This window comes from Rhinolophus sinicus, chromosome 15, assembly GCF_057876585.1.
Source record: "Rhinolophus sinicus isolate RSI-liver-muscle chromosome 15, RSI-T2T, whole genome shotgun sequence".
Taxonomy (NCBI): domain Eukaryota; kingdom Metazoa; phylum Chordata; class Mammalia; order Chiroptera; family Rhinolophidae; genus Rhinolophus; species Rhinolophus sinicus.
The window spans coordinates 118,200,452-118,344,630 of NC_142515.1; the positions used below are offsets into that span (position 1 = coordinate 118,200,452).

Here is a 144,179-nt window from a genome sequence, read left to right on the forward strand (position 1 = left end):
GAAATTCTACAGCATGAACCAAGGCAGGCCATTTATATGGGAAAGCCACAGGAAGTGGCTTGGATGTGTCCAAAAGTTGGGTGGGATGTGGTCTTAGGGAATCATTAGGGCAGGGTAGACAAAAGGTGGTAGCCAGTTGGATGGAGATTCAGATATGGTGTCTGCACACAGGGAAGGGGAGGGCTTAACAGTGAAATAATGGATTCTGCCAGCTCCTCCGTCTGGGAGAAAGCTGCCCACCAGCCCTCACTTGAAGCCAGACAACTCAGTTCCTCCCTGTATGTCCCTGTCACCTTTTGAGCTGCTGCCCCAGCACTGGACCTCAGAGCGAGTAAATCGTCAGTAAGTCTGTGCGTGGGACTTTTAAGAGGGTAGTCTGGGGACTGAAGCCACCCTCTGTCTCACTCAGCCACAATCTCTGCTGGTTTTCAGAGCCAGGAATTATAGGGACTTTTGTCCCTGGCACTGAAACCCTGGGCTGGGGAGCCTGGTGTGGGGTTGGGACCCCTTGTTCCTCCGTGGGGGACCTCCACAACCAATATATCCCTCCCGATTTTTAATGGCCTCACGAAGGTATGGGACCACCTCGTTTTGTGCCTTTGCCCCTCCTACCAGTCTCGAGGTGGCTCCTTTAGTATGTCTGTCGTTGCAGGGCTTCGGTTAGCTAGACTTCAGGTGATTCTCAATAATGGTTGTTCTGTGGTTTAGTTGTAATTGATGTAGTCCTGAGAGAAGGTGAGCACCACATTTACCTACTCCACCATTTTGACCGGAAATTTGTTTGTGTTTTTAATGAGAGAGGAAAATGGACAAATGAGTCACTGGCAAAAGAACAACATGACGGTGGGAAAAAAGTTCATCCCTAAGAGGAATGAGGAGACTATGTTATAATCGTCAAAGCCCACAACTATACACCACATCAAAGAGCTCTTGCCTTTTGCCTGAGTGGCTTATGTAAAAAAGGGGAGACGTCAGACATTTCCCAACTAGTAAAGTATTTGAAGTCCAAGTAATGGGTCAACTCTCAGAATGACTAATTTTATAATAAAAATGAACTTTTACTTAAAATTTTTGAAGTATCGGTTGCACAACAGATGCATACGTACACAGCTGCCATGTCTTGATGAGCTGACCAAATGGCAGCCAGTCATAGGCTGGGCAATAGCACAACTTGATCCTTGGACAAAAAAATAAAGTGAGCCCATCAGTTTCCCTCTTCTGAATAACAGCTAAGAAATACCTAGGTAAAGTATTATTTAATGGTAGGAGCTACAGCTTGAAAGCAATGCTAGAAAGATGGAACCAGAAAGGCTCACGTGAGTCATGTGTATGCTTAAGTGATGAGGAATAGAAACTATGCATAAGGAAACAAGGTGAGTCAATGGAGAAAAGACACTAGAACAAATTTATAGAGAGAAGCAGAGATTCAGAGAGAGAGAGAGAGACAGACAGACAGACAGACAGACAGGAACAGACTCGTCCCAGAGCTTCCTGAAGGTTTCTGTCCTAGTTTGGTCTATGTGAGCCTTACAACAACCTCTTTTTTTAAAAAAAGGTAACTTAAGTGACCTCTCACCCTAATTATCAAAAGAATCAAACCACCAGCTTTGTTAGCACTAAACAAAACTAAGTATATTATTTAATATAAAATTGCAATCAAGAGGATATAGTCATTAAAAACAAATTGTCAAAAGTAGGTTGTCTAGTAGACTCTTGTGCAGGCTTGCCCACAATCTTGTTACCTTATTCTGATAGCAGTTCCCTGATTTTCCTTTGGGAACTACCCCATGCCCATTACCCTGCCCTCTGTCACCACCTCTCTAAGGCGGAGATGGGACTAGGGTCTAGCCAATCAGTGGATCCTAACACTCAGACCATGGTGATAAATAATGGCCATGGAAGCATTACATACATATGGACTCTTAGTTCTCGAGCATAATATGGCATACAATGTGTGGAGAAAGAAAGAAAAGTTGCAACGAAGACTTGGGGCCATAATAGTCTCCTAAATAATAAGACCAACTGCCAATTCTGCTATTAATTACCCAAGTGACTGGGTCGAGTCCCTTCCCTTTTCTGAGCTTTAGTTTCCTCGTGTATAAAATGAGGAGCTCAGTTAACTATAATCAGGGTCTATTAAGGCCCTTTCCTTCCTAAATCTCTAAGCCTTTCTAAAGTATAGAAGACATTCTAAACAGTCACGTAAGCAGCTCCTTGTTGGGCATGTACAGACGCCGGGTATGAAGCTTGGAGTTTTAATGGGAACTTCTCTAGGTCTTGGCCTTCAGGGAACTTGCAGTGGAGATTTTGAAATAGGCAAAGTGTCTCCCCCTACTCTTCCCTATGGTCTAAGCTCTTTATCACTCTTTCCTAGCCATTGAAATTTGCCTTCTTTTATGACAAACAGTTAATCAGGAAACAAATCTCTGCTAATACCTTGCTTCATTTTCTTCCCTCTGCAGAGGTTACTGTCTTCTTTCCTTCATTCCAGGAACACAGATGCATTTGACACAGGTCATCTGGCCACAGTTTCTCCAACACAAATAGAAATAATGTTTTGTTCATTTTGATTTCCAGAGCATTTCAGAATTCAAAAGGTAGAGTGATTCACCAAACAGATGCAAGGTAATACTACTGTAGATCAGAACTACTTGAGGGATCTTTTCTCTCAAATCACACGGTATATAAGGATGATCCTGGCTGCAGAGCTGTTCAGCCACTTAAACTGAAAGTAGCAAACTGTGGCATCTGTATCATCAGTTCTATTACTTGCAGAGTAGACATTGTGGTGACTGGTTGATCTAGTTTTTCCTGCAGGATTAGCAACTCAGATCCACTGTGAAGGTCTCTGTATCAGATATCAAAGCTACTGCAAAGTCTCGGATCTTTAAAACAATGTTACTCTTGCCTGTCCCAATTGCCACTCTTCTTCTACAGCACTGGACACTAGACATTCTGAATATTCTACTGGACAGTGAAGGTCTGGACATTTTCTCTTTCTTTCCTGTCTTCCTTTCTCTCTCTCTCTCTCTCTCTCTCTCTCTCTCTCTCTCTCTCTCTCTCTCTCTCTCTTTCATCTATTTAGACATTTAATTTCTCTTTCCTCTTGGTATCCAATCTTGATCCCCAAACAAGTTTTTGTAGATTTGTTTTAGTTTTTATTATCTATTCTACATTTGAATCTTCCTGAAGGCAGTGATTTTGAATGCTTTGTGCACTTGTTAGTCCCAGGCTCTTAAGTGTAGCAGGCATTCAAAAATTACAGGTTGAATGAATGCATGCATGAATTATATAAATAAGCAGCATTTTAGCACTAATGGATTTCATAATGCTAATCTAATCTCACATTTTAGGGATAGAGGAGAAACATCAAGCCCAGCATAGAGCAGTATGATAAGGACATTCCAAAAGATAGTAAGGAAGGCCCTTTAGTAGAGTTTGTAAAAAATGCTAATTATATAAAAGGAAAGAATATTCATGGAAGCACTTCAAAAATATTAAGATATATAAATATATTAATACAAATTTTACATATGTATGATTTTCAATCTTATTGTTTATTGATTTTTATTTGCAATAGATTTCGTTATTGAAGGTTCTGTGCCAAATCACATTTTTGAGTCTGTGTTAAATATATGAAGTTTGCATAAATGCCTGGAGGTCTTAAATGTTTTCTAAAGAGGCAGAAGATCAGTCAGTGTGATAAAGGAAAGGGAAACTTTCATTCCTGGTGAACCCACCGAGTAGGACACCAACAGGTGCAGGGGTAGCCTCATAAAAATGGCTGGGACATGCTCACCCGGCCATTGAAGGCATCCAAGTGAGAACTACGCAAGTAGAAAATTAGAAGTTCACCCAAGAAAGTCTCATTTCTTGACTGCTTTGCTCTTTGGGGAAAGGAAAAGTCCATAGGGTTGTCCAACTTCCAGGACAAAGCAGAGCTTGGTAAATTCCCATCTGGAAAGAGGAGCCCCTTTTTTGCTGAGTTATCTGCATGCAGATCTCTTGGAGGCAAAAAGAGGTGAAAAATGTCATCAGATAGGTAGGTAGAAGGCTTGTGATCCCCACAAGAGACTTGAAGTATTAGGGGGAGAAAGCAAAACTATCTAGGGATAAAGCTCCTTTGGTTTGTGTGTCTCTAATTTCAATGCTGTTTTAAAAAAATTTAATCCAGCTATTAACTATGGATAAACCCCAGAATTCTGCCGTGCCTGGTCCTCCAAGCACCAAATGCCTGATATAGGAACAGCTGTGGTGTGAGTTAGTTGGTCTAAGCTTTTGGGCAGCTTCCAACTTTGCTATTGCTCATGCCCCACAGGTTAAGGAAAGAAGTGACGTAATGCACTTAGCTGGGCCACTTTAATTACAATGGAAAGGAGAGGGGGGAGGGGTTACAGGCAGTGACAAATTTAGCACATGACTTGTCCTAGGGATGCAGGAAACAAAAACATCCACAGCAATTGGCTGCGTCCACTTCCGACTACAGTATCTTGCTCCAAGTCTGGAACCTTGAAACACACATTTCCTGGGAAGAGGGGTGGCGCTAGCTCACAGAGCGTCAACCATAAACACTCACTGCACACACACACCTCCCCCTACGGAGGCTGGCAGCGTCCTCCCAGCTGGGATGGGCGTGGGGCCGAGTGCTTGCCACAAGGTCTTCAGAAGGTCCCCCGAAGCCAGCCGCAGCGGCAGATCGCGGCAGGCAGAGCCCACGGAGGACCCGCGCCCGTGAAAACTGTTGTCACCCGGGCTCGCTCCGAGTGAGCCGCGCTGTCGTCATTCATTCGCAGTGTCCGGAGCGTCCTTCCAGCGAGGAGCTGGGCTTTGCTGCAAGTACCAGTGGCCCCGACGCGGAGTGTTAACGCGCGGTGACCTCGAGGGCTCTGAGCGGCTAGAGACGGAGGTGGCCCGGAGCTTCGGTCGGCGCCGCGGGAGTAGCCGCGCCCCAGCCCCGCTCAGCGTCACCGCGGGGCCGAGGCTGCTCGCGTAGCCCGCAGCCCCGCTCGCCCCCGAGCCGGATCCCCAGCCTGAGCCACAGCACTTCCTCCTCCTCGCGGTCCCCTCCTCCCGCCGCCGCGGGCTGTGGCTGCGCTGTCGAGCCACGGGCCTGGGCGTCTGCGGCCGCGGGCTCGCGGGAGGCGGCAGCGCGGTGGAGACGATGCTGCTCGCGGTGCCCGCGTCCTCGCCGTCGTCCCGGGCCACCCGCGGGGGCTTTGTTGCGGTCCCGGCGCCGCAGGCCGTCCGCTGGTGAGGTCGCTTTCCGCCGCCGCACCCAGCGGGCGGGCGGGCGCGCGTGTGCCCGGGGGTGCGCGCGCGTGTGCGCTGGTGTGTGCAGGAGCCGACCCGCCGCCCCTTTGTGCGTCCGCCCGCGGTGCCGGGGAACATGTGGGTGAACCCAGAAGAGGTGCTGCTGGCCAACGCACTGTGGGTCACCGAAAGGGCCAACCCCTACTTCATCCTGCAGCGGAGGAAGGGGCACGCGGGCGACGGAGGCGGTGGCGGCGGACTGGCGGGTAAGGACCCGCGGCCGGTCCCCGCGGGAGGGGTGGGGGGCCGGAGCTCTGCGGCGCCTCCCGCGGCCCTGGGCTGCGGCCACCCGAGACGCCGCCCGCTCTCCGGGCTGAGCCACCTTCCCCACATTGGTGCTGGGAACGCATCCGGAGTCGTGATTTTCAGACTGTGAAAGAGATGCTTCTTTTCTGACCTGTCAGGCTGTGGGGCCCTTAGTGGACTGGGCACCCCGTAAGTGTGTGATGGCGAAAGGACTGGAGATGAGCGAGTGCAGGGAGCAGGGAGTATCAGCCCTTGTGAATTGAATGCGGTACTTCCTCCCCCCTCTTTAAAAACAATATCGCTTTACATATGGGCAAGAGAGGTGGGGGATGGTTCATTTTTACTTCATTCTCTTTATTGGTAATGGCAGGATCAGGTATAAAATGCTCTTTTGTTTTCAGGGAAGCAATCAGTAAGGAGCTGGTGTGGTCATTTCCTATAGTAGTTACGACCCAAGAGAATGAATAAGGAAAAAGGAATTTTTCTGTTGCACTGAATTAGACATAGCAAAGCAAGTTATCTGGTTGTAAAAGAATTAGCGGCATAACTGAATTTTAACTATTTTAACTCAATCACATCCTCCCAGAACCCCCGCACAAGGTATGATTAATATTGTAACTATTACTAGAGCCATGCCATATCATTCAGGATTATAAAATCACACCCATACCCCAAGTCTTGCCATATTAAAAAGGTCTTCATTTATTAACTAATTAGTTTGCCTGGTGAGAGGTTACAAATAATCTTGAACGCCTACCATATTAGAGATATTGGACCTTCCCCTCTCCCTGTTGGTTAGAATGAACAGGGATACTTTTTACAGTGAAAAAGTTAGCAGAAGAAACAGGAGAGGTTCAACCAGGAAAGAGACTGCAAAGAAAAGATGACCCTTGACCTCTCCAGAGTTCAGAATATATCACCCTCCAGAGCTTGCATGCTAGGTAAATTGTTGCTTTCAAAAAGCCCTGCTATGGACAAAACATTCTTGATGTAGTATGTATTTAGTTGTGATTATAATTTATAAACTAGTTTTCCCTAGATTAAAATCCAAGTGTCACATTGTATGACATATACTTGTTTGAAAGATCTTGGTAGTACATCAGATCGCCTGTAAGTAATCTGATTTTTCTGCACTTTTTCTACCATAAAAGAGAAGGGAATCTGCAGAGCTGCAGACCTGGTTCTAGAAATTCTGATTAGTGGCCTGGAGTCAGAATTTTCCAGTTCCTTTTGTAGAAGTTGCCTAACTATATGCCTCGATATGTAACTTGTATGTCTGATATTGGGACCAGCCTAGATTGTCTTTTAAATCCAAAACAACAATGTGGAGTAGATAGTTTATTGTATTAACAAGGAACATTTCCTGCCTGCAGTTAACCCTCCTGCACCATGTAACTACTATTTATTTTCTAGAGTGAGTTACAACGGGTTATGAAAAATTTAGAGATGCAGAGTCTTCTTTTTCTAGTTAACATTTTTATTATATTCCTACTGACTCTTAAAGCTATGACTACAGTCCACTCGGAATCTCATCATTGATGACATTTCAGATAGATAAAGTTATATCTTTTTAATTGAGAAATCACAGCTATGATACTTATTGCCAGACTAATTGAAATTTTTGTCATGAGTAAAAGTGTTCCAACAAAGGCTATTTTCAACCAACAGAGAAAAAAAATGTTTGCTTTGACAGATTGGTGCCACATCAAATGTAGCAGGAATATTTTAGGAATCCTCGTTACTATGTATAGTATATTCTGATTCTAATATGAGTTCATTCATGCGTTCATTAATTCACTAAATCATTTAACAAATACTTGTTGGCAACTTTTGAAGTGCTAGTGTCATGAAGCTTACAGCCTAGTGGGAGAAGACAGACGTTGATAAAATAATCATATAAATAAATTAATATAAAATTGCCACTCGTCAGGGTCTCAGCAGAAAATATTAGGTTGTTGCAAAAGTAACTGTGGTTTTTGCAATTATTTTTAACCTTTTCAACTGCAATTACTTTTGCACCAACCTAGTAGAATCCAACCTAGTTCAAATGAAGGGAGTTTAATGAAAGGACAACTGAGAAAGATGGAAGCAGTGTTACCAGAGCCAGTGAAAGGCACCGCAGTGGGGAACTGTCACTACCCTAGGCCGCAGGAATGATGGCACTGGAGGCCATGTGAGCTAGACCTCTGGAGAAGCAGCTACCCCTAGAAACAGACCACAGCAAAAAGGGAAAGGGGAGGACGTGCTTCTCTTCTCTCACCTTCTCAGCTTCTGCCACTGCCTCTCATCAGTGGAACCCAACAGAAGCCAGGTGGACAGGGTGTCCTGGGACTCTAGTCCCTAGGATCGGCCTCCAAAGAGAAATCTAGGAGGTGGGTCAAAATGAAAACGACCAGCACTAACATACAAAGGAGAGGACCGTAATGTTGGTTACACCACTCAGGATGGGGGTGCGGCTGAGGACAAGGGAAGATTCCCTGAAGAAGTGACACTTGAACCAAGAATGAAAGAAAAGATCAGCTTGTGAGGAGTGGAGGGAAGCTCACGTGTTGGGTATTGTTGGAGATTTTCAGGACGATCTCAGGAGCTTTATATATATATAATAATGTACATCAACTGGACTAATGCACCATGGTCCACTCATCAGTGGATGCTAGATGAGTGGGAATGAGGCCAGGAGTGCTTAGTGGTCCATGGTGCTTGGGAACATGGTAGTGCAAAAGCTGTAAAAAATAATGGGCCACAATATGGACTCTTGCCTTTTTAAAAAGAATTAAAGTTACTCCCTTCCTGATTCCAGGCAATAGACAGGTATGACAAAATAATGTATTTATTATAGATGCCTTTGATTTATTATTTTACCCCCTTTCACTAAAATTTCATACACATACAGAAAAGTGCACAAAATAACGATGCAGAGTGCAATGATTTATCACAGTGACACCTTGCAGTCAACACCAGGATAAAATATAGAGCAATGCCAATGCCAAAAGGTCACCCCCTGTGACCTTTTCCTAAAGGTGAAAACAAATTAACGAACCAATGAAAAACTATCCTGATGTTTTATGCCTTTATAGATTTTCAGACAAAACAAATCTCTAAACACACTATTTTGGCTTTGCCTGTTTTTTTTGAGCAAGGATGAATGGAATCACAGAATATGCATTCATATGTTGGGATTCTTTGCTCAGTGTTGTTTGTGACATTTTTGAATGTTGTTGCATGTGACTATAGCTTATTCATTTCCCTGTGCTGTACAGTCGACTATTATCGGCGTATACCCCAGTCATGTATCCGTGTTGATCCACTGCATTGCTGGTGGACATTTGGATGATCCACTAAGGGGCGTTATGGATAAGGTAGCTATGATCGATCATTCTTCTTTCTTGTTGCTTTGCCTGTGGGCATGCATTTCTATTTTGGTGTATACCCAGGAGAGCAATTGCTAGCTCACAGGTTATGTGTCTCATCAACTTCAGTAGATAATACCAAACTGTCTTCCAAAGTACAGGTACCAGTGTACTCCCTCCAGCAGCATATGGGAATTTCCCTTGCTTCATATCCTTTGCCAGCATTGTCAGTCTTTGTAATTTTAACCATTCTGGGGTTTTTTTACTAATAGCACATTGTGGAGTTAATTTCCTTATTCCTGACTGAGGAGGTTGAGCACCTTTTCATGTGTATTGGCCATTTGAAGTATTTTGTGACATGGTTGTTCAAGTCTCTTGCCCACTTTTCAATTGAGCTGTTTGTCTTTTTAGTATCTTTATAATATTGAGTATTCTGGTAGTATTCTGGTGTAGGCATTGCTAATATATTCTGGATATGAGTTCATTGCTGAGTATATGTGTGGCAAAATATTCATTCTGTTTCTTGCGTGTGCACTCTCTTAAGGATGAACAGAGCTTCTTAATTTTAATGTCTAAGTCCTTTGTAGATTCTATTTCCATTGCGGTTAGTGTTCTGTTGTATCCGGTTCAAGAAGTCTTTTCCTACTCTGAAGTTGTAAAGGTATTCCTCTATATTATTTTCTGTTATAGAATCTTTTCAGTTTTATCCCCCCAGGTTTATATTTACAATTAACTGGGAATTAATTTTTGCATATTATGTGAGATAGGGGTCAAGTTTTATTAAAAAAAAAAAAATGTATGGACAGCCAGTTGCTCCAGCATGATTTATTAGTAAATCCATTCTGTTCTGCAGGGCTACCTTGGTCATAAATCAAGTGCCCAAATGTTTGTTGATCTGCTGGAATCCCTAGTCTATTCTTTTTGTTCATTAGAATATTTTTGCATCACTACCACACTGTGTAGCTTTGTAATAAGAGTTTATATTCATTAGATCAAGCCTCTTGTTCTTTGTTCTTTAAGAGTTTCTTGGCATTCTTCGTCTTTTACATTTACACAACATTTTAGACTTCACTTATTAAGTCCCACCAAAATAAAACAACAGCAGCAACAAAAACGTGTAAACTGTTGGAACATTGATTGAGATTAAAGTCTATAAATAAAATTGGGCAAAATTAGTATCTTTATAATATTCAGTATTCTGGTCCATGAACATGGTATGTTCCTCTGTTTACATCTTTTAAAATTTCTCTCAATGATGTTTCACAACTTTTTGTGTAGAGGTCTTACACGTTTTTTATTAGATTTGTTCCTAGATATTTCATATTTTTTCATTCTACTATATAGTGTGTCTTTTTAAATTTTCATTTTCTAATTCTATTTTTTTGCTGACCTGTAGAAATATAGTTGTTGTTTTCTCAGTTGTGTGTGTGTTTTTTTAATATTGATCTTGTATCCTTAACATAGCTAACTTGTGAAATGAATTCTAATAATTTATCTGTAGATTCTTTGGTATTTTGTACATACACAATAGTAATCTGAGAATATTGACAGTTTCATTTCTTCTCTTCTGATCTTTATGCTTAAAAAAATTTTTTTTGCTTATTTGCACAAGCAAATTGTATAATGTTGAATAAATGTGCTGATTGTACATATCGTTGTCCCTTTCTAGATATCAAAAGAAAGACTTTCAACCTTTGTTCATCACTTGTAGTGATTTGCAGATAATGATTTTTATTTTTTTATTTGAAGGAGTTCTTATTCCTAGTGTGCCAAAAGTTTTTAATTATATATGGATGCTGAATTTTTTCAAATGCCTTTCTTTATGTCTATCCATGTAATTGTATGATTTTTCTCTTCTATGTTGTTGGTGTGGTGACCTATATTAACTGATTTTTCAAGTGTTTAACCAAACTTACATATATAAAATAATCCAACTTGGTTATGATACATTATTGTTTTTATATGTTTATTAGCATCACTTGCTAATATTTAGAATTTTTGCATCCTTATAAATGAGTAGGATTGGCATAAATGAGTAGTTTTTCTTTCTCACAGTTACCCATTCCATTTTGTCTTGAGACTTCACCTTACTCTACAAAGAAGCTGTAAAAATGAAGACGCAGAATTTGTGGAGGATTTAAGATAGCTTTTAACATCTTCTAGGTGTTCATAAACTGGTCTCTCAAAAAAGTAGGGAAGAGAAAATTTACTCCAAGTCCCCTTTTAGAAGTCGGAGGGATTGAGGCTGACTTCCTGTTCTAGGGACATTGCCTACACTTTCTGTTTTGCTGTCATCGTGTACAGAGAGGACCCATTTTCTGAAGAGATCAGATTCTAAACTGTGTTCTCAGGCCTGCACACAAAATCCTATCTCATAGTGCACAAATCAGTAATTTGGGACTAGTATTTTGGGACTAGACAGTTTGTAATGCTAATAGCTGAGGTCAGTACCACCTTGAGGTCAGGGGCCCATGTGTGCTTCATGGCTCAGTGGCAGACAGTGCCACAAACAAATTGGAAAGTCACTAGGGCTGCTGTTTGCACAACTTTGTGTTCTCTACCCCTCACGGGGCTCTGGTCTTTGTCAGTCCATCCCTTAGTAAGTAGACAACTGGATTTACCCCAGCCTATCTGTTACCAAGAGATGTAATTTGGGAAATTTCTCTTCCTTTCTGAGATATATCTATCTATCTGTATCTATCTATCTATATCTATATGTATTTATATATGATGCTTTAGTAACCTCTTCGTAACCATTGTGAGGATTCTGTGAGACAACTTATGTAAAATACAGGAAACATAAAGAGCCATTCATAGATGCCATCCCACCGTTTTTCTCCTGTTGCTGATGATGTCATGTAGGTGTTAGGAGGGGACTGGCTCTGACTAATTCACACCAATGTGTGAGCAACTCAGAGCTCTGCGGTTTACAGAGACATTGCATCTTTTAAACGGTGCTGTTAAAGCACATGGGTATTTGATATTTAACCAGGTTTAAAAAGTTAAGTCAAATACTCAAACTATTTGGAGCGGGTAATTTTTGGTCAGCACTTTTAGATTGTTTCTCCATACCAACTGTTTTTCCTCCCTCCCTTCGTCCCTCCCTCTTTCCCTTCCTGGATATGAACATTTGGAAAGCTCTGCCCATAAGCAGTACAGATGCTCCTCTTCTTCAATGGGCTTACCTCCAATAAAGCCATCGTAGATTGAAAATACCAAAAGTCAAAAATGCATTGAATACACTTAACCTACTGAACATCATAGCTAAGCCTAGTCTACCTTAAACGTGCTCAGAGCACTTACATTAGCCTACAGTGGGGCAAAATCATCTAACACAAAGCCAATTTTATGTATGTATGTACTGGTATGTATGTCTGTACTCGTATATACGTATGTATGTATGTATGCATGTTGGGGGGGCAGGGGCTGTCCACCCAGATGTTAGGCTGGCTGTGCTGGGGAATTAACGTCCCCCAGGGCCAGCCATGACCCATAATTGACCCTACTAGCACCCGTTAGTGTGGGATAACTGTGGACGTGTGTTCTACACAGGACTCTAAAGTTCCCTAGCAGGGCTAAGCGTGCTAACCATATCTCAAAGTCTATTTTATAACTAAGTGTGGAATGTCTCATGTAATGTATTATGTGTATTACTTTTGTGCCATTATAATGTCGAAATATCATAGGTCGAAATATCACCAGTCAGGAGCCGTCTGTACTCTCTCCCTTCTCGCTCTCTCTTCTCTCCCTTCTCTCATCTCTTCTCTCCTTCTCTCTCTTCTCTCTCCTCCTCTTCTCTCTCTCCTTGCACAAGTGACTCTCTGTGTCAGTGGCAAATAGGACTACCAGGGAGAGGACCTGGGTAGAAGGCAGGAGAGGGGCCACCTTTTCCCTTAATTTTTAGATACAGATAGATTTAGATATAGATATGTAGATATAAATAGATAGTTAATTAGTCAATCAAGAATTTGTAGCTTAGAAACAGTGGTTCTGGCACAGTAGTCCTCCCTACGCACGGTTTTGTTTTCCATGGTTTTAGTTAACTAGGGTCAAACATGGTCCAAAAATATTAAATGGAAAATTCCAGAAATAAACATTTCCTAAGTTTTAAACTGCATGCCATTCTGAGTCGCATGATGAAGTCTAACGCTATCCTACTCTGTCCCACTTGCGATGAGGCATCCCTTTGTCCAGCGTCTCCACGTGTCTAAGCTGTCTCCATGCTATATGTGCTGCCCACCCGACAGTCACTTAACGTCCATCTCAGTTCTCAGATTGACTGCTGCATATCACAGTGCTTGCGTTCAGGTAACCTTTATTTTACTTACTAATGGCCCCAAAGCCATCCACATACCTTTTATTACTGTGTATTGTTGTAATTGTTCTGTTTTATTATTAGTTACTGTTGTTAATCTCTTACTATGCCAGATTTATAAATTAAACTTTATCATAGGTATGTATGTATAGGAAGAAACCGAATATATAGGGTTCGGTACTATTCATGATTTTAGGCATCTACTGGGGGTCTTCGAGGTATCCCCTATGGATGAGGAGGGATGGCTGTAGTTAAACCAGAGAACTCTGAAAAGGTCATTAACCCACTTCCCCATTTCTTTCTTTCCCTTTCCTATCAGGTGTTTGTTCTAGAGAGCTCAGAGGATAGGCTATTCATGTTTTAAGGTGTTCTGAAATTGCCGCTGGCGTCTGGTTGGCTTCAAATGGTATTTCACAGTTTTGCTGTTAGGTCATTTCCACATCCTTTCAGGGAACTAAGTTTCCTAGCTGTGGGATCCAGTCCAGAGATCCGAGTCAGGTTTCCTTCTAACTTTCCGTGGGAGATCAGGATTAGCAATTTTCATTTGAATGAATCAACTCTTCTCCTTTCTGTTTGGGGCCAGGCTGCACAAAGCTGGGTGAATAGCTGTCTAGCCCTTGAGGTGAGGCCTGTGAAATGCACTCCTACCCTTTCAGCTCCAGTGTTCTGTTCCGAGGCTTGCTGGGCAAGTATTTGCTACAGGGAAGGTCAAGTAGAACAACACTGAGGGCTTGAGCTCTGTTTACACTCTAAACAAAAAAAGTGAACTCTGTTTATCCGATACAGTTTTTTTCTAGATTGCGTTTAATACTCCTTAATAAGGAAAACGATTTACATTTCAGAAGTCCAGATAAATTTCTAAAATCTTTGTGTTAGCCTGGGAAACAAGGTAGACTCTAATAAAATTAGGCAGGACTTAATAAATTGACAATGTGAACTCTTTATTAAAGTATAAAAAGAAGAAGTCACTAATTCATTTACTCTCTTTCACGCCACTGGTTTTTTGTAACATTCACACATCTATTACTATAATGAAGAATGTAAAATGCATTATTTCTAAAAGCATCTTTGTAATAAATTTTCAAATCTATGGCGTCTAAAGCTAAATTTCAAAAAGGTCTTTGCTATTGTGGTCCTCTTAGTTTATTAATGCTTGATTATATGTTTTTTATTGATTTACAATTAGCACAGAGAGACCAGACAGACCCAGGCGCTAACCTTTGCTGAACTCCCTCTGTGGTTCAGGCATTCTGCTGAGAACTTTTCATACAGCACTGATTTGATTTTCATTCCAACTCTGTAAGTTAGACGCTCTTCCCTCTGTTGTAGATGAGGAAGCTGAGTGCTTGCAGAAGTTGTGTCTACCTTAAGGAGACCCTGCTAGTAACAAGCAGAGCTTGGATTTGTACTTAAGGTGGACTGAATTTGGAAAGAGAAGGGTAAAAGGCAAGATAAAAAGATGGAAGGTGAAATTGGAATGCATCCTTTGGGAATCTAAAGGAAATTGAGGGAAAGTGAATCTTGGTCTTAGAAATGCAGTCTTGAGAGTGGAGTGAAGGGTGTAGGCAGAGCAGCTCTGTACCCTCTCCCATGTTGTGATGTCATTCTTGTGAAATGATTGGCTAGTGTTGTCATGAGTTACAGGCCCATGACTCTGTATGCCAGGGAGGAGATCTGAAAATGAATTTGGATTTTCCTAAAAAAAGATTTCCAGACTTTCCCCGTTTTCAGCCTTCTAGTTAAACTGTCTTTGAGGCCACAATATGGAACCATTCCAGGTTACAATGACAAAGACTTAACCTTTGTGTGGAGGGTAAAGCCTGTTTGTATGGGTTTCCACCCCCTACTCCCTTCCCCCCCACACACACACAATTAATAACAACAAATAAATAAAAATCCACGTTTATTGTGGAGGAAGTCAATCTTTAAAAGTTTCTGGCTATGAAAGGAGGAAAAAAATGTAAATTTGACGTGCAATATTGATTGTTATTCATGTAAATTGTGTGAAATGTCATAAAGACTTTATTTAGTACCTGATTGTTTTCTCTTTGTGGGTATAAAAAGATTGATCTTTTTATTGGAACATTACAATAGTTTGGCTCTCCAAACTATTTTTTCTTTTAGAGATACTTAAATGAGGGAGAATTTCAGGAGGTCCTTGACTGACATGAAATCACACATAAGATTTCTGGAATTAATTAGGAGTGTGTATTTTTCTGGCACTGAGGCCCTGCCACTTTCATCAGCTCCTTAATGTGGATTGTGACTCAAACACGTGAAGAGCCAGTACCCTAAAGTCTTACCTTCCTCAGTCCTGAATTTTCTACCAAATTTCAGGAATTCATTGTTGTTACATGCAGCAGGGTCACTATAAATCGTGCGAAGTCTTATACCATTTCTGTTAGCCTTCCGACCAGTTAAATATATAGTTCACTATATAGTGTTTAAACAGTGGGAATATATCACTGTCTTTAAACACAATGGTAAAAATATTAGTGCTTCTTTCTTGCTTTTATCCTGATACCCAGATGCGGGACCCCTCAACTACAGTTCTCAGTTTCTCATTGAGGGGCAGATAATAGGGGTGCGTGTGTGTGTGTGTGTGTGTGTGTGTGGTGGGGAGGAGGGAGGGTGTGGTGAGAGAAGGAGCAGAGGACGTGAAGTAAGCTGGTGGAGGGTCTGAGGGCTGATGTTGTTCTGGCTGCTCCCTTCCCTGCAGATGGTCCTCTCAGGGAGCCCCCCAACCCTCCCAGGCCCCCCACAATATAGATCATGCAGCTCTGACAGGTAACTCCCCTGGTTCTCCCTTGTTAATGCTCCTTGTCTACAGGCAAATGGAGAGCAAGTCGGGGTCTGAATACAGAACAGTGAGTTGGCATCTGCCTTCCCCACTCTAGAATTCAGCTCTCAGCCTCATCACGGAGCATTTCTGATCAGAGGGCACAACTGAGCATGACAGACCGCAGTCACCTGCTTCAGTTACCTCTCAGGATAGGAATGGCAAACCCCTCTCTCTTCCTATTGTGTTTTACACCTGGACCACCTCTAGCCTTTCAAATATGACTCTGCAGGAGTGTTAGGAAGAGGGTGCCATATGCCCCTCACCTGCTCATCTGAGCCTACTGTCCCCTTCCCCCTCACTCTCTCCCCATAAAAGCTAGTTTTCCCCGTTTTCATGGCAAATTCCATGGAGTCGTCATAAAGGCATCATGTAGTTTTGTCTTTGAAAAGCTTCATCAATTTATGGGCTGCTTTTTCAGAGCCCTGCTAATCTTGGCCGTCTGATGCCAATTTTAGGACATGTTTGACTAAGGAAGCACCCATGACTTTTTCACGACTTAAATAATTTAGGTTGTACTCTTGATAGAAATATCTATAATGAGTTGTGTGTGACTGCTCCCCTTTTCTTAGTGCCAATAAAAACTTTGGCTAGTAGAGGTAACCTCTCCCTCTTTTGTTTTTTGGGGACATCTCAGTTTTTCACAGACTGTGTACAATTGGATGTTATAGCTACACTAAATGTTAGCACGTGTGCTTTTGAAGGCCACTTACAGATTTCTATTGTGTTCTATTTCTGTTGTGCTTATAACCCACTTTTTTTTTAAGGTTTAGGTGAGCACAGGGATATTATAAAGTCCTGAGAGGAATGCTTTTTTTTCCTTGCTATGACTCGCCAGCTCGATCTTTGTCTTAGAGAATCTGTAATGCTCATACAGAATGGGAGAGAATATTTTCAGAAAGCTTAGTAAATGGAGATAATCATCTTTGAAGAGGTCTTGGAAATGTCCTTCCAATAAAATGTAAATGTCAAAGAGAATATCTGTTTTTATTTGAAACTGTTTATGGCAGACAGAAAGAGTTTGATAGAAAGAAATTCTCTATCTTTCATTCTAAATTATATTTGTGGTGAAGGAGTTTAAACATTTTTGGTGGTTGCTATCTTGAAGGACTTTCTGGAATGGAAAGAGACACAACAATGTTGTCTCCTAAATGTGTGACCGTGGTACTTAACTTCTTTGAGACTGTTTTTCATCTGAAAATGGGGATGGTTCCCCCGACCCACCTCACATTTGTTGTGAGGGTCAAATGAGATACTGCAAGTCCTTTGAAAGCCAAAGCATCAGCCAGGTTTAATATGGAATTAAGATGCTGTTTCCAAAGTCCACTCTTAAGAAAGTGTCTTTCATCTACTCAACAAAGTCGGGATTGACTGCAGTGGCAGTATCGAAAATCTGCTGAGCCGCCATCACGGCAGCATGAACCAAGTAAAAATAATGTGAAGATAAAACAACCTCACCCACAAGGAGCAGATACTCATTAGAAAGAAGGAAGGGAAGGAAGGAGGCAGGGAAAGAAGAAGGAAAAAAGAAGAAAAAGACACAGAAGCGAAAAGGAAGGAAAAGAAAAATGTTTGGTTTTAGTAACTGGGATAGTAAATTGTCAGGCCATCATTTGTTTTTTTAAATTTAGGTGAAACTGCCTGACTAGTCCATATTTCTTTGGAAGTAGAATAATGCATTATTTTTATATCACACACAGAATTAAACAGTTCCACGTACCTTGATATTTCACGTACCTTTACATTCTGTGTGCTGTGTTACGATTTCATTCTGGGACAATCCAAAGTAGGAAGTGGAGAGAAAGCCTGCTTAACTGTTCTGTTCTTGGGGGGCCTTTTGTCCAGGTTGCCTAGGTATATATTCAGGAAGAATCTAGGTTTATGGAAATGAGTGTGTGAATGCACATACTAAGAATTTAATGTTGTTGAATTTAAAGTTATAAGGTTGTTTGTTGTAATTAACAGGGAAAATGAAGATGCAAGCATTAAGAAGTATCGGACTTACAGTCCTAAAAATACCCTGAAGGGTCTAAAAATATCTCTCAGAAAGAGAAATTTCTCTGGAAAAAAATTTCTTGTTTTCCCAGGCAAGTCTGGTCCTGACACTAGCTGAATAAAGGAGGGATTAGTACCTGGGTATTTAATAACTCCTGGCATTTTAAACTCAAATGATTATTTTTGAATGGGAGAGGGGAAGGAGGGAATGGAGGGAAAAGGGATATTGCCTATATTACAAAGGTCAAGTTTTTAAAATGTTAAACACTTAGGAATATTCTTTCTTGCATGAAGAAAAATCTTTCCTCAGCTATTTTTAAACATGTCCTCTCAGTCTGTCTTTTGCTTTTCCAGCTTTGATAGAGATGTAGTTTATGGTTATAGAGATACATTCCGTTACTATGAACAACAGTTGTAGTTTTCTAAGAGTACAAGGTGATAAATGGAAACTGGCCCTCAGCCCCAGTGTCAGGGAGACAATGAGGAGTGAGGGGACCAGGGCAAATTGGGGAGTCCACGCACTATAGAAATAGCTATTATTTACACTGGCAATTGTATTGTAGTGTGTCACCGTGATGCATAGGGTTATAATTTACAAATATATGCTGTTGGCTGGATTGTAGCAATAGAAATGATTGTTCCCTGACATCCATTCAATGTCTTTGAAATTAGCCCCAAAGTGTTACTGATTCAAGTAATCACACTTTCCACAGAAAACCTGGTTTCCTCAGAACAGGAAGAGAATTCTGGGTGGAGTGTTGTGGCCCATGGTGTAAATGGCTCTGGAAAGACTTGAGTTCCATATTCAAACTGGTTATACCTGGTGATGGTGTCACTGATGGTCCCTCACCAAGACCAGATTTCATTTTAATTAGTTAAATAAGCACTTAATGAGAGGAGAGGAAAACTGAGTAGTGTTTTATTTAGAGCTTGAAAACATGGGCAAGTAAACAATAACAATGTCCTAATCGGGGAAAGGAGTGCTGATTTCCCAAAAGTCATTCTCGTACTTGTACTTGAGAGATCTTAACATTAGTATCTAGCTACTAAGGCAGAATGCACTTGCGTGTTTGAATATATTTGCAACTGTACAAAGATATCTGTTAGTGTATGGTTTTCTTTCTAAACAAGATTCATGACAGATGTCTGACAAAGACAAGCCACTGTCATGTCCATGGAGATTTGCTGTCCTGGAAGTCAGCTGGAGAAGGTTCTGGTATAATCTACCCCATACTGCTAAGTCCCATTCCCCTTTCATAACTTAGAACCCATTACATATTATACATTATTCATATATTCATCAATAGTCTTTTGAGTTTATATTTTCAACTGGTACTACCTCTAGGGACGGCAGTCTAGTGTTTAAGAGTGTAGACTGGTGGTTAAGAGCATGGCTTTGGAGCCGCCACCTGAGCAGGTCCTATCCAGGGCACAGTGCACTTAGAAAACAGTGTCCCTTCTGAGCTGTGCCTTGGGGAAGGCACAGCCCCCCAGGCAGATCTGGGACTGGATTTCAGCATCACCCATCCTGTTTGTCCAGGTACCTTTCTGCAATGCACACACTGCTCAGAGATCTAGAATAGCTCTCCACTTAAGTTTGAAATCCACTTCTCACTTCCAAGCCGGTGTGATTCAGGGCAAATTGCATTTCCCTGCCTGAGTCTCTTCATCTTTAAAATGAGGGTAAAACTCGTGCCTGGATACTAGAGTGGTTTACGTTTATAAATGGAAAGTGTTGAGAGCAGCAGTCCGAGCCTAGCAAGAGCTCGAGAAGTCATGGTCATTATCATGAGGAGTTACAGCATAAGGAGTGAGAGTAGGAAGGTTCAATCGATGGCCCTCGGCTCCATTCATATTAAAGGATAGTTTCCATTATCTGATCGAAATAGACAGGCTTCTTACTGGCTTCAGCTTTGAGGTCCAAAGCACCAGTTAAGAAACATTGTCATTTCATGGAAAGAGAAGAGGATTTGGAATAAGAAGCCCTGGCTTTGAGTCCCAACTCTACCAATTTCAGTTTTTTCATATAGGAATAAGATGAGAAAAATAACCGCCCCTCAAGGATTTTTGCTAAGAGCAACTGAATAATGAATCTGGGTGCACTGAAATACTACTAGCAGATGTTTAGTTTAGCTTTACTTTGAGGTTGCCTAGGGTTTTAGACCAGGTATGCATTCCACAGGACAGATACCAGCTTGCAATCCATTTACACTTTTGTGAGTCCGTCATTTTGGTGGTTTCAAAAGTTTTTCTTTTTTTTTTTTCATGGCTTAGAAGAAAATGTCTGGATTTTGAAAGTGAGACTCTTCACAATAATTAGTGATCCTAATAAGACATAATTCCTGCCACTCACCAACACTGAGCTTTTGTCCCCATAGAGGCCACAACAAAACGTCTGGGCAAGTTGGTGGCAATCTCCCTCAAAAATAAGAGTGCTTGCTCAGATTTGAATGAAATAATTACTCAAAGGGGGATTTTTACAAAGGAACATGTAAGGGAAAAAACACTGTTGCATCATAATTTTTTATTCTATTTTGAAAACCAGGAGGAAGGAGAGTACAGCCTGTTCTATGGAATTGAAGTCATCGTCTCTCTAAGTGCCTGCAGTGGGCAATTTGCTGTTGTGATGGACAAGTTGAACTTGGGGAATGTAGTTGAATGCAATCGCATTTTCACATCATCAGAATCTTCTAGCATTAGTTACGTCTCATTAAAACTGTGGGGATTTGTTCAAATCATGTATATCTTGAACATCGTAAAAGAAACAAAATAGCTACGGTACACCTTGACCGTCATTACTTCATGAGAGCTTCACGTTCTGAAACCCAGTTAGGTGGTTTCACTGTGTTGATACATGAAACCTAAAATGGAGAGAGAGAGAGAGAGGGGGAGAGAGAGAGAGAGAGAGAGAGAGAGAGAGAGAGAGAGAGAGAGAGAGAGAGAGAGAGAAACCAGTTAATGGCAATTTCATAGCTGTGGTGAATTAGGACAGTGTGACATAGAGAAAATCCAAAAAGGAGAAAGAGTAAGAAGTAAGGATACTAAGAAGAACAAAGCAATGCCGGAGGGTTCTGGCATGGACCCCACAATGGCACTAAATGCTTCCATTTATTTGCATTACATATGCCTGCATTTTCATCAGAGGAAGATTTCCACCTCTTCTAAAATGGCTAACAAATTAATTGAAAGCTTTGGCAGAACTGTTACTTTTCTACCATTTAAAGTATGAAAAACAAAAACAGAAAAACCTCATGTAACTCAGAAACTGCTTAAACTTGTGAGAAGTTTCCTTTTCCCCTTAAGTTGGGTGGTGGCCAACATTCCTGAGTGATGTTAAATATGGTATGGAAAGAATGTGCCTGATGTCTGCACCCGCTGACCTTTATAATCACTGTCCACATTTGGTGGGAAAGTGTTTCCTACGTTACATTCTTTATTAAGTGCAGTAGAATCTAGTTTTTAGCTTCAGCCTTGGCGACAGGCCAGATAACAGAATGGCTACCCACTCTGTACCTGCAAATGTTTTAGAAATACATGCATGTGAGAACTTCATTAAATTTTTCTGGTGGATTCTGGTTTTTTTTAAAGAACGTTATATGTGGAGAAGGATTTTAATGAGAAAGGGTAATACTGCTTCTGTGTAATCAAAGAGAGGTGTCAGAGATACAAAGAGAGGCCAGCTGATGTCTCAGGTGTGGTCTCCTCTTTTTGCCTTTCCCCTATTTTGACTCCCTGGCTAATTCATCTCCCTTTCGTTCATTTATTCATCCATTCACTCACTTATTCATTCATCCATCAAATAGATATTAGGTGCTTGCCACATGTTGGGTTTTTTAATTGAAGATGCAAAAATAGATGACATCATCCCTATGTTTGAGAGCGTGAACTCAGCAAGAATCTGCGCAGATGTTTAGGACTGAAATTAGTTTCTTGGTTTTTGTTGAGGCTTAATGAGAGAGGCTCTGAAATGCAGACTGAAATGTATATGCCCTCTGTGGAGAATTGTTATCTGTGCTAAATGTGGATTATGTCCTCACAGATTTTCCGCATTCTCATCGTAGGCTGTAGGTGGTCTGAGACTAGTTTGAGAGCCTGGAAGTGGGGCCAGGCTGTTCCCCCGCAGATGTGGGCAGTGACACAAAGAGTGAATTGAAGGTGAATGCAGGCAGACTCAGGGTCCACCGAGTCCGACCTCCTCAGAGGCTTAAAAACCAGATTCAAGATAGTTTTCAACTGGGGCATTGAATAGAGGCTTCTCAAGTGTGTTAACTACTTACAGCTGTGTTTTGAATATTAGGCTCTGTAACTGCTGGAGGTATGTGGACACACTCAGCCTGAGTTCTCCATAATTTTTAAATCCCGTACTTCATTTCTATTATGTTAATAATGAGTAATAGGGAAAAATCATCTTCATACAAGTTACTCTGGGCCATCGGAATGACCACCACCCTCTGGCTGACACCCAGGGTTTGTGCGCAAGCCAGCCCTTGCGTTTAGGACTGTGATGGCTCCCTATCAGTTGTTTTTGAGCCATTGAGAACATGGCAGAGGCAGCTTGAATACACAAAAGAGGCATTTGGCCAAAAGGTCACTTAATTGTACAACACACTACACAAAGGTTTCCTGAATTTGAATAGAGAAAAATGGCCGTAGAGTCACCACATTGCATAACCAAAGGTAACATACCACATATGCTGAATTCCAGAGAATCTGTACAGTGTTCCTGACCCAAGTGACAATTTAGTGTCAACAAAACAACCTTACCTTTCACAATAAGTTAATGAGTTGTTTTCATACTGTTATTGGTTTTATAATCTTTCTGTATTTTATTTGAAAATACATTTTGGTTTTCTAATTGTAAAGGAGCGTTGAGCATTAGAAGTTTATACTTGGATTTATGTTTGTACGTCTATAAGTAATACCAGTGTAAGGAAAGGTAGTTGGGAGGGGCGGTGAGGTTTCTGCTTTTAAGGTCCATCGTTCACAATTAGGAAACTGCAAGAGAGAACAGACTACAAAAGAGACCCTTAGCAGGTCTCCCTCAAGGCTCCCTAATTCTTGAGGTTAATGATTTACGTATTAATGTTCTCAGCAAAGAACATTGGCACAGTTACAAAGACACTTTTTTACATTTAAATAAGTTTTGAATAATAATAATAATACATTTATGTGGTTCAGAGATCCAATGATATTAAAAGGTATACAGTAGGAAAATCTCTCAGCTCTGTTACCCACTCTTGGTAACTACCATCTTCGTTCTTTGTGTATCTTCCCCAGATCCCTTTGCATATACAAGCAAATACCCGTACATGGCTTTATCCCAGCCTTCCCCTAACCCTCTATACAGAAAGGTTTTTCTGCACCATACTCTTTTCCGTGAATAGTATATCCTTCTGTATCAGGACATAGAATGTCGTCATTCTTTTTCTTTTTTATAGCTGCTATTATCCCAACATATTATCCCAAATATATTGTCAATGCCATATATTTAACCATCCCCCTATTAACAGACATTTATGTTATGTTCAAACATTTACTATAAATCTGGTGCTGCAATAAATAGCCTTGTACATGTCCTTTGGTAGCCAAGTAAAACATGTCTGTATAATAAATACCAAGGAGTGAAATTGCAGGGCCATTGGGTACATGCCTTTGGAATTTTAAAAGGTATTGCCAAATCACCCTCCCTCAGGGTTTTAGCAAGTTATAGTCTCCCAAGGAGTATGTGAGGAGGGCCTGTTTTCCCAGCCTTGTTAAAGAGAATGTGCTACCAAACTTTGGATTCTTGCCATTCTGATAAGTGAAAATGGTATCTTTGTACTTTTAATCTGTATTTCTCTTAGAGGTGATGTTGGACATTTTTCAGATGTTTACTAGCTATTTCTACTTACTCTTCTGTAAACTGTCTCATATTGTTCTTTGCCCACTTTTATTGGGTGGCTGTTCTTTTTCTTACCAATATTTAGGAACTAATTAGATATCAGATAAGGCCTGCGCCCTTATCTGTGATCTGAGGTACATCTTTTTTTCTTAGTTTGTCTTTTGAATTAACTTATGGCATTTTTGCATGTAGAAAGTTGGTGGGTTTTATTTAAAAGAGTATATCTTTTTTTTTATAAATGGTTTCTGGATTGTGAATCATAGTTAGAAAGCCTTCCTACTCTCAGATTCAAGGGGAATTTTGAAAAAGGCTTTCAGAACCATTTATTCACCATCGCTGAGTAGGTTGCTCTTCTGGGCTATATGATAGTCATGGGATACGGGAACACACTGTACTTCATCCTCCATCATTCTTGTCTATAGCATAGCTTCGGGGAGCAAAGCTGGATGGGGTTCTTTTCAATTGCCTATTGAACCGGTAATAGACCAACTCTTGTCCTTCACCTGTATCCTGTTTCTTTTTCTTGGCACTCATTGAGAGGGTGGTAAGAGAGAAGGATAAAGCAGAAATGACCAGCCAACCCTGGAAACTATGCAGTGACCTTGTAATAATCAGGCCATTTCACAAATATCTCACCACTTGTTATTTTTGTGACTTTTATCATCTTAAATTTACTCGAAAAGGAATGCTACGTATATAATTGAAAAGTAGCACTTTGATCATTGAACTTGACATTTTTATGGAGCCTAAATTAATATTTTCTCATTTCAGTAATTCTAAGGGCCTGTCTAGATTAGAAGGAAGCTGCCCAAGTCTGGGAAATAACGACGTAAATCTGTTAGTTTGAGGCTAGGTCTGTTGCTGATGTCTCTCGTATTTCACCCTTCAAGGAAGGCCATAATGATAAAGTTGTGGTCTGTGACATCCTTTTTATTTATGTCAGCCACCCAGGGTCTTGAGAAGAGAAGCTGAGAATGCACAGCACATGAGGCGTAATTACTAGGAGTTATTAGAGTTTGTAATTCAAGACGTCACAATCACTCAGACACAGTAAGGCCTTTCTCATTTGAAGGGACTCTCATGAGTAGGTAGATGTGATTTCCATCATACAATGTAACTTGATAGTCTAAGAAAAAATGAAAAGCTCATCCCCTCCCAAAGGAGGTTGAAAGAAATAAAGAAGAGGGAGGAAAGGCGGGAGGGAGGAGGAAGAGAAGGAATGAAAGATAAATACCGAAGAGTAATTAGCCATGACTCAATGAAAAGGGGGGATAATTGTTGGCAGAATCCAATGTTCTGAGAAAGAAAGGGGGGCGGGGAGGGAATCAGAGGTTCACCCAGGAAGGGACAAGAGTGACATTTCAGACAAAATGGGGAAGGGAGTCTTTTCAAAGTAAATGAAAATAAACAAATAGCAGCATGGAATGGGAAATAATGCTGTTTTAATAATAGTTGAAAAGTAAAAGGTTTAGAATGGTATCATTTGTAAGAATTCTCATTGGGCCAGGATCATAGTCTTATCTCTCATGTGTTATTTCCCAGACTAGTGATGCCCTACTGAACCAAGGGTTTCTTTAGATTGAAATAGCGTTGCCGTGACCTAGCCCAACACCAGATATACAAGAAGTCACTATGCGAATGTTTGCTGGATGAATGAATGAATGGATGAATGATAAATGATCTATTTGAGACATATTTAGATCCCTGACCTAAGTTCAGACTACATAAAGATATTTATGCTCCTAGCTTTATTATGACCATGACTTAACTATCTGAATAACCAGATGGAAAGGTTAACGAAAAGGATTTCAACAACCACACTTGGGCTCAGTTTACACTGTCACTGTTCCTTCCATATTTCTGAGCTTCTTTTCTGCTACTGGGGAGTGAACCAATGCGTTGAAAAATGATCGGTGATCTGTGGAACTTCTCAAATGACGAAACAGCTTTTTTTAGTCATGGCATTGGAGGCAGTCACTTTAATAGAATAATAATTGGTTCATATGCCCATGTGATATTGTGTCCCTTTTCTTGCTTTCGTGCCACTGGAGCTATTCTGATTATTGAAGGTTGGCCTGAGTAAGCCTTCTCTCATCCACCAGAGGTCTCCTGCTGTTATGGATTGGGCATCAGTTATTACTTCCATTGATTGACAAACAGGCTCCAGGCCTGTGGGAATCCAAAACAGAGGACAGGGGGTCAGCGCTGGGTTGGTGATGGGACAGGCCAGCCCTGGGAGATTGGAGGCAGGAACTTAGAGCCACAGAGGCTAGGCATGTTGTCTGAGAAAGTCTCAGCCGAAGGCAGTCGGGTGAGGCCTAGGCATAGATGAGTGGGTGTTAACAAGAAGGGAAATGGGGTGCTAAGGGAATTAGGATGTTGGCAAGGCACCAAGACAGGCTTCAGCCACTGGAGAGTAATTCTAAATACTGGGTCAAAATGATCCCATTATTAAGACCAGCAGAAAAGATGGAGGTTCCTCACATGCTTTGTCACAAAACAGAGCCTGGAGCCCAGTATTTCATGTTCCCTTACTCTGGGATGTAGGGAGATAAAGAAAGAGAGGGGGTGAAGGAGTTAATTGGGAACACAGCAGGCTCCAGGCTTGGGTGTCTGAATCAGGGTCAGAAACAGGCTAAGCAGTGCGCCCAGACATCTTACAGTTTCCAAGGCAATGCCAATGTGAGTAATTCATCTTAGCTGTGAAACATCTTTATTTTTGAAAAGTTTTTAACAGTTACACAAGTGGGGGTTAAGGAGAATGCAATTTTTATAGATTGTTAGTAAATAAATAAATGAATAAAATGGGGAGGATAATTTATGCTGTGAGATCCAAAGTAGATAAGTACTGAAATAAGATTGAATTTTCTGGAAGCTTGAGAAAGTCCTTATTATTACCCTTTTTTAATTTATACCATTTCCCTCCAAGTATCCTCAATACTCTTAAAGACATTATTCTAGAAGCTGATGCAGTGAAACTACCCCAGGCTTTGGGGTCCTACTGCCCTAGGCCCAAAGCTGCCACTTAAGTAGCTGCATGCTCATGGGGACAAGTTACTTCACTTCTCTGAGCCCCAGGGTTCTCATCCACCCTCAGGGGTCACAGGTCTGTATGTCATAGGTTGGTGTGAGGATTAGATTAGAAAATGCGTACAAAGTGATTGGGCTAGCCGCTGGCATCTGGTCACTGCTGTTGGCCATGGTTAGTGATATTTGGTTGTTTTAAGGGTCAAGTGGAATAATATATGGAGGCTTGGCATTTATAACACATTTCATTTCGTTTCTCCAGCCACAGTGTACACAAGGCTTCTAGTGGAAATGTGGAGACTGTTCCCGAGACCCTTAGGATCTCTAGAGTCTGCTGCTTGTTAGGTGCCAGGGTAATTCTGGAAACTTCCTTTGAAGGCTGGCTGAACTATAGTGAGGGCATGTATCTCGGAAGGAGAGCACCTTCTAGAAGTGAGGAATAGAGTTGCGTTTGTTGATTGGGCCTCAGCAGCTCCCTCTGGGTGCACACACAGAGCTGGCGTGTGGTCCCAGTGACAAGGGTCATTCCCGACTGAAGAATAAACGGAAAATACTAAACTTGCTGAGGCTGGAACTTGTCACAGTTATTAGAAGTTTATGGGTCACCTCAAAACTAGCTCTTCAAAGCTTAGTCCCCCAGGAGAGAGCCGATTAAGGCTTCCCATAAATAAAAACAGCAGAGAATTTGTCACCTCCCTAGCGTGGCCAGTGTTACTGCCCAAGTAATTCAGTGGTATTCGATTTCCCTTGCTGCACCTGGCAGGCCACAGTGCCTGTCACCTTGTATGTAGGCAGCCTAGTGAACTCGCTTGAACAGTTAAACAGCATCCATTATATGTACCCGTGAACTAACTGAGCAGAGGGTCTTTTTAATGGGTGCCGCCTGTGTGTGTGGTGTCTGCCTTCCCAACCAGCGCTGTTCTCCTCCAAGACAGCAGACATAGATTATATTTCCAATGCCCAGCAAAGTGTCCCCTTCATGATGATAAGGATCAAAGCACGTGCTTTCAGCACTGAGACCGTCTTTATTCCTTCACATCATCTAGACACTAATAACCATAGTGACCACTTAGAAGATCCAAAACATAACCTTAGCCAGCACTGTTTCATCTCACGTTCGGTATCCTTCTCTGTAACACAAGGAGATGGCAGTGTCTGAACTGCAGCACCCTCGCTCTAACATGAAGCATTATTAAAAAAATACTCTTTTTAAATTAAAAAACTAGACAGGTTACATGGGTGAGATATTCTACAGTTTATGTAGCACTTCCATACACAGTGTGTCATCTGATTTTCCCAACAACCCTGGGAAACCGGCAGAGACAATAAATTATCCCTGACTTAGTAACAGGAAGTTTTGCCTCAGGGAGGCTAAGTGACTTGTCTGAAGTGGGGAAGTGGGAACTTGAATCCACCACCTCTGATTACTTTGCATAACCCTGGGTGTCAGAAATGTGCCTATTTCCATCAAGGAACTAGACCAGTGCAAACATCTCAGTGTTACGCTTGGATTGCTGGGTACTCTCCCAAATTTAAGGTAAAAGAGCTGAGTTTTCCTAGGGGTTTCCCCAATGATCTTTTTGGAAATGATTTGAAATCAGCATGTTGGTAATTCCCTCATCACTGGGTTCGCTCATTGTGAAAGGACTTGGTTCTTGTGGTTGTGTATCCATTGGACTATGTGGGAGGGCCGGGGGGCTTGGGACCCTGGGCGTGGATTATGTGGGGCGTAGTCCTGACTCTCTTGTCGTTTAGGGGAGGAATAAGGATCAGAGATCCTAAAATTTTTATAAAGAGGAGATTGTGTTAGCCTCTAGAAAAATTTCCAAGAACTAGCACAAACAGAAGCAAAGGTCAGATAAATGTCACATGATTCATCACCCAACGCACATATTTAGATGTATTTTTTTCTTATTAAAAATATGTATAATTCATTTAAATAATGTAAAGCATATCTAGTGTAACTTTATAGGTAAACTGACATCCTTCAATTCAATTGAATGTGAAATTCAATGTGCAGTGAAATTAAATGTATAGAAATTTTGTAATGTGCTATTATTATCTGAAAGGCTCTTTGTGCTTTATTTAGTATAATACAGAGCTTCCCACCTATTTTCACTTATAGCACACTTTGAAAATGGTAGTAATTAACAATTGTCACCCCAATAAATTTAATTTAAAAAAAAAAAAAAAAATGGTAGTATTTGCAGGACCCACGGGGTAAGGCCCCACCAGGGCTGAGGAATCTTCTGCCACACTTGTCACCCTCTCCTAGTACACCACTCAAAAGCCATGGCCTAATAGATGCAGATAATTATGGGGTGGATGCCTGGGAGCCAGCTTTCCTGTCTCTCTCATAGACTGGACAGTCGCACACTGTGGAAGCCCCAAGTGTCTGAAGCACACACCTCTCCCAGTCACATAATCTTCAGGCCCACTGTGTTGCGCTGTGGAAGGAATCAGTTTTCCTGATCTGTGTTCTAGATTTCACAGAGGGCCTGGCCCTCGGCCAGCAAAGGAAAAATTCTGAAGCTAGGAAGTGCTAGCATGAGATGCCTCACGCTGCCCAAGCCTGTCCTAAGTGGAGAAGGTGCCCCAGCGTCTCGTACCCAGTATCTTCCTCCCCACAGTAGTGATAGCTGACATGCTGTTGGGAAATTAGTTTGATAGCCATGAATGATGGTGTAACACCAGGAAAAGGGGAGTCTTGTCTAAAAGGATAAAGGACCGTGAATTAACCATTAAAGAAAAAAAAAAATCACTGGCTTTCTTGAATCCTTTATGTCATAGCTGTCGAACAAGAATGCCTGTGCAGTTTGAAGAAGCATCTTAAATATTGATTTTTATTGTTGTTTTTGCCTTCCACCAATCAGGGTGGTGCCATAAGAAACGCACAAACCTGTGGAGAATTTTTATAAGAGTTTTTCTGAGCCAAACTGATGACGTTGCCAGGGAGCAAGTGCTCAAATGCTCCCGTAAATATTGTTAATTTATAACTGGAAAATTAAAACAACAACAATAACCAAAAACTTAGGCTTTTTCTATTTCCCTCTCTATTTCTCACGCTCTCTCTCACTTTATCTGTTTCTCTGTGTGTGTGTCTCTCTCTCCCTCTCCCCTCCCCCAATGCAAATGACAGAAAGGAAAATTGGTACAAAAATCTTGTCTCTGTCTTCTCGATTCCGAGAACTTGTGCTGATTCTCTACAGAATTGTGATGTTTAGTGTGGCATAACAGAATCTGAGGGAGAGGGTGACACTTTTATGTTTATTCAAGGAGTGTATTGGATCAGAAACATTGGCATAAAAGGAATTTTTCCATGTGATTGTCTTTTTAAAAAGCTTTTAAATATTTATTTTTATATAATCTTAGTTTTTGGTTGCATCATTGTGTTTCATTAAATCCAAAGATAGAAACCAAAATATGAGGGTTTTTAGAGCCAATACTACTCTACACTCAGTTTAAATGAGCATGTTTTAAGTGAGCATATTGTATATGCATATATATACACACTATATATGTGTGTATATACTTGTATGTGTGCACGTGTTATTTAGCTTAGAGATTAAGGAGCTAGGTATAGAAAATGTAATTCAGGGTGTAAGAAACATAACAAGACCTTCATTACTTTAATTTTCCCATTTGTTAATAAAATAATGTAAAAAATAATTTCCCCCACCTTTCATCTTTGTGCATCTATCTCTAATTGAAGTTCTATAAGTCAGTGACAAGCTGTCAGATTGTTGGTTGCCATACTGCTCTGTGTCTTATGTCACAACATTGTTTAGAGTATGAAAACAGAACAGTTTCTTGGAAATGACTTTGATATCACTTTGCAAAGAAATGGCCTCTACCCCAGTACACTGCTTTTGTTACTGCCAGTCACCCTTTTTTTCCATCCTTTATTGATACTTTTCAGAATAGTTTAAAAGCTATTTTTAGTCCAAACCTGAACTATTTCTTAGGAAATCTCAGTTGGAGCTAATGTATTCCATAAAGGGCTCATATACATTTGCAGGTTGTTTACATTTATTGAAAAATTCATGATATTATAATAGACAATTTGACAAAATAAGGGCCTTACTTGCTATGGTACACCTAGCTTTGAGGTCAAACCATCTTTGGCTTCCTTGTTTGATGTCTTCTACTTGTTGGTGCCATGATTTCTCTTTATTTTCAGGTCCTCCCAGCTCACTTTTCGTTTTAAAGGCTTTATCTGAACCTTACCTGCTCTCACTTGATCTATTACAAACTGAAATGTCTCTGTGACATATCCCTTAGTCTGAGCCAGGTGACTTAAGGCTAAGCTAGAACTGGAATTCTTCTGGATAGGGAATGCGAGTGGAGTTTCATGCCCTCAATGTGATATAAGGTGAGACAAAATGGTGTAAGGTCAGACTGATCCAGCTACTATGTCCCCTGTAACCAGCATGATTGTTTTAATTACAGTTATGTAGTGCCAATTTTATCTGTTCTGGAATATTTGGATGCACAGCTAGAAAGCATATTATTAAGTTGTTAATGCCTTGATACTTTGTTATGTAACACTTGTCTCGCTGCCCTACAGAAGGGGCTGTTCTTTCAGAATCCATCTTAGATGGATGCAACGGGGGTTAGTTAGCATATTAGCTGGGCACTTTTGGTTGCAAGGAACAGAGACTCAAGTTACTTTAAGTACCTGGCTTTATGGTCAGGATACATGGGAAATGGAACCAAGCCCAAAAGGCTGACGGGAAGGAAGCAAGACAGCTGCAGGGATGGAGCCGCTCTCCTCCCCTCTCAGCCCTTGAGAAGCGCGTGGTTGCTTGTCCACCCTCCAGCCCTTGAGAAGCGCGTGGTTTCTGCTTCCTTCTCATCTTGCTGGTAACTGGCTTTCACAGCCTCTGCTTTATATCTCTACCTCAGTGATTCTGCTTCCATGTCATCTGGCTTGATTGCAACATCCCTTTTCATAGAATCCTTTCAGCTTCTGTTTTTATAGCTTCTTGACTTTTCTCTTAGCATTTCTCAGCTCACATATCCCTGAAAGGGTGTGTTCAATCTGACTCGTCTTTCACTCTAGGCCACAGTTGAGCCCTGTGTGTTTGTCCTGACCACAGTCCCTGGTGAAAGGCAGCTTTAGTTTGTACAATGTGACATCCCTCCTCACCACTCCCAAACACAGCGTGCTGAAGGTGACCAATTCTTATTGTAGCCAGTGCCCGTTATAAGAAGTAGCAGCTGATTGGTTACATAGTTGCTGCTTTTATAAAATCTTATAGCAAGATCTTCTTTGTGATTTTTGTTTTTCCTTTGTTAGTTTTTTATCATTACTTTATTATAGTGTATACGCATCATAAATAATTGTGAGTACAAAGTTTTATAAAGTGTACTTCTAAGAGCATAACAATGACTTTTAAAAATATAGCTCTCATAGTCAAAAGAGTCTCTGATTTCTTCGCTCTGGAGTGTCTCCCATATTGGTGTGATTCCTTAGAGCTAACCATTACTAATAGTGTCACGGACATCCTTCCAGACAGTACCGACACGCATATAAGCACATATATAGCCTTGTCCTTTGCTTATACGTAGCCAAAGGCAACACCATGGGTACTTACAAATAAAATGAAACCATTACTAATAGTGTCACGGACATCCTTCCAGACAGTACCGACACGCATATAAGCACATATATAGCCTTGTCCTTTGCTTATACGTAGCCAAAGGCAACACCGTGGGTACTTACAAATAAAATGAACACTCAGCGAATGATTTCATTCATTTAATTTTTGTAGTTTTTATTTGGGGACTATCAACTTCCTGACTCAAGATAAGATAGTTTGAGCACCCCGTCCCGTCACCTGGGGTAAGCAGTAAGGTGCTGTGTATATGAATATGTATCAATTTATAGCATTGATGCACTTCCTATACTAGAGGAAGAAACAATGAACTTAAAAATTTTTCTAAAAGGCAAAGGCCAGGTCCTTCTCCATTAAAATATGCTTTTGAGGGTACCTACCACTCATTTTGATTGTGACCCCTCGCTGGCATATTGTGTCCTAGCAAAAGATTACTAACCTATGCGTATCTGAAATGAAGTAGCAGCTTTATTGTAAACACAGTAGCCATCTATTTTCGTGATGGCCTGATCTCTCTCTGAGTAAAGGAAGCCCAGAGTAGAATGTTGGAAGGTGTTGAGAAAAAATATTGTTTCTTATTAATACATCATAAAAGTATTGAATGTATATTTGAGAAATTTTTGAAAACACAGAAGAACACAAAAGAAAGTAGAAGTATCATTTTGGATTTTTGGATATACCAGGTCTCATTTTGGACACACCAATATGTTAATTTATGTAATCTTTAAGAATAATAATGCTTGTGTTATAACTTACAGATATATTTTGACAAATTGGAGTCATATAGAACAAAAATTATAGTTTTGTGCTTCTTTTTTCCATATAACATACTAGATGCATTTGCCATGTCATTAAATCATTGTTTGAGGACATTTAAAATCTTAAATGTCTACATATCGTCATAGAGATATGCTGACATTTATTTAGATATTCTAGGTCATTTCCTAAATGTAATTTTAGGTTCATAATTGTTTCTATTTCCTAATGTTATTTCATTGTGGAGCAGTTATCATGATGTAGAAGGGTTGGCAGTCAGCTGTGGGCAGTAAGTGGCTCCTGCAAATTCTACCTGAGGGAAGGGGTTGGAGGGCCATCCTGTCTGTGTGTCTGGGTTTCTCTGGGTGGTGGGTGTGGCTTCACTCTTAGAAACCACACTTAAGGTGGGCTTTGCAGTGATGAAGCATTCCCACCAGAACCGGAAGGGCTCCTCCATTCTTGCTTTCAAGGCTGACCTTGGCCAGCCCTGTCAGTTTCAGGTTTTCAGACCTGCCTCTAGAGACAAGATTAGAATCCTACACCTTCCTGTTGCATAAATGGAAGCACTGGTAACTGTAACAAGAACGCATCTACCATCCTCTTACTGGGGAGGGCTCATTTGAGGAATTGGATCACACAGGTGCCTGAAGAGTTTTGAATACATTTGGTTCATTGTCCTCATTGGTCTCTATCAGAGCAGACGTGAATCCCTGCCAAAGGTCTGAGAGCGACAAACTGGTCTGTGGGGATAAAGTCACCACTGCACTGCAGGGGTCAGGATTGGCCTCCTGAGTATGTAGCCCATGCTGTTGCTCAAAGACCTGCACTTTCTAAAAGGGCCCCAGACTTAGATGTTCTATGGCTCTCTGGAAATTCTTAAAAACTCTTGAGTAAGAGGACCTGGCATTTGCATTTTGCGTGGGGCCTTGCAAATCATGTAGCTGGTCCTAACTGGGGTATAAAGTAAGGTAGAAAGAAAATATTTGGATGCTTCCTTCTCAGACAACACCCCAAAGAGAAGGAAAAATCCATTCCAGCTGGCCTCCCCTTTTGCAGGAGAAGGTGCCTGTGACTTTAAGAGACTAGCCTGCAGGGTGAAATGGAGCAGCTCATGGAAGCCTGGCCTTCTAGGGGGCTGGGGAGATTCAGCACATACTAATTGGCTGCATGACAAAGGCTCTGCACACAAAATGCTCTTCAGATTTCAGTCATCTGCCCTGTCTGCTAAGTAACAAACCAGCCTGTGCTTTATCCTTTGTAGTAGAAAATATGAAAGTCGTGGCTTCTTTCTCTCCTCTGAGCCCTAATTTTCTGGGTCTTTTAGAAGCATAACTTTCAAAGACCCTGCAATCCAGAATTAGTTTGAAATGCTACAGAAATTGAGAATGAGCTTTGTCATTCTGGCCCCTTGAGCTGGCTCCCTCTTGGTAAGAAAGGAGTCAGGGGTCTCTCAGGGACCACCTAATGTGCTAGTTCAGCTTCTCTACACATGACACCATTGCCCCTCGGGATAAATATCCAAGAAAAACCTCATGCCTCCCCTAGTCATGTCTTCCTGCCTTCGACTGAGAAATGATTTTGTTGAGTCTTATTTTAGTTTGTAATATCTTTTTCACTTTCCAAATAAAAACTTATGTTACAGACTAAAACTATACATATGATTCTAATAAATGCAGTCCCTAGTAAATTACTGCCCTCGGCCTCCCCTTCCCTAATTTAGTGCTATTTAAAGTGTCATCTTGCCACCTGGTTGTTCCAGCCTTGAGCTAAAGAGCAGAAATTGAGATTAAGCTTTTAGAAACCTAAATCAGAAAGAGCAAGTTGTGCAATTAAAGGATAAAAACATCGGAGGCTTGCATTTTCTTTGTTTTTTTTTCACGTCTTATAGATTTTTTTTAGTATTTCGCATACACCATATTTTACAAAAGCAGTCTGCAACAGATTGAGGATTAAAAACAAACAGAAACTGATTCTTAACCACAAATAGTTTGAGAAGGACTGTCCTAATGGACAGTCGGCAGTGTATTTTCTATCCTACTAGACTTCTCATTCATCTCTCCACAAAGAGTGACGTGTGTGTGTGTGTGTGTGTGTGTGTGTAAGGCTGGCTCCCTCCCCTCAAGTTACTTGTCACATTTTAAGGCAGCCATGAGATACTGATATACTTCTGGCTGGAATGATAGCATGAGAGGCAGCTATTGAAGTTGAGAGGAAAGTGTTACGAGTGGCCTGTTCAAACCAACAACAGTGGTTTGAATAATGGTTGAGACTATGCAGAGAACATGCAGAGAGAGAATATGCAATACTTAGGAAAATAAAAACACTCCCAGTCTATTCTTCACTGCAGGTGGAATCCCACTATTGGAAGCCAGTAGTACCCGTAATGGAAAAAGGATGTTACACTCTTTGAGATTATTAAACTTGAGAAAAACACATTGCCCCATCTCCAGCCTTAGCCACCTCTCCCAACAAATTTCCCAGGTCCTCAACTCCTTATGCAGAGAACAGCCTGTAGGGACAGAGCCCCAGAGAGCAGTTTCCAGGCTCTCAGCCTCACATGGGGGGTGCTGACTTGGGTAGTAGATGGCCATCGGTTGTGATTAGTTGGCCGTCAGCTGTAGCCAGTTAGCCACTGGCCACTAATATCACTGCTGTGGCTGCGTTGGGGAGTGGAGTCGGGAGGAGAGTCGAGGGAAGTCGAAGAGTCGGTCGATTGGCAGAAAAGCGGACAGCAGGTCACACATCGTGTGAATCCAGCCTCCAGTGAGAGACTGTGGTGGTATGACTCCCCTACCTATGGCTCCATGGGTGTTCCGTTTTGGCCTAGCCACATTTGCGTTCTTATGTGGGGAGCGGGAGCAGAGACCCCCACAGGCCGCCCCACACGACACAGCCATTGCCCGTATTCCTCTCTCATACATACTGTGGTTGGCCTACAATGTCCCATATGTACCTTCACATTGTTACAGTGATACTAGAACTCAGGTGCATTTATAGGCACGGGGCTGACCCTCACCTGGCAACTCCAGCATTCCCCTTCATGGCTGTGCATACAAGACAGTTTCTCTAATCTCACCTGGTCCTCTGGCTAGAATGGTGTGCAAACAGTGTTTACCAATCTGTGCTTTGGACGCAGGAGTTTAAGTTGGTTAATTTCTTTGCATTTTCTTGTTTGTTGACAACTGCTAATCACCAGACTTTCCAAAAGTAGGAGAATACAAAGACTTGTGCTTTCCCTAAATATCTGTTTTGAACCAACTTAATTCCAGACAAATCTCAATATTCATTAAAAAGTGACAAATTACTTCTGCAATTAGAGAATTGGTTTCCCAAGGTGCAAAGTTTCAGATGTGAGTTTGATCTGCATTACCTCACACTCTCTTCCAGCCTTTTTCTAGTGTTGTTTTTCATCTCCTTTCACCGTAAGATTCTCAGACAATTTTAATTATTTAAGGCTAATTTGCTAGCACTTAATATGTTGGGTAGTTGGTATAAAGATGAATAAGCTCGGTAAACAATTCTCAGTTTCTCCCGGTGTCCGTCAAGTTGAAAAACGTTGTGGCCCCTTTTATAAATATTCAGTATAATGTCCTAGGCCTGACTGTAGGCTTCGGGAATTCTAAGGTGAATAAGGCTGTGCCTGCTCTCAAGGAGCTCGTAGACTGGTAGGAGGAAACTGTCCTTTGTTTCCAGTAGGAAACGATGTGATAATTACCTTAGTAACGTGAAGTGCAAGGTGGTTGGCAGATGATAGAAAAGAGAACAGTTAATTGCCCGAGATTGGAGAGCTGAGTGTTCAGAAGGATGGGGAGTGTGTTGGAAGAAAGCAGAACAAATGTGTTAGGTGACCTCCACCTGGACATTGTGAGAAATAGACATTTTCTGGAAATAGATAAAAGAAAGGACATTGCCAATCAAATAAAACGACTTGTGTAAAGCCTTTAGGCTTTAAAAACAAACAAGAAAACAGTTTTATTAAGAGAGGTGTAAAATTATGATGTGCCTGGAGTTTGTACATCTGTCAGCAGCTGTTATTGTTTAATTGCTTTCTGCCCCACATCATGCAGCCCATATAAGTACTAAGAGCATAGGGGATGCACCATTTCCATCTAGCCGAAGGACGAGGTAGAAACAAGTGATCCCAAATGTTTGCGTTATATATACATAGAAGATTATAAAGAAGGAAATTCAAGTGTACTGCGTCTTGGCTTTAAGAGAGATCAGTGTATATTTGCTGTAACAAATCGAAATCTAGTGTATAGATTAGTGGAAGCCTCTTTATGGTAAACTCTGAATTTCTGGCCTGGGTCTCTCAGCAAATGTCAGCACGATAGGAGAGACAAATAAGTCACAGAACAGGAAACTGGAATGCTCAATAAACAGGAAATAGATACTTAAACTCGTGAATAATGAGATCCATGCAAATTTAAACAACAAGTAGATGCCTTTTCTCACCATTGAGATTGGGAAAAAAATTAATAATACTAAATATTGGAGATATGGAGAAATAGAGACTCTCTCACTTGCCTGGTGAGAGTATAAATTGGCACAACCACTTTGGAGAGCAACTGTGTAATATCTAACAAGGTTTACAAATGTACTTACCCTGTGACCCAACCATTCCATTCTAAAACAGTGTGCTCACATACTTAGGGATCATGTGTAAAGAAAATGATCGCAGTGTCTATTATAGCAAAAAACTGGAGATAAACCCAAATGTACTTTATTAGTAAAAATTGATAAATTGTAGTGTTTATACAGTGGACTATTACCAACATTTAAAGTGAATGAATCAATTTACAAGTATAACCTGGGTACATTTTTGAAACATGTTCTTGGGTAAGAGAAATAGGTTACAGAGCAATATCTACTCTTTATCATTGATGTAAATTGTAAAACACTCATGACTCTTATACCTATATTCATGTGCTTACATAAGGGGCAATAGAAGTTTAAGGACCTGGGTAAGCAGAATACTACACAGCTTGAGAGTGGTGGGTGGAGAGAGGGAAATGGGGTTGAGGAGGCACAAAAGGACCTTTGCTGTTTGTGTGTGTTATGTTTTCTTTCTTTAAAAACAAAAACAAAACAAAAACAAAAACACAGCTCTGAAGGAGGTAAGGCTAAATGTTAAAGTCAGAGTGGTGGTCCATGTATTTTGTAATTGCCTATACTTTTTTGTAGTTTTTAAAGATTTTATTACGCGACAGTGCTTAGTACACACTGGGCACTCTCCAAGTGGGTACTATTATTATTTCCATGTCAGGACCCAGCCCAAGACGGCGCCCACTCCCCGGACCACTCAGGCCTGGTCTTAGTTGATCTCGGCCTTATCTCCACCTGGCTGTGAGGCTGAGGGGACACAGGGAGCCTGAATGACCTTTAGGATTCTGTCCACTTTCACATAAATTGTTCCGAGATCCCCAGTAGGTGGACAGGCCATTGTCATGGGCACATTGCTGTGTGTCCGGTGCTGTCCCGACACATCTCTGCCCCAGAAGTGGGAGCTGCCCAGGCGTGGCGATGTAACTGTATGTGTCACACACCCTTTAGTGCCCACAGCCTGGTGGAAAGCCTAATTTTGCAGAGTGTTTTCTGAATCTCCTTGAAAACAGTGCTTTTATGTTACCAGATGCCCCCAAATTAATGTAACAGGTAGAGGCAGAGGAGTTATTTTGAGGACCATAATTGCTGTAGTTATCTCAGGCGATCAAAGATTGTTGAATACCAGAAATAGCTTGACTAGAACAACACTTTGTGTGGGAAACGATGAAAGGTTCAGTATTTTGACAGCCATTTCAGAGGTATGAGTAATAAGACTTCTAAGAAAATCCTAATTGCTTCTTTTCTTTTGGGGGCGTGCTCTAGACCAGATTTACCATCTTCTACTGTTCTGTGTGCACAGAGGATGTAGGAGTAGTTTCTCTTTCCCAAAGTCTCGACTTCTTGTACTGTCGAGGTTAGGCAGCATGGCGATAACTTATTATTTAGTTTTTCTAAAAATACCTAACTTGTCCATTCATCCAGTACGTGTTCAGAGCTTACTGTGCCAGCAAAGTGCAGGGCCCCGGGGTCTGACAGATTCAATTAGCTGCTGTCCTCAAGGAGCAACTAGTGTGGAGAGAGGAGAAGAAATGGAACAAAGCAAAACACGCAAGTCATTTTAAATAAATGCAGCAGGTGTTACAGAAGCCCAACTTGGAGGGAGATCAGGGTTAGAATGAGGTGGCATGAGGTAGTCAGGAGTTTGTCATCTGCGGCAGTGGGAAGTGAGAGCTGATGGGCGAGCACAACATTCCAAATGGGGAGAAAACACGGGTCAGTGTTACCAGGGGAGAGGCCACTTCTGGATTAATGTGGAAGTATGTGTTTATTGGTTTGAATGGCCAACTGCATACCGCAAGTCACAGTGCCGTGTTTCCCCGAAAATGACACCTAGCCGGACAGTCAGCTCTAATGCGTCTTTTGGAGCAAAAATTAATATAAGGTCTTATTTTACTATAATATAAGACTGGGTCTTATGTAATATAACATAATATAATGTAATATAATATTAATATAATATAATACCGGGTCTTATATTAATTTTTCCTCCAAAAGATGCATTAGAGCTGATTGTCCAGGTAGGTCTTATTTTTGGGGAAATGGTATTAGTTTCCCACTATCCACTATCCACTGTTTGAAGAATGGTCACAAAAATTTTCTAATTTTATGTGCACCTCATGTGAGTGTTGTGTTATTATACTGTTTGTAACTTGGAAATATTTTACCATGGACCCCCATGGTAGGTACCCGTTAGTTTCCATTTAAATCTTAGCAGCAGTTGGTGACACCCATTGTGAATGCACGTGCAGAGTGGGTGAGCTGGCATCCAGTCAGAAGCCCTCACTCCAGAGGGGTCTACTGTAAGCAATGCGGTGTTCTTCCTCTCTGGGTGACACCAGAGGTTTTGTTAATGAGAATAATGGATGTCGGAGATGGCTTTTAGTTGGGGACATTTGTAGTGATTGAGATGTGTGGATTGACTGGATCTTTTCAGAGTCTTCCTTCCTGGGTGTTACAGAGTACAGAAGTCTGCTGAGACATTAAGGATGGAGAAATTGAGGCTCAGGGAGGCGGGGTCTGAAAGTTGGGAAGTGGCAGAGCCAGAAGTGAAGAATTCCAGAATGGCCTCTGTTAGCTGCTCTGCCCAGAGAGCTACACTTGCCCTTGGAAGAAGATCTTTATCTCCTGTGATACTCTTTTAGAGGTTCCAGTCGTTGGTTGCAACTCCCTAACCCCAGACTGACATTTGTGTGCTTAGAACCAACATATGTGACGCTTCCAGCATTTAAGTCATTTTATTTCTTCTTTAGATTCAAGAAGAGGGAAGTATTATAAATATTCAGTTATCATGGGTGATGCATTTTTCTTTCCAGTCGCAGGGGATCCAGCTTAGCTGGCACTCTTCTGCTTTTCCTGTTAACGTACTTTTCCATCTGCAGATAATTCAAAAGTAATTAGAGGTCTTTGCAGCAAATCTGAGTCACAGTAAACAAAAATGCACACGTGTGTGACATTATGTGGAAATCTAACTCTTGGAAAAGTCTGCAGGCTCTAAGGATTTTTATTTTTAATGTACTTCATACAGTCCAGAGCAAACCAATGAATTAGTTTCCACTTTAGCGAAAGTTTGTTTTTCCTGGTGTCTTCAGGTCAGTTAATGGTCACTGTGGTTTGGAATGAACCTAGATGGATTCCTGTCCTTGGACAAAGCCCAAGGACAGCTGCAGGACTTCCCATGTTAACCTCCTTTAGGCTTCTTGATTAATAACCCTGGTTCAGGAAGGCAGATGCTGTTACAGTCACTTTACAACTGAGGCAGTCAAAGCAGTGAGAAATTAAGTGGTCTGTCCCCACCGCAGAGCTGGGTATAATGGAGTCAGAGCCGTAACTGAGCTCTTCTGAACTCTAGTCAACTCATGCATGGCTCTTTCCATGACCCCAGCCTGCCGGACAAGGAGGAAGTGAATTGCAGTGGAATTGTGTATACTGAGGTCTTAGTTGGTATGTTTAGCCATTATTAAAAACCTCCAGCCATTATTATGAGACGACAGACACATCAAGAGCTACTGGTGGTGACACTTTTAGATCTTGTGGTTCAAATTCAGCAGGACTTCATGAAAAGCCTGCTGGGGGCAGGCAATGAGCTTGGAGCTTTCCTGTGTGCTATTTATTTTCCACAGTGGCAGAGCAAGACGGGCAGGGGACTTGAGCTTCCCCCTTCCAACCTCAACCACCATCAGTTCCACCCCAAAGCCGTCCTTAGTAAGCATGCAACCTAAGTAAGTCAGGTTAACATTCCCCACTGCCTGGCAATGGGAAAGCACTGAGGAAACCCTTATGCATTTCTCCCTCTTTCCTGCCCTCAGGCCTGCTGGTGGGTACCCTCGATGTGGTGTTGGACTCCAGTGCCCGGGTCGCTCCTTATCGAATTCTCTACCAGACTCCGGACTCTTTGGTCTACTGGACCATCGCCTGTGGTAAGTAGCAGGATTTGGAAATATGAATAAATGTTATGGTTAACAGCAGTTTGTTGGAAGGAACACTGATTTGTGGAATGCAATCACTTGGTATTTTAGGGTAAGTGACCATAGCCATTTCAATAGGTGAACCCTAAACCCCGTGGCTTAGCACAGTAAAGGTTTCTTTCTCACTCTGGTGAAGTCTTGTTGGGATCCTGTGGCCTCCTCTATCTGTAGTGACACCCTCTGGGACCGTTTTTAAATTGCTCTCTGCTTAGTAGGAAGTGCTGTTGTGCTGGAGTCTGAAGGTTGAAAGATAGTCAGATCCGATCTCTGCTCTTGCAAACACATGTAAATAGTCTGAGTGCAGCGTGAACATGCCCCACCAGTGCCAGTTGGTTGCGGGGCTCCCATCTGAATGCACGAATCTTGGTTTGCCTTGTACACAGGTGGGCAAGTTATCTGGGTGTGATTTCAGGTTCCAGTGCCCTAGGAATACTCTGTCAAGGATTTCATGGTACCTGAAATTCTAACATTACATGTAGTTGCATCCCTTTAAAGTTATTCTGGTTAAGATGCAAACAACCCCATGAGAAACAATGGAATGTATCAGTCATTTGTGTATTCTGGGGAATGAAGGGTTGACATCGAGGTTCAGGACTTGGAGAAAACCACTCAGGAGTGAAGGATGGGGATTGGGAAGCTGGGACCCCAAAGAAGGCAGACTTACCGGTGTAGCCCAGGCTGAGTAAGACAGCAACCCCGCCCCCCATGTGGTTCATTCAGTGCAAAGAGAGAGACTCACTAGCTACTGTAGAAGGGGAAGTGCCCTGAGCTAGTTGGTTGGGAAAGTGTCACATGTCGCTAGCTGACAATCTAGAAAAGTGTTAAAATAGTGTAGCCAGCAAGTGAAGGAGTAAAAAGGAAGGAAATTAGAAATCGGGCAGATTTCTAATTAATGAGGGTGTGGAAAGAACACTTTGACAGGTTCTCACTCACCTTCCAGCAGTTCCACCACTTGTGCCAGAGGCTTTTGAAATGCCCTGGAGCTTGGCACCCTCTGACCTCCCCTGGTCCTCTCAGCTCCTCTCATTCCCAGATCAGTGCACATTTACAGTGATATGAGCCACAGGTGTGGGCCTCCGTGACTCCACTTTTTTCTGTCCCCTCAGCCCTAACCTTTTTCTCCCCGTTGCCTGACCTGGCTACTCGGCCTGTTGCTGTGACTTTGCCCTTCTACGAAGCAGATCCTATGAATGTTCATGTGGGAAAGAGCCCAGAGTTACAAAGCTGGATTATTCCTGAATTTTTTGCCCAGCTGAGGCTAAGGAACACTAGGCAATAAATGTGGGTGGTGTAATTTATAGCACTTTCATTTTTCCAGTAAGTAATGCCTGTCACAACTGTATGATCTCATTATAATAAACCCAGAACAGTTTGAGTTTTAGCTTTTGTTTCTATTGATTACCCATAGAGATAGCTCCAGAGTTTCCTTGTGGAAGACTCCACGGAAGTGACAATCATGCTGAAAGTCCCATTCACCCATTAGTTGTTCTTTCTCATCGATTTCCATTTAAATTTCCAAATTGCTGGCTTCCCTACATGAGAAGATTTTTAAGAGCGGAAGCAGCTACCTTAAAGCGGTTTCTCTGATATGCTGACCTTTCAGTTTGTGATTTTAATGTTGTTTCTTCGTAAGCTACAAACTTGGTGTTTGGTGGGACAGTATGTTGGGAGCTTTATTTTTTTCTTGAATTTCATGAATCATTGCTGTAAGAGAAGCTTCAGCAGGAAATTGGGTGAGTCTAACTCAGTGCCCTGTAGACTACCTAAGATTCCAAGACCTTATTCTATGCCACGAGCCCTGTGGATCTTTGTTACGTGTAAAGTGAATTAAAGGGAGTGTCTAGAATCAGTGTCTTCACATAGACCACTTTCTATAGAAGAGCAAATCCTACTCATATGGTTGGGCTTACTTGAGCCACATGGAACTAGCCAGAGGCGGAGTCTTTTGGATCCGGAGTCTAATTCACTGCCAACGTAATAATCACCTGCCCTGGGCAATAGGAGCCATACAGGAAGGGGATGAAGGGACAAAGCAAGTTATTTGGTTAAACCTTATTTTCATGTGCTTCTTTTTATTATCTTCTAATAGTCTGTATCCAGATTAGTTTAAAGAAATTGTTGTTGTTGTTGTTTTGTTTGTTTTTCTTTTTTACATTTTCTTGGCATTGAGACCTTTAGTTGGGAAGGGGAGCCAAAACAACCTTCCTAAGTAATGACTCGACTTTCTTTTCACTACTCCCCAAAATGAAGCCACCATTCTCTTTCATTGATAGCCATTGTGCCATCAGCTCTAGTATTACTGAATTTTATTTTGCTCCATAGTTTGTGCAGTAAATGATACTTTTTGCCATCTCTCAGAACATAGGGAAGCTGTACTGTAGGAATTTGTCCAGCCAGCTTTGTTGAGCTAGTTATATATTCTGACAATTCTGCCTCTTCCCCCACCAGGCAACGGACCAATGGTTTTGTGCCTGGGGCACTAGTTCACTAAGGTACTAAATAGCTACAGGTCTTCCCCCAACCGCTGGTGCTTGGACTTGGTGCCCCCAAAGGCAAGAGAGAGCCCCATCTTTTGCCCTTCCTGGCCTTCTGTGGACTTAAGTAGAAAGCAATCCATTTGGCTCTCCCTGTAAGAAGAACTAGAAGGTTCTAACAGTAAGAAGGGTTATACAGCCTCAGTGAGAATATGGACACAAAATGCAGGTAATTCCAAGGACGTTGTCTAAAGAGGAGCTCTGGGACAGCTGGGGAGGAGAGTTCCAAACAGAAAGAGGAGCTGTTGACACTTCCTCTGGATACATCTGACCTTGGGACAGGCCTGATTAAGGAAATGGGGTGGAGGGTATGTGTGTGATGGTCGCTGATGACACAGTCCTGAACACTGCCTTGCGTCAGCTGCCTGTTGACTTAGTTTCCCTCTTCTTTACCAGCCCAGAATCTCTGGACCTAAATGGTCACTTATATTCAGCACTGAAAGCTGTCAGCCACTGTCTTGTCCACCACTATTAGTTTAATGGGATACAGAGGCAGAGTGAATGCCCAAGTTCATATTACTCATCATAGCTGGTTAGTGCAGAACTGAGACCCAGTTCTCAGGTCTCCCACGTGGCCAACCCGGTACTTTGTAAGGAGCACTGTACAGGCTTGTAGGATTAAACGCTCTTTCAGTCAGCAGCTGGTAAGGCCCGGAATTTAATTAAAGATTGCTAATTGGTTCTGCTTCTGCTGTTTCTCTAAGTAGATAGAGAAAATGTCAGGTAATTTAGTTGCCTTCCATATGAGATACACGGGAGGTGGAATTTGGTTGCTATTTCATAATCCTATCTTGGTCTGTGGACCTCACAAACTGGTTTTGGATCGTTGGGAACAGAGCAGCATAAGAAAAAAAACAACTTGCTTTTTTTTCTTTAAGCAATATGTGTTCATTGCAGAAGATTAGAAAATGTAGATAAGCAAAAAAATTTAAAAAATTAAAAAACAGTAATACATCATAAATCACCTTCCAGGCTTTATATTCATATATAATGCTGTCTATACATACACATATATACGTATAGACTTTCCATGTCAATAAAATGTATTTCTATAATGTCAATTTTAATAGGTAGATAATATTTTATTGTGTATATAACATAATTTACCTAACTGATAGGCTATTGCTGGAAATCTAGGGTTTTCCCCCTAATTTAATTGCATTTTAAACAACCTCAGCGAATAGCCTGTGAACAAAATCTTATCACATCCCTCAATTATCACCTTAGGATACATTTAGAGAAGTAGGTATGCTGAGTCAAAGCATATCCATATAGGTGAAGCTTGTAGTGTCTCTCTCCCAGTTGCGCCCTAGAGAGCTAGCCATTTGCATTCTCTCCAGCAGGGTAGGACAGGACCTTGGCACTTACGTAAAATAAGGACATCAACCACTGATTCCTACGCCAAGGTTGGGTGAGTTAGCTGGGCCTCTCGTGTCTTAAAGTGATTATAAAGCCATGCGCATATTGTTATGACCTGTAAGAGATTATAAGCAGTTATGTAAGGAGCTTAGAATAGTTACACAAGGAGTTGTTCTAGGCCTTCTCTCAGTAACACATAATACACTTTGCAGTTCAAACACTGTCATGCCAGGGCCAGAGAGATTTCCGCTGAGTGTGTGTCAGTCAAGCAACAGTTGAACAGCTGATATCTTAGTGTCGGGACCTCTAGAAGTATCTTCTGTATCGCATTTCAGGATGAGCTCTTTGTGTTGCGTTGCTTATGATGATGATGATAACAAAAGTTTCTGTTTACTTAAAGCTGTTCATGTTCTAGACCTGTGCTAAAGACTTTACGTGTGTTATCTTCTTTAATGCCCAGCACAAACCCGTGTGGTAGGTGTTCTTTCCTCCGTATTACGAAGAGGAATCTGAAGCACAGAGAGGTTAAGTAACTTCCCCACGGTCACAAAGCTACTATATGGCGTGGTGGACTTGAAACCAGGTGTACTTTTCTGATAGTCTGTGGTCTGAGTCATTGTGTAATATCATCTCCCTGATAACCAGGCTTCTTGTCACTCCAGATAATCTAATCTCTAGTCATATTTACCCCACTTCTAAAATATGTCAGGAGGTGGTAAAGTGTAGCAATTGAGAGTGTAGGTTTTGGAGACTAGAAAAATCTGGATTTGATCTTACAGAAATGTGACAGCCTCAGTTTCCTCATATATAAAAGGCTTATAGCTGGAGCTACGCAGACAATTGCTGTGAGATTACTTTTGATAAAGTATCTGAAGTTAAGCACAGCATCTGGCCTTGATAAGTACAAACAAGCAATAAATAACAGTATCATTGCCTTTAACCTGTTTTTAATTCTAGCTTTAAATACATTTCAATAAATTATATTTAGATCTCTAAACCACAAATCTCCCTTTTGTTTCTAAGAATGGTTTAAATCACCACATTATTTTGGGATTTTATCTCTTGCCCTCTCCAAATATAAGTGTGTCATTTTCCTGGCAGTAGAGAGTACATGGTGGCTTTGTAAATACTACAGGGACAGCAGGTGCTACTCTAGTGTATTGGGTATTAAGCTTGCCTTCATTTGGTATTTAAATTTCAAAATTATCACCTTTGTGACTAAAGTTTTGTTTGGTTAAAGCCATAAAATAGCTGATTCCTTCCTTTGGTTCCCTTTTTAGGTAGCTCTCAGGGCTGTTCATTCAGGCTATTCATTTGAGAACTGGATCAGCTCTGGGATCCAGCCTATCCTGGTGTCTGAAAATGCTAGCTTGGTTGCTTTTTAATTCATAGGAGATTTAATGGGTAGGCTTTGCTCTATTTTGTTTCCTGCTGTGTCATGAATGGTTTCCTATTTGCACAAATAGACACACACAACTATATACCTACACATGTGCATACACACATTCTTGATCAGTGAGAATTTACCATCTAAATTATCCTGGAATTTAGTGCTGAAGTCTCAGAACCAAATTGTATTCTTAATCATGTATCACAAAGAGATATGCACTGAGTATCTATCAGTGGGGACTGAAGCCTTTGTTCTTAAACCTCAGAGGCCGGCTATGATGGAATCAATTTGTGGGTCCATCTCAATGCTTCTTCCTTTTTATTTCAAGTAGACTGCGTGTGCTTTAAGATACATTTCAAACTAGATGACGAATTAGACGAGGATGATTTAGTATTTTTCATCATCATAGATAATGTTGAAATTGCCCAGATAAAAGCACAGGGCCTACGGCTTTTTTAAAAAGCCCACTTTGAATGGTATTTGGATTCTCTTTTTACAAAATTAATTTCTAACTACCTTAAGCCCAGCAAGGGTTGATCTGGTTTTGACCTCCCTCATCAGATGCCTTCACTTAGACTTCCTGAAGTATTCTCATACATGACACCAGCTTTCTTTGTTGTTCCAGCCGATTGCACAGTTGGGTCAGCTTGTTTTTCCCACTGCATCTCTGTAAATGAGGCCTTTCCAGAAAGTCGACAGCCAAACCCTTCCCTTCTCTTCTGAGCGTCCAACACATTTTGCTCAAACTACGGGTCAGAGTGAGGGCAAAGGAGCTTCACGTTATCTCACTTGAAGCAGTAACAAAAGAAGAGCTCCGAGATCCGAGATATTGCAGCACTCGTACTTATTTTCTTGAGAAATGAAAGAGCCATTTAGAAGGAAGAGCTAGGATTCCAACATGTTTCCTTTGGAGTCTTCGTTGGTCTGCAAAGCGTGGTCTGGCAAAAGCGACAGTTGCTCTAAAACTGTTCACGGGACATTGGCTCCATGATCCCTGAGAGGTGACCTGGACCGCTTGTTTGTTCTGGGGTCAAAAGTGGACAGAAGTGGACACCTGCTTTTAGAAATAGTTTTTACTAAATTGACATCTTTGGAATTTGTCTCATCTGCTGGGGGATGAACCCAGCTATGCCTTATGGGTGTCCTCCTACTTCTAGAACCCAGAGCCTGGAGCCATGAATGCATGTCCTCATTTACTCTTTGTGCATTGAGAGAAGTGTGCAGAAAGTATGGTGCATTTGTGCAGTAAATATAATTGTAAAAGGCACATTTTCATTACTCGCCCTGGAATTATCTGTTGGGTATAGATAGGAATCCATAGTTAATTCTTAAAACTGCCATTGGCTGCTGACATTTGTGTCTTTCCTCAAATAGTATATGGTTGCATAGAATGGAACACAAAGTTCCTCCTTGTCTAGAAGCCAGCCTTCTAGAACTTTGGAATCGTAGGTGTGGATATAACCAGAAGAGTTCTACCTCCGAAACCTTTTTTGTAGCCCAGCCGCAGGCCCAGAGCACTGAGAAAGCTGAAAGAGTTGCAGAGCTGAAGATACTGAGATTTGCACTCCCAGCTCCTCTCCTACACATGGGGGCAGTGAGTGATTGGTGAAAATGCTAAAAACCAGCCTTTTCATGTGACACTGACAGGTGTGGGAGAAGCAACAGGAGATGGAGGACAGAAGAGGAACAGCACACACAACTACAGTAGGAGGGGAGACCAGTGATGGTCATGGAAGACAGAAATGGGGGGACTTACTTCCCAGGCAGCGAGTAGGGAGGAGAACCAGTGGTACAAATGGTATTGGGAGGGGGAAGGTGGAGCTAATGGAAATGATGGACAGTAGGACAGGGTGGAGAGCAGGAGGTCCTAGGGCCACAGAGAAGGCAGTAGGCGGGGAAACAGTGTGGATAGTAAACCTAAACTTCAGTATAACAGTGCTCAGATGGCTGCATGAAGATGGAGATCAGTCATGTCAACCTTCCTCTAATACCATGAAAAGTGAAGGTATGGGTAAATGTTTGTTGAATGAATGCTCGCATGCATATATATACCCTTTCTACCCTGGATGTGTGTATGTGTGTGTGTGTGTGGGGGGGTGTACTTATATGTGCATAAAGAAAACTGAAGGCAACATGTGCACAGCTGAAGGCATATGTCTACCCCAGGTCTTGTAGCTGATGGGCTTTTCCGTCTAGGGAGGTTGAACTGTGGTTGGATTCCATGACCAGTGGAACAGGGACTCTAAAGTCAAGTATGCAGTGTGACTTCCTGGTAAAGGGCAGAGCATGGTGAGATGCCTGGCTGAGCCAAGGGCTCATGTGAAAACCAGCCTCCGGAAGGCACATCTGTGGTCACCATAGGCAAGGGTGGAGGGGAGGCAAAATCAGAGGCTGGGAATTGTGCCCGATGGGTCTGCAGAAGTGCAGCCATCCCGTGGGTCCCCAAGAGTGCCTCTGTCCTAAGGAGCATACATGTGACAGTGCCTTCATCCATGTGAAGAAACACAGATGGTGTGGCGGCGTGGAGGGTGCATGGCTGGCATTTACTCTGGACAGGGCTCTGTCTGTACATCACAGCCAGTCACAGCTGTTGATGGTGGTGACCTGTTTACACACAAGGAAGGCTGCAGTATGTTTCTTAAACTGTTTAAATTTAAAATAGTCATCAAAAAAGTGTAAAACCATACAGCACTCTTCCTTATCTGTAAACAAAATTTTCCCAATGATTATTTTAAAATTTTGAGTCTAAAATGTTTTAAAGCTCTCTGGCAAACTCCAGAATGGCTCATTCCCTAAATATGGCATTGTGCTTTGCATCTGAAAAGTGTTTTCTACTTTCCAAAGGGTATCTGTAGACATTAATCCTTGTAATTTTTGCCACATTGCTCTGAGATGGGTAATGGTTTTGTTTTGTTTTTCATTTGTCTCCATTTTATGTGTAAAGAACTTGAGACAGAGAGAGATGAAGCAAATTGTCTAAAGTCACCCAACTGGCTGGCAGCAGAGAGGGAGGGGGGCTAGTTATCTGGAGTTCTAGCTCTTGCCATGACATCGTAATACAGAGTCATCGATTGCTTTTACATGTAGGTGGCTGTGACCCCAAGTGAGTGAGCCATAAAAAATGCCCAGAAAATGCTACAGACCATCTACTATTTTTTAGCATTTTCATAGGGCTGCCTCTCCACTCAGAAATTTGCTTTTCATCCTCTACACAAGCATTCCATGTAGGCAATTTTGGTGTTCGGGCTTGAAGTAAAAGAGAATAAACTTGGGTTGGTTTTGGTTTTGCCTCCCCTCACACGGTCTAAAACCCCTCAAGCCTAACTCATTCTCTAAGAGATTTTAGTTCTGCTCCCACAGTTGTGAGTATCATTTGTAGAAACATTTGTCTCCCACCTTTCTTTGTCAGGAATCAGAGTCAGATTCTGAAATATATTGAATTATTGGCGACAAAGAACAGAGAAAAGACATTGTAAAGAAATCAATGAAAAGATAACTTGGAAATCTAAGGAGAGGCCTGAAGGGTGAATCAGTGAAATCAAAAAATCATTCTGTAACTCTGGAATGAGTAGTGCATATAATTTATATATATATATATATATATGTTATACATATCTATAATACGATACGTGGTATCTATACAACTTACATCTATCATATTGGGATGATTTATAAGACTGTGTTTCTGCCATTAACAATCCCAGAGCAGGACAAAAAGGGAAGGGAATTTACTCCAGAGTCTGTGACACCTCATCTGACCACATGTCCGTTATGCCCTGAGGTTGTGAGTAGGAGCAGTGCCGGTTCCATACGCTACAAGGCTGGGGTTGTTTCCATTGGAGGTTGCCAAGTGAGTTGACCTGCGCTTCTTTCTGACCGGCCAAGTGTAGTGATTTGGTCGGCAGCTGTGAGGATGACCTCATCCCATTACATTTCAAGGCAACTGTGCTCCTGAGAGCCAGGCGGCTATTCCCGAGCGATAGTCCATTTTCACATCTCATTCATAATTGAAGTGAGTGAGGATCATTTCTTTGCCTATTATAAGAAGTGGTTACATCAGATCTCCAGTGGCATACCGAAGCTTTCCTATTGTTGCAACTTAACAACTGTAACCTAGTATTCTAACCAGATCTCCATTACCCTGTGAGGTGCAGGTTCTAGAAGGAAGGAAAGAGAGGGGCAGTGCTAAACTCCCAATCCAGAAAAGTGAATGGGAGAAATGTTGCTGCCTTGTATTCTGAAAGTGGCCTAAAAGTTTCTGAATTCACCTCATCGGACTTGACTGTAACACAGTACAGCAGCTCCTTGAATAACATCGTTTCGTTAAAATGTCGATGAACGTCGATGAGGTGCTATAGGCGCTTAACTCTTGTTCGTATCCATTAGCCTATGGTAGAACTGGTTTCGTTATACATCATTCAGCTTGAAGGCCAAGAACCTATCGAAGACATAAGTGAGGACTTCCTGTCCTTGTTCTTGGGTTTCCACTTCTTTAGGTGTCTTCTGTGTGTCTCTTCTGGAGGAGAGAAAGCATTTAAAAGCAGCACTGTTGAAACAATTCTGTTTTAGTGGCATGAATACAGATGACATGTGCCTCGTTTTTTAGGTCTCTTTTAAATGCTGACATTTATTTTATTTTTATTTTTACATTTGTACAGGTGGTTCCAGAAAAGAAATCACTGAACACTGGGAATGGCTTGAGCAGAATCTACTGCAGACACTCTCCATCTTTGAAAATGAGAACGATATCACCACGTTTGTGAGAGGAAAAATACAGGTAGAGGAGGTCTTGTTTTGTTTTGTTGTTAAATGTTTAAATTGGCAATAGTGTGAAACTTACAGAAAAGTTGTAAAAATAGGCAGATATGTGTACTTTTCTGATTTCTCTTTAATTCTTGCACATGAGGCCTCAGGTATATATACTTCTTTGCATGTGCATTTTTCACGGAAGTGCTGGATAACACTCCATATAAGTTCATAGAGATTGTCCATGTGTTGTTCTTGTTGTTTAATTTTAATAGTTCTGGTTTTTTTTTTATTTTGAAATGATTTTTAGATTTACAGAAGAACTACAAAGACAGAGCAAAAAATTCTCGTAGACCCTACACTCAGCTTCCCTAGTTGTTAACATCTTATATAAACGTGGTACATTTATCAGTACTAAGAAACTATCATTGACACGATATTGTTAACTAAACTACAGACTTTATTTAGATTGTAGCAGTGTTTGCACTTCACGTTCTCTTTTATTCCATGGGCCAATCCAGGACACCGGGTTGCATTTAGTTCTTTATTTGTTTTAAGCTGCATATTATGTGTGTATGCACCATAGATAATTCAGCCATTCTCCTATGCTTGGACATTTAAGCATTTTCTAATATATTTGTATTTCAGGGGGAGGTATCTTTATGATAAACTGGTAGAAGTGGGATTTTCAGGCCAAATGGTAAATGCATGTGTCGTTATTCTTCACCAACAAGGTGGATTATCAAACTGTTGAGTTTTTGCCAATCTGGTGGGAGAGAAATATTTTAGTGTTGTCTTTAGTGTTATGAGTGAAATTGAACATCTTTTCATATGTTCAAGGACCACTTTTGTATCACTGTTTATTGACTGTTGGCTCCTATCTTTTTACCTATTTTTCTATGGGACTTTTGGTCCTATTTTTCTTTAACTTTTAAAAGTTCTTTTTATGTAAAGGTCATTAGCCCTTTATCAGTGTTACATGTTGTGGTTATTTTCTCTCATTTGTCATTTGTCTTTTGACTTTGCTCATGATAGTTTTTGCCATGCAAAGTTTAAATTTTTTATTCAAAGTTAGCAATTTTTTCTATTATAACATCTGGAGTTTTAGTCACAATAAGAAAGCCTTTCTTTATACCTACATGATGAAGGAATTCTACGAAGTTATCTGACATGCTTCGCATTCAAATTCTACAGAATGGTCAATTTTTATTTTATTGTATTTTATTTTTACTTTACTAAACCTTTACATGAACATGTAGTAATTTCATATTCAGAAAAAGAAGGGAATGAATACAGATGGAATCTCATTGTTCTCTAGAGTCTGATGTTTTTTGAAGGAGAGAGTTGAATTTTAACTGGACCGCAAGAAAATTAGTTAGGACTGAGAAGAACAGGAGCACATATAATAATGTGCTTCCTTACTGCCACCTTTAACCCCTCAAAATGAATATTTTATCACTGCTTCAAGATTGGTGATTTAAATTTCTTCTCCATCCTTAATAAAGAGGTTATAAGAGTAGTAAAGAGGATAAAAGTGAGAGGGGGAGACATGGCAAAGGATCAGTGTGAAGCTAAGAGGAAATGGCAGCCCCCAGACACACACACACACACACACACACACACACACACACACACACACGCACATTATTCTAGAATAATTGAGAGTTGTTTTGTTGATAAAACCAATCGGATTTTATAACATCTTCATTTTGTTTCTAAGTCATGTATCTAAATTTCTGGGAAGTAAAGTAAATGGAGTGAGTCAGGATTCCTAATTGGATCATGTCAGAGGGGCGGAGTGGAAGGGCCATTGGTGTGGGAAGCACAGACAGGAAGCATCTTCTCTATCCAGGGGCCACTACTGAGGTTCTCGGTTACCTTTTCCTGCTATCGTCTTAGGGAAACAGGTACACATAAAGAGCTGTAGGAAGATACTGAAGCTTAGAAGTGACACCAGCCAGGAGGAAAAAGAAAAAGAAAACAAAACAAGGACCAATTATGTCAAATAGCCATTCTTTTCATAATTTTCATTACACCAAAAGTGTCAGATTAAATTCCCCTGAAACCAGTTATGAGGAAGGAGTTGCTATTATTAATGCAATTATGTGTGAATGACATTCATGTGCAAATGAATAGTTTAAGCATTCACGGATTGTCCAATAATTAAGAGAACCAATAAATTTATTTGTTTTGAGATCTAATTGACTTTTATAAATTATAAATGTAATAATTAACTACAGCGGCAGCCATAATTCAAACACCATAGATAATATTTTGTATATTTCTTTCTAGATTTCTAATATGTATTTTATCATAATAATCTTACTGTACATATAAGTTTGTATCATGTCTTTTTTCTTTGACCAGTATGTACTATGTATTATATATAATTTTGTTATTTTAATAACTGAACACTATTTCATAATTGACTTTAACGTTCCTCTCTCTAGATGTCTCATTAGTTTCTAGACTAGTGGGGGTCAGGCACAAGCAATAATACAGTGAACACTTTTGTTCATATAACTCCCTATACTTTTTGCTTTTTCCCTTTGGGATAGATTACAAAATGTTGGTTAATGGATTAAGTAGTTTAAACATTTTTAATGGACCTTAGTAGATACTGTCATTGTATTGGAATGCCTATGCTGTGACACCATTGCTTACTTTCAGCATTATAGTTATTTAAGTGGTTTTTCAAATTGAACAGGTCAAAGCTGATGTCTTACTGTTTTAATTTTCTGTCTCTGATTGATTGTGAGGTTGAACATTTTTTCATGTTTGCTAAGTTCATTTTCCTGTTTTTGTGAATTACCTGTCAGTATCCCTTGCATATTTGGATTGTAGGAATTTTTCCAAAGTTATGTGGAGCTGTTGCCTAGAACCAGGTGACCTATTTTATATTATGTGGAACCTGTAGAACATATAGGAAGGAGCTATTCCATCCCTTTGTTCCATCATCCGGCTCACCTGGCTAAAAATTTACAGCAAACTAAGAAGAAAGTTACAGCAAACTAAGGAGAGATTCCATATTCTGAGCCCTTCTTTTTCTTAAGTGTGGGCATGTTGAGAGGGATTATTATAAGGGACATTACCCTTACTATCGAAACTAGTTGGGAAGGTTTGGTCTGTTGATATGAGTGTATTAGGCCCCAGACTGTCTGAGTGATGGATCTATATCCTCATAAATCCTTTCATATTTAAAAATGTTTTCCTTTTAAATTTTAAATGAGCATTCTAGAATGTGGTGTTTAGGAGATCTGTAAATGGCATCGTCTGAACTCAATGTTTTTCCACTTAAAACTTATGGGTATCATTTGGTTTGTTATACATTGCTCTCTTCTAATATTCTCCTTCTTCTGACGTTAGGTAAGAGTCTACTATAGTGGATCTAAAAAGTACATGGTCTAGAATTTTGGATTTTATACTGGTAGTAGTAGAGAACCACTCAGGCTTCTCATAATGAGAGTCTTAGAGTCAAAATTAGTCTTTGGAAGATAAATTTATAGGAAGCATCCAGGACATACTAGAAGCATAATTGCACAAAGGCAGGAATTCTGGGGATGAGGCAGTTGCAATTTTCTATCCTTGAGTATGGAGGGTTCAGTCACATCAAAGAGAATCTAAGAGATTGCCCAACTTTGCAGAGCGATACAGTGACACGGTTGGGACCTGATGCCAAAATTTTCATGCTCGAAAGCTCATGCTATTCCAGTGCTACCTTGAGATCAGAAGAAATGAAGATGAGGTGAGGGAGATTTGATGATTACAAAGTCAAAGGTGGGATTCAAGGGAGCACTTTCCATCAAGAGAAGGCAGTGTTCAGGGAATTATGGAGGCATTGAATAACAATGAAACAGCCTCTCATGCTACTAAAATGATTAAACAGTAGATTAAGCTAGTCACTTGCTGTGCAAATATTTCATTTTTTGTCCAACTGACCAAAAATTGTGTGTCTGATATAATTTTTGCTCTCATATTTGCCCTTTTTCTGTTCAAATGGTTGCTTGTTCCTTTTCTCTGGGTTCCCTGATGTTATTCATGGCCCTTGAGACAGGGTTTGTGGCCAAGTGTCAGTGACATGCATTCTGGTCTTTCCTTCCTTGTCTATTCGTGATTGTTGATTTTTGAGAAAGGCAGAAATTGACCTTTGGGATGACTGTATCATAATAAGCTAGGAAAAGCAGAACTAGAAAAATCTTTATGTTTCCTCATTTATAAAATAAAATGGTGGGCTTTAAGTGAATTTAATAAAAGGATTAGCTCCAATATATAGATAATAATAAAATCTATATTGTTACTTAAAAATCTTTTTGTACACAAATGCTATGTGGTAAGTAGCTTAGAATTTAGGGGTTGCCTGTGAAAAGAATTCATTGTTTTTTAAAAAAATTCTACCCTTAGAGATTATTATTTTTTTCCTTTCTATATGTATAGCCTGCAGAACAAACACAGCTCTCGTCATAGTAACACCAGTGGTGTGCTTTGTGTTTCCTCCTGCTTAGGGCGTCATTGCAGAGTATAACAAAATCAACGATGTGAAGGAAGACGATGACACAGAGAAGTTTAAAGAAGCCATTGTTAAGTTCCATAGGCTGTTTGGGATGCCCGAGGAAGAGAAACTCGTCAACTATTACTCTTGTAGCTACTGGAAGGGCAAGGTCCCCCGTCAGGGTTGGATGTACCTCAGTATTAATCACCTTTGCTTTTATTCTTTCCTTATGGGAAGGGAAGGTAAGTTGTCTAGAATCTCAGAGGGAAGCTTTGGGAAGTCTACTGAAGTTTGCCCTGAACTCATAAACCACATCAAAATACCAAGAATAAATCTGTAGTTATAACTGGGTCAACACTGTCTTTTAACTGTTTAACAGGTGAATTTGATTATTTTCAGTTCAATATTTGTTAAAAAAAATTGTCATTAAGAAATAAAGATTCACCAAAGGTATCATTAATTTAGTAGACACGGACTTAAGTCCCTAATAATTAATGAACTCAGGATTGATGTGGCCTGAATTTGGCTCTCATAACTAACAAACAAAACTATAATAAATATGAACACACAAAGTCAGAGGAGTTCCGCGCCAGTGAGGGCTGGGGGGTGTGATTGCAGTATCTTGAAGGGATTGTAAGGAGCCAGGTATTGACCCAGCCTTGTTCCCTGTGCTCAGCCAAGCTTGTAATCCGGTGGGTGGACATCACTCAGCTCGAGAAGAATGCCACGCTGCTTCTGCCTGACGTGATCAAAGTGAGCACACGGTCCAGTGAACATTTCTTCTCCGTATTTCTCAACATCAACGAGACCTTCAAGCTCATGGAGCAGCTGGCCAATATAGCCATGAGGCAGCTCCTGGACAATGAGGGATTTGAACAAGATCGATCCCTGCCCAAACTGAAGAAGAAGTCGCCTAAAAAAGTGTCTGCTCTGAAACGGTAGGTGACAGAGGCTGAGTTTGACAGATTTTAGAGATGAGAAACCCATCTATTCGTTTACGAAATTTAACATTTTCTGAACAGCTTCAAGGGTTCTGGGTATGACTGCCCGAGGTACTCACTGCACAGGAAAGGGAGGGGTACAGTGTGATGGGAGCCCTTCTGAGTCTGTGAGCAGAGGGCCACAGGCACACGCAAGGGGAGATGGGACTGAGGGTTGGAAAGGCCTCTCAGTGGAGGCTGCTTGGAGCCGGACTCTCAGGGGTAGTGTTAATAGAAGTTACCCTTGCAGAGTCAGCAGAATGGCTGTTCCAGGTAGAGGGAATAACATGATGGGGGAAGCACAAAGGAAAAGCACAGAGGGAAGGAAATCCATCACACATCTGGAAGGTGACGGGGCACAGAGTGGCGAGAGGCTGCCAAGAAGCCTGGAAGATGGGAGTAGAGCCAGAGGGGGAGAGAACCGGGATGCTCCACTGCGTGACTGTATGCATGGGCTTGCCCTACACTGAGATGGAGAGTGAGAGGGGGATGAGCCTGTCCAGGGATGTGAGAGCTCAGTTTTGATCATGTCGAGTTGAGTTGGGTACAGGGCAGTTAGTTGGAGATCAGATCAGTAACACACACGGAATTGGAACTCGCTGGCGTACAACTGGTAGTTGGAACCTGACAACAGGTAACCGCAGTGAAGATGTGTTTGGTGATTTGAGACATTTTTCAATGGAGTGGTGGAGGATGAATGGGTTACTGCAGTGGATGATATAGCAAATGACAGGCAAGGAAGGGAATTAGGCAGGTATTGACTGCTTTCCCAAGAGATTCCATGGTAAAAGAAGGGGATTGCTCCTTTTAGAATGGAGAAGATTTGAACATAGGATACGATGGGAAGAGTTTGTCGATGAAGGTAGGCGAGGGACAGGAGAGAACATAGAGAGAAAGCTATAAGAAAACAAATAATTTTAAAAGTGACATCTGATAGGTCATGGAAGACGATGCTTATGTGTGTTGAGATCTCTGCCTTTGAAGCAGGGAAAGGAAGTAAGAGTGGTGAGGGTGGAGGTAATTTTGGAGATTGAGAGGGAATTGGAAGGAGTCCTGCTTCTTAGCCTCTTTCTGCTCCGTGAAGCCAGAAACTAGACCATCAAGGGGTTAAGCTTAGGTAGAGCTTGAGGGGAGAGGTTTTAACAACCTATATGATGAACAGGAAAAAAGGAAGTCATCAAGGAAAAGATTGTATCCACAGAGGACCCAACTAAGGTTGGGAACCAGTTATCTAAGAGGTGGGTTGTTCCCGCATTTCAGGTAATTTCTTGTCTGTTTCGGGTGGACAGTGATAGCCAGCAGACTCATGAGGCTTGTTTTCATTCTCATTAGGTCTTTCTTAAAAGATATGGTCCCCCAAAGTGGCTCTGGATAAGTGTAAATGTAATAATCGCTTTAGAAATTATTGTGCTCCTTTAGGAAAAGAATGAACTTCCTGTTCAGACCTAGTTTCCCTAAGATTTATGAACATTCGCAGATGTTGATTATCCAATGACTACACAAAGTACCTAACTACATTACAATCATTTCGTTATGCTTTTGGGTCACAGGTTGGCATTAGCTCCAGTAGAAAGCCAAGGAGGTAGGGATAAGTCTAGCAAGATCAAGGAGGGGAAAGATGGGCTGGGGAACCTCCATTGCTGCATCATTTAGAAGGTATTGGAACATTTCTTTTGCATGAGGTAAGTTACTATTCTTGCCTTCCAGCGATCTTGATGCCAGGGCAAAGAGTGAGAGGTACCGCGCACTTTTCCGGCTGCCCAAAGATGAAAAATTAGACGGCCACACAGATTGCACCCTCTGGACTCCATTTAACAAAATGCACATTTTGGGGCAAATGTTTGTGTCCACCAATTACATCTGCTTTACCAGCAAGGAAGAGAACTTGTGTAGCCTCATTATCCCACTCCGGGAGGTAAGAGCCAAGTGGAAACGATTATTTTAAGAGTTTCATTTGTAACACTTTTCTTTGTGAACCAGGATTTTTTATTTTTTATTTTTTTTAATTTTTTTTACCAGCAGTTGGCTGGCTTTTAACCATAAATGGATGTTCATAATTCTTTGGTGGCTCCTGCCACCCTTTCGTGTGTTGCCATTGGTCTAGGTGACTGTGGGACCTGTGTGAGCTTTTCCACAGGCAGCCTAGTGTTTTACAGTGGAGATTTTATTATTATCCAGGCATGGTGAGGTCAACAGGTCAGGAGATGACTACCATTGAAAAGACAGATTGTTCTGCTCACAGATCCCACTGGGAGGAGTCCTGGGGGCCACATGAGCAAGCAACAGGGTCAGTCAGCAGGCAGACAGAGCAAGGGAAGTCGTGGTGAGAGTCCTTATTGTGGCTTCCCAGAGAAGGAACTGCTGGGGCAGGGTAAGCAGGCTTAATATTGGCTACCTTGAATAATTTCAAGGGGCTCTGGGGTATAAGGCTGTCCCTAGTTATCTGGTATCCGGCCCTAGGGTGATTAGGGCAGGTGAATAATGGCCTTGAGTGTGAGATAGATAAGGGTTGGTTTGCATATGAAAGGCCTACTGCCTGGGGGAGTCCTTTACTATCTCCAGGAGTTCGCTAACTCTAGAGAGGTGGTCCTACCAGGGTCAGAGATGTCAAAGGCCCCCTAAACATCAAAGCATCAAATACAGAAACCAGAAAATGTAGTTATTACCCCTGGCTCACAGCCTAAGAGCAGCTTGGTTTAAAGGAGACGGTCTAGGTTGTGAATCAGAAAGCCAAGTGTTTTTCAGATCTGGTCCTCCGATTTCCTGCCCCGGGACTGCTGGCCACCGTGGCAGATTCCAGAGCCCACCCCAGATCTGCTGAGTCTGAATCTCTGCAAGTTTTGGAATCTGTATTTTGATAAAGTCCCAGAATGATTCCCATGCATGATAAAGACTAAGAAACATTCCTGTTGTAATGCGGGGGGCGGAGGGGGGAGGTTTCTATCAGATCTTCACAGTGGTTTTGCCCTGTGCAGAGGTTTGGGGTTGAGAAGGAACCCCAGGGTAGGATATCAGGGGCTGTCAGTTCTAACCTGGAAGCTTTCAACCTATCCTGCTCCTTTTCTAGAAGAGAATGAAGGTGGTTAGAAGCTTTGGTTATTAAGATTGACCCTTTGGTAGATTCCCTGTAGTAAATGATTCAAGTTTCCTTCTGCCTTTTCTTTAAAAAAAAAAAAAATCATTTATGTAAGCAAATGTTCTTTGTTTTGTTCTTTTTTCTTTTTTTTAAAGAATAATGCATCACTATCACAGAAAATTTGTAGGAGAACAAATAAAAAGAAAACAAAATTCACCCGTAGGCCCACCATTTAAAGAAAACCGCTGTTAACTTTCTGCTGTACCATTTACCAGGCTACTCCAATAATTTGCGTTGTATATAATCACTGATATTATTTAGATATAAAACATAGGGAATTTTTATTTTTTGCTTATTTCCTTTAACAGTGAATATATATTAAACTTTTCCCCATATCGTTAAGTATTCTTTTCCAATGTAACTTTTAATGACTGCAAATTTTTCCATAAGAGGATATATAGACTATATTTATTCAGTTACCTATGGTTGGACCGTTGCATCGTTTTTAGTTTTCTCCCAATTATATATATAATTTTCTTTTAACTATAAATTATGAATTCCTAGAAGAATGCAAAATGTTAGGCAATTGATCAATCTAGTTCTCCTCCTATAGGATGAGCTAACTGGTATTATAACCCTTTTTGAGACCAGGCTATTTTGTTGGTGGTGACTTCTGAGATGGGTAATTACTCAACATTCCTTACATTTAGCTCTGAAATGGGTTGCCTAACGTTTCCAGCAAATGTAGCTTCTTTGCCATAAATGGTTGCTAACTGCATATCCTTTGTCAAGTACTACCTGAATGTAGTAAAAGCAAACTTACCTGGAACAGCTAAGGAGACCCATTCTGGGGTAGAGACTGTACCGTGTGTGTGCTGTTCATGTGTCTGAGCAAGTCCTCACTCTGTTTATCCAGAGGAAAATGAGCAGAGAAGGGCTGGAAGCACTTCCAGGACATCTGCTCCCCTGGTCATCACCTGCCAAGGTTTTGGGTCCAGCTAGCTCCGTTCTCATTTTAGTGCGATTTACAATACAATAGTGAGAGCCAAGGGAATTGAGAGAATGGTGACTGATGCTCTCAGCTCATCTTCTGCTTGCTAGTTTCCCTAACAGGTGGTAAGGAAGAGATAACACAGTCTTATTTCAGGGGGAATCAAAGCAGAGACAAGATGGTGGCAGCATTTAGAAATAAAGCATGTTTTGATTGGAGGATGCAGCTTTCAAGAAATGCTCAGTGAGACAGCAGTGCCCTTCCCTTCACCTGAGGAATCTCTGAGATACGTTAATGGTAGTGCCCTCACCCCGACTAATGGAAAAAGGAGAGGACTTAATGGAATTTTTATTACCTTTAGGTAACGATAATGACAGAAAAGCCAACCACCCTCCTTCTGGAATCTGTTTGAGTAGAAAGTGGTCTCTCTGTGGACTGGGTACCTTTCAGAACTGAGTTAAGCTGATTGATCAGCAGGGGCCTCCGTGAGAATGTTAAATCCTATTTGGAATGGCCATTTTTAGCACTAGACGGATTAGGAATTGTTTTATTAAATTTTCTTATAAATAAACTGAAATATTGACTGGAGATTATTAACATATATTTCACACATAGGGTTAAGGTAGACCAAATTGACAGATGTTAAATGTTTACATAGAATCTTGTTGCTATAGATTTTAAAGAAATTCCTGAGGCAGCTAAGCAGGAGGGTAAAATGAACTAATCAGGTTCCTCATTAGAAATTCCAGATGAAGGCTTTTTTTTCCCAATCATAAATTACCTTGTAAATGTTCCATATTAAACTCCAAGGTTTAATTAAATTCCAGTCTATTTTATAACCCAAAGTGGTAATGAAAATGTGTCTCATTAAACTGTAGAATACTCGAATGTAGCTCTTACCCTTTCCTGGTGGTACAGAGCTTATGGGTTAGAAATCTGTTAGTGAAAAAGGCTTTGTAACCATGTGAGCATGTGTATGTTTTATGTGGTAGCTTTCTGGATGTTCCTGGATTCGTGATCCAGTCAGATAAAGGACTTTCCACTTTGATTTTATCAAGCTCCACGTGGCTATCTGGGTTTTAGGCACAGAGCTTGAACCTTTAATTCCTTTGGCATCTGTTATTTGGTCCCAACACCTGATGGATGGTCAAAAGAATCAGAAAAAAATTTGTGGTGAGAAAGGGAGCGCTGATGAGTCTTTTAAAACTAAGCATTGTTTAACACATTTCTTAAGTGTTATGAGAAAATTCTTTTTATGATAAGGAGGGGTCATTGTCTTGTTTCTCTAGTTTTTTGTTTGTTTTTGTTTTTTTAATTAGGGAAAGAGAAAGCTTTTCTGTGCAACTCCAGGTATCTCAGAGGATTCCTTTAAAAGAGTACATCTAAATAAATGTATTTATAAAGTCTGACCCCAGAAGTCGGGTCCTGCAGTTTGTCCATTTATGGCCCAGTCACAGCACTTTGCACTTGGGCCCGCGAACTTTTTAGGCAACTCCAATAGGTTTCTTAACCTTGAGAGAGAGAACATTTTTAAGGTTCTGTTTGAAGGAAATGCATTTCACATGAAAATGCTGAGGAAGAGGTTAAAGTTGGGCCTGTCTATACTGCTTACAAGTAGAAATGAAGAGGGGAAAAGAAACTTGAATTATGTAGTCAGAGCCACTGCAAAGAAACCATTTATCTAGGGCTTGCCTTGAGGGTTTTTTTCCCTAATGTACTAAAGAAAAAATTTCTAATGCATTTATCCTAGTTTCCAGTTGATGAAAATCCTATTACAAACCACCAAATATATGTCTTCAGTTCAAAGCTAAAATGGATGTCTGCCTTTTGTACTTTTCTCCCGATGTGGTAGACTCACTTCACCACACACACACACACACACACACACACACACACACACACACAGTTCGCCAGTGCAGAGAGGGTTGCAGTTAAGCTATTTACATCACGTCTGTTCAGAATCAATCCTTTAAAATGTTGAAATGGAAGGAGGTGAAAATGCAAAGCCCTAGGGTCCAAATGAAACATTTGAAAGATTGCTGGTGTTTTGAAAACCATCCTGACATTAAACTTGGTTAAAGGAACCAGTATCAGGGCTGTTTTCTGTCTCTTACGGATAATGTGGCAGCTAGGAGTCCTCCCTTTTATGGCTCTGTGAAATTTTAATGAAAATCAAGGAATTCCTTTACAAACAAGGCTTCTCAGCCTTGGCACTGGCGACGTCTTGGGCGGCTTTGTTGGGGGCAGGCTGTCCTGTGCACTGTAGGGTGGCTAGCAGCATCCCGGGCCTGTATCTACGAGATGCCAGTGGTACCCTCCACTCGTGACAACCAAAAACACCTCCAGATGCTGGCAGATGTCTCTTGGGACATAATCATTCCCAGCTTATAACTAGTGATTTAGAAAAACTAGCAAGATGATTCTAGCTTCTGGTGTGTGCTCCAGTTTGATTTGTTATGAGCTGTTTTATTTGATTGGAACAGAGTCAAAGGATCTCAATTTGCCTCAGTAAAACAGGAGTGCTTCCTACAGAACATAAACGTGCTGTGACCTGTCTTTAGTGCTGCTCAGCGGCTCCTGTGGGTAACCCTTGGAAAGTAAGGCTCCTTGTTTCGTGTTTCTTTCCAGGTGACAATTGTAGAGAAGGCAGACAGCTCCAGTGTACTCCCCAGTCCTTTATCCATCAGCACCAGGAACAGGATGACCTTCCTGTTTGCCAATTTGAAAGACAGAGACTTTCTAGTGCAGAGGATCTCTGACTTCCTGCAACAGACGACCTCCAAAATATACTCGGACAAAGAGTTTGCAGGGAGCTACAACAGTTCGGACGACGAGGTCGGTGGACGACACCTGCGGGTGTTTTGGTTGGTCCTGTTACTCTGCCGGAAGTGTTCACCTCCTTGCCCGTTTTGTTTGCGCTTCAAGCTTTGCAGCTGTGCTAAGATAAACCACCTGCCCTGATGCCCAGAGCAATATCTCATTTAAATCTCATGCTGGACAGAACCTTATAGGATCATCCGATCCAACCCTCTGATTTTACAGTTGAAGAATTATTAAGTAATTTGTCCTGGTTACACGGCCAGTGACCCTGGTCCATATAGTGACATTGATAGGAATGGTACAGAGCTCACGAAAGTCTCAGACCTGAAACACAATATCAGCCTGATGATTTGATTATGACTAAATGAGTACTGTGTCCCTGTTGGATTATACCTTGACCAATATCCAGGGACACCGGAGCCCAGAAGACGTGTGACTAGCTCAAGTAACAGAGCAAGTCACTGGAAGCTAGAACATATTGTAAAGATGATGGCCCCATGAGTAACATCCCTGTCCCTGTCCGCCTGCCTTATATGAGCTTATATGAGCATTTGAGGCACCAGAACCTAGACAAGAGGTGAGGAAAGCGGTCCCATACGCAGCTGATTCAACCATGCCATGCTTTGCCTGCATGCTAATGAGAGAGACAAATGGCCAACCAGTTTGCTGCAAACATGCAGCTAAAATACGGCAGAAACCTATTTTGAGGATTGAGCTCTTTGGCCTGTGACCCACGCACCTGTCTAACCCCTACCAAAATGCTGGCTTGCTGCCCTCCTGCTGTTTCTTCACATAGCAAGAAACATCTTGGGAACATGACAGCGCTCATGCTATCTGTAGCGGACGCTGAAGGGCTGGCTGCTGCCCAAACCCTTCCAATGTCTTGTTCCTCTCTACATCGGCAGGTGTATTCTCGGCCCAGCAGCCTCGTTTCCTCCAGCCCCCAGAGAAGCACGAGCTCCGATGCCGACGGAGAGCGTCAGTTCAACCTCAATGGCAACAGCGTCCCCACAGCCACGCAGACCCTGATGACCATGTACCGGCGGCGGTCTCCTGAGGAATTCAACCCGAAATTGGTGGGTGCCTCCTGCTCTTCCCCCAAAACTCTCCATATTAGAAAAGTCATGTTTGAAACATTCCTTAATAAAAGTAGACTCATATCTAGGTCAATAGTTATTTTCCTATAAGTAAACCAGATCTTGTCTAAATATGTCATTAGGTTTCAGAGTGGCTTCTCGTGGAAGGAGACAAGCGTTAGAGAGGACACGGGTGACATTTTTTTTGGACTTGGTTTAACTATTAAGTCAACCAACAAATAAGTACATCATTTCCCAGGCAACATTTGAAGAAAAAAAAAAAAAAAGCAGAACCCACTTTAACTTGGAGTTATAGACATAAAGCCAAGAATATCATTTGCATTCTGCTGAACTGTGTCAGGGAAGTGGAATTCTGAGTCAGGGCCAGAAAGCTTCATGACAGAACCACAGGATGTGATAGATGGATGGGTCTGATTAGGGAACACTCCAGAAACTCTGAGTTCCTTGTTCTTCTGAGTTCTGTCCAGAACTTTGCTGCTCTATGCACAGGGGGAAATGTGCTGACCTCCCATCGAACTTCTCCTCTCCATCATCAGCATACTTTGGGATGCAGTCTCGTGTCATTATTCCTTTCAGGCCAAAGAGTTTTTGAAAGAGCAAGCCTGGAAGATTCACTTTGCTGAGTACGGGCAAGGGATCTGCATGTATCGCACAGAAAAGACGCGGGAGCTTGTGTTGAAGGGTATCCCAGAGAGCATGCGGGGCGAGCTGTGGCTGCTGCTGTCAGGTAGGGCTGGGCTGGGGAGGGAGCGCTGGTTCCGGAGCTGGCGGGACCCTGGGGCTCCCCTTCACCCCCACATCATGCCTCGGGGCTCTTTCAGATACCAAACCCCAATTCAGAGCTATATCTCCTTTCCTCGCCAGCACGTTGTAGTCCCTCCATAAAAAGTACAGGAGACATATTCAGTGGCCGAAATATCAAAGCCACCACCTTCGCGTCCTCATAGTGTTTTTTTTTTTTCACGAATGCTATTTAGGGAAAAAGAGAACCCGAGGGAAAAGAGTTTAATTCTTTGTGATGTTTGGAGTCCCTTTTTCCTTTCCCGGCGGTGCCAACTTCATTGAGAATGTGGAAGTGTGGCTGGCACATGGTCATAGCAGTCATTGGGGTGGAGAGAGGGAGAAAGGGGGAGGAACAAGAAAGCCTGGTCCCTCACTTTTGCTACTACCTGGATTCACTGGTCATCACTAGAGACATGGAGGAGAGACCAGTCTGCCCTGCGACCAAAAGCCTAACCGGATCATATTAGATTGGTGCAGAATTGCGGTTTTTGCAATTTAACCTTTTAAACTGCAGTTGTTTTTGTGCCAACCTAATACTTAGGCCCCAACCTGGAGATGCCATAAAGGGTAGAAAGGGACGCGTCATGGACATGTGGGAAAGATGTGCCCACCTTCACTGGCACGCAAGCTAGGCTCATGCCCGACCAGCACCCTGTCAGGTCAAACCTTTGAGCCCTGAGGCAGAAACCAGAGGTCCGGCAGGCCAAGCCCCCACTCCTTCTTCCCAGCCCAGTCTGTCGCAAACATCAGGGCATGCCTTCAGGTGTCACCAGTCTTTAATATATAAATCACTTTCTCTACTTGGTGAGAGGCCTGAAATGTAATCATTCGAAATATGTGTACGTGAATATTTTTATTTAAACCTAAGATGGCCTGCCTCTAGTGCTGGTATTGAAACCTTACATTAAAAAAATGACGTTAAAATTAAATAGTTTCCGGAGTTACAGAAAAGCCTTAAATAAAAAAAACACACCAAGAAACCTCGTCATTGTTTCTAAAAGTAGACATAAATGGTATTTGCCCATAATGAGATGTATTAACATCTCAGAAGTAGGCTGATAGAATCCTGAAAAGTAATTGGCTTGATCAGTTTCATGTAAAACTAGTTTGTTCTCTCCTGGTTTGCATGCCTTGCTTTCCATTTTCCTTAAGTAGACCAGCCGTAGCTCCTCATTTAGAAACCCAGGTTTGAGTCAATTTATCTCCAATTGCAAACGCAGCCCAATGTCATCCTGCCGTCCAGTCCTCTGCCTTGCTTGTGTTTGGTGAACTGGTCACCTTGACAACATGATTCTGATCGCTCACAGAGTAAACAACAAATTCCATTTTCATCTTCCTTATTCAGATTAGAAGTTATTTATAGCACCTTTTAGATAGAAATGAAACTCAAAACGAACACCAGGAGACAGTGTACAGCAGCATACAGCCCCGTTGCAGACATTTAGAATTAGACCCAATGTTTTCTATGTCCACGATGGGCTATGGGAAGCCAGAGGGTGAAGTGGTCTGTATGCTGCCTCTCTGGGATAGGTACCCGAGCCCCTATTTCCAGACAGTTCATGGGGAGTGGGGTTCCTATGGAGGCCAGACTGCCCATGGGGTGAGCCCAGCTCCTCGCAGGGGAGCCCTGCCTGGATCCTGACATGTTTCCCATGACCCTGAGGGCCTCTGCCCCAGGACTTGGCTCCCTGTACCCACCGAAGGGACATGCAGGCCACATGGCAAGAATCCCTGCAAATCTCCCTGGAGAACAGAGCAAAAACCAATGATAAGTGGCTGCCAGCCAGACTGCCTTTTCCTGGGCACGTGAGTGGTCAGCACTGGCTCTCTGGGTGACCATCGGGGAGAAAGACTGGACCAGCACAGGGACTCTGATTTCTAAACAGTGAAATATGAATGTGTACCCTGGCATTTTATACACACACACACACACACACACACACACACACATACACATCTATGTGTATGTATATATTTTATATGTATATGTATTTTTATACTATATGTATATATGTGCATATATAATTTATACTCCCATATAATTTATATATAAATACCTAACTTACATAAAATATTATATAACTTACAAGAAAGTATAACTTATATGTAATTAGATTTAGATATTTGTGTGCAGGGTTTTTCTGTCTTCAAGAATCCTAACATGCAGTGTCTTCAAGCCGTGATTCTCAGCCCACCTGCCCACCGCCTGAGGAGCTCCCATGGACAGCAGCGGCTCACCATTGCTAGGAGTCCCCTCCCCACCCCTGCAATTTTAAAAATCCTTCCATAGTCTATTACCTCCTTCTCATATGGCTTCATACTCTTCATACAGCTATTTAAGCCATTCAGAGCTTATACTTTAGCAAACAATTTTCAAACTTGGTTTGAGGGGCAGAATCACCTTTTTGAAGTGTAACCTTAAGGACACCCCCCCCCCCCCAATAAAATGAAAGCAAAGCGGCTAGATTTGAAGGGAGTGCTGAGGCCTGAGCTAGGCTTGCTTTGCTTACCTCCCTCCTCAGCTCATAAGCAGCTCCTCAGGATGGTCTGTGAAAAGTTGCTCGGAATACAGATTTCAGCGTTCAAACTTCCACTTTCTGAGGTTTTAAATAGCCGGCTTACTATGGAGCTGAGAGAGGGAAGGTGGCCACAAGTAAATGTGCCCGTCTAGCCGCGATTGTAACACAGCTCATCCTCTGTGGGATTTCATCGTCCTTTGCGTGGTCCGGGAAGTGAAGTGGTCCAGGTGGGTAAGTTGAGGCTGCAGACCAAGGACAGGGTTTCCACTTTTTGATGTTGTGTCTGTTGGGTATGTCTCCCAGGTGCCATCAACGAGAAGGCCACGCACCCTGGGTACTACGAGGACCTGGTGGAGAAGTCCATGGGGAAGTACAACCTCGCCACTGAGGAGATCGAGAGGGACTTACACCGCTCCCTCCCGGAGCACCCAGCCTTCCAGAACGAGATGGGCATTGCCGCTCTGAGGAGAGTCTTAACAGCTTATGCTTTTCGAAATCCTAACATAGGGTACTGCCAGGTAAATGTCACAGGTGGTCTATACTAAAAAACAAGGAAAATTATTTGCCAGTAAATAGAAAGAAGAAAGGCTTTATGGGTAACAGAACAATCATTCCACCAGGGCTTGTTGACCTCGCACTGCGGACTTAGTGGACTGGATAATTCTTTGTGTGGGGCTGTCCTGTGCTTTGTGGGATGTTTAAAAGCATCCCTGTTTAATAGCATCTGCCCACTACGTTCCAGTAGAACCTCCCAGTCATGACAACCAGAATGTCTCTAGACAAATGCCATGGTTCCCCTGCGGAGCCAAATCTCCCTGGATGAGAACCAGTGCACTGAGCAGAGGAGCCGAGGGCCGAGAGCGCCCTTTCTGGACCCACCACTGCCCTGCTGGGTGACCTTGGAAAGTCCCTTCTGGTCACTCTCCGGTCCACCCCGCTCCCTTCCTGGGGTAACAAGGTGCCTGCCTGCGCCCCAGGCCTTTCCCTCTGCATTCTCGGTTCCACAGTGCTCCTACTTTGCTCCTTCTATACAATAATGCTCTTGACAATATAACTTTTATATGCTATGATTATGGCAGTACACACTAAAGTAAATGCTTAATTCACTATAAAAAAAATGTTGCCCACATACCACCCAAGGTTATCTCTTGCACTAGAACATATACCACGACTGGGGAAGTTCCAAGCTCCAAGCAATGTGAGCTTTAGTTTTAGAAGCCACATATTCAGAGAGGCCTGCTCTGTCCGTCCAGCTAAAAGCTAAAGCAGGATAAATTCCTTCTCTCTCTCTCTCTCTCTCTCTCTCTCTCTCTCTCTCTCTCTCTCTCTCTCCAGCTCTCCCTGTACCGCATTATTTTATCTTTTTGATAGCACTTAAATATACCAAAAAATTAATTACTTAACCTTTACATCTTCATTCTATCTTTGACACCAATATTTAAGCCCTGTGAGACTTGTCACCGTTGTGTTCTCCACTTCCGATCCCAATTCCTAGTCCAGAGCCCATTGCAAAATAGACTCTTAGAAAAACTGATCTTGACTGGATGAGGAAGGAACTAACCGTGAGCATGATCGTGTCATGTGCTAGAATCGGCTGGTTAATTCTCAACTGGAATTTTAGTAATGATTTCACTTGGGAAAATACTGGGCAAGACTTACAAGAAAGAGCCTGTTAGACCAAAATCCCTTTTTTTGACATTTATATAGAAGTCTGATGAACAATTACTGGTTTCTAGAAGATCAAAGAGTACAGGAGTTAGTTGACTTCTGGTATAATAGAGTTCACATTTATCTTTTGATCTTCCTCTTTTTAATTACGAGGACTATTAAAGTAGTTGATCCCTGAGTATCCTTATGAGCTATCTGATAATATCTTTTAATAAAGTAGGTCACTCTATAATTTGTCCCTGGTACTTATCACTGCCTTCCTTATCCAGATGGAAATAATGGGAAGTGCTAAGTTTACAAGACTTCATTGTTCTCTGAGGAGAGCCTCCTGCCTTGTGTACTTGGTTATAGAAGCCATTATGATAGATTAAAAAGGATTTACGTCACTGAATTAGGTATTAAAACACTGAGATTGTAGCAGGTCAAAGGCTTTGTCAAATAAACTTTGGGCAAAGTTTTTGAGTGAGGGTTTGCCTGTCTCAGTCCTTGGTGGATGTGGGTGTTCCTGAAGACCTTTCGCAGTGGCCGGCTCAAGGATCAAGGCTTTTTACCTTTTTAGAAGGTTGTAAACAAAAGGTGTGTGTAGTTTGCAGCACCTTTAAATATTTTGTATCTGGCCTTTTACAGAAAAAAGTTGCTGGCCCGTGAGACTAACTCAGTAATTTCTTTAGGCTAAGCAATTGCCTGTTTGTTAAAAGGTGTGTGATGACATCGCTTTGATTCCTTTAGGCCATGAATATTGTCACCTCAGTGCTGCTGCTTTATGCCAAGGAGGAGGAGGCTTTCTGGCTGCTGGTGGCTTTGTGTGAGCGCATGCTGCCTGATTACTACAACACCAGAGTTGTTGGTATGTGGGGATGTAGTGAACACTGGAACCCGTATCTCGTTAAGGAAATGTTTCCAGAGCCACGATAGCAGCTAGAACAGCACTCCCAGTCACCATTGGCCAAAAGAGTTTCAGACTACTCCAGCTTTCCAAAGTGGAAATGAGAGGGCTGCAGTCGGTACGGATTGTACACACGGGAGCCCTGTGGAAAACTGAACACACGTTGCATGTTAAGAGAACATACATTGTGTCACTGCTGCAGAAATTCATTTAGAAAACATTTGATATGGGTGTCACTCTGTGACATGTGACAGCTGCACCGAGCTCACCAACCATCAACTGAAAAGGGTCTGACAAAAAAAATTATTTTATGAAGAGAATGGAATCTGTGGAAAGCAGAAGTATTAAAAAAAAAGGGGGGGGGGAGGTGCTATCTGGAGTGGACAAGAGAGCTATAACAGTTTATCCTAAACTAAGTTTCTAAAGGATTTTTCAGAACTGGTTTTGTTGCAAAAGCAAACAACGATTATGAGCATTTAAACAAATTATTACTATTATTTCTTATTCTCCCCTCAAGTGTTTGTTAGACATTCATTTTAGCAGGACTAGCTTTGTGTTACCTTTTTTTTTTCTGGTATGCTTTACGCTTCCCTCTTGTGTTCTGTCTTTATGTCTAAACTTTTGCACCCTAATTTAATTCATTGAAAATATTCTCCAGAAATGTCAGTAAATTGATCTTGAATGTGTGGAATACTTGAACGTGTGGAATCTTGACTGTGTGGAATACAGCTGGAATACTTTAAAGCTTAAAAAAGCCATTTCAAAAAACAATATGTGGGGACCATGCATATGAATTGATTTTTTAAAATAAGAATGTGCCAAGAAATGGAGCTAGTTAGATACACATTTCATGCCTAATCAAACATTATGTTGCTAACAAAATAACTGATTGTATGTCATGCAGTCTTTGTAAACTAACTTTCTTAACAACCTTCATAGTTGTCATATTATTGCTTTTTATGGCATGGAAAGCAGAGCAGGAAGACGCCAGGAAGGAAACCTGCAGCCAGAACTGATCTAGTGAGAGGACTGGATGACACCTTGGTCTAGTAACATAGTAACTAGTAACAGCAGAACAGTCAGAGAAGGAGCAGAGTTCTCTCTCAGTGCAGTTGTGAACTGGATTGTTTTAGTCGAGCCATGTGATTGGGTGCATTAATAAGAACGTGTAGGTGGTTCACCCAGGGCCCTTTGTGTCCACTGCTGCAGGGGCACTGGTGGACCAGGGTGTCTTCGAGGAGCTGGCACGAGACTACGTCCCACAGCTGTACGACTGCATGCAGGACCTGGGCGTGATTTCCACCATCTCCCTGTCTTGGTTCCTCACACTCTTTCTCAGCGTGATGCCCTTTGAGAGTGCAGTTGTGGTTGTTGACTGTTTCTTCTATGAAGGAATCAAGGTGATATTCCAGTTGGCGCTGGCTGTGCTGGATGCAAATGTGGACAAACTGTTGAACTGCAAGGACGACGGGGAGGCCATGACCGTTTTGGGAAGGTAGTGCACTAAGGCTCCTCGACAACCCTGTACTCTCATCTGTCTTCTTGGTTTCATGAGTCTTAATTGGCTTGATGATACCCATTATGCTCACTTCTCTCTGTGGCTGAGGATTTATTTTCATATGCTTTTCCTTCAGAAGTTAAGGGAATTTAATTTTGTTCTTAAGGAAATTCTAGTCTTTCGTTTTCAAATGCAGAGTTTGCAGAAAATGGGTGGACAACTATAATGGGAGAATTCCAGATGAGACTCCCCGTAACTTCTGATTCATTCTTCTTCCAGGTATTTAGACAGTGTGACCAACAAAGACAGCACGCTGCCTCCCATTCCTCACCTGCACTCCCTGCTCAGCGATGACGTGGAGCCTTACCCTGAGGTGGACATCTTCAGACTCATCAGAACTTCCTATGAGGTAGGTCTTGTTTCCTGGCAGAGTGTCACAGCGCTCTGGGCCTGCCATGAGGGGCTTGGCTGGAGGGGTGCAACACACTGCCATTGCTAACCCATGGGTGTGCCTGCTTCCTCTTCCCTTCTGAGAATAGCTGCCAGAGCAAATAGCTACTTGCCAGCTGACAGCTTTGAGCTGCAGAGATGGACACTGAATGGGGCCCGTGACTTCTGCTGAGTGTAACGCCATAGAGCCAATGGCATGACAAGATGTTGCCCTGACGTTCTTTACTATGCCCACCCTGAATCCCGATCAAATAGCAGTTCAGATTCAATGCTGGATGGAGTGAGGAAGGGTGGCTCAGAGCAGACCTCGGGAGGCTGACCCGCACACATCAGTTCCCTTTCTGTTCTCATGCCAAGTACTTAGGTCTCCTCTGACGTAGATAAGCCAATCCTCTGTAGTCCAAGACATGGAGAACACCGGGCACCATTCTAGAGAAGAGCCAGGCCTAGGATTCCTCTAGAATTGCCTCGTGTGGTGGGGGAGGGGGCCTTCTGGTCCTTCATGCCCCTGGACCTGTTCTTGAATCCCAAAGTAGAGCTTCTAGGAATGAATGAACCACGGTGCCATGTGCCTCATAGCATTTGATGGTGTGTGGAGCCCCCAAGGACTCTGTGCCCGTAGCTCCTCATGGTTTCTTCACTTGCTGACCTTGGCTCTGCGGACTTTTACAGAAATTATCATTAAGAAAGAGCATGAATATTCTGCTGAGCACACTATGCCCTCTACAGATGTTTTAGGATTATAGCACTGGTGATTGTCAGCATTCCAACTCCCAACAACCTGGGTCAGGGACAAATGGTGAAGGACAAGCCGAGGTCAGAAAGTCCTTCTTAGAGTCAAGACACTGGGGCTTTAAAAAAAATTGGTATGGATCCAGAAGTCTTTTCAGAAATGATTGTCCTTAACTCATCATGGGAGAAAGACTGGTAATTTATTGTTTTAATTGACATGACACACCAGGTATATTAAAAAACAAAGCATTTTAGTATGTTTTGGAATCATAAAAGTAATGCATGTTTGTTATTTTAAAATGTAGGAACTGTGGGAAAATATGAAGAAAGAAATATATACACTATGAGCATTTTATATTTCCCTCAAGTATGTTTTTATATTTGTAGCAAACACTTAAAAAATAAGTTCCTTCTAAAAAGTGCTTTGTAACATTCCTTTTCATTGAAAACATATATAAGCATTCTCTACGATATTACATATTGTTTGAAGGAATGGTTTCAATCGATTCTTAGTATTCCATTTTAATGAGGTACCAACATTTATTTAGCTGGTCCCCTTTTGTTGGACATTTACGTTACTTGCTTCCAAATTTTTGGTATTATATGGCAAACTTATATGGTATTATTAGATATATATAATATGATATATATTACATGATAAACTCGTACACAAATATCATATCTATGATTATTTTCTTAGGAATAGATTTCCAGCAATAGATCAAAAAGTGTGAATGATTTCCAAGCTCTTGGCACACACTGTCCAGTTTTCACAAAGATTGTCCCAATTTATACTTCCACTAACAGAGAATGGCTGTTTCACTTTACTCTCTCCAAAATTCGTTATCATAAGGCATTTAAAAAAACAATCATTGCCCCAGGACTTTTGGAAAGCACCCTGTCGGAAATTTTGGATGATGATTCTTCCAGAAAAATCCAGAAAAAGAGTCCATGTGATTAAAGGCAATAGTTATTATACCTGTAGGTTGTTTTCCTAAAGGCATCTCCTGAAACCTTTATTGTTAAGAGAATTCTAGACCAAAGTGATACAGCTTAGTATGTGTTCACTCAACTTTATTCTTGACAGCAGGTAAGCTAACATCATGCTGAAATCAGCAGTTGGCCCATTTTTAATGGGAAAGAGCAGAGAATGGAGACGAGACCAAGGGCTGGTTTCAATTTACATCCTGTCTGGCCGGTCCCTAATGGTGGCCGTTAGGCTGCCAAATGTCCTATGGCAGGACACAGCAGTTTCCTTCCTCTGTCTGGGAAAACAAGCCCTTTTATTAATATCAGAACCTACATTGCCTGGTCTTTCAATGCACAGTGATTGCTTTTCTGTTTTCTCCTCTCTGCTCAGTATCACTGCCCTGCTCATAAATTTCCAATGGCTCTCCAATCAATGCCGTACGGGTCACCCTAAAGAGAAACACCGCAAACTTTTGCCTATCATTTCCCCCCCTCCTAACCATTAAATTGGTGGTTCTCAATCCTGCCTGTGCACTAAATTCACTCAGAAACATTTTAAAGCCAGTCTTTTAAAAATATGAATTCTCAGGCTCCATTCAAGATCAGTTCAATCTGAATCTCTGGCGTGAGGCCCAAGACAGCTCTGTGCTATCACATCACATGCATAGCCTTGCGTAACCGCCACACAATCAGGACACTCAGCTGAACCATCACAGAAAACCATTGCATGTGACCCCCTTGATAGCCACAACCACCCTCCCTCACCCCATTCTCACCCTGGCAATCACTAATCTGTTCTCCATCTCTATAATTACATTATTTCATGATCATTACAAAAATAAAATCATGTAATATACATGTCCTTTTGAGATTTGTCATTTTTCATCCAGCACAATTTCTCTGAGGTTCATCCAAGTCACTGTATATACCAATAGTTGTTTTGTTTTGTTTTCTAATTGCTGAATAGTATTCCATAGTATGAATGTACAAAGGCACTCTTTTTAAACCCATTTAGCATACTATGTAAATGTTACCCAGATCAATACCAGCACCCCAGAAGTGCCCTGTGTCCCCTTTCTGTCACTATACAACCAACGTTACTCATTCTTCTGACTTTTAACGTCATAGATTAGTTTTGCTTGTTTCTGAACTTCATGTAAATGGGATTAGACAAAATTGTTCCTTTGTGGTTCTGTTTCATTTTGCTCAGCATTATGATTATGAGATTTATCCAAATTGATGATTTTCATTGCCGCATAGTAACACGTTGTGTAATAGTACTATGATTTATTTATCCATGCTGCTGTTGATGTGCATTAAGTGGTTACTTGTTTTTGGCTAATAGTGGCACTACGAATATTCTAGTACATGTCTGCATGTCTATTGGTAAAAATGTATATACTTTCTTTTGGGTGTGTACTTAGGAGAAGCATTTCTGGGTAATAGGAATATATGTGTTCAGATTTAGCTACTACCAGAGAGATTTCCAAAATGGTTGTACCAATTGATACTCTGAGGAGCGGCACATGAGTCTTTTGGTTGCACCATATCCTTGCCAACACTTGATATTGTCTGTCAACTTTTCCTTTATCCTTTAAGTGTCTTTAGCCATTGCAGCCATTGCTTCCATGGGTTAAGTTTCGTACTTTAAGCAGAGTGTCTTTGTTTTTCTTCTGCACAACTAAGACACATAACATCTTACGTATTCTTTTTCTACCTTCAAATTGGAAGACTCATTTGGTTTTTAAAATTTAGTTCAACATACATTCAGGCAATGCTGGGTATTTTGGAGTTTGAAAAGATAGTTAGCTCACCATGTCTGCCATCCTGAAACAAACACGGTGGGTTTCTGGACCAGGAAAATGGTATTGAGCTAGAGATCATGGGCAGCGAGCCTCACATCAACGTCTCTTCCGACCTCCCAGGCTAATAGTTAGCTTTAGATATTTCCTTTCTCCTTGTCAGAAAAAAGCCTTCTTTTAAAGCATTTTTTCGTACATAAATGGCCCTTGTAGCTTTATTTAATCCCTTTACTTCCCCTCATGAACTATTGATGTAAGGAAGACTCATTTGGCTTTGAAATTTAGTTCAGCAGTTCAGAAGCATGAGAATTTCCTGTTATTTATTTATCGTTGTTACATGGCTTTAAAATGAATAAAGGTAATAGAGTAAATAAAGGTATAGTCTAGGATACCTGTTATGTGACCAGAAATTTCTCATATGTATAAGGGTTGTATCTCCATCAATCCTGCAGACACAGCATGTGTACTATAGCAGATTTCTCAGAAATACCAATATTACTTCTTTTCAGAAATTTGGAACGATCCGGGCAGATCTGATTGAGCAGATGAGATTCAAACAGAGACTGAAGGTGATCCAGACACTGGAAGATACTACGAAACGGAATGTGGTAAGTCCTTTGAGAAATGGCATGTAGCCTTCTTCCTCCCTCCTTCCCCACACTCCTACCAGCTCATAAATTCTGGCTTGACAGACTGAAGGTGATTTAAAAGAAGAAGATCAGAAATTTGCCCAACAAGGCATTTTTGAGTTTCTGAAATTCATGGTGTTTATTCTTTTTATAGGTACGAACCATTGTGACAGAAACTTCCTTTACCATTGATGAGTTAGAGGAACTTTATGCTCTGTTCAAGGTGAGTTTCCAAGTAAATTCGTGTACATTCGGGGGAATAAAAGAATTCACTTTATAATTCAGTTCTAGATTTTTCTGTTAAATCATCAGGGGATGACATGAGTCTCAACATGCATAAATAGAAAGCTAGAGCTGAGAATATAAAAATGGAATACTTAATGTGAAAAAATAAACATATTCTTATAACCCACTTTAGTTGATGTTTTAGCTTTCTTCCACTCCATATAATATTTTAGCTGTCTCCTTAGTCTTAAGCAAATAGAATAGTACTTTCTAGTACTCATTGGAACAATGGCAATTGATTTTAAATTCTGCCTTGTAAATTGTAATTTCCTATATTAATCTATATTAAAATAGCCTTAAAATGAGGTATTTAGCTAAAATACAAATAAAGCTGTCCAAATGGCTAAGGCAAAGCCAAATTAGTTAAATTTCTGTAATTTCCATTTCATAATTCAGCCCATACTAGTCTTGTTTCTAAATAAGAAAATATTATATTAGTAAATAAAGCAATGTAGAATTTTTTTTTCTAGAAAAAATATTTTATTCATAACCCTTATTATCAACATCGTAAGTGAAAATGTGGCAATTGACAGGAAACAAATTTTAAAAGATGCCTGTTAGGCAGGTACCAATTTTATCATGATCTCGAATTGGGTAGCCTCCTGTGTATAGTGTCTTTTATGCCAGAACTAAACTTGTTTGCATCGAGGACTGCAAGGATAATACAGGGACAAACCATAAAGGCACAAGCATAAAGATCCGAGTTGAACACGAATAGATCTTAGAATCAGTGAAGGTGATAGCTGGGAATGTTATCGCTAATATTCCCACTTGCCTGTTAGCTACCACTGTTTTACGTATTTTTTGTTTCCCTGGTAACTAGTATAGTGTCTGTACCCAGCAGGTGTTCCAAACGTGTGTTGAGTACATAGGTAAATCGTGATCAATTATCAATCTAGTACACTCTGCATGCTTCTGATTGGGCACAGAGACATGGAGGTTTCAGAGCCGTTGGTGTTCTTTGTCAGCCCAGTGGCATGACCAACAGCGTGAACACCCGCGCCCCCAGCTGCCTCCATCCAGCACTGGAGGGTGAAGTCTCTGTAGTGTACCATTTCACTCATGTTTCATCCACACATCAAAAGCCCTGGAGCTAATTGCTCCGTGTGCATTGATTGTCCATAAGGAAGGGGTCCCTCTTTGTTTCATAAAGGAAAAATATAATGATCCAGCTTGGAGCAAAAGATAATGATCCAATTGAGATCGGATTTTAAAGGGATGCTGAGGACCCGAAGAAATCTGCTTCACAGGGTGGTGAGGAAGTAGGGCCAAGAGTGACTAAACAGAAGCGGGCGTAGCAGCTGGAAGTAGCAAGAGCACGGATGGATAGTGAAAAAGGCTATGACATTAGAAAGAAGAGGCCAGCTTCTGGGGGTACAAGGAAAAGAAGGGCCAGGGTGGGTTGTGCCGAAGTCCCTGATCCAGAGATCGCTGAAGCCATGTCCTCTCACCTGGGCATCGTGTCATTCTTGCCTGTGCACTCCGGGTACCAGGTGTGTCATTTGTACCCTGAGGATATGCCTGAAGAAAGCAAGCTGTGCTCATAAACCCTGTCAAGTGTTTGTTGACAAACACTAGTTCCCCAAGTCTACTGAGCACCCTGAGAAAGAACCGCAGACCCTTATTGGTGTGAGGAATGGGGAAGGAGTCTCCGTGCTGTGGAACCAAGATACAAACTTCAGTTATGGACTCTTTTTCGGGTCTTTTGAACACTTCAATTGGCTTTCATTCATTTAAACAAATATTTATGGAGACATTACTATATGTCAGACACCCACCCTACCAGACCTTGTAGTCCTTTAAAAGGCCAATTTCTGGGGCTTTTCCTGCAGATACAAAGGAAAGATGCAGTCGTCTTCCAAGGCTTTGGGTTAAAACTTGTTGGAAAAAGTGAAAGGCTGCCACCCTGAGGCAGATTTGGTGGAAAACGTGGTCCAGGGCCCCTCTGCCCTACTTTCCTTTGAACTCTTTCCAAATTGGCCCTTCGGTCCTTTTTCAGTCTCTGGGCCCCTGTCCCTCCCTTCCTCCCCACCAATGGTGGAGCGTGCAGTCTCATCACGGAGCAGGGAGATGATCTGTGTGGCTTGTCTTTCCTGATGGTTGTGAGCACCATGAACGTGCCTTTATCACATTCAGGAGGGTTCCAGAATCACTTGGGTGCTTTAGTTAAGAGGAGATGCTCTGGATAACCTTTATCCACTGATGTCACTTAGGTAAAGTGGACCCCTCCCAGGGATGTGTCAACAACACACGCCTCTCAGGGTTGCTGGGCATCACCGGTGATAATTCAGGGTACAGCTCCACCCATGCAGCCCCTAGGACCTCAGCTTCTGCCTCCCTCCCTCCGGCCTCCCCACTGTCGCTTCCCTACCCTGGTGAACTTCGAGAGGCTCCCTTTATTCTTCCAAGGCTGCAGAAAACCTGGTTTTGGCTGTGTTCTCCACACCTCCTTCCTCCTCTCCTCCCAACTCCCAGTCCTCTCTTTTTTTAGGTCATTAGCTACAATTCCCAGTAAACCATTGTGGTAAAGACATTGGTCTTCTCTGCTCCTTTCTAAGTGAGAGCAAAACGGAAATGCTACACACTCTCAACTGACTCCCTGTCCCCTTTTCAGAACCTCTGGATAAGGGGGAGAGATCTGTTCTGAAAGTGCTGTTTTCTATTGCAATATTTATACATGCTCGTAATGAAATACTCGGTACAATGGGGAATAAAGTAAAACTAAAGTCCCCCTTTTCATGACCTTCTCCTCACCCCCACCTACCATCCAGAGCCAGCTGTAAATGTCTGTGTGTGGAGGGGAGGGTCCTTCCAGTCCTTTTGCATGTTTCATCTTTGTGGTCTTCCTAGAATGGGCAGCTGTTTCTACCAGAATCAATACGACCTCATGAGTAAAGAGGCTGCCTTGTTTCCAAGGACAGAAATAGGTTCCAGATCCCTGACCATAGGGGCTGCTGCTCGTAATTTTTCTGGAGCTATTTTCAATGTGTATAAAAGGAGGACCACACATTTACAGCTTAAATACTGTAAGGCAATGATATTTATGTGATTTTGGTGAACAAGAGGCAGGGGGTTTATGGGACACTAAACTAGGCTCGGAAACGCACCATCTCCTCAGGATCTGCTTTGGCTAAGGGGTTGGATGACATGAGTGGGCCACTAGACCGCTGGACTTCACCTGGAGAACAAGGTGGTCTCATGGCCTAAATTACAGATCCTTTTCAGGTAAACATTCTCTTTATTTCTTTTAAATAAATAAAATGTTTGGCAGTTATTGGCAGCACGCTTGGGAGTACGTGTATTAGGAGGAAGAAAATGGAGGGAGGAGGGTTGTTTTCTTTCTTCACCTACTCCAGTAATTGAACTGGATCTTGCATGCCCGATGTTAACTCCAGAGATGGTTGCCATGGAGCTGGTGAGGATAGTCAAGTGGAGATCTATGCAGAACAAAAAGACAGAGGGGTGCTGAGACCAGAGCAGGGCCCCAGGAGATGCACACGGGTTGACCAGAAGCCTTTTTCCACATTTGAGATTGGGTCTTTTCTTCCTGGTGTCTGCTGTGAGATAGAGGCCTCAATAACATCCTGGGTTTTTTGTTTTTGTATTTTTAGGCAGAGCATCTAACCAGCTGCTACTGGGGCGGGAGCAGCAATGCCCTGGACAGGCACGACCCCAGCCTGCCTTACCTCGAACAGTATCGCATTGACTTTGAGCAGTTCAAGGGGATGTTTGCGCTTCTCTTTCCCTGGGCCTGTGGGACTCACTCTGACGTGCTGGCCTCCCGCTTGTTCCAGTTATTAGATGAAAATGGAGACTCTCTGATTAACTTCCGAGAGTTTGTCTCTGGACTAAGTAAGGATGTGATGTGATTGCATGAATTGGGAGGGGCTGGTGGATAACCCCGGTGGGTTCAGTGCTGCCTTCAGGCGCACGGCCTCAGGAGATTGGGGTCAGAGGGCACAGGAGTGCCTTTGATGGTTTGCAAACTGATTGTAAAATCTGTTTTTGGTTCATGGATATATTATAAGATTAAAGCGTCGCCTTCTACATTAGATAGTCTCTGGCACTAGTTACAAATACATTATCAGAGAATTCGCAAGACAATAAATGCCAATTGGAACGCTGAATCCACATATGTGGTTACTTTACAGGAGAAAAAGAAAAGTTTGGGTGGATTGCTTTTCTTTGGCAAAAAGAATATATATGTTTCTATTATATATAATATGTTTCATAAAATTTCATAGAAACATTTTGTGATGTTTTAAATAAAGGGCTGAAAAACACTACTACAGCTCGGCAGTCTCAGTGGAAGCCTTTCCTCTCTGCTTTGCGGGGAGGAAGGACGATCCACCCTGAGAGCGCACACCCACATCTCACAGCAGTGTGCAGTTTCCGCCCTCAGCCTTGCTGTCTGACCTGTTCCCCGCCCTCTATTCTATTGGACTCTCATAGTTGAGCTTGGCCCACTGATACGAGGTTGTGCACTTGGCAGGCATTGTGTCAGACTACCAGAATGTGATAAAAAGGAAAAAATGTTTTTATTCTAGTTATGCCACTCTGTGACCTTGGGCCATGTACTTTAAAATGACGTGTCCAAAGACAGATGAAGGTGTCAGGATAGAGCCAGTAATGATCCCCAAAAAGTGCCCAGAATCTTTAAGAATAACAACTGAAAGGCTTCAAGGCCAAAGGAGCCTAATGGTTTTTAAAAAGCAAATGGGGTGTAGATGGGTCCTCTTAGGTAAGAAGAATTACTTGTATAAAGTACTCATAAATATGTTTCAAAGGGGGGAACGCAGAGGAACTAGCTTTTGCTAAGTGCAGGCACTGTTCTGCTGCCTTAGAATTTGCACTTAATCCAAACAAAAGCCCGTTGGGGTAACAACAGTAATGATAACTAACATTTATACTGTTTATATCATTTATATCATTTACTCTGTGCCAGGCACGGCCCTAATGCTTTCTGTGTGCTTAATGTGCGTAAAGGCACACAACTACAAAGCCATAGTTTAAACCCAGCCCCCCTGGAGGCACAGTTTGTGTCGTTACTATTCTGCTTTATTACCTACCTGCTTGCTTTTGTTATGTCTGTTTTCAGTGAGAGGGATGGAAGCTCAGAAAAGTTAAGTAATCCTTTGAGGTCGCATACGGACTGTGAGCATTTTCTTCCCAAAAAATGACATAGGCACGTAGACAAAAGTTTTACACTCTACGGTGTCTGGAAAGCTGAGTCTGCAGGTTAAGGGTCCCGAGACTAAAGTAAACATCACAGAAGAACTTTCGGTGTTTAGAGACTATGTCAGTGGAATAAGATGCCTTTGGTTGTCATGAGCTCCGTGTCCCTGACAATGTTCGAGCAGATTCCTACCTTGTGGCTGTGTGGGAGCCCTACGCTAAGTGGGAGGTTGGACAAGATAACCCCCGATGTCGCTGCCAACTCAGATTCTATAATTCCTCTTTTTCTTCTTTTTCCAAATCTAACTGATCTTCAAGTAGGTGCTCTGAGAATAGATACATACAAAGGATTTTCCGATTCCTGATACACATATGGAAGTTAAAGGAAAAAGGAACATGATTCTTTTCATTGAAGTTATGGTGATATAATGGCAGGTTAGAATAAGTTAAAATGAAGAAACATTTAGGAGAACTCAAAATAACAAAAGGATTTCTAAAATGAGTAATTTGAAGCAATCTCAAATATATTTTGAGATGATTTCTGAACTCTAACAGCTATTTAGGGCATTGAGGTTTACTCACATGATCTTGCTAATTAATAAGTTTATTATGTGCCAGGCACTATTCTCAATGTTGTATACATATTAACACATTGAGTTCTTACAGGTCATGGGTCCTGATATTGAGACCACTGGTAGAATCCTTTACTTATCATCCTGCCTTACAAAGGGGAAATTGAGTTACAGCAAGGCCGACTCTCCCATGGTCACAGAGTTAAGTACGAAGGATTTGAAACCAGGAATCCAGGAATCCAGCGCTCTTAACCCACATATGCCCTGGCCAGACCTTCTGTCACCTGGTGTCTTGGTTTCAATTTGTAAAAAGTAGACTTCTCAGGGGAATGCTAAGCCTGGAGGGGTTCCTAGCACACACGATGCATTTCACATTGGTACTTCTGTGACTTCTAGGTGCCGCATGCCATGGGGACCTCACAGAGAAACTCAAACTCCTGTATAAAATGCATGTCTTGCCTGGTAAGTGAGCCGCCCAGAGCAGCGGCACATGCACCTGTAACCACGACCTGGCTTGAAATCTCTCAATCTCTCTCTCTCCTTTGGTGTGACCTGATGGCCTCTTTTTGACATACAAAATTGCCCATTCGTCACTAATAATGAGCTGAATAATGACTCTACATGAGTTCCTGAGTCAGCCTGTGCCTGAGTCTATGGTCATTTACCTGTCTGAACTATGAGTTGCGTCAAAAGCAAAGAGCGGGCTTCTGCAAAAGAAAGAATAACTAGCATTTGGTGACATGGGATTCCAGGGTGGTGAGAGAGAGAGGAGACTAGGAGACTCTCAGATTCCGAGTGTAGGGGAGAGTTCTACCCCTGACAGAAACAACAGAAATGGTGAGGATGTAAGTTAAGTTTTAAATAAGGTTAGCTTCCAGCTGGGATATATCTAACAAATACAAAAAAAAAAAAACACCCAACAACAACAACAAAAAAAACACGGGATTGGCACTAGGATAGAGATAGGGTAACACTATAGATTTGGGAATTATCTTTATAGTGTACAAGTTTCTAAAATTTGGTTCCTAAAGCATCATTCCACAGGATTTAGGAAAATGTAAAGTGACACTTTGGTGTGGGGTCATTAAGAAGGAGGGTGGAGTTAGAAATGGAGTGTGCCCCTCCCCCGGTAAGGTTTTCCAGGCAGTAGGCATTGGATGTGACCCTACCCCACCTTTGTAACTTTAGCTTCTCACCTTCCCCTGTCATTCCTTTAACAAGTAAAATACACTCATGAGTCCTGGCCCAGCCAATATGCAAATTCTCTTTCCTCCCCTTTCTAGAGCCGTCTTCTGATCAAGATGAGCCAGACTCTGCCTTTGAAGCAACTCAGTACTTCTTTGAAGATATCACCCCAGAATGCACACATGGTAAGTGACTGTCTTCCCCAAAGGTACTATAGTTCTTTTCCACAGATCCCCCGTTATTGGAAAAAGTTGCCTCCATAGCTAGTCAGTCAAAGAAGTATATGGATACAGTTGCCTAACATGTTACTTTATAAATTTTTGAAGATGGGCGGCAATTATTGGGAGCAGGTACTTCCGCCAACTATAGGAAGCATGGATATTGTGTCCCACTGGCTTAGAAAAAAACATCCTGCAAAGCTATATACTTGGCCCCCTCTCCCTGCTAGGGTCAGGCTCATTAAGAATGTCATCCTGTTGTTATGCTGCTAGCCACAATTGGCTCCAGCACTTGTATCAGAAAGCATTCTCTTATATGGCTGTGCTCTGTAATAGCCGTCAGCAAACTTCCGCCCAGCAGTCAAATCCCGCTCACTGCCTGTTTATGCAGCCTGTGCACCCAGAATGGCTTTTTACATTTTTAAATGTCATTTCTTAAAATAATATTTCATGCCAGGGGAAAATTATATAAAATTAAAACTTTAGTGCTTATAAATAAAGTTGTATTGGAACACAGCCAAGCTGTTATTCATTGATGTACATTGTGTATGGCTGCTTTCATGCTATAGTGGTAGGAAGAGACTGTATGGCCTGCAAAGCCTAAAATATTTACTCTCTGGCCCTTCACGGAAAGAGTTTGCTCACCCTTGTTCTGTGTGGTTGTTAGGTCTACATAGACGTGATCCAACTCATTGTGTGTATCTCCAGGTGTATATATTGAGTCGTGTGCTGCTTTCTTGTGTATGATCTAAGCAACGTCTCAGCTTGTGACTGCACTGACGTATCTACCCATCATCAGGGCAGCTTCATGGCTCCACCTAAGTCTGGAAGTAAACATGGGTTGCTCCTGGGTCCTTTTGCCTCTTAAATCTTGCCACCCCCAAACATGCACAGCTTAGACCTCCTTTTAAACTGCGAACACCTACACGACTGAGGAGAGAGGAGTGAGCCAGACCCAGTCTTATCATTATTGGCAACAAATTGAGGGTCGGAGCTTGGGACAGAATCTTAGCTCTGGGTATTGTTACGTAGGTGACCTCAGGCAGATTTCCTCGTCTTCGGGCCTTCAGTTTCCTTTTGTGGGAAATGAAGATGATAGCTGTCATTCCGTGTGTAGTAAGGATTTCATGAGATAATGCAGTAAGGCTGTTAGCATCGAGCCTTAGCACGTCCTACAATATTCTCAACATCACTAGCAATCGTATTTTAGCTGCAAAATGTTAGCTGTGTCTTTCTTAGCGGGCACTCATTTCAGCAAAGGATTCACTTGTTCAGAATGCTTCAGGAATGCCAACAGCACTTAATAATCATTAAAATACACTTAAAAATTTTTTTTTCTAATTCCATAAGTTCTGTTGCTTTGTGTTGAAAATTTTAAAATATAGATATTTTTGAAATGCCAGATTATAATTCTGAAGGAATTTTGTAGCATGTAACATTCGTTTTCTTTTAGCAACATAGATTTTACTTTCCTTTCAGAAAGTGAGTTTTTGATCTTTTGTGGGGCCTGACAGAAAATCAATCTCATGTATGCAAAGTTAAGATGACAATATAAAAAGGGGGAGGGAAATCAACATTCATTCACTGGTGCAAGCACTACTGTTTTTTTTAAGTACTGAAGATGATGTGACATCATCTCTTTATTTCCTAATTATACACTAAACCCACTTGTGACAAAGAATTCTGGGGGGAGTTATTTCTTCACCTAGAAATAGGCTTGTCAGATAAAATATGGGACTCCCAGTATAATTGGATTTCAAGTAAGCAAAAAATAATTTGCTTAGCATAAGTATGTTCCATGCACTATTTGGGACACACTTATACTAAAAAATGATTTGTTGTTGATCTTAAATTCAAATTTAACTCAGTGTGCTGAGGTTTTGTTTTGTTTGTTTGTTTTGCTAAATCAGGCAACTCTACCGAATGCTAAATCTATGTGTTTATTCCATAACACTCTAATACTTTTTTTCTTCTGAATATTTCTTGGTAGTAGTTGGATTGGATAGCAGAAACAAACACAGCTCAGATGATGGCTTCGTTACAGTGAGTCTGAAACCCGACAGAGGTACAGATTCTTCTATATGTTTTCCTTCCTGCTGGTTAGACACTGGTTTCTTGACCTTTGAACACTTATTTCTTAATATTTGGGTTTTAGGGAAGAGGGCAAATTCTCAAGAAAACCGTAATTATCTGAGACTCTGGAATCCAGAAAATAGGTCAAAATCAAAGAATGCAAAGGATTTACCCAAACTGAATCAGGTAAGTGCCCAACAGTTCATTCCTTTCAAACCTTGAAGCTGTTTTCTTCTAGTCAGAGATAAATGTAGCATCAATACCCCACAAAGATAATGGTAGCTTGGGGCCCTTAGGATCTGTTTGCATCTATTTTATGCATCAAAAATATGCTTGGCTGTGAGAAAATGACCTCCTCAAAGAAGAGGTGAATCACAAAATATTCAGTTTAGAGTACACACGTCTCATCCCAATCGTTAAAAATACCCTCATATACTCAGATACTGCACTGCTTTCAAATCATTGTGCTCGGCTATGAAAACGTCTGACATATTTTTCCATAAAAAGCTGACATGTAATGAGGGAGATAAAACAACATAAATAACTGTAACACAGGATGGAGATGCTGACTTTCCTAATGGAAAACTGATAAATCATCTGGGTGGGCGTGGGGGTGGGCGTAGAAGGCATTTCTTCTGTCCAGTGTCCCCAGCAGATGTGTCATGGGACAGGGGCTGTGAGCTAACCTTGGAACACGTGAGCTGCATACTGTAGTGTGGAGATGTTAAATGAGATGAGGTCTGGATTTACTTAAGGTAATTGAACAAAGGATAAAAGCGTTCATGCAGCAACTGTGTAACAGTCATTCTCCCCTGTAGGGGACGGGTACCTAAAGGTTCTTTATTTCATTCTTTCTACTTTCAAGGGTGTTGCAAAATTTTCAAATTAAAAAAAAAAAAATGCAGCCATCCATAAGGAGACTTCAAATAACACATCAGCCCACGCTGTGTCTAGGGCTTTCCCCTGATCTTTAGTTGTCCTAATAGGAAATGTCTCTGCGCTCAGTGCCGCCTTTGCTCCCCAGGAGATGGTGACAGTCTTTGTGTTTTTCCAAATCACTTTTCAGGGGCAGTTTATTGAGCTGTGTAAGACCATGTACAACATGTTCAGCGAGGACCCCAACGAGCAGGAGCTGTACCACGCCACGGCCGCGGTGACCAGCCTCCTGCTGGAGATCGGGGAAGTGGGCAAGCTCTTCGTCACCCAGCCTGCGAAGGACGGCGGCAGCGGGGGCAGCGCGCCGTCCTGCAACCAGGGCGTCCCGGGCGTGCTCTTCCCCAAGAAAGGGCCGGGCCAGCCGTACGGGGTGGAGTCCGCGGAGCCCCACCCGGCCAGCGTGGCGGGCGACAGCGAGGAGCACTCCCTGGGGGGGCAGATGGAGGACATTAAGCTGGAGGACTCCTCCCCGCGGGACAACGGGGCCTGCTCCTCCATGCTCATCTCCGACGACGACACCAAGGACGACAGCTCCATGTCGTCCTACTCGGTGCTGAGTGCCGGCTCCCACGAGGAGGACAAGCTGCAGTGCGAGGACATCGGCGAGGACACCGTCCTGGTACGCAGCGGCCAAGGCCCCGCGTCGCTGCCTCGGAGCACCAGCCTCGACCGGGACTGGGCCATCACCTTCGAGCAGTTCCTGGCCTCGCTCCTCACGGAGCCCGCCCTGGTCAAGTACTTTGACAAGCCCGTGTGCATGATGGCCAGGATCACCAGCGCCAAGAACATCCGGATGATGGGCAAGGCCCTCCCCTCGGCCAGTGACTACGACATCTCCGCCCTGTCCGGCTGAGCGCGCCCTCTGGGCTGGGGGGTGGGTGGCGGAGAGGGTCTTTTTTATGTTGTGTCGGGGTTTCTTTCTTTCTTTTAAATTAAATATTTATTAGTACCTGGCTTGAAGCCTAGTGTTTTCATAATATAATACAATGAAAACTGCTGGAGAAATATTTCAACACCTCGCTGTAGGTACAGTCCACTCTCGGGTTTGGGGAAGGGGGATTTACCAGAATATAGTTTATTCAGTGAATTCCAACAAAGATGAACCTGTCCGTGATATGTGTGTATTATGACTGCTTGATCTTGCTGTATACATGGTTTAAAAAAACAAACAAACAAACAAACAAAACAGTGCTGTTTCATGCCAAATAAAGCAGCAGCCATTTGTGTATTTGGGCTTTTTAAACAAAATCAGAGCTGTAAGGAAAAGGAAATGTTCTTAAATGGAATGGGCATTGTCAGCTGGGGTGAATCCTAGACCACGTTGGGGAGCATTAAAAATATTTTTTAAGATTTGAAATATATTTCATAAAAGTCCTTTATTCAAAAATCATATTCAACAGATATTCTCCTCTAAGGGGAAACAAAACATTTGAGATTCTAAACAATTATGAAAGTGTGATTTTTATGTGATGCCAGAATAACACTTCTATTTGGTCAATTCGGACAAATACCAGACCAATTTTGCATTAGAAACTGGTTCTGATTATGTATGTCAGCTGCTGGAATTCGGTGAAACTGAATAAATAGTCTTTTGTTACAGAGAATCTGAAAGTGGCAACAAAGATGACAGAGGGCTCAGGATTTTTTGGGGGGGTGGAGAGGAGGGAGAGAAGCAAAGTGCGGATGCTCCTGATACTGGATTTTCAGCTTCTTGTTACTCATTACAAATAAAGCAAAAAATAAACAGTACCATTTCCATACTCTCCATAGATTCAAGAAATTATACCATGTATCCCATATGACCATCTTTCTGGTTAAAGCAATGTAATGTAGAGACAATGTAAACTGAAAAACTAAAACCCTGCAAGGTAACATAACTGAATGTTTTAAAGCAGAACTTGTCACTTTATATAAAAGAATAGTATGCGCTATCTATTTCCTGAATGGATGTGGGAATGAGAACTAGCACACCTGCACTTTGGCGTCCTGCTGCTTTTTTATTACTGTTATCAGTTTGTCCTGTACAGATGTTGGAAGTTTTTTTCTCTTATTGTCGAATTCATAATCATGGTCACATTTCTTTTGCCTCTTCAGAATATTCCTTTCGATGCATTCCTGTATTATACAATGTGTCCTTTTTGTGTTTTTAGCTGTTGCTGCCGTTTTTTTTTTGTTTACAGAATGATTTTTAAACTGTCAAATGAAGTAGTGTTAACCTCAAATAGGATAAATGTGAACAAATAAAATCCATCAGATACTCAGATATGGTTTTTAGCTCGGTGCTTCAGTTCCTGCCTAAGGCAATATCATGATTCTTTTGACACCTTTGCAGGGGAAATTATATTAGGCAACCGTTTTTTGAGATAAAAAACACAATATGTAGTGATGTGTGTATGAATATATTTAAAACAAGGGAACTTTTATCAGTTATGCAAGTATTTAACTTACCCTACATAAGTGATTAAAGGGTAACAATCCCCATTTCATTGCTACTAGTTATACCACATGTAATACCATTTGGTATATATTTAATTGAATGACTAGTTATTAATTTGACTTAACTCTAAAATTGTTACACATTATTGTAACATGAGTTTCCTTCTTTAAAGTCACTTAAAAGATGTTTCAAGAAATAATTCTGTTAAAATCTGATACTCGTACCCACCTCAACCTTGCCAAAATCAAAGATGGGTTGGAGAGGGGAATAAGTCTGTGTTTAAATACGTACGTAGCCCTAGATAAATTAGAGGAGCCAGAATTTTCCACTGTCCTGGAGAAAGGGACTCTAACTCTGAAAGCATATGTCTCTCCTGCTGCTGTCGTGATATTGTCCTTATTTGTTGAAGCACGTCACAATGCCTTCCATCACAGCAGCAGTATACTCCATAATGGCAGGTTTCAGTCTGCATTGCATCCCAAGGCTGCCTGTGGAGGAGCCCTGGGTCTCTGAGTTGATCATTTCCGGCTTAGGCTGAGACAGACAGCCTCATTCCTCCTCAGCCTCCAGAGGCAGTCAGTGCATTTCCGAGAGCATTTTCTGAAAACAAAAGATTAAAGTTCCCGTCTAGTCTTTAATGGTTGCGTTAGCTCTTTTTAGTATCTCCGTGGATTGATTATTCTCTTCGATGTCGACGTGTGGTGATTTACCCTCTTCTCTGAACAGTCACTTTCGGTTTAGCTCTGTGATGATACACCTCCTGAGCTAACAGTCATTCCACCACCACAGATGGCGGGCTCAAAGTCTCTATCCTGAGAGGCTTGAACTGGCAAACCCGTGAGCTCCCAGCTCCAGAGCACTGGGTGGGCATCTGCCTCCGTGGAGCTTTCAGATATGACAACTCGGAAGAAACCATTTGGAGCCTGGATGCTGGGGAAGTGAGTGTGCCAGCAAAACAGATCCAACCACGCCATTCCATCCAGCGTGTGTCAAGTGTGATTGGGAGTAGAAGGGGGGTAAACTGTGGAAGTGCCACAGAGTGGCCGTGGGCAGTGAGATGGCTCATGCCTACAATCCCTCAACCCCACCCGTAGGCAGGGAGCCCGGCAGCCAGGCAGAGGGCAGCTCCCACAGCACTCTCCTGTCACAGCAAGTAGGGAGGGTGGCTAGGCTTCTCCCTTGCTGTCCCCAGAGACCAAGCAGCCTCCCAGTCTTAGGGGAGTAGCCCTGGCCTGGTCTCTGACTGAAGCTTTGTCTGGGGGCCTAAACTTAAAGCCCCTTTAGGTGTTGAATCTAACAGTGAAATCTGGGAGTACTGGTGGCTGCCTCATCTCTCCTACCTCCAACCCAGTGCTCCTCTGATTGTGTCTCCATTACCTATCCTGCAAGACGGCTCTTTTGTTACAGCATCGACTTCTAATTTGTGAAGAATTGCAATTGATGCGGTGAGTACAAATCATTTTGCACTATTTTCTGCTTTCAAATGACTCGTCTACATAATGTTTAGAGCCCTGTGCCTTTTGTTGAACATATTCTTGACAGCTAATTCTTTAAAAGGAAAGCTTAGGGAGCCAGACAAAAGAATGTATAGATAAGCACAGAGTGGGCGTAGACTGCTTGGGTTAGGAAGTCTTCCTGGGTGTGTGCTTTGGGGATATGACGGGCTGCCCGCAGCTGGGAGCGGATGGCTGAGGGCCACACTGGAGATTATTAGGGCTTCCTGGATTCACAACTACTTCCTCTCCTCACCCTTCACAAAGAGGCCAGAACTCTGCAAACCTACATTCTGTAGCTCTTAGAAAACCTCAAGGGCAAAATGTCAGCTAGACTGGTGCTTCATCCCTAGGTCTGGGCTGGAGATGATACCGTGACCTCAAGAATAGGTCTAGTGAAAAATAAGACCAAAAAAAAGTCATCTAGTGAGTCACTTATTTCCTGACTATCCACTACCTACTATGTGCCAGATGCTGTTTCAGGCACTCGCGGTACACCAGCAAATGCCAGATTAAAAACCCCTGTCCTTAAGAGATATTTACATTCCGATAAGGGAGACAGACTATAAGCAAGATGCAGATCATATATGTTATGTTGGTGATGCATGCAATAAAAAGATGAAGCAGGAGCAGGATTTGAAACACTGGGGTGATGAGAGAAGACCTCACAGAGGTGACTTTTGAGTAAAAGCTGAGGGAGTGAGCCACATAGATATGTGAGGGAAGAGCTTTTCAGATAAAAGGAGCCGCAGGTACAAATGCCCTGAGGTGGGAGGGTGCCTGGCAAGTTTGAGGAAGGACTGAGCCGAGGGAAGGTACTAGACAGAGAGGGAACAGGGAACCAGATCACACAGGATCTAGGAGGTCGATGAAAAGACTGGCATCGAGCTCTGAGATGGAGAGCCACTAAAGGGTTCGCAGCAGGGGAGAGACACGATCCGGCCTAGCTTTTGAAAATAATTTGGACCCCTCTAATTCTCATCACAGGTAGAAGCACAAGGATAGAAAGAGGCAGACCAGTTAGGAGGTCACTGCAGTAACTCAAGGTCGTGACTTTTCCTCCATCCTCACTCCTCAGGCCCGGCCCTAGAGCAGGGACTCACCCGCCATATCCTAATGGTCCAAGCAGACACAGGACAGGTCGGACTCAAATGGAGGGAGGGTAAACCATATCTCTCAGTGACATGCACAGCAAAGAACTTGCGTCCTCCTTTATTCTGTCCCATCTACCAGCCTTCTGGGTTTCCTGAGCCCTCTCCAATACTCACTAAATAGTTAGTATCCGCCTTTTAGATTTCCTCTCTGCCTCAATGTTTGCGACCATTCAGGGAACTCAGCATCTATACGGAGAATCCAGCAAACACTCCGACCTAGATTTCTGTGACTTTCCATCCCCTGCTGTGCCTCAGAAATATGAACCTCGTCACTACCCAGCTCTGTCACCCCCACTACATGTGCTCATGGTACTTCTGGTCCCCTATTAATCTCAACTCCATTAAACGCCATTAATCTCAACTCCATTTCCCCTGATCTTGTGTGGCTGCCATCTGTGGTGGCCACTCATTACTCCCCGAATCATGAATCATTGCAAACATCTGCCTCCTTCCATCATGTCTGGGCTGCTGTTCACACAAATCTCATCAACAGCCAGTGCTTCCTTCTTACACACCTTCCCAAATGTGTTAACACTCTTTCAATTTTTACTAATCTGACAGATGAAAGGTGATATTTCATTTTTGAATTTCTCTCGTAGTAGGGAGGTTGACTTTTTTTTTTAATGTTTACTGGTCCTTTAGATTTCTTTTGCTTTGCCTTCTAACTTTGGTTCTACCATAGTGTGTAATTTTCATGAGATCTTTTCATATGTGGCTTCTATTTTTTGTTTTTCTAGTTGTTAAATGCCACCCACTATGGCAAAAATAAAAGAATAAAATGAAAAAGAACAAGGTTATTAAGCATAACGGATTGCTCCCACCCTCAATGAAGAACTAATGGCCCAAGTGGAAGATGTATTTTTAAATGATATTCTTCACCTGATGCAAAGCCTCCACGTACCACCTACCTGTTCAGTCGCATCCCAGATCCCAATTAATATCGATTCTATTGTACCCCACTAGGGGGCTGTGTTGAGCTGAAGACCTTACCTGGGACTGACTTTGAGCGCCCCATTCAACACATTCTGGGTAAAGTTTTCCTTCTTCAAGTCAATACTAAAAGGATACATTCCTTCATCATGCTCCAGACAACTGGGGCAGAAAAGGAGGGCAAAGCTTTGAATTCAAGGGTAACTAAAATAAAGCGCTTGACGGAAGCATCTGCTCCAGATAGCACTCAGCAGAGACAATGCACTTATTCTATTACAAACGTGGGAAGCTGAAGGATCCAAGGAAGAAAAGAAGAACTGGAAGATGGATTGGAGGATGTCCTTCGGGACAAAACATTACCTTACATTAAATATTTCCACAGGATTTCACTTCTGCTGAAAAGGTCATTTCCCTTAGGTTCATGTCCTTACGCTGGCAAAATTTCCTCCCACCGCCCTGCCAATGCCCTGTTTCTGCCAGTGCCAGCCCATCTCACAGGGCTCAGAGCACCATCCGCCACAGCTCACACACGTCTGGTACCTCCCACCAGGGCTCCAGCCGGGACACAGGTGACTCCCTGGTGGCCTCCCTGACAGTCAGAAGCTCTTGACAGTGGATGGAGGCCAGTTTTCTCTACTCCCTCCACAGTCACGTCCAAAAGCATGATGCAAATCAGATCGCCCTTCAACCTTAGAAAGATCTACCGCTCCAACGGCACTTTATTCTATTGGGTACTTTTTATTTTTCTCTGCAAAGGAGCCAACCTCAGCTGCTCCTTTAAAAGCTGCAATCATGCCATTTTGTCTATTTTGCCCTGCTCCATCATGAAGGTGGCTGAACTAAAATCCATCTTACTCTGCTTGTTAGGGCTTCCTCTTTCCCAGACACTTGGTACCAATAGCTCCCCACACAGGGGCTGCAGTGGGTCTTCACAGTCCATGCACGGGCTGAGAAGGCCTTTTGGCACGTCCCTGACTTCCACGGACGGTTGGAAATAGGCCAACAGTGTTTGAAGCAACAGCCACAGACATCACAAAGAACACTTCCAACATAACCTCAGTTGGCCTTTGCTCCTTCCCCCGCTGTCTGGGTCACATTCACTCTAGGACTGCAATCGTTGACCTTTAGCCAAATCCTCTCTGCCAGGCAGGACGCACGACTCTGAAATTTCCATATGTCTGAGAGATTGTGAAGGGGAGGGTTATGGAAGGAGCGGGTCCTGGACCTGGGCTGTGACCTCTAGCCCGGCAACGATGTCCCCATGTCCTCATCTGAACAGAGCCCCCACCCCCACACACGTACCAGGAGCCTCAAGGCTTTTTCTCAGCAGGAATGTCCCCATATTACCCGTCTGGTCCTGCTGCCCACTCTCAATAAAGGGGTCTGGGACCCAGCCCTGCTTCTCCTACGTAGCAACTGTATCCCAGGGTGGGTCACGGAGTCCGAGACTCAGGAGCTCAGAGGGTGAGAGGCCTTTCACATCTTTTAGTAGAACCTTCAGTAAAACCTTTGGTTCCCTACAACAACCTGCAAAGCTGTCATCCAAACTGTATTAATGAAAAATGTAACTGTAACGATGCTTCTCCTGCCCTTTTAGGTGCCACTCTGTAGCTATCGTGCCAACACTCCGTAGCCATGGTGTTATTTAATTATCTCCTCACAGCATTGCGATAATTCTGATTACCTCCCCATTTCACACACAGGGAAACACAAGTGTAAAGAGATTAAATAAGATGCCCGAGGTCACATAGGTAGTAAATGACAGATCCAAATCCAGGTCCTTCTGACAATAAATCTGGTGCTCTGAATTAATATTATACCAAAGTACCTGAAATACCTTCAGCAATAAAGAACTCATTCCAAAAATAGCATCCCATCCCATCTCTGATCACACTCACCAGTAGAACATTTTTTACCCTTATCTAAAATCTGTCACTTACACTTTCCACTCCTTGGCACTAATTATTTTCCTTAGTTATCTGCAGAACGAATCTAACCTTTCCACTGGATATGCTTTCAAGTATCTGAGGAGAGGAATGGCCTGTTCTCAGTATCTTTTCTTCATTCACTGATCCCTCCACTGGGCTTCGAGCTCTACAAATCTCATTTTCTAAATCTCAGATATTATGTTCCCCACCTCTTCTACCAGGGCCTACTGAAGATGACATAAAGTGATTTTTAAAGTAAAAGTCTTAGAATGTTTAGTCTTTTCTTTGTAAGTCCCCTAGTGATGCATACAAACCAAGTAAAGGATATATTTCACGTGATTTTTTGGTATGACTTCTAGAAAAAAATCTACGCATATACCTAGCCATCATATACCTTCAAAACACAGGGGAGCATCGTGTCATAAATCTACAGGGAAGGCAATTTGGGTATCTTAGAGTGATTGAGCGTTTGGGGGTCAGACAGATCTGAAGAGCACCATCCCCAGAAGTCACTTCACTCTTTGGAGCCTCTGAGTTTGCTCATCCATGAAGTAACAGTCGTATAAACCTCAGGGGTCTGCAATGAGGACAAAATGTGTTACACTGTGTAAAGTGCTTCGAACAGAGTCTAGCACTTGTTAAATGCTATGTACGTATCACGTGCATGAAGTGGATACCTCTTCCATGGGGTTCTGAGGATGATGTATGCCGGTGCTAAGCGCCAAGAGTCATCTGCCAATAAAAAGAAGCTAATGACGCAGGAATAGTCACCGTAAAAGTGAAGAAGTTCAGGTTCAGAGAGGTAAAGTAATCTGTCCGTGCTCACCCCGCTGGCTTCTTAATCACTGTGCTATAGCCCCTTCATCAGGACGGAAGTGGAGTATTTCCTCCTTAACACAGCTTGACAGTCTCTCTCTTTGGGCTGGGCGGGAGGGAGAAAACCCCACCTGTCCTGCCCCCACTCTCTCCCTATTCCTCAGGGCAGTCTTCTTTCCCACTGACATATCAGTGCACCTCTGTACACATCTGTGTACCACTAACACACACAAACCCACACATGCCGTCTCAGTCCCAACTGAGGTTAGTGCCCCCACCAACTTGCTGTTTTAAATAGTAAGCTGTAATAAGCATCATCTTATATATGACTTTTTCACATTTTGACTAATTATTTTAGGGTAGATATCCAGAAATAGAATTACTGGATCAAAGGATATGGACGTTTTTTCTTGGCTCAACGCCACACTGTTTTCTAAAAGAATCATGCAAATTTATAATGCTACCATTAGTATAGCATTGATATTGTAATTCCACTTTCATGTTCATAATTTGTAATTGTAGCAGTCATTATTTATATTCATAGTATTAAATTTAAAATGTATATGTAAATATTCTAATAATTATAATTTTGGTAGGGGCAAGGTATTAATTTACAAGATGAAAGAGGTACATTTCCTTGTCAATGATATTAAATCCATCCCCCCTAATTTTAAAGTTTGCATTTCTTCTTTTATAAGTGCTCTTTGTGTCATTTGCACATTTATCTATAAAACTACACTATGATTTTTCCCTACTGATGGTTAATGAGAGAATTATGGGTGAGTGTAGAACATTCTCCAAATGCATGCATTGTTTTCCTATTTATGATGAAGACATTTACTTCGGTGACTCCAACAGTTTGAGCAAGTACAGTTGTAAACGTTGTCCTAGATTTTAAAAGAGGAAAATAGAAATCTAGCACAGTAGGAACTTGCTGCCACTCCTGAGCTACATCACCCAGGTCCGTGACCCTTACCCACACTGACCTATTCTTTACCTCCTCATTTCTTTGTGCCAGAAGGGCAGAAGTCTGAGCCTTTGGGGATTCCACCCCCTCCCCTACTGTTCTCTCCAACCTGGGGCAAACTTTCTCCTACTTCTCAGAAGGGGTGAGCTGGCCTGCTCCTTGGAATCAGAACCATTTTCAGAATCTTGAACTCCTGTGAACTCACAGGCAGCTTTTGACTTCTGCTTCTTCTTGGACCCCTAGAATTGGCATTGAGCCCAGCAAGTCTCAGGTGCTCGGTCCCCAATGAACTGCACTATCTCCTAGAGAAGATTCTAACTGACCACGTCTGTTAGTATCCCTGAGGCTTTTGCTGTCATTCTTCCTTCCGGTCTCAAATAAATCCGCCTCTTCATCTCGTTACAGGTCCCCTCTCCTTACCTGTCCTTATTGGTTTTGGACTACGACTTTTCCTATTTCTAACAGATCTTTTTCTCATATCCCCTCTGCTTCTAATAGCTTTCATTCCACCCTCTCCTCTAATTTGCCAAACTTTGCCTTTTTAAAACATGCAAACGTGTGCCTATGGAAAACAACAACTCTGTCTTCAAAAATGTAGTGTGATTTCTTTTTATAGTCCAAATACAAAAGTCCTACATCCGCCCACTGCTCTGACTCCGTTATGAAGGTGGTGTTAGAAGGAAGGACAAAGAGAGTGCCTGCCACTGCCAGCTTCTCCAAAAAGTCAAGGTGGTGTTCCAGCTTAAAAGAACAACCATTTCATTATAGCTCACAATTTTATGGGTCAGGAATTGGGGCAGGGCTCAGCTGGATGATTCTTCCGTCCTCCTGACATTGACGGAGATTACTTGGTGGTAGTCAACTGGCAGCTGGGTTTATGCAAACAGCCCCAAACAGCTGCACTCTCATGTCTGGTGCCTTGATGGGAAGTCTGGGAGTACCTACATCAGGCCTCTCCAGTATGACAGCCTTCAGAGAAGTTACATTTCTTACATGGTGGCCCAGGGCTCCACATGTTCCAGGTAATAGAAGCTGAGAGGACTTTTATGATCTAGCCTCAGAAACCACATAGCATCAGTTCTGTCTTATTATATTGGTCAAAGTATTCACAAGCCGGCCCAAATGTAAGGGGGTGAAATACAGACTCACACCCTCTGATAGGAGGGATTTGGGATTATGCTTTAAAACCACTACAGAGGGAACCACTGTGAAGGAGGGTTTGGTTGTGGTTTGCGGCTTAACCAGTTGATAGCAGAAGCTCACCAGAGTTAGCAAGGAATAATGACCCCTCTTGTACATTTAGTCCTACTAAATGGAACATTCTCAGTCTCTGCTCAGCCATCAGCCTCTCAACGTAATAATTCCACCACTGTTGCTCTCCCTAAGATCACCAACAATGTTAGAGCCAAATCCAAAAGGCTTTTCTTTGTTTTTGTCCCCTTTTGACACTTCTTCCAAACTTCACACTAGTCAATCCTTTCTTAATGATGTTCTCAAATACCATCGCTCTATGGCCATATATGCTGTTTCTTTTCCTACCTTTACCTCTGGCAAGGCCATCCTTCCCAGACCATGACTTCGGGTACCCCTATGGCTTGGCCCTTGACCCCTTTTCTTGTTCCATTGTAGTCACTCCCACGTAAAGTGTACCCTCTTTCACCACATCCACATGGTTGTCAACCAAATTCCTCCCAGCTCTGATTTCTTGCTCTCTTAACATGCTATACGCAGTTTCCTATGGGGTCGCTGTACCTATCAGAAACACCCTTCTCTTCAATAATTCCAAGACTTCAAAAGCTCCTCTCATGTCCTTGCCTCTAAAATCACCTCCTCCTTCCAACTGCCTCACGACAATCGGTTCACACCATCGCGGAGCCCACTGCCCAAGTCATCTCTGAAAAGTCATTGACTCCGTATCCAGCCATTCACAAAGCAGTACTGTCTACAGAGTAAATGTGACAGTTATGTGACAGCGCTTGACGATCTGTAAAGTACTGCGCAGGCGTGAGGTGATAACATGAGTCCACATTCAGAATAGACATTCAGGGTCTGCTCTCAATGAGCCTCACGGGGCTCCTGCAGCTTCATCTCTTACCAGCTTCTCACCCTGCCTCTCTCCTTTCCCACCCTCCAGTTTCCCAGTCAGGCCAACAGAATGCGTTGCCATCTGCTCACACTGCTTTCCCCAACACCTCTGCCTTTCCGCAGGCCACTTACTTGCCTGAAGTGCTCCTTATTTCAACAGGTGCTTGCAGAGAAAAGCCACAGGCTCCTCCTCCTGCATCAGAGTCCATCTGACCTTTGACCCTTTGATGTTGACTCCTCAGCGCTCCTCAAGCCTGACTTCCCTTGGAAGCCCCTCAGGACTGGTTTCTCGCACAGGACACACAACCTGTTCTTAGAGAGGATTTGGAAATTAATCTCTAGGGACTTCAGATCTTCTTCTCCCTGCTTCTGGACCAAAAGAATAAAAGAACACTCAAAATAAATCTGTGCGGAAGGACAGAAGAGGGAAAAGCTCCTCCTCCCACAACAAACACACGTTACAATGTTTCTCGCTACAGGTAAATTAGCAGCCGGATTCCTCACCTGACATGGCTCTGGAACCGCCTTCTACTAAAACGGAAGCAAGAGCGAAACTACAGATGATGGGCCCAGGGTCACATAGTAGGTCGGCAGCAGAAGTGCACTTGGAACCTTTCCACTGTACCCCCCTAAGAAATAAAATTAAAAGGAGCAAGTGACATCTCACTTTATGCAGCACTTTTAACAATTTACCATTTGCTTTCTAGTATGTCTATTGTATCATTTGACACCCTCCTACAAAAAGTGCTGAAACGAAACATTTTATTTCCTTTAAAAGTTTAGAGTGTGGAGAATAGTGAGAAGGAGAGGACAGGGAAGCCTGGACGGTGCCTGCAGAGTTCCCGGGGATTCAGAGGAGCGAGAGGAGCGCCCCACTCTTGCCTCCGAGAGCTCTGGCTCGGCAGGACCTTGTACCAGGAGCACTGAGATCCAGCTTGTTTCGGGGAGCCCCCAGCTGCTCCCCTCCCAGCCCAGGGCGCTCAGCCCGAGGGGGACAGAAGCCTGCGGGCAGGCGTGCGGGCTGGGCGACGCGCGAGCGGAGGGTGCAGACCGCCAGGTGCAAAACGAGTGCTTTCAGGGTGAAGGGCGGCTCCCCGGGCGCGAGCGAGGATGCGGGTGGGAGGGACCCGGAGCCCCAGGGCACGCCCTGCAGGTCCCACGCCCGGGTCTTCCGAGACCTGGCGCGGGGTTCAGCCCCGAGAGCAGGCTACATAAGTCCCCCGCCGAGGGCAGAGCGCAAGGCGCTGCCACTTGGGCGCAGTGGGTGCTCCTGGTGCGAGGGTGGGGAGGGAGGCGCTGCCCGACTCAGCCCCACTTCTGCGCTCTTCCTGGCCCCTCTGCCCGCGGACGGCTTCCCAGAGGGCAGAGAGCTCAGGTTTGCTGCCCCGGCCGGCGGACAGGAGTACAGGGGCAGGGAGAACGGTCACCCTCGGGCTGCAGCCCTTCTCCCCGGCGCCGGCGCCCAGGCTCTGCAACCTGAGTGAGGATGACGGGCATGACAGCCTCGGAGGTGCCGCCGACCATGGCGGTCAAGATTGTCTCAGCCGGAGTGGCGGCCTGTGTGGCGGATGCCATCACCTTCCCGCTGGACACAGCCAAAGTCCGGCTACAGGTAGCGAGCGGGAAGGGGATGGGGGACATCTCAGGGCAGAGAGGGGACGCCTATGATGTGTGCCCCTTTGATCCTGGCTTTGGTTTAACCGCCCTTTCTCAGGTCGGTGGGTAGGGTAGGTGGCCACCTTAAAAGCCAGGTTGTCCTTGTCACAGGACTGGATGCATTTGGGTTGGAAACTGGAACTTCCCCGAGATTAACTGAAGAACCACAAGGGCCGCGGAAGATGGGTTGGTTATGACTAGTCAAACCTCCACAAGTTGGGGCACTAAGTGTTCTACGACCCAAGCGTATCAGCCTCTCTGGACTTCGCAAGCCAGGCTCCTTCACCTTCCTTCTTTGATTAAGCAGGGATAGCTTCCCCTCCTACTGCCTTGGGGGTTCTGGAGAGTTCAAGGGGGGGGGGGGTGTTCAACATTGGCGTTGCAGCTTCTCTCTCTCCATGTATATGTGTAGATAGACAGGCAGATAGATGTTGCTGGAAGAGAAAAGGAACTGAAAATAGGAACATAGTGGGAAAAATCTTGGCTTAATGCTTTTCCACAGAGGACAGCCTGATACCAGGCTTTACTTCCTCCTCACCAGGCAGGACCACTCACTCAATTTTCACTTCCCTCTGACCTGTACTTTTCTCATTTCCAGATCCAAGGTGAATGCCCGACCTCCACTGCCCCTAAGTATAAAGGCGTTCTGGGAACAATCACCACTCTGGTGAAAACAGAAGGACCAGTGAAACTCTACAGCGGGCTGCCTGCAGGCTTCCAGAGACAGATAAGCTCTGCCTCTCTTAGGATCGGGCTCTATGACACCGTCCAGGAGTACTTCACCACAGGGAAAGAAAGTAAGCAAGGAGGGTTCCTGAGCTGGGCAGACAACCAGAGACATGCCCTGGGCCCAGCTCTGTTCAGAAAATGTTACACACAGGGTAGTGGTCTTCATAACAACTTGGCAAGCAAACACCAATATCTGAACTGGTGCCTCCTCCCAGTTGGGAAATGCTGGGAGGGGAAAAAAAGCTGAATACAAGAAAGCCATGTTTTTAATAGGCATTGTGTTTTCTCTGCCCTTGAAAGTCTTCATATTTTAAAAAGTTTAGTCAGCTTTGAAGTCTTCCAGCTTTAGCACATATTTAGCACATATTTAGTGCATGATCAACACACGTGTAAGCATAAAGATACAATGATACTAACCATTAAAATTAAAAAGACATATAGATACATTCTGGGTCTTGATTTTTCTTCTTGATATTTTTTTTCTCTGTGGATTGCAACAGGTAGCTTAGGAAACAAGATCTCAGCTGGCCTAACGACTGGATGCGTGGCAGTATTCATTGGGCAACCCACAGAGGTTGTGAAGGTCAGACTTCAAGCACAGAGCCATCTGTATGGCCCCAAACCTCGCTACACTGGGACTTACAATGCTTACAGAATTATAGCAACAACTGAAGGCTTCACAGGTCTTTGGAAAGGTAACTAACTTCACAGTGGATTTAAAAGTCATTAAGACACATATATCCAATTAGCACCTTTTCATTATCATGGGGCTATTAAACATTTTTTCCCCCAGGGACTACTCCCAATCTGGCAAGAAATGTCATCATCAATTGTACAGAGCTAGTAACCTACGACCTAATGAAGGAGGCCCTTGTGAAAAACCAAATACTAGCAGGTAACTTCCTATGTTATACAACAAACAGGTCTGCACATTGACAATTTCATCTTGGAGCTTTTCTAGCCACGTTATTCTGAATCACTTAATTGTAAGTTTTCTTTTAAAAAAATTAAGTATTTTGAACATTAGATATAACTTCTGAGAAGCAGAAAAAGGCCAAAGCCCTAAGTTTTAGAAGTTCTGTAATATTTTTTTAAAACAAAATGTAACTGTATTCTTACATCAGCATTATTTTCATTTAATATAAATATATGAGACCTTGGTTAACATGTTATTCATTATATAGCAGGAGTCAGGAGGTGAGTCCATCCTGCACTGTATCCAAACAAGCCAGTTATATGAGTTCATCAGCACCATCATGCAGGTTCCTAAAAACAACATTCTAACAGGTTCTAGAGAGACTGAAATTCCCTTGGACAATGACTTTAATAAAAAAGTATGAGATGCCTACATAAGGCATCATGCCTTAGCCTACAGGCGCAGAGAAAATTGACGGGACATTTTCCTAAAACACAGCCCACCATGCCAGGAACTATTGCCATCCTTTTATAGTGGAAGTATAGTCTTATTTTATTTATTTAGAAGACATCCAGGGTGACCTCCTGTTATCAACAGGTTTATAAGGACAACTGAAAACTAGCAGCCCCTCCCAAATGTCTGACGTTGCCTGGTTTTGTTGACCCATTTTAGATGATGTGCCATGCCATGTCGTGTCAGCTGTTATCGCTGGATTTTGCACAACGGTTCTGTCCTCTCCAGTGGATGTGGTGAAAACCAGATTTGTTAATTCTACACCAGGACAGTACCCAAGTGTGCCCAATTGCGCAATGACAATGTTCACCAAGGAAGGACCATCGGCTTTCTTCAAAGGGTAAGCTACGACCTTCCGAATCTAGAATGCTGTGCTCAGGGTAGCTGTGTGCTTGGGTACACGTCTCATCTAAACAACTGATATGCAGCTTGCTAGCCTCAGTACATGCAGGACACTTAGTGTTTCCTTTTCCTTGCCATCAATTTCTCCAATCCACCAATTCCACTGTGTAGGGAAATTATATTTTCTCAGCCTCGATAAGAGGTTCATTCAAAACCAGTGATTTTTCCCTTGGTCCCAATCTATTAGAAATGTAGGTAGTATTTTGCCTTCTCTGGGCAGGAGAGCTATAAAGTGAAAGGAAAGCATACTAGAGGACTAAGAGAAAACAAGATATGATTTTTACTATTTTAATGGACTCAGATTTTTAGATTAAAGCAAAACTAGAGCAAAATCTTTGCCATTGATCTAGAAAAGTGGTGCAGAAAACGATGTGGTTTGATTATTACTATGTCAGACACTATTTGCCATTTTTTTCTAGTGTAACTATAATCTTCCTTATTATATTTTATTTATGAGACATCCACATTGTATAGTATAGAAACTAGTATTGTATAGATAACATTTTCCCATAAAGCAATATTATATTATATTGGGGAGTACCTTTTTTAAAAAATATATAGTATCAACTAATTAATGCATATACTCAACAATGATTACACTAGCGGTAAAGTAACAAAATTCTATAAGCCTTAAAAGTTGTAAGGCAATGCCTCAAACCTTATAAAGCATAAATGCACCATGCACATTATACAAAAGGTTCCAATTTACTATAATCTATTTTTGTGATACAATAAAAATGAAATATATTGTAAAATTAAAACAGATATATCAGTTATTAACCATTAGCCATTTAATAATTTTTTTCAAATTTAAAACCTTTGAAATTGAAATTGAAATTTCAAAGGGGGGGAATATGTGCTACAAGGATGAACCCTGAAAACATGCTAAATAAAACAAGCCAGATACAGAAAGACAAATATTGCATGATGCTACTTATCTGGGGTACCTACAGTAGTTAAATTCATAGAGACAGAAAGTGGAATAGTGGTTACCAGGGGCTGAGGGGAGGGTATAGTAAGGAGTTATTTTTTAATGGGTACAGAGCTTCTGTTTGGGATGACGAAAAGGTTCTGGAGATGGATAATGGTGAGTGATTACACACAATGTGAATGTATTTAATGCTACTGAATTACACACTTAAAATGGTTACCATGGTAAATTGATGTTATGTGTATTTTACCTTAATTAAAACACACAACCAGGAGTCAGGAGATATACATTAAGAGGCCCCTTCCTCCCTCCCCCGCCCAAAAAAAAAATCTTTGGGGATGATTTTTACAGGACAGATCTCTTAAGAAAAATGTATCCATGGCAGATTTAACTGATGGCATCTTTTTCTCCTGCAAACAGGCATTCAAAATCAATCATTTGGCTTGCATAGATTGGCAGAATTAAAAAAACACAGTAACAAAAACACCAAAAAACAGAAGCAAACCAAAAATACACTTAGACTCTTGACAGTCTTTTTCAGGACAAGAGCTACCAAAATCTAGATAGCACTAATTTCGTGACTCTGGAAAATGGTCTACTTATTCATCACCTCTTTTATTTCCTCTTTTAATACTGTGTTTTCCCGTAAATAAAACCTAACCGGAAAATAAGTCCTATCATGTTTTTTGCAGGATAACATCCCCAGAACATAAACCCTAATGCGTCTTTTGGAGCAAAAATTAATATAAGACCCGGTCTGATTTTCAGGAAAACACGGTAGTTTTCTACTTTCCATTCAGAAAGCGAAGCAAACAAAACAGAAATGTCCCCTCCTCTCAAAAAGGAAGGAGAGGCTATGAAAAAGGAGACAAGCTGTGGTTTGGCGGGACTGGGATCCCCTGGTTTGGTTCTGATGCAATATAGGGCATCCAGATGAAACGCTCCTTTAGGCAGAGGAGGGAAAGATGAACAGGTACTTTCACGCCTCTTCACAGCAGAAGAGTGGCAAAGTGAAAAGCATAATCTGCCTGTATTATACATAATGGCTTTAAGAATTTCAAGGAAACTAACAGAACGGTGATATTATATGTACTTTCCTAGATTAGTGCCTTCCTTCTTGAGACTCGGATCCTGGAACGTCATCATGTTCGTGTGCTTTGAGCAGCTGAAACGAGAACTGATGAAGTCGAGGCAGACCGTGGACTGTGCCACATAATCCTCCTCAGGAACAGGCTATAACCTGACGGTGGGAGTCTGTTCACTGGGAAATGGGAAACAAAAATCCAACAAAAAACCTATCCACTTTTTTGCAGCCTAAAAAGATAAAGGAATTCTGGTAGAGTAGAGATTTTTGGACTTTTTTTCTTCAAAGGAAAACTAATACCTGCTATTTCTTGTGACTTTTATTCTCAGTGTTTCAAGGAGGGGAAAGCAAGACACTCAGGATACACTCTGGCAAATGTAATGTCCAGATAACTCACTGCATTTGATTCGCCATTTTGTGCATGTGTTTGGTGCGGGCGGGTGGTTTATGACTGAATATGAAAAACTTTAACATGTCTTAATTATAATTCAGACTGATAGAAAAGGAAAACTGAGTGAAATGCACTTTATATTTATACTTAAAAATGAGTTCTCAAAGAATACATTACTGTTTTATTTTTATTTACTAACCCAATTGCCACTTAATACATTCAATAAAGTACTTCTAATACCTTTTCAAATTTGTCTTTTTTGGATCTATATTGAACGTTAGAGTTGGAGTTCACCTAGAGTACAAAATTGCCCAATAGCAAGTGAAGGTCTTTAGAATCAATAGGCATAAACTTACTTGAAATGTTGTTAGTATAGATTTTCAGTCTATATTTTACGGCATCTATAACAAGTTCTAATGTAAGACACTAAGTTCTTGGGCATTGTTGTTTTTAGAATCATAGTGTGTAGGTATCCTGGAGTCACAGAAGTTTAGAGCTAGAAGGTACCTTGGGTTTAGATAGAGGAAAAGACTGAGGTGAAAATGAATCTTCAGGGCCTCTTTCCAGCAAAGCCAAATTTGTCATTAACGCCGTAGTAACCTTTTTCATTCCTACAAACCAATGCAGAAGAAATCGGGAAAGAATAAACAAGAAGTGTCCGAGCCAAAAACAAGGAATGGCAGAAGTGCCAGCAAGTCCAAATGGTTCTATCCAATTACATCTGAAGTAGGTAATTAGTGAATGAGTTAAAGTCGCACACACGCAAATTCTGTGTAGTCTAATCTAGTATATTATATAGAAACGTGACTAAAGGATTAAATATCAGAAGCACTGTCTCACAAACATAAATGACTTAAATAAGGGATGGAGAGGACAGGAGGAGAGAAGTAGTAACAGAAAGGCTTATAATAGTTTCGACATGTTTTTTATTTGCTCACAACATTCCAAACAAAATGACATCACATTTCAACTATTGCTTTTACATAAGAAGTTAACTGCTTTATGCAAAGTAGACAAAAATCGATTTCTTTAGGTTGCCAACCAGCACTTTTTCCCCCAGGGAAAGCTACTGCTTAAATATTTTTTGAATACTTTGTTTAACAGAAACAGACCCGCCCTATCATAGTAAGGTAGTAGTTGGGTCTTACCTGCATTACACTTAAAATTTTTCTTGTCAAAAGCTAAAGCCAGAAAAACAAAACACAAAAAAATCTCACTCATGATTTCTCTCAGATTCTTAACAATTCCATTAATTTTCATTAAAAAACTGCTGATGCAGAGAGGTTCCTAAATTAAGCCTGCCCAGACTTGTTCATAGAGAAGGGGGGTGGACCGTTTATCCTGAGGAAATAGCTGTTGGTCCCCCATCATTAATTCAAGAAGGATAATAAACATTATTGCTCTCCAAGCCAAACCTGTTCTCTTCTGTGCCATGATAACGTGGAACCTTTTCTGCTCTGGCCATGAGCATCCCACTTTTCACATTCATGCAATGCTTCTCCTTTGAGCAAATCTTTGACCAAGTTCTATCTCACTAAACAAAGGGGAGAAACAGTACACAAACTATGAACACTGGAATAAGAATGAAGAGTACATTTGTTTTCACATAGAAAAATACATACAAATCCTAGTAGTTCTTAGAATAGAAAAAAATCAGGATGGGCATTTTCAAGGAAAAGATTCTGTTTCCTAAACTGTAAATGGTGTCAGTAAGACACTGATTTTTATAACTAACGCTATCACCATATTTATACACAAAGAGAGGTTGGTCTAGGTTCACTGATATCTCCTGATTTCTCCCATTCTTTAAAGAGTATCTTTCAGAACATATTTGAACTATGGCCACTGTAATTATATTTGTAGACTATTCTTTTCACTGGCACACTCTCTTCAACCTGACACATACAAAAATTCATTTCAACACTGATTCACTTTGTTGATGCTAAAACAAACATAATTTTCCTGCCACTTCAGTTCTATCACTACTTTGGTAGTTTATTAATTATTATAGAAACAGGTAAGATTCTAAATATGGATTTTAAGACTACATAAAATTCTAACATACATATGTTGAAAGCAAGGAAAAGTAGGAAGGCAGACACAATCATTCTATTTTTCTTTTCATCTATGTCACTATCACATAAAAGTCAGAAGGCTCATGTTACATTCTAATTTACAACCGGTGACACCCAGCTTGGTTTCCAGACTATCAAACCTTAGAATCTGTTGGTAGATTTTAGACCAATTCGCTATAGAATTATTTGAAATGGTTACTGATTATTTTAAAGAAAAACAGACAATATCTATATTGTACAAACAGAGGTGGATTTAAAGAACACATTATTGCGCAAACTTTCTAATGATATTTTAAAAATATTATTGAAAAGTTTCTTTTCTCCCTAGAAAGTGAAAGAGTTAATTACTTAAAAAGTTTCCCCTTCCATACCTGAATCATTCTTCTATTAAGCATACTGACAAAGGTTTAAATCAGTTCAAGCTCTCAGCTGTTGAAAGATTAAAATACAAAGTATTTTCAGCACGAAAATTAAAAGACTAACAGAATTGCTTTCCGTGTAATAGTAAACACCTTGATAAAATGAACTTTAATGGTTAACACTTGATCCTTATCAGTATTTTGCTACATCTCACAGAACTCTAGTGGATGACAAAGCACTGAAAACATTTTAAAAATCAAGTTAAGATACTCCCAAGGTTGAGACCTCTCTTATAAGAAACCAATTTTAAAATTCCTCTAATACTGAATAGCTACTGCTACTATTATAATTAACACAATTTTAAAAATAGTTTTATGTGATTGAGAAAAATCATAATTTTAACGCATGCACCTTTAATGTATGTGCTGTACTACGACACTGCATCTGTATTTTCCAATCAGAAATTTTTTACCACTCTTCTCTTTGGCAAGTTTGGAGAGCTTTGTCAATAGAAATGAACAAATACTTGAAAGTCTCAGGTCTTGATATAAGAGCCAGTGCTTCAACACTTGATATATACCATGTTGAAAGATGTACCAGCTACCACCATGTTTTAGATTACGTTTTGTCTTTAACAGGCTGGTTTCTGTGGGATTTAAGGAGAACTTAGTCATCAGATGAACCTGTCTTCAAACTCTTAGTTTTGCTGAGTACGTGTCTAAAACACACACAGAAGAAATCGTTCCCATCAGAGTTGCATCACTACACAGTCCTTGGCACACCTGCTGCCCTGCTGAGACCTCAGGAGAATAAAGCCGGACAAAACGCACAACATCGTCCTCAGGCTCCTTCAGGATCCCACAGATTGTTAACTCAAAGAACACCTACCAAATCCATACATCATCATCTAGAAACACCATGGAGTCAAAGCAAAGAGAAGCCAAGAGTTAACAGTAAGTAAAATAAGCCAACGATGCTTAACTGAGATTTTTTAAAAACTTTAAGTTTTCCTCATGCTCATGTTCAAAGACAGCTTTATTGAAACAGCAACTGTCCTTTGAATACAATCAAGATTTTCTTAGCAAATACATCTCTTTTCATAAACACATGCAGGGAGAGAAGTTCCTTAGGTTCTCACACCAAGCACTAACTAAGGTTCTTTTCTACAAGTGACAAAAAGCAAATACTGAACATAAGAAAATGCCTTTAAGCTTTAAAATAATACTGTGATATTTTAAAGTGTGGATTTAAAAACACTAAAAGCTGGTCTCCATTACTGTCCTCCTCTCATTATCTGTGCTAAATAATCAGATAAATCAAAAAGGCCACGATCCTCCATTCTGTCTGACACACCTATGCTCTCGTTGCTACTAATGAAGCAACACTGACATGTGACTGCAAACAAACAAAACCGTGAAGAACTACTCTCCCTGTTAATTAACCTACAAATAAAATAAGGGAAAGGAAATAAAGAACAATCATTTCCAAACTCAAAAACAAAAAACCCTAAGAGTTTTGCAAAGATACCAACTTGAGAGCTACAACACGTAAAAGTAAAAACTGATTTTTACACATTTTAATCAACCCATTTAATACAAATACCTGATTTGTACTTTTATACTAAATGGGCTAAGCCCCAAGTTCCGAACTGTAGTTCACATGACTCCGCAGGGGGATCTTTGGAAGGATAAGTTACCTTTGGAGGACAGTGTATAAATAACTGTAAACATACACTGATTGTCCACTAGCTTTCTTAAATAGAATTTCTGAAATATTTTTGTAGGAAATTATATATAAGCAGTATAATTGATCAGAAATTTCTATTACAACATATAAATTCTGTTGTGTGTGCAAAATGTTGTAGAAATAGAAGGTACTAGGGATGATTCACATTTTTAAAGTAAGTGATACGTTACAATCCAGTAAGAGTCCTTTGATCTTTTCATGAAACTTCTCTCTATATATGTTGAAATACATAATGCTTTCTGGTTTTTCTTCAAACCAAAACTTGTCAAATTCATAGACAAGATAACCTGCAGTTAAAGAAAAATAAAACATATAGTGCTCAATAATGATATCACATCCAAACCATCCCATTTTAAAAGTATATACCCATCCTTTAAATTCCATATTAGGGTACAATAATCAAAAATCATCTTAAACTACTAGAAACCCAAGGCACTTTATAAGAAATATTTTTATATGTTCAAAATAAACAGCAATTTCAATAAAACATTCAGTGTACATTTCCTATTTGTCTCAAAAATCAAATTCCTCGAACTTAAGAGATACAGTACTGTCAAAAGATAACCCTGAGAACAGGAAAAGTTATCCCCAGAGACCCTGAAACACAATAATGAAAGAAACTAGAAAATGTTGCACAGGGAAGCTGTTTTCTAATTGATTTCTAATTCTCAGAGATGTTTCTACTTTTTTCAATGAACTATCAGCACCTTCTCTTCTGAAAAATACATAAGCTCTAAATAGGCTTAACATTTTTGTTTTCCAATATCCTCATTACAGTCGCCAAATTAACCCTGAAAATGTTAAAAGTATTTAATGAAAGCAGATATATTTCCAGCAGAAAATGCGAATGTAAAATCACTGCTACACCCTATTTGGATTCAGCCTGTCATGCCTGTCCCACCTCGGCTTCCCAGATAGGAGCCACCAAGATGCTGGCCCTGTGGCAGTGAGGCCCACAGCAGCCAGAGACACTCATGTCACCAGTCTCCAGGGGAAAATACTGGCCAGAGGTCATTCTGCACTGCTTTCCTACCGATCACACTCCTGGATTTATTTCAATATGAGGAAATGCTTACGGGAGGGGGGGGGGGGTTTGGTTGTTTCTTTTTATATTTGTTTGATGTTCAATGGGCAGCATTAAACAAGCACAGATTTCACAGAAAAAGCAAACATCAGAGGCAGTTAGCAAAGTCCCCGGAGTTTAGGCCCTACGTTTAAAGTCACTGAGAGAGTTAGGAATGGAAATCAAGCAAGACTCGTGTGTGTAGGACAGTTCCCCAGCAACAAAAGGAAAGAAAAGAAGTGGAAGGAGGAAGATGCAGATTTGGATGCCAATCTGTTCGAAATGCCTAACCCCTACAAAAGGCGCCTGGCTGTGTCGGAGCCCCGGCGGGGTGAGAGCAAGGGGCCCTTGTACGCTCACAGTACAAACACACCGTCCCACGGTCTACACTAAGGGATACCAGTTTTGTTATTTATATCTAGGAGCAGACAAGGCATGCAGACAATCTCCAGGAAAATCAGGAAGGGCCGGGAGGGTATTAAACAAAACACCAGTGACAATCTGGGAATGGTAATGGACAGCATCTCACACCTGCTAGGATCTTCAGCCTACCCAGAATCAACTGTACCCCTTGGGACCTGAAAAACCCGTCCTTCCATCTAAAAACATGTTGCATTGACTCCTACTTTGTGTAACCATCCCCATAAGCTCCTTTCCTCATCTATAAAAAAAAAAAATCTAGACATACAGATGCTGGGCTAGAGAGAAGGTGGGCTGAAGGTACTCATTTTGGCATGCTTAGTACACAGATGGTATGTCAAACAGGGAACTGGATCAGATGATGGAGGGACAGGATGAAGGCTAACGAGAGAAGAGGGCCCTGGGCTGGGCTCAGAGGTGCCCCTACATTTAGTAAGGTAGCAGATGAGCAGTCAGCACTAAAGTCTATGGAAAAGCCAGGGGGACAGGAGAAAAGCCAAAAAAAGTGTGGCATCAGAAAGGCCCAGATAATGTTTCAAGAAGAAAAACACGGCCATTTATGCCTAGTGCTGTTAAAAGGATCAAGGAACGTCAAGGAAAAAATGTGACAATCTCATTCGGCCACAAAAGAGACTGTTGGTGTCTTTAAAAAAACAGTTTCAGCAGGGTAGTGGGGAGAGAAACAAGTTTAAAAAAAACAACCCCAAAAACTGAAGGTGAGGAAATGAAAACAGCACTTAAAAGATTTATGCTGAAGGGGAGCAGATAAATATAGTGGAATCTGGAGGTGGACGCTACACTAAAGTTTGGTTTCTGAAAATAAAAGCTTCCTAAATGAAGAGACTTATCCCCAGTTCCTATAACAGCATCTGCCACACACAGCAAGTGAATGACGGAGTGGGAGACAGAGAAGCACATCTGTAGTCTGACAGGAATATTCCAGTAGAGAAGGAAAGATGAATAATGGAGAGAAAACTGGATACCTGAAAGAACAAGGTCTCTGATAAGACTTCCCAGAGGTCACGTCTAAACTGAGATTTGAAAGATGAGTAGGCGTCACCTGGAGAGAACGGAGGGGGCAGGAACAGCGCGCCAGGCTGGGTGAAAGGTCCAGAGTCACGAGAGAGCATGATATACTGGCACAACTAAAAGACCAGTGTGCCTACATTTTACACTGTGGGGAGGTGGTGTGTGGCAAAAGCTGAGTCCAGAGAGGTTGTCAAGGTCTGGATTACGCAAGGCCTTGTCATGGGACCGTCTGAAGAATTTCAGGCAGTGGCGTAGGATGACTAGATTTCCATTTTAAATAACTATACACTCAGTGTAAGGAAGAGCTGGAAGAAGGTTATCATAAAAGACTGGTAAAAAAGCAATTACAGTAAATGAGTAATAAAAGCCTGAGGTAGTCAAGTTACAATGGGGATGGGAAAAAGTAGACAAATACAAGAGAAATTTAGGAAGTACGCAAACCTGGAATTAATGATTAAATCAAGAGGGGAGGTTGTGGGAAAGAGACCCTAATGACACTTTCAACCGTGGAGTTGAAGTTATGATTTGGTCACTTATTATCTAAATAGTTTCTTGTATCCTGCCAACATGCAAATGACATTCTAAGACACAAAAAGATCAAGAAAAGTAGAGTATAAAAGCTATGCTAGATTTGAATTTGTTACTTCCGAGCAGTATCTTCAGAAGATAGGCTCATTCAATTAAACCTTCAGTGTTCAAATATATCACCGCATGGAACAGTGGTAGTAATGACTGCTTTAGAAAGTTAGTAAGTAGCCCCAATCTAATATAAGAAAGCCTGGCCTTAAAATGAGCGAGGGGTGAAAAGGTCCTTGAAATTAAATTTCCTTACAAGAGTAACAAAATAATCTGTCCTTGATTCAACAGCATTCATTATCCAGTACTCAAAAAGGAAAATTCATTTTATAGTTGACTGGAAAACGGATCCCTACAGAAAAACTGCATGAATACTAAATTTGTATACATATGAAGAAACTGCATCATTGAATCTTTAAATACAAATATAGAAACTGAAGTACAAAATACTCTTGGGAACCTGTCTTCCATTACCTTCCATTTTTCCTAAGATCCTGAATAATAAAACGATAACCATTAATTCATATGCTTGATAGAGGTATTATATATAACACCTTCCTAGTGACCTAAAAATTCTCTTAGAAATATCTAGTTTTATCTCCTTTTAATACCTACAATAAAACTGATGAAAGTGTTCCATTGTTGGTACACCGGGAACAAAGTTGTAGAGATGAAATTTCAAAGCTTCACTCTTCAGCAAGCTGTAAGCCATCTCTGTCAGATTGATTCCAACTATTGCATAAGAATACCTATGTCAGAAACATTATCAGTTATATCAGCTAGCCAAATAGCTCATAAAATAAATTTAAAAGTATGCATAAAATTAGAAAAAAGTTACTTTGATCCACTTTTAACACAGTATTGATTTTATGATAATCTCTACATATTAAAAAAAATAAACCAGAATAGATTTAAAAAATTGTTCTTTAGAAGCTATTTGATTTTCTGGATATAATCTAAGAAATGAAATCTAGGAAATAAAAATAAAGCTCTGGGCACATGAACGTCTAAAACCAAAATCCTTACAAAAAAATTAAAAGGAGTACTACATACATTCTCATTGATTTCTAAAAAACACTGGGCTATGTAACATTTTTCTCTTCCATTACGAGGGTATTTACTTTTAAGATTACCGCTATAATGTTTTTTCAAAGACAGGTATCATTGGACTATAAAAATAAAATAATAATGACAAAGCTAATATGATCTCAATTTGCATTTCACTTCACGATTTTCAAAGCTATTTCTCATTTTCCTATTCCTATTTCAAAGTTATTCCCTATTCCTATTTGCGAATCTATTTCTCAACAAATTTTTATAAAGGTCCTTATTATCTCCGTTTTATAAACTATATCTTGTAATAAAAATATGCTGAAATACATAATTGGTTTATGATCACATTTAGCCTTAAAAATAATGCATCATGTAAGATCCTTTATAAGCTTTTATTCATTAAAATAATCTCATTTTAAAAATACCCTGAAATACTTTCAAATTCAGATCATTTAATCAACTTAAATTCCAGAGCTTACAGTTTCTTTAATACACCCAGCTTACCCTAATTTTGGATGATTTGAACGGGAAAGAATCTGATGAGCTTCACTGGTATAATTTTCACTGAAATACCTTAAAAAGTTTAAGAAAGATAATGAAATTAACATGTCATTCAAATTGAAGATATCCAGAAGCGATTTTAAAAGCTACTGTCAAAATGACACTCCTAGTACTGCCACGAAAATCTTGAGCTCCATCACAAATAGTTTCAGTGACTCAGAAATGCTTCTGATCAAAATTTAATTCTGAGCTACCAAGCCTGTCTAGTACAGGAGCCCTTGTCAAGACTTCAAAGTATTTCAACAAATAAATGATTTAACAAGACTTTCTACCTACCTTAAAAAAATAATCTAGAGTTCTTTTCGTTTATTCGTTTGTTCTAAGCTTTCTATACAATAGCCAACATGTACCTGTTGGGATACTCTTCCTTTCACCTAGGCGTATTCCTTCAGTCACAACTTAAGTGTGTGTTGTTTAAGGCCATTTTCAGGGCAATCAGAAGAAAGTCAATAACCTTCATTCTGCGCTAAAAAACCCTCCTTGATCAGTGGTATAACTAAAATACTGGCATTAATACAGAAGTACATGATAAAGCTACCTATCTGTAGGCTCATGCATTCTATTGGCTTGTACTCATGCAACCTCTTTGAGTTCTTGAAGAAAGATCAAATCTGTTGGGTCACCTCATAATGCACTAGGAATCATATATATACACGTGTGTGTGTGTGTGTGTGTGTGTGTGTGTGTATATATATATATATATATATATATATATATATATGATGCCTGACTGGATGTTTATGTGAGGATAAGAAATAGAAAACTGGATTTACATGGCTTATTTAAATTTTAGAAGGCACAATCACTGAAATTTTCATAAGGCATGCAAATTTCTAATCAAATCTTCACCTATTTTTTCTTCTATAGATTCACACTACAGACTTCCATTTTTCTTCACTGGCTCTGATTCAACCCATTATAATAGGGGTTGTTAACTTAGAAGTCCATGAATGAAGGGGGATCCATGGACCACCAAAAATTATGCAAAGTTTTTATGTGCATACATTTTCTGGGAGAGACTATACAAAGCTTTCAACAGATTCTCAGAGATCTATAAAACCCCAAACAGGAAAAAGTCCTGTTTTGATGCACTGCTTTCCCTAAATACTCTAATTTTTCTAATGTATCCCTTAGTTGGTTCTAACCTGCCTTTAGTATTTATATTTCATTTTTAACATAATACTCCTAATATAATTCAGTGTTACATTAGTGTTACAATAATGTAACACAGAGTTTCAATTGTAATTAGTGTTTCAAACTACTTTTAAAATATTCAATTTGTAACACAGAACAACTTTTAATTTCCTTGCTGACCTGATTTAGTCAACTATCTTAACAGTATCTAAGAAATGTAACACCTATGCAAATAAGGAAAACTATTCCTCACAATACATTGCCTTGAGTTCCTTCCTTCCTCCTTTCTCTCTCCCTTCCTACACACATTTTTGGCCTTAACTTTTTTGTATATTCTACTTTTCTGCTTCTATTTCCCCATCTACTCAGATTTGTTGTCTCTAAATTTATTTTCTGTACAATATCCTTTCTTCTTCTGTACCTACCTTGGCATTCACTTACCTAAACATCATTATCTATCAAACTGTCAGCTATCCTTCAAAGCAACAAAATATCTCAAGAGATTAGATGACAAAGGCCAAGACAATTTTTTTTTAATTACATAAGGGTATTTGAACAGCTTGCCTGCTTCTTGACTGTGCAAGGATGTTTATTTTGATCCTGAAGTGTCATAGCTCCATACACAGGACAACAAACATGATTATAGAGGAATTAGAGCTAATTTTGTTTTTAATCACTTCTAGTACATCATCGGCAATCAAATAATTATTAACATGTATATGTGAGCCTTTTTTCGTATTAGTAGATACTAGCTCTAAATAGACTAAAATATCTGTAAATCACTTAAAGGTCTATCAGAATCCCTAGTCTTGAATCAAACTTATTAAATCATTTAAATTTTAAGATAAATTCTCTTCTGGCAAATGCTGAAAAAGCTTGATTTCTGAGGAAAAGAGCCAGAAGCAAGGTTATTCAGAAAAAGTTAACACCAGAATAGTGTGTATCTAATTGAGAGTGCGTCAGTTCAAACATCTGTGTAGCTTACAAGTACCAAGAAACATGGTCTTTAAAGGATAGAAACAAGTAAATCATGTGTTGTGAATAAATTTTAAAATATTTTATAATTTTTCCAAGTGGAACCAAAGTATATTCTACTTAAATTCCAAAAAGAAATTTCTGTTTATCAAAGTGGGAAACTGGCACTTTCATTTGTTGTGCTTATTATTATTTTTAAGACTACTGTGGTTTGCTTATCTCTGAGAGGTAAAATTATAGGGAACTTTCATATTCATTAAATGTATTACAGAAAATTAAGTATTTCAGTAAATGGAGAAAAACTGTACATATTGAAACCACCTGTGTCTTCTATTTTCCCCCAAAATAGCTTTGTCCATATTGACTTAAATATTTTTTTCTCAACATTAACATCATTTAGTTCAATTTCAGGACTGGTCTTTTTCAGGGACTATCCACACTTTGTTAATGGTTAGGTTTCCCAGGTATTTTTTAGACTGTAGCCTATAAATCACAATTCAAGCATAGACCCTAACACTAGACTGTCATTCATCATTTGATTATGCTTATAGGAGGAAAGCAATCTTCCAGTTTATTTTCTAGAATAATTTAGGCTCTCAATTCTGATCTCAGTTCCATATTTCGCAATTTCATACACGTGCCCAAGAATAAGTATTAAAGAAAAAAAGGAGAGAGAGTCCAGACAGGTTCTGAAAAGTCAGGGAATGAGGGCACTTGCACACATGGCAAAGAATAAGTGTGACGAGACTTCATTATCATCTCATCTGGTTACAGTTCCCAAAACGGAATCAGAGAGCCAGGAGAGAAGAGGCAAGAGGAAAAAAAGAATAAGAAAAGAGTGTAAATAATTCCAAAGAGGTATCAGAAGGGAGGCCGAGAAGAAAAAGAGGAAAAGTATTGGTAAGTAAAGAAATCACACACACATACACACACAGGTATATTTCCAATGTCTTTATATTGTTGCCAACACATTAGTAAATACTTTTAGCACTGCAGCTATTAAAATTCAGAAATAGTATGGAATTAGATTGGGAGTACATGTAATTTCATTTAGAGAAAAAAGTTTATTTTCACTTACACAAGGTTGATTAATCCAAGTATGCCCATGCCTCTGAAGTCTGTTTTAGGGTCATCGCCCTGGAAACCAATGTCAGCCCACTGCTTGGAGATTCTAGCCTTCAGCTTTCTCGTGGGCATGAGAAGATCCCAAAGCTGTACAAACAGGCTTCCGTGTTACAAACAATAGTGATGTTCCTAATTTACAAACACATTTCCCTTCTCATAGCTGACGTAACTAGTAAGTTGAATGCTTTCAATTAACTTTTGTAGATAAATCATAGGTTCAACAAAGACTGTGTTTAGAGATCCCTAAAAGAAGGCGTACACTTATTCCAATTTAGAAGACTGATACAAAGAATAAATTTTGAAAAGGTAACAAATACACAGAAATCTAAAATAACAAGATGCTTTTATTTACATGTGTCCGTGTATGTATGTATGTGTGTGTATATATATATATATATATATATATATATATATATATATATATATATACTGTATGCACACCAGAATTGGTAATTGGCACACTGCTTCCTTCAGAACTTGTCACGCACTTGGCCCTTGCCTCTGACAATATATACTTAAGTAGGTTCTATTCTATGAAAGGATGATTAGTCCCTAATCAGAAGGAAAACAGGCCTGAGTTAGGGAGGGGATCATGAAGAAATAATACTGATAGTATTCCAACCCATATGATAACCATTTTACAAATTTTCAGTTTTAAAAGAAAAAAATAAGATGACTTTGTTTTAAGTAACTATATTCCTTAAGACTGAGATCAAATAAGAGACAGCTATCCTAAGATAATGTAAGACAGTTATCAAGTATTAGATAGCAAGCAACAAACCAATCAATGCAAAATAAAGTTTGAAAAAATTAATCATTTTCTAAATTGGACACAAGTCATCAAGCAAAACAGATTTACAAAACTGGTCTTAAGTTTATAAAAATTTACAAAACAGGAATATCTGCATTTTTTTCCCCATTTCAGGCATTGTTGAGTAAAGGACTCCTAATAAAAGGAGGATCCTGTTACCTGAAATAAAATGTGAAGACCTCTGATCTTGCTTTCAAACAGGGTCAGGACCTGGCCCCAAAGCTAAATCCAGTAATTAGATTGGTTTTACCTGGTCCCTTCTTTTATTACTAACAGATCTCCCTTATACGTTTATAATGTATTTCAGAATTAAGAGCATTAAAATAAAATTGAGTTGTTTTAATGATGCTTATCAGAAAATTATTAGAGTTAACTAAAAATCTTTCACCAACATAATAAAATTCTCTAAGGGGCAAAGAAACTGGATGGCTGTATTAGTCTCGAGGATTTGCACACGGACATTACCAGCTGAAGTCTGATTTATTTTTCAATGTTCAGTAACGCCAAACGCAGAAAACAAAACTTACCTTGAGAAGCAGCTGTTCATGTTGCAGGTTATCAGAATCATATGGCCTTTTCCTCACACTTTCTACATCCAAATAGAGCTGTTTATAACCAGATATCTGCAGTAAGCATGCCTTCATGCAGATTTTAAAACTAAAAACGATAAAATTATTTTTAAAAAGTCATGCCTTCATATCACAGTAAAGTAATGCCTTCCATGGTTTTTGGTTCATGTGTCTATTTAGAAACCATGTCCTAGCTTTCAGTTTAATACACTAGGCATCAAGCCTCCTTAAACACAAAACATTATACAAAGTATCATGTAGGATACGATAAAACAAGGCATAGAAAGAATACGAGACATGGTAGGAACAGCAAACTTTGCAATTGCAAGGATTTGTCCTGCTCTTCATGTTGTTTCTAGGCAATTTCATACATTCCCAAATCTTTACTGCCAGATATCGCCAACAGATCTCATTTTCCAAGTACGTAAATCTCTAAACCAATTAATGACATCACTAATCATTTGTTCCCCAAGCTAGAACCTCCGAGTTCCGACCATCTTCTCGCCATCCACAATACATCTTGTTTGCTAAAAAAACAAACAAACAAACAAACAAACAAACAAAAAACCCACACACACCAGAACCCAGAGGACAGCGGTATCCCTCAGTGCGGCACACAAGCTCGGCGTGTATCCCCACTCACTTCTCCAAGCACCGCTCTGCAGGTTCTCAACACCCAGCTGCAAAGGCCTCCCTTTCATTCCCAGAGACGCAGGTACTTTGTGCCTTGTTGGCACTCTTCCTCTGCATGGCATGTCCTCCCCTTCCCATTCAAAAAGGTCCAGCTCAAATGTCACCTCTTCTGTGGAACCAGCCTCACAGTTCTCTACTGGACCCTTCCCTGTTCCAGCCAAAACAAATTGCCCCTTCCCCTGTATGTACATATAAAATGCTGAATAAAGAAAAAAATTGCTAAATACTAAGTCAATATACTAGTGCTGGGAACACGAAAATGGAATAAGACACGTCCTTCTCTTACGGAACTTAGAATTTATCAGGGGAAAAGCAAGAGTCCATCAATGATTACAGCACAATGGGTTATGCTATGACAGAGAGCTCTGTGAGAGGCCAGAGCAAGGTCACCTGACTCAGACTGGAGGAGCCAGGGGGACCTTCCTGGAGGAGGACAGAGGCACTGAATTTTGAAGGACAAGGACATAGTAGCTGAATTTATTTAACTTTGGGAAAGTGATGGTAAGTTACCTTAAAGAAGGCCCACGGCAAACTGGCAATAGTACTGGACTGGGAACCAAGAGAGACAGGTTTTAGTTCTGCTCCCGTCATTCACCTCTCAGGACCTCAATTCCTCATGTACTGAAGTGAAAGGGTGGGAACAGATGCTCTCCACAATCCCTTCACCTCTGATGTTTTTACAACTGCTATAATCTCTACAATTCACAGGATGTGGGTGCAGAACAAAAGAGAATGCTGGAAAAACAGCGTACCTGACATCCTTCTCAGGGTTAATATTCTTTTCCTTCATTATACATTCTACACATTTGTCCACTTCACTCTGAGCAAGTGTCGCTTTCTGTAAAACCTATTGATGTGACAAAAAGCTAATTGAGAAAAATCCCTTATAGCTGAAAAAGAATAGTACGTTTTGAGGTATTTAGTCAACTCTACAATGCAGATATTAAAATGTAAAATGAAACCAAATTTGTTTCAAATTTCCACTAGGGCCAAATTCAATCAGTTAATTATTGAATTAATTAAAAGAGAAGCAGCATGCTGCTTCCAATAAAGGTTTCCTTAACTGAGAATCAACAGGCTGTCAGCTGATGAGTTCTTAGCAAAGGAGCTACGAGCAGTGTGCTTATGAAGCAAGCACTTTTTATAAAATTCAAAAATTACATAATAAAGATGTAGGTACAACAATTTTTATGTACAAGTCAAATTTTAAATGCAGATGAGCACAAAGGAGAACTTCAATAATCTTGAAATCTCACCTCCAGTAACAGCCACTCGTAACAGATTAGCATATAATCTTCCAGTCTTTTCTCCATGCATATGAAACAGATTTCTTAAATCATTTGGCCCATAAATGTCCACTGGGTCCTTCCTTTCAACAACCAAGCAAGTTCAGGTCTTCCTTACCCTTCGCGTTTCTTTAATTCTTGTCCCTCTGTAAGTTACCATCAAAACCCGCTCTGGTATCCCTTATACTCCAGGCAAAACACTCCCATCCTTTCTCTGCTTATCCTGCGCTTTCATCTGAAATGCTCCTTTCCTCAATCTCTCAATTTATCAATCCTTCCCATTTTTAAGTTAGCTCACATACCAGGTCCAGGAAGCTTTCCCTGGTTCCATTCAAGCTGAAGTAACATGTCCTCTCTTGGAATCCCCATAATTGTTTATCTGTAATCTTTCTTTGACTCTTACGACTTTATTATATATTAAGTGGAAAATTCTTTGAGGACAGATTCTATTTGTATCTATTTTCACATCCTGCCCATAAGAGATAATTGACAAAAATATATACATTTGTGTTACTATATTCACAGTGTGAATGTTTCATTTTTTTAATAGGTCATTCTCCAGAATGTAACTGATATGCTTGCAATATTCAACAAGGTCCATTTTGTTTTTGGAATGAATCAGTAACTCATATCAATAACACTAGATAGTAGCAAGTCAACATTTTTTGATCCTATATTTTTGACTCACATTATCCATCATGACCAAGTACATACATAACATATATATGGATATCTAAAATATATACAGATGCACATACACACATAACTAAAATTAAAATGTCATAAAACAATATTTAACCTTATTATGATCAATATTCTTTAATTATTTTCTATTCCTTTTGTCGTTACTGTTTAATGCTGGCTGTGCCCTACAATGGAATTTCAAACAATGATCTAAATGATCCATGCTCTACCTATGCCACACCACATATCAATATAGAAAAAACCTGAACTACTAGGGAAGTATAGAACATAGTAGACTGAATCATTGGTCCCAATTTTTCACTCCCCTGTAACGGAATTATATACCCATGTCTACCATGGCCTTACACCATATTTCGCCACCTTGACTTGGGCTTGGCCACATAACTTACTTCAGCCAATGGAATAGAAATGGATACACCACCAGGAAACATAGAATACATCTGTGTAGTTAGGGCTTCAATGATCCACTGTGACAAGAACATTCCCCAGGTACTCACTACTGTTCCAACACGGATCCCAGAATAAGACAATTGGAACAGGTCTGAACTTGACACCAGTTTGAAGAAGTCTCTCCAGCTGGCCCATGAGCACCACAGACACATGAGCAACAAATAACATACTGTTATATGCCCCTGGGATTTTATAAGTTTGTTACACAGCAAAAGCTCACTAATATAGAAACAAGTTATGAGCTATAACTTACTTCGGATCAAAAGGTACATGACCCAGGACAGTCTATAACTATCCAAAATTGCTTGCTTTACTCTCACATGAGAACCTAGCTAAGGACACAGTCTAAAAGAAGGTCTTCCCCCAAGACCCTGCTTTCTCCAAAACTCTCAAGTCTCGAGGCAAAATAAACAAGCAAAATCTCAGAACAGAACAAAGTATTCAAATACTTCTTTATGCATGAGTAGCGCACACACACACACATAGATAAAATATTTTAAAAATAGAATATTACTTCTAAAGCGGGAAAATTTCACTCTTTACAGTCAGTACTCTTTACAGCAAAGACTCTTCCAGTAAGATATTAGTAATTCTAAAATTGAGGCATTCTTTTAAAGAAAAAGTACCTCCTCGTTAAGTTTTCTAGAATTATTACCATGATAGGAACTTACCTTATTCTTGGAGTATGTCAAGGAATGTTCTGAAATGGAAAAAAAAAAAAAAAAAGAAAGTTATCACTTAAATGTTGCTTGTGTATTACTCCATAAACAAAGAGTATAAATATCAAGCCAGTGATAAATTACTTTAATAGTTCTAGAAGATATGATTTCTACATGAATAACATAGCAAACACCTTAAAATTTCATCCTTACAGTACAGAGAACTAGATGTGATTCCAAAATCCTCAACCCAACACAATACACCAGAGCAAAGAGATGAAGTCACCGAACTTCCCCAAAGTCACCTGTTTCTGTGCAGATCCCCGAGTGTCTACCAACCACTGCAAATTCACCCATGGCTGCCTCAGACTAGCTCGGGTCCCAGAACTCATCTTAAAACTACAGTGAGAGTGTTCTCTCCTACATATTTTTGTTTTGTTAGCCTTCAGGAGTAAGTGCTGAAATGTGATGAGCTAGCAACTGAATCATACCACACGGGGGCAAAAGTGAAAAGACTAGATTATTTGCCCAACCTTCCTCTAACCAGACATACAGCAAAAGAGCCTCTCCATTCTTGTCTTGTTTCAAGAATGACTAGAACATTTTTACTGGTTTATTTAAAAAAAAATTTGGCATATTTACTTAGTCTTTTTCTCAGCAATTTGAAAATTTCTAGAAAAATGCTTTCGTCACAAAGGCTTTAAACATATGTTCTTCCCCCCCACATTATAAAACACCAACCAATACTGCCAAGATTTCTTATCAAGAGGTACTTTGTTCTTCTCAGAGCAGTCAAAAGGGCAAATCAAAAGCTCGGGCAATAATTTAAGTCAGCCACAAAGTTGTGAGAAAACCAGGAAGTAATTAAACTTCAGTCATCCAGCTGCCCTGAGGCTTGCTCCTTCATTCTATCACCCTTCCCAGGTTGCCTTGGATACCAACACCCACTCCCCAAATCTCACAGGGGTAGATTTCTTAGTTGAAGCACACTTGTTCAACACAAAAGAGGGTCTGATTAAGTCACGATTTTCCATTTAACACAGTGGTCACAGACTGCAGCTGATCCGGGGTCTTCCTAATCATGGCCAAAGAGAGACTGACCTCTGCCACATTTCTCACTCATCTGTATGCTACTTTAAAGCACTATTTTCAATTATGTATTAGAAGCTGATGAATTTCAGAAGGTAGCAGAGTAGTATCATTCAACAGAAATATAACGCAAGCCAAAATGTGAGCCACGTGTACTTTAAATTTTCCAGTAACCATATTAAAAGAAACAAAATTGATTTGAATATTTTAACCCAATATATCCAAAATATTTTTGAACATAGAATGAATACAAACAATGGCTAATGAGCTTTTTTTTACATTCTTTGCTCATGTCAAGTCTTTGAAACCCAGTGTATACTTTATACTTCCTCACGCCTCAATGTATACCAATCACGTTTCAAGTGCTCAATAACCACATGCGGCTTCTGGCTAGAGTATTGGACAATGCAGATTTTGAGTCTAATACTCTTTCCTAGGGAGCACTGGATACCGATTGCTGTCCTTTCATGAATTACATAAGGGATTAAAAAATTGATGAAGGATGCTCAGTATAAAAATGGATCTAGAACCAATCACTCTATCCCATCACTTGAGTGAAAATTTCAAAGGGCTCACAGAAGTAGAGCTCTTTCTCTAGAATATAAATTGCAGCTATAATCTAAGGGAAAACTGATGAATTTCAGGAGCCAGAGAAGATCATTGTTTGCACAATGAGGAATTAAACAATAATTCCTTTTTCTATAAAATCATATAGTTTTAGAGCTGGAAGGATTCAAAGCTAGATATCGGAGGTGATGAAAATGAGCTTAAGGGCGTTGATCAGGATACACGAGTGCATCTGTCAATCTGCATATTGAGAAAAAATATTCATTCACAATTAAAATTTTATTAGTTTTTAATATTCTTTTTTGAATAACATTACCTATCCTGTGTGTCCTTTGTGCACCTACATAGGTATCAAATATTCGCTGCAATTCACACTTTCCAGTCATCTGTCGTAAGAGCCATTTCATCCAAAATCGAAAAAAGTGCCCATAGAAGAACTCCCACAAAGAAATGAACATTTTTTCCTGGAGAAGGAAACATATAAGTTTAATGACCTTAAATTGGATATTAAGATGGAAAAAAAATAGTTTATCCAACTCATCAAATCCCAAATGAATGTCTTATGTTATCCCACTGTGTCTATTTTGTAGCAGTGTTTAGGAATGTAAGAAAACAATGACTGGTATAATATATACCATTTAGATTAATTAAATGATGTCTGGCCAAATGGTCAACTTATCACTTTAAAAAAATTAACTGTAAAAATCATAACTACTTCAAGTCAAGCTCAGTTCCTTACTTTAATTTCTCACTCTTTGAAAATAGGAACTCAACAGTTCACAAACAAAAAGAACCCAATTTAGCAACAATTAAATCTAATGTACCATATACAAGAATTATTACAAGGAATAAACTCTTCTTAATCCCTATGAATAAGTCCACAGTCAGGTGATGCCAGCAAACAGAAACACCACATATGGCTCACAAATTGAAGTATATGAATGAACACTTTGCAGATCACATCCTGGCTAATTCTTGATTTTCCATTCAACAGGTGAAGGACAGAAAAAGTAAGAAGAGCAATTAACTACATCCTCAGTAAAACTGAATCTTTATGTGATAAGAAAAATCTTCAGCTCCAAAATGAAGCGTGGTGGGGGCAACGCAAGTGAGGAATTAAACACAAACAAAATGCTCCTATCCTTCCTCCCTGAAACAGTCCCACGGACACATCATCTCTAGACTTGATCCTTAGGGACTGTCAAATCCCCGCAGGTCAGTGCAGAAAACGTACACGTCTGACACAGGCTGAACTGTAACTTTGAAATGAACCCATCTAGTCCGCGATCATGACAAAAGAACTGCCAGGCGGAGGGAACGCAAGCCTCGCAGCGCCTGTGCTCCCCAGACCTCGGGGAGTCGCTGCGCTCAAACCCCCTCACGAAGCCCAGCGGAGCCGAGCTCGCGCGCTGCCGCGAGTGGGAGGGAACGGCTTGCACAAAGCCCCGCCGGCCCAGGCGCCCGGCGGATTTGCCCTGGGGCACTGCGGGGTTCGCGCACCCCGCGAGCCCTCAGCGCACCCGCACGGAAGCAGCTCCGGGCGAGAGGAAAAGAAACAGCAGCCACCTGACAGGAGCGGAAGAACCATGGGGTGCTGGAGTCCGTCTCGGTTTCCCAACTGCAAACAGCCGGCAACGGAAATGACGCTACTTGTAGAGCGCTCCCAGCAAGCACCGAGACCCGGAAGTGAGGGAGCGAGCCCGCAGGAACGCCTCCGGCCTCCTTCGATTGGTCGGCGCTCCACCAATTGCTAATGCAGCAAGGAGGTCGAGCCGAGTTGCCTGGGCGCGCGTGCTCGGATTCTAGGGATGCCCAGCGGTTTCCCTGGCAACGACTACTGGAGGCACGCCCCCTGCCAAAGATTGATGTTTCCTAGCGCTGCTGTGGGGACTTCGCTCGCTGTGCACCGCTGGTCGCTTGGACAAGTTGTAACCGTGTACTTACTGCTTCTCTACGTGAGCGCGGAAGAAGCAGTGTGATTTTGGTAACTATCATAGCGCCAAGGTTACAAAAGAGCTTTCACCTACATTTGTCTCAATTCTGTGTGTTTTCCATTCGTGGTTGGGAATTGGCATATGCGGAGAGCCGACATAAATTATACGCGTTTTTTCTAATGGGAGAGGGTTGGCCCCTAGCCCCCGCCTTGTTCAAGGGTCAACTGTAATTATTTATAGTTCCACTTCATGGATGAGGAAACGGAATTCAGTGTAATGACTTGCTCGTGGCTACTAAGTGGCAGATAAGAAAAGCGCTATACTTTGAAAAAAGAAGTTTGGACTTCGTTCTATAATAATAAACATCAAACAGTTAATTACCAAACATTTATTCCTTAACTGCTTGTTTTTCTTGGAAAAGTAATTTATGTACATAATTTCTTAAAACTCGTACCTCAAACAGTATATTCATTAATTGAAGTGTTTGGTGATGGTCTATTATGCACCAGGCAGTAAACAAATAAATATTTGTACGCCAGGTGGTACTAAAGAGCGACGGGAGGGGGAGTTTTTACATACAGCATAGTCAGGGGAGCCCCTGTGCGAAGGTGGCATTTGCGCATTGTCCAAGATGAAGGAAGGGAGTGAATGTTAAAACTGTGTGGAGGAAGAGTATTCCAGGCACTGGAATGGCAAGGGCAAGGGCAGGGGCCTTGAATCAGGAGCCTGCTTTGTAAATTGGAGGAATAGCAAGGCCAGGGTGGCTGGCGGAGAAAGAGCAAGGGAAAAGCAGGATATGCATGCAAAGGACAACTTACACTGAAAAACAACTTCCCCTCACCCACCTCAGAATCCTGGTCCCTCAGCCCCCTTGCCCGGAAGCAGCCAGCAATCGTTTCTGGTTTATACCTTCAGGAATATTCTATGTAAGTGTATGTATGTGTGTGTGTTCGCTCCATCCCCTTGTTAACACAAATTGAAACTGCAATACACACTTTTCCACATTTCAACCAACGTTTATTTTTAAAAGGTACTAATTGTGAAACACTAGACGTGGGAGGGGTGCATAAGCCATCATCCCTGCCCCATAGAAGCAACCAAGAGTCAACTTGGTAATGAAATCTGGATGTACAATAATAAAGTCATAGAATCTTAGATCTTAAAAGGAACTTAAAGATCATCTCATTGCCCATTTTTATGGTACATGAAAAGTTTCAGAAAGCCGAAGTACACAGCCACTTGGGCAAAATAAGAAGTAGAAACTAACTTCTATTTCAGGGGGTTTCTCCATTTATTACACAAGACCTTCATAAAGTAGAAAGTGAGATAAGCCTGTATACAGGGATAGAATCCCTTTCCCTTCTCAGTGTGCTATCCGGGGAGTGGCGAGTGCAGAGAGGAGCTCTTCTCCTTGTCTCCATGCTGTTGGTCCGCTTCTATCCATGTTTTTCTCCAAGAGAAGAGAATGTTAACCTGTTTGGTCAGAACCTGACAAGTGGACTGAACTGCACTGATTGAAAACAGGGTCCCTGTACATCAAAATGCCACGTGCTTGTGACTGCCTCTTCTCTTTCACACTAATCATTTTCATGTAACTGGCAAACACAGGGTACCAAAAAAAAATGTATACACATTTTAAGAAAGGAGAAAACTGTATTAAAATTGTAATAGTCAATATATACCGATAACAAAAGATGAATACAAGTCATGTGTATACATTTTTTGGCACCCCTGGTATATTAAACCACATCTGTCCGTCAGGGAAGATTGACTTTCTTTCTGTCTTATACTCTGGTTTTCTTCTTCCACATAGCTGGCTAAATGGCGGTTAAATCCTAAGATTAGAATTCTGGCTTCAAGGAGAAGGTAAGACCTACTTAGGTCTGAACTAAGCGGTTTGATTTTACGTGGCATTATCAAATACACCTTCATGGCAAACAAAAGCTGTATAGTATAATGAAGTTTGGTTATATCTTTGAGTAGCACTGAGGAGTCTCTGCTTTCTTGAATTCTCAGGGTAAACAACTAAGGCATTGTTGATTTTAAGAACTGCTTAGTGGAAAGAGTTGTTTGCTATGTCTTAATTAACAACTTGTTGCAGTGTTCAGCTATTGATCCATATAGGACCCAAGATAAATAACACTGCTCCCTTTTCAAGTGTGTGAAGTCTGGAATGCAGTGAATTTAGACTGAGAAGTAAAGCTTTCCCTCACAGTGAAATGCATTACCTCTGCGGAAGCATTAAAAATGTTAAGGACAGTGGCAGCCCTGATTGGTTTCATGATTAGTTGTGTTCCACTTCCCTGAAACTAGGTTAGACACTGTGATTAGGGGGAAGCCCTCCTGTATGGGTTCCCCATATGAAGAGAACAAGGAAATAGACAGAATGCCAAGGTAGATTTGTTCTCACAGCTACTAGTAGTGGGCTTTGCCAGTGAAAGGAAGTTTACGCTATTCAGAATTAAGCTATGTTCTGGGGGGGAAGTGGTAACCAGAACAAAGGAAATAAATGCTGAATCAGGTAGAACTATTTACATGATTGTTTGTTTGTGTTTTTTTTAAAAGGCAGGGACTGAAGGGGAATAAAGAAGCAGGAAACGTGACAGGACTCCTGCAAAGGGTTTGGTGGCACGTTATGGTTGAGAGGAGGGAAGCCTATTCTAGCTCCTGCATCCACCTCACCCAGGTTAACCTATCAGATCTGCTCGGGTCATCCCAGCCTGGATGAGTTCAAAGCTGGTGATGCCCAAGGGAGATAAGGTGTGTTAGGCACAGGGCAATGATTTTAATTCAGCTACTAATGTTGTGGGAGAAAAGGATGATCAACTTGAGGGTCAAGAACTCTTCCTTTGACTCCAGGCAGGAGGTCCCAGACTGTAGGACACAGTCAGTGTGCAGTGGCAGAAGATGGTGGAGACCTTGTTGGGATTACTGAATGCTGATGTGAAATGCAGTGTAATACCAGCAGGGGTACGATAGGTAAGACTAAAGTATCAAAACAGAAGTGTGGGGCATATGAAAAGGTGATGGTAGGTTGCACCAGAATCCCCATGAAGCTGAAGATGGAGAAATAAGAAAGAAAGATCTTTACCTGAATATGCAATGAAAGTGGATACGATGAAGACCCTTGTCACTACCAGCTTAAAGCCGAATGTCTTTAAGAAGCAGAGATGTCCACCCTTCGTGTAGTTTTAATTGAACATGCAAAATGAGTCATTCAAACCTTCCTTTGTAGTAAATATCAGACAGTGTCAGGTTCTGCAAGGACACAGGGAATCTCACCTTTCATTAGGAAACAACGAGAGCAGGAGTGCTGATCTCCACCAGTGCTTTCTGTTGTTCTCTGTGGCCCAGGAGAAAAAGAGAAGGCTCTTGGAAAGAGCTGTTAACTATTATGCTTTAAACAAGGTAGTTTCCCTGGTTTAAACAAGTGTCTGTTGTTCCACACAGTGTGAAAAGTGTGTAAGAGGTTAGACGAGCTAACTGACTGGGATGGTTTTGTGTGATAGATTTGGCTAATGCTGTCTTCTTGATCTCACTCTCAGAGAGAAGCCAAGCACAGTTTGCTTGTACATGAGAAGGAACGTATTATGCATTTATGGTCCTTCGCCAAAGATATCTTGGACCTCTCTGACTCACTTTCACAATTTGGTGAGATCAGATTTAGATGTGATCCCCATCAAAATTAAGTTAATTCATTATATTGATGACATTGTGATCATTGCTCCCTGGGAGGGAGAAACTCAGATTTGAGAGCCGAAGTGGCACATATGACTAGCCGAATGGTTAATGACTCCAGCTAAGATTCAGAATTTAGCGCAATCAATTAAATTTCTAAAATAACTTTAGGTCACCAGAGGTATTCTATAAATGGTAAATAATAAGTTACTCTCCAACAGGACCGTGCCAATAAAAGGGAGGCACAACAACACCTTGAAGGACTATTTGGCAAACAATGAAAAATATGAAATGCTCAGTGGCCCTAGTATGCTGCTAAGACCCTACCGTTCAAACACATTCACAGAATTTTAGACGTTTCTGACACCAGAATACATGCAAATTCGAGGCTTAGAATAAAACATAATACTGCCATCTTGTGGCGACCACTGGAATTTTGGGACTCACAAAGTTCCTGATGGTGCTTAGAGACCCAGTTTGCCTGCAGGCTGTTTGGCTCCAAGAAAACAATTGTGGTAATTTAAGAGCAGCAAATTATATTAAGATGCTAACTACCTATGATACGATAGGGACGATATTAGAATGAGGTTGTGATAGAGAAGAAGCTGCACAACCAAATTCTCAAAATGGAATTCATGTCAGGAAGGGTGTCTGAGGTGTTGTAACACACACCTGAGCAGGTAGCATCTCTGCTTTAGGACTAATTCGCAATCCACTTCAATCGCTGAATGGTCTAAACCTCATGACTCTCTTTGCACTAAAATTGATTTATTCATGAGAGGTCCTGTAGAGAAGAAACTCCAAAATCAAAGTCAGCTACTCTTTGCTCTATAGAAAGTAAAAATGCAATCAAATAATGCAAAGATAAGTTCATCCCGAGTGGAGTTGAGAGCAGTATACATGACGGTGGGGGAGGAACTTAATTCTTTACCTCAGGGCAATGTTTGGACATTTAAGGAGTCGTAGGCAGTAGCTTCTAAGAGAATCTTGGTGAGTGAACATTAAGGATACACACACACCCCTCTCATGTAGCGGATGCAGTTGTGGGGGGATCATAGTGGGTCACAGAGATGCCCACAGCGAGGATTGAGTTGGTTCAAGAAGGGGAATGGAATGTCCAGCTGATGCCTTGTCACTCCCTTGAAGTTTACTTTTTGTGCTAATAGTCGTGAGACCAGTGTTTAGTCTGAGGGTAACTATAGAAGCCTTGAGGGCTGTAATGCTGGTACCCGCAGAGGTTCCTCTTCCTATTCCTATTATTTTAGCAAAGATTTATCTTTAGACTCGCAATCTCTGCTTCCCATGATCTAAATGTGACACTTAAAAACAAATCACAAAAGGGACGTCTAAAGGTCTTTGTGAATGCTACTGCATTCTTTATCTACTGGAGTTCCTGGAGTGATGTCTGTTGGCTTAAATGGTAGTAGGTGTTGACTGCAGGTGGTTGGTGGTGGCTATAGCTCAGTTGTACTAGGCATGTGTTTCAGTCAACACCTTTGATCTGCAACACACCCTGGAATGCACAGTAGGGAATATGACACAAAAATTATGTAAGACATGATCTTTCTCTTCTCATAACATGGCAGAGGAAAATAAACTATGCGCATAACAATTAAATATGATGCAGCTTGAGTGCCCTGAGAGAGGACCTAACTGTTACAAGAGATTATACATAGGTGATCACTGAAGGCTTCATGGAGGAAGTGGCATTTCAGCTGAGTCTTGGATAATTTTAATAAGAGTATGAGTATGTGTGGGGCACGGTCCATGTCTGAGCATGAATAAAAAGGTGGAGCCAAGAACTAGCAGGTGACTGTTAGTATCTCCAGCACCTAGTTCAGTGACTGGCACAGAGTAGGTGCTCAATAAATAACGTGTTCTGATATGTGTATGTGTAGACCAACCACTGACTGACTAGCAGATTTTTGGTTTTTCCTTTCTTTGGAAAAAAGTCAAAAGAAGTTAACATATTTCTATGAAACGCAAAAGTCGATTGGAAAACATGCTGATTTCAGAAACATTTAGATGTGAGAGCAAAGTGCTTTTTGACTTAAAGGCAGCTGAAAATGTGAAGCTGGAGTTCAAGTGAGAGAACAAAGAAATCCTGATTTTGGAGGTGTCCTTGTGCTGGATGCTAAGTGCTGAGCCATACACTCTAAGAGGAAAGGGTTCAGAGGTTCTCTCAGGGAAGGGCGCTCTCAAGAGGTGGGTGTGCAGGGGTCCCAGCGACCCCGTGGGAAGGGTGTGCCCCCGGCGCGTGTCCTGGGGCACAGGCGCTGTGCGCGCTCATTCTCGACGGGCGCGTGGGCGCTGCCGGTCGCGTCCCCCGCCGGTCGCGTCCCCTGCTGTGCTGCCCGGCTGCCCCCGGTTGGTCCCCGCCTGCTCCATGAGGGCCACACCAGTGAACTTGCTGATCGCGCTTGTCGCCTTCGTGCTCCTCAGTTTCTCCTGCTTCTGCATCTCCAGGATGACTCAAACCAGTAAGCTGCGAGTGGCGGCTTCTGCTGACTTTCCAGCCTTCCCAGTTTCGGGGCTCGGGGATTGCCGGGGGGCCGGGTCAGAGAGAAGGGGGGGGGCGCGTGGGAACCTGGCTGGTCGCCTGGTCTCGTATAGGGGTTTACAGATGTATCCCCTCCCCCCCACACACACACCCTTGTCCGGCTGGCGGTTGAGCTGTAACGGGCGCCCTGGGCTTCCTGGCGGCCCTGACCCCTCCGGGTGCGCGCACTAACGGGTCGGCCTGTGGGGCCTCCCGGCTCTACCTGGCCTGTGCCTGCGCCTTTTCCCTCCAAAGGTTCAAAGGGCCCACCTGTGCCCAGCTTCCCTCACCCCACCATCCACGCCATTGTTTCCAGAAACGTGAATGTCTGAGTCCAAGAACTCCGCTCACGCAGCCAACATCTCTCTTCTTTGCGTTATATTTCCGAGCCACACTTCAGGGGTCCACACTTAAGTGCTTTTTTTGCGAAGCACGTAAGGGATGAGATGATGGAGAGACATAATCGACAATTGAGAGTCCCGGTTTAGCATATGGACTTTCTCAAAATGGACCATGTGGCTCGCGTTACCACTTTGAAACACACCGAGGTTTTAATTTATTGCCGTCTGTAGAGTTGCCAATTTAGCAAATAGAGGTTGCCCAGTTAAATTTGAATTTCAAATAAACAATGAATAAGTTTTTAGTATAAGAATTGCATGGGATATATTTATACTAAAAAATTGTCTACCTGTAATCCAAATTTAAATAGATTTCCTATATTTTATCTTTCAACTCTAGTTCATGGTGTAACATTTTAGCGTTCATATAGTTGAATTTTGAACTTAAGACTTAGGAATTCAATAAATATATTAAGCCAGGCTTCCAAGATTGTCCTTAGGTTGTTGTAGGTTAAATTTTCATTCTTGTTCTTAAACTCGTTTTTGACTCAGGGTGCACACAGAATAATTTTGGTAGTCATATTGAGGATCAAATTTAGAAGTGGCTTTAGTCCTCTAATTAATGTTTATGTCCTCTAATTAATGTTAAAGTCATGCTTTAGTCCTCTAATTAATACTAAATTTTGTTATGTATACACAACACCAACACCCCATTTGTTTCAAAGATTAAAAATGTATATTGATTTACCTGATTTAGACTACTAATCTTCAATCATTATATACACTTTCCCTCTTCATTTTCTCTAAAGAACATTATCCAAATGTTTTTATTTACTTTAGAACAATAAACAATGAGCACTTTCATAACCAAAAACAAAAAAAAAGACATTACTCATAATTAGACAGCAAAATGTAAACTTTTTATAGTAATTTTGGAAGGCAATTTAGATTGGGAACCTTAGAAGGAATTTTAATAGTTAATATTCTTAAAACAAAACTGTAGATTTTGAGATACATACAACTATTTTTGGTGTGTTTTCTAGTTACGACCAGAAAAAACACACATTTGGTTCTTCAAAGTGTTTATATTCCAATTATTCATAAGTTCAAGTTCAGAAAATGAGATATTGTTCTTGAGAATGCACTACTCTTAAAAGAGCATTTAAAACAGGTTTTTCATTTTCTATGTATGTATTTCTATGGAACTTAGCTCTAAAATAATTAGAAAATCAATCCCAGTACTATAATGAGATATTCTTACATCAACAAAAGAAGACAGAGACTTCATTTAGTTTTGGAAGTAGTGATTTTTATAAAACACCAAAGACAGTTGTAATATTTGAAATGTTTGATCTATAGTTGTAATTCTTATCAATGAAAATTTGAGAATATTTTTTAGAAAGAGAGACACCCCTAGTGCTTTATTATTTCTCCTTTTAGAAATGAGTTTTATGTGTGGATAACCATTTTGTTTCTTTCTATAAGCTAATAGCATTAATAATTCATTAATTTATTCAAATACATAAGTTTCATGAGGAGAGGAATTTTTTTTCCTGTTTTTGCCTATTTGGTTCACTGCTCTGTCCCCAGCATCTGGAAAAATGCCTGGCATATAATAGATATGCTAAATATTTGTTGAATGAATGAATGGGTGAATGAATGTGTGAACAAATGAATTTAATAAGTACCCATTCATGTTGTAGAAACTAGGTGAACAGAATTTTTAAAAGCCCTCAGTTTCATGGAGCTTACATTCTGGTTGAGGGAAAGTAACAACAAACATGAGTGATGTAATTGTTGTATGATGTCAGGTGTTGGCAGGGGCAGGGAAGAGAAAGTACTGTTTTAGATAGGGTTGTCAGAGAAGAATTCTCTGAGAAAGTCATGTTTGAGCAGATTCCGGAGTGAAGTAAGGAAGCCTTTTGTGGGGGTATCTGGGGGGAAGAGTTTTCCTGGCAATGACAAAAGCATGTGCAAAGGCCCTGTGGTGGAATCAGCTTGATGTGTTTAAGGAACAGCCAGAAGGCCAAAGATAGAAAACAAGGAGGAGAGTGGCAGAGAGCTGAGAGCATGGAGACAACAGTAAGAACTACGATTTTCATTCTGAGTAAGATAGGGAGCCATCTGCATGAAAAGATACTCAACATCACTAATCATCAGGGAAATGTAAATCAAAACCACAATGAGGTTACCACCTCACACCTGATAGATGGCTATTATCCAAAAGACCAGACCCTTGTGTACTGTTGGTGGGAATGTAAATTGGTGCAGCCACTATGAAAAACAGTATGGAGGGTCCTTGAAAACTTAAAAATAGAACTACCATATGCTCCAGCAATTCCACTTCTGGGTATTTATACGAAGGAAACAAACACACTCTTCATTTGAGCCACAGCAAACTCGTGCATCTTTGCACTCCTAGCTGCATGCCTGCAGGCTACCTTGAAGATTTTCTTTTAGCTTAGCAATTTTTCTCCCTCTCTCCTGCCCCCTTTCATCTGGCAGTATGAGATGCTTTGGAGGTCCAGCACTTCAGCAATTTTCAGGGTAGAAAGGTTCCCCAGCTCCGGAAAGAGGGCTCATTCACTCACTTTATGAGTGAATTTTTTTGGTTTTCTCTTTCTTTCCTTGGTGGAGAGAATCACCAAGGTATGCAATCTTGCAGGAATATGCGTAGACTAAACCATGGAGCACACCCAGCGAGGACAGCAGCTCCCAGGCATAGCTCTAAGTCTGCAGAGTCCAGGACCCAAAGGCTACTGGACTAGTTATCATTACTGCCTCCTTTTGCTTGTGTCACTTTGAGGATAATTCCATTTTGTCAATTCCATTATACTTAGTTGTTTAAATATATCTTCCTTTCTCCCATCCTTTGCAGCCTGATTGTCAGTTAATTTAAATCAGGAACCTGACTTTATCCATGTTTGTTTACCTGTCACGTAGTACAGTGAGTGAGTGGCACATGGTGAGTATGAACTGGGAGAAAGAATGACTATGTCAGCATGCTTCTCCTTACTGGAGGTGTTTAATGAATGAAATAAGGTGGAAGATTTAGGACGAGGCCGTATTGTGTGGGACCTTATACAGTAAGGCAAGTCGTTTGGATTTTATTCAATAAGCATTCAGGGAACCTTGGACAGATTTTGAGCAGTTTCCAGAAGATTGCTGGTGAGAGACCAATTAAGAAGCAATTATAATAATAATGCAGCTAGAGGCAGTAAAGACCTGAACTCTCAAGAAAGTCAATGAAAAGAAAGATAGAACAGGAACTGACTCTGGGTGATGAACACACAATGTGATATACAGATGATGTATGATAGAATTGTACACTTGGAACCTGTATAATTTTAGTAGCCAATGTCACCCCAGTAAATTTAATAAAAATTAAAAATAAGAAAGTAAAACAATTCAAGGAGTCTAACAGGCTCCTCAAATTTTAACTTGCGTGCCAATCACCTGGGGCTCTTATTAAAACGCAGATCCTGACTGGGTAGGTTGGGGTGAGGCCCGACGTGCATTTCTAACGTGCCAGACCTGCACTGTCCACTGTCCCTGCGGTGTGGCCGTCCCTGGTCAGGTGGCTCTGAGCACTGGAAATGTAGTTAGTCTAACCAACGAACTGAATTTTTCATTTAATTGTAAGTCATAAATAATTTACATTTAAAAACAGAGGCAGTGCAAGCTATTTTTCTCCATTAAGCAAAATTTTATTGTTTTGGTAAGACTACATTTCACTGGAACCTTTAACATTTAGCATCTGAATTAAGATGTACTGTAAATACACACAGAATTTAGAATACTTAGTACAAAAACAAGGAACGTCAATTATTCTATTAATTACTTTTTATGTTGATTGCATGCTGAAAAAATATTTTAGATATATTTGGATTAAATACGAGTATATTATTTTTTTAATGTGACTGCTAGAAGATTTACATTTACAAATGTGGCTTGCATTTTATTTCTCCTGGAGGGCAGTACATCGGGCCCTGGCTGTGAGCAGCAAAGGTCACTGGTGCTCAGGACCTCATCTGGTCCCTTGTTTATGGGTGGAAGTCACATTGGCCCATTGCACACACAGACTGATGTTTGTTTTCACAATTTCACTACAATTGACTCAAAACATCAAATCATCGTTTGAAACCTGCGCAAAATAATTTGATAACATTTCATCCTCACAAAATACCTGAGTGAATATGCAAGTAATGTAAATATTTTAAGTAGAATATCGAAGAATTGAATTTATCAAGTAAGAATGTACAAGAATCAGATCTAAGACTCGAGATCATGTCCTTTAACATTTCTGTACGGTTGTTTCTGCAAACACGACTTCCTCTGGAGAAAACGCTTTCTTTTCATGTTTACCAAATTGATCCCTCAAGGACTGACTTACATTGTGGAAGCCCAGATATGTTGCATCACCCACGACATATCAACTGCAAGCACACGATCCATTTTGCACAGAGAGTGTTACCTGGGGAACCCCAGTCACATCAGGTTGTACTGGTTAGACCACATCCCCGTGTAAAATGTGTGAGCATCCTCAAGTAGTGTGCACAGTAGCACATTCAGGATTTGTCTGGGCTACTTGCAGTTCTTTTGATTCAGCATGACTCAGTTTTAGAATCACTCACCTCAGTTCCTACGCTGACAAGTCCATTCGTTCCATAATGACAATTTAATCAAAATTACCTGCTGGATTTCAAAGACTGAACCCTCTGCCCTAGGCTAAGGCTAGTGTGAGCCACGGCAGGGATGAAGCAAACAGCTGGGACAGTTATTTTATCACTACATTTTCTTGCTCCATTTTGTAAGTGCATCTCAAGACGTTTGCTCTCAATAGCAGCCCTAATCTCTCCCTTGAACTTCAAAAAGCCAAATGTTTGCCTCGTGTTTGGAAGCCTCCTAAGCATCACAATGACCTCTGGCCCTGCTCCTTTTTCTGTTTTTCCCAATCCAGACTGAGTATCTGGGCTAAGAATCTAGTAGTCATGTTGGAAACCCAGCAGCGGTTCTGGTCTCCACTCTCTCACTCAGTTACTAAGGCTTTCTGATAAAATCTCTCAGGTATTTCTCATCTTCACCCCCTATTTCCTATCCCTTTCTACCCTGGTTTACTCCTTTATCATCTCACCCATGAAGCTGTTAGCACTGTAGGTTCCCAACTGGTAGTTTCTCTGGCTTTAGTTTTGCCTTCCTGAAACCGCCTTCTATATGGGCCACCAGAACGATCTTTCTAAAACACATGTTGCACCTAATAGTCTTCAGCTTTGGTTCTCAATTGAAATAGTTGTTCCCAGAAGACCCAGTTTATAGGGGTCTTCCAAGATATATAAAGTGACCTGGAAAAAAAAAATGGATCTGGGAGGAGAGTGTGACTCCATTATCTTTATATTAACACAAATATGTACTGTGGAATGGGCTATACAATTTGCATACATTTTTAAAGAAACTTCACAGAAATTCCGTGTGTTGGGCTATTTCAGAGTATGCCTCCACCCGCATCCCTTTTGCTCAAATTCACAGCCATTAGAGGTGTTTTAGAAGAAAGGTTTAAGAGACACTGGTTGATCTGTAGAAAAACGTTCACGCTCCTTATCACAGCTTATCAAAAGGTGAGCTTCAACAGGCCCCTCTCTGAACCTCCCTATGGATTTTCCCCATGCGGCCCTGAAATAATGAACAGCTTCTAGTTCTGTAGAGCCCGTATGTTGAGTGCCTCTGTCTTTCTCACACTGTGTTCCACCTAGAATGCCTTTCCTTGCTTCCCTCGACAGCCTAATCACTCGCACTCCTTCAAGAGTACATTTAGGCATCACATCCTCCAGAATCCTTCTCTGATTTCCTCTCTTCTCCCCTCCCAAGCTGTTTAGATTCTGTCCTCTGTTGCTACTATTATCATTACATGCCAGGGCTTGAAAACTTGTTCTTCTGGGCTTCCATTCACTTTCCTAGGAAGGGCATTTTAAAGTGAACACTGGGGCTTTCTCCCAGTAGCTCATTACCTCTCTCAAAAGACAGAGAGAGAAACCCAAATGGTGAGGTTGGTAGACCTGACTTTCCCAGACCACACTGACGAGAAGGCCGTTTGGGGCTGGTGTTAGCTCTATGTGGGCGTCATTACTTAAAAGCCAAGGAAAAGGGAAACTATATAACATCAGAAATATCACATAGATTTAAATTATCAGTTAGGTTAGTTCTACCGATTAGCCTGTAAACTTCCCGGAGGCAAAAACTAACCATATCTTTTTTTGTTTTTGTATTTCCATTGACCCAGAGTACTTGACAAATAAAAGGTGTTTACTTTTTTCATTTGCTAGTTTTTCTGATTATAGAAGCAATGCAATGTGATTTTAGAAATAAAACAAAAAACCCTGTAAAACTAGGAAATAAAAAGTGATCCAACAAACCAAGATTATATAGTAACAAAATATAAACTTGTACACTTACTCTTTTTTACTACATATATATATATATATATATATATATATATATATATATATATATGCAAAAAGGAAAGTATACATAATTTTGTTTTTTAAAAAACAATTGCTTTCACAACATTAAATATTCTTCTGCAAGGTGGTTTTCGTAGCTGCATAGTATTCCATTGATACATGAATAAAGAGTAGTCCACTGGTAAATAATATTTTTTATGTGCTCGCATGCATTATCGAATTACATCTTCACAAGAACTCTGGGGCAGCGATTCTCACAGATCCATTTACATGTGAAGGAACAGAAACTAACAAAAATTAAACAGCTTGCCCAAGTCATACAAATACTAAGTGGCGAAAATGGGCTTCGGTTATATGTGACTTAACACCAGAGTGACCAGAACTCGCAGAAGGATATTCTGTAATTTAGTTAGCATATTTCCATTGGTGGGCACTTCCATTTTGGCTCAATTGTTTCTCCCTCTAATTTCAAATCTAATACATGCATTAAACAAAATTTTGAAAACATAGAATAGTACAAAGTAATAAAGCAAAAACTACTGATAATCCCACCTTCCAGATATTACTATATTTAACATTTTATTCTTTTTTCCAGTCTTTGGTATATATATATATATATATATATATATATATATATATATATATATATCAATCACTACATATACCATATGTATGTAGCACTGTGTATCTATATATATATCTATATATCTATATATACACATATATATGTATATAGCAATATTGAAGCGTATGTTTTACATTTTTATTATAATAGAAGATTGTGTAATACCATTGCTACATGTATAAACATGTACATATATGTTTTCTTTGCAGGTAATGAATTAATCAATTGTAGAAACCATATTTTGGAGTTTAAGGGAAATATTCTACGTTTAAAAAACAAAACTATAAGAAATCGCCAAGAGCTGCTGAAAGTCTTGAACAGAATGAAGAATGGTATTAGACAGAGAGAACATCTATCAGTAAACTTAGGTTTGTGTCGCTTTTGTTTTTATGCATGGTGGTTTGTTTGTTTTATGTTTGGAAATTTGGATTGTATGCTTTCTGGTTTTAGGGAATTTCTCCCCAGTAAGTATAACTAAGTCAACATTCGTTCTTTTATTGTAAGGCATGGAAAAATCAGGTGAGAGACATACACTTACTCTCTCCTCTATCTGGAAAATGGTCTTCCTGCGTTTTCTTTCTGTAAATTGCAGCACTCTCCACAATCCATGCAGTAGACACAGCCAGAAAGCCGAGCGAGGCCATCTCTGACTCCTACCTCTCCCTCCTGCGTGCTTCTGTCAGTCAGTAAGCAATCCTGACGACTCACAATCCTATGTAGCCCACAAAGCTGTCCGTATTCTTCCATCACCATCGCTGCTGCCCTAGTCAGGTTACCTTCATGCGTCATCTCACTGACCCCTAACATACTGCTCTTTTCTCTCTCTCTCTCCAGCCCTCACGCATCTATCCTCACAGTGGCCAAAGTGAAGGCGACACTCTCTTGTATACCAACCTTTCATGCCTCTCCTTTTCTCTAGGATCAAAAGTCCTGCCTCGCACTTCCCCTTTGTATCAAACACTACCCCCACTTTTAACCCTCTGTAACCGCTGATCAGTTCTCAGCTCCTATAGTTTTCCATTTTCCCGAATGCCACATGAATGGAATCATATAGTGTGTAATCCTGTGAAATTGGCTTCTTTCACATAGCATAGATTCATTCAAGTGATCCTGGGGCCAGTTTTCTGTGGCCTTTTCATTGCTGAATAGCATTCCATTCTATGGATGTACAATGGATAGTTTGTTTCACCAGTTGAGGGACATTTGGGTTGTTTTCAGTTTTTCTGTTGACTACACATGCCTGTTGCTATAAGCACTTGTGTACAGGTTTTTCATTTGAAGAGAATTTTCCATTCTTTAGGAGAAATAGCTAGGATTGATGGGCATATGGAAAGTGTATGTTTGACTTTATAGGAAACTGCCCAACTGTGTTCCAGAGTGGCTGCACCATTTTGCATTCCCTGCAGCAGTGGTATGAGAGTTCCAGCCATTCCCGCTTATTATAGCCGTTCTAATGCTATGGTATCGCATAGTTTTAAGTTGCTTTTCTCTAGTGTCATGGTGTTGGATATTTTTATGTGCTTATTAGCCATCCCTATATCTTCTTTGTGAAAGTCTGTTTAAATCTTTTGCACATTTTTTTAATTGGGTGGTTTGTTTTCGTGTTGAGCTTTGAGAGTTCTGTGTATATCCTGGATGCATATCAGATGGATATGTGATTTAGAAATATTTCCTCCCAGCCTGTGGCTTGCCTTTTCATTCTCCTTATGGTATCCTTCCAAAAGCAAACATTTTTAATTTTGAGGAAGTCCAATTTATCGATTTTTCTTTTTATGTATTATGCTTTTGATGTTCTATCTAAGAACTCTTAGCTCAAAGTCACGAGGATTTCCTTTTATGTGTGTGTGTGTTTTTTTAATTTTATAGTTTTATGTTTTACATTTTAGGTCTATGAAACTTTTGATTTGGTTTTTATAAATGGTGTGAAGTATAAGGCAAGGTTCAATCTTGTTCCTGTGGATGTCCAAGTGTTCTTGCACCATTTCTCAAAAAGGCTGTCCTTTCTGCATTGAATTGCCTTTGCACCCTTTTTAAAAATCAATTGACCATATTTGTGTGGATCTATTTCTGGGTTCTCTATTCTGTTCCATTGGTCTATATATCTGTTTTTTTCTGTAATACCACACTGCCTCGGTTACTATATTATGTATTACAAATTAAAATTGAGTAGTGTGAGTCCTCCATCTTGGTTCTGCTTTTCCAAAATTGTAAAGGCAAATTCAAATGAATAGTACAAATGGAGTCATTACATATTGGGGGGCTACAAAATAAAATCATAAGGCTACAAACTATAATGATACCATATTAATTAAAGTAGCAAATCAGATCAATTACAGCACGTTTCAGTTATATGTCCTTTGTTTGAAACTGAGTTTTATTTCCCTCTGATTGTGTAGCTCATAGTGCTAGACTTCAATACGGGAAGTCCCCACTTAAGATCATTGATAGGTTCTGCAACTTGAAGCAAAATGATATGTAAGGAGAACAATTCTACCTTTTGCTAATTGATATAAACAAGAGTTAAATTCCTATGGCATCTCATCAACGTTCACGAAAGGATGTTGAACGAAGTGATGTTATTTGAGGACCTGCTGTATTACTTTTTAAATAAATATGAATCAATGGCCTTTGAGTTATATTTTATAGCCTTATGATTTTGATACTTTCCATTTAATAGTATTACTCTTACATATAAATACTAAATCTACGAATTAATAAATTAACCCTCATTTTAAAAAAATTGCAGGGAGAAAAATCCCTATAGTCATGAACTCAAAAGCCTTATTTTTTTCCCTATCAGTTGAGAAGAAAGTGAATACGTTGGATGAGAATGAAACAGTATCTAATACATTTGAAGTCCTAAAGTTCTTTTTCCCTCATCTGAGGAACATAGGCAGAATTTATCCTGATGTAATCATTGGCAAAGAGAAAACAGGCGGTAAGAAAATTAGAATTGGAAAATCAAATACAGATATTTTGATCTTTGGGACATACTTTTAAGTTTCAAAATGATACTCAGTTTGATATTTAGACCACCAGCCTATCTGGCATTCATTTGGATTACCAGAAATAAGTATATTGTCTGTGAGAAAATATAGTTCAGTAACTATTTGGAGGCTTGAATTCAAATTCAATTTTAATACAGATGCTTTGAAAATAAGTCAGTGTAAGTCAAATGTATGTTAAGGGTCTGCTAAGTACGTGGTAACTGTTTTCTCCATTGGTTTTGGTAAATCTATTCTCATCTGGTTATCTCCCTATTTCCCTATCTTTCTGGGGACAGAGGTCAGCAAAAGGTTTACAGAAGAACTGACATTTGAGATAAGACTTGAAGAATGAGTTTGAGCTCAGCAGGTATAGAAGAGAAAAAGCATTTGAGTAACAAGCAGGGATATTAGGCCATCTCTCAGAAGCTTGCCCTTCTCTCAAACCTCTTCATTCCAATGAGTGAGTCCCTCTG

At 41.1% G+C, this 144,179-nt stretch overlaps 4 protein-coding genes and 1 non-coding gene across 8 annotated transcripts in view; 3 read left to right on the top strand and 2 right to left on the bottom strand.

The window, feature by feature from the left end:
- The first annotated feature begins 4,346 nt into the window (after positions 1-4,346).
- Positions 4,347-90,032, top strand: TBC1D9 (TBC1 domain family member 9). The gene is made up of 21 exons (XM_019730800.3): positions 4,347-5,516; positions 41,749-41,859; positions 51,849-51,967; positions 56,439-56,667; positions 57,102-57,363; positions 59,113-59,320; positions 64,101-64,307; positions 65,198-65,368; positions 65,966-66,116; positions 68,995-69,209; positions 71,089-71,206; positions 72,455-72,740; positions 73,023-73,152; positions 77,206-77,304; positions 77,480-77,548; positions 81,222-81,462; positions 83,754-83,819; positions 84,641-84,727; positions 86,751-86,825; positions 86,916-87,019; positions 87,900-90,032. Exons 1-21 carry the CDS (start codon positions 5,387-5,389, stop codon positions 88,620-88,622), a joined length of 3,801 nt encoding a protein of 1,266 aa, XP_019586359.3. The 5' UTR covers positions 4,347-5,386; the 3' UTR covers positions 88,623-90,032.
- Positions 5,924-5,994, bottom strand: LOC148755293 (small nucleolar RNA SNORD36). The gene has a single exon (XR_016019112.1). It is a non-coding gene; the product is annotated as a small nucleolar RNA SNORD36 (small nucleolar RNA).
- A 6,610-nt stretch (positions 90,033-96,642) lies between the features above and the next one.
- On the bottom strand, positions 96,643-126,808 carry ELMOD2 (ELMO domain containing 2). 3 transcript variants are annotated; one of them, XM_074338490.2, is made up of 10 exons: positions 126,714-126,808; positions 125,464-125,611; positions 123,504-123,532; positions 121,144-121,238; positions 119,657-119,786; positions 118,272-118,405; positions 115,028-115,096; positions 114,086-114,219; positions 100,084-100,208; positions 96,643-99,948 (listed from the first exon to the last, which is right to left on the bottom strand). In XM_074338490.2, exons 2-9 carry the CDS (start codon positions 125,603-125,605, stop codon positions 100,111-100,113), a joined length of 831 nt encoding a protein of 276 aa, XP_074194591.1. In that variant the 5' UTR covers positions 125,606-125,611; positions 126,714-126,808; the 3' UTR covers positions 96,643-99,948; positions 100,084-100,110. The 3 variants fall into 3 exon arrangements, with proteins under 3 accessions (XP_074194591.1, XP_019586360.2, XP_074194590.1); XM_019730801.3 differs by lacking the exons at positions 96,643-99,948; positions 100,084-100,208 and adding an exon at positions 107,111-110,669; XM_074338489.2 differs by lacking the exons at positions 96,643-99,948; positions 100,084-100,208 and adding an exon at positions 107,111-110,669 and having other exon boundaries at positions 126,668-126,770.
- On the top strand, positions 100,812-106,450 carry UCP1 (uncoupling protein 1). Its single transcript, XM_019730721.3, has 6 exons — positions 100,812-101,191; positions 101,834-102,032; positions 102,465-102,659; positions 102,758-102,859; positions 103,553-103,733; positions 105,828-106,450. Exons 1-6 carry the CDS (start codon positions 101,066-101,068, stop codon positions 105,940-105,942), a joined length of 918 nt encoding a protein of 305 aa, XP_019586280.1. The 5' UTR covers positions 100,812-101,065; the 3' UTR covers positions 105,943-106,450.
- Positions 126,809-126,837: 29 nt separating the features above from the next.
- The window catches only part of MGAT4D (MGAT4 family member D), a 38,074-nt gene continuing 20,732 nt past the window's right edge, over positions 126,838-144,179 (top strand). The window contains exons 1-3 of one of the 2 annotated variants that reach the window (XM_088792602.1): positions 126,838-127,131; positions 140,929-141,087; positions 143,520-143,657. In XM_088792602.1, the coding sequence (XP_088648728.1) occupies positions 141,042-141,087; positions 143,520-143,657 (184 nt within the window). In that variant the 5' untranslated portion in view covers positions 126,838-127,131; positions 140,929-141,041. Of the gene's footprint in view, positions 127,132-133,078; positions 133,240-140,928; positions 141,088-143,519; positions 143,658-144,179 lie in introns of those variants that run through there. The other variant, XM_088792601.1, reaches the window with a different exon arrangement.

What these genes read in the sequence shown, in the direction of transcription:
- TBC1D9 (XM_019730800.3), top strand. Translation starts at nt 5,387, where the DNA reads ATGTGGGTGAACCCAGAAGAGGTGCTGCTGGCCAACGCACTGTGGGTC. An exon ending in CGGTGGCGGCGGACTGGCGG is followed by an intron (nt 5,517 to 41,748) that starts GTAAGGACCCGC and finishes TCCTGCCCTCAG; the next exon opens with GCCTGCTGGTGGGTACCCTC. An exon ending in CTAACATAGGGTACTGCCAG is followed by an intron (nt 69,210 to 71,088) that starts GTAAATGTCACA and finishes TGATTCCTTTAG; the next exon opens with GCCATGAATATTGTCACCTC.
- ELMOD2 (XM_019730801.3), bottom strand. Translation starts at nt 125,605, where the DNA reads ATGTTCATTTCTTTGTGGGAGTTCTTCTATGGGCACTTTTTTCGATTT. An exon ending in CTTGGATTAATCAACCTTGT is followed by an intron (nt 115,097 to 118,271) that starts GTAAGTGAAAAT and finishes AAACTTTTTAAG; the next exon opens with GTATTTCAGTGAAAATTATA. An exon ending in TCAAATCATCCAAAATTAGG is followed by an intron (nt 114,220 to 115,027) that starts GTAAGCTGGGTG and finishes TTTCTGACATAG; the next exon opens with GTATTCTTATGCAATAGTTG.
- UCP1 (XM_019730721.3), top strand. Translation starts at nt 101,066, where the DNA reads ATGACGGGCATGACAGCCTCGGAGGTGCCGCCGACCATGGCGGTCAAG. An exon ending in CTTCACCACAGGGAAAGAAA is followed by an intron (nt 102,033 to 102,464) that starts GTAAGCAAGGAG and finishes GGATTGCAACAG; the next exon opens with GTAGCTTAGGAAACAAGATC. An exon ending in GAAAAACCAAATACTAGCAG is followed by an intron (nt 102,860 to 103,552) that starts GTAACTTCCTAT and finishes GACCCATTTTAG; the next exon opens with ATGATGTGCCATGCCATGTC.